Below are 128,327 nucleotides of genomic sequence, written 5' to 3' on the forward strand. Positions count from 1 at the left end.
GAAATCATTAAGTGCATCTGTGTAAACAAATACTATTCTCTATTAGAACAGTAGTTGCAATGTTACACAACAGACACCCACTTAACAAGTGGTCTGAAAACTGATCATCATATATATATACAATCAATGATTAGTTTCTATATGGACGTATTTATACAAAGTTGGGATACAGCAAACATGACATAACCATGAGCCATTCTTATTTGGTGAAATTTTTAGAAAACATGGCTTTATCCTTAGTTATATTTTAATATGATCGATATATGTGTTTGGAGGCTGGTGCCCAGAAACTAGAGTGATATGTGGCTGTTTTAGTTAATGGAGAGTCTCAATGTGGATCCATTAAGTACGGATCCACATTATGTGATACTAATGGATTTTTTGTAAAGAATGGTAAATGATATAAACTCTTAATGAGGAGAAAAATTTGCTCTGGTATATGTAAAAAAAAATCAAAAACTAACCAACATCCTTTATAAACACATTCTCTTGGACATAAAACATTAGAAACCTTATTGAAGTAATCACATGCAGTACTGAACAGAAACATTCACTGCTATATATATTTCAGGTGTATATTTCACTATCTAATTCCACAAAATTGTCCTTTTTTCTGCATGTTTGCCATCAGGAAAATAAGAACAACTGACCTCAACTTCTTCCTTACAGGCTGTTACATTATGAAGCATACATATCATATTATGAAGCATACATATCATAAGTCAATGACCAGATTTTTACAGAGACACATTCTGGCCCAGTTCTATTCAATGAGGTCATATTTGGTTTGCACTTCAGTTCTATTTATTCATATTTGATCCATATCCATTGATATCATTCATTAACCAAAATATTATCAATTTCAATCTTGAAAATTTACTGAGCATGATCTTTCAGGTTATGTCAGGCAAAGCGAGGATACCCTGCTGGTGTCCTCAACTATATTAAGCTTTTCACCAGATTATGAAGCCATTTAGCTTATTTCTATTTGTGACTTCTTGCTTTGCAAAAAATTGTCTGCTACCTTACCTTACATTTGTTACTATATTTCTGAAGTATTTTGTTAGCTGTGAAGAATGTCTTGAATGGAGCCATCCCAATGTAAGTACTTTTTCTTTGACTACTGGCATCCAACTGGTAGAGCAGCTTTGATATGTTACCCAAGCTTGTCTTCTAATGGAGGGAACGAGAAAGCAAACTCATCTCCAGACTCCAAGACCTGGGACTCAACACCTCCCTTTGCAACTGGATCATTGACTTCCTGACCAACAGACCGCAGTCGGTGAGGACAGGCAGCAACACCTCCGGCACGATTATCCTCAACAATGGTGCCCCACAAGGCTGCGTTCTTAGCCCCCTACTCTACTCCCTATGCACTCAAGACTGTGTGGCCAAGTTCTGCTCTAACTCCATCTACAAGTTTGCAGATGACACCACTATAATGGGCCAAATCTCAAATAATGATGAATTGGAGTACAGGAAGGAGACAGAGAGCCTAGTGACATGGCGTCATGGCAACAACCTTACCCTCAGTGTTAGCAAAACAAAAGAGCTGGTCATTGACTTCAGGAAGTGGGGCAGTGGACACATTCCTGTTTACATCAATGGTGCTGAAGTGGAGATAGTTGAGAGCTTCAAGTTCCTAGGTGTAAACATCATCAATAGCTTGTCCTGGTCCAACCATGTAGACGCCATGGCCAAGAAAGCTCACCAGCACCTCAGCTTCCTCAGGTGGTTAAGGACATTCAGTATGTCCCCATTGACTCTCACCAATTTTTATGTGCACATTAGAAAGCATTCTATCCAGATGCATCATGGCTTGGTATGGCAACTGCTCTGCCCAAGACCGCAAGAAACTGCATCACATTGTAGGCACAGCTCAGCACATCAGGGAAACCAGCCTCCCCTCCATGGACTCTGTCTACACTTCCCGCTGCCTTGGAAAAGCAGCAAACATAATCAAAGACCCCTCCTACCCCAGGCATTCTCTCTTCTGACCCTTCCCATCAGGCAGAAGATATAAAAGCCTGAAAGCACTTAACACCAAGCTCAAGGACAGCTTCTATCCCACTGTTATATTGAATGGACCTCTTATATGATAAGATGGACTCTTGACCTTACAATCTACCTCGTTATGGCCTTGCACTTTATTGTCTGCCTGCACTGCAATTTCTCTGTAACTGTAAGACTATATTCTGCATTCTGTTATTGCTTCTCCCTTGTACTGCCTTGATATACTGATGTAGTAAAAGGATCTGTATGGACGGCACGCAACCCAAAGTTTTTCTCTGTACCGCGGTACACGTGACAATAATAAACCAATTACCAATTACCAACATGAAAAGAAACCCTTGATTAATCTCTTTCAGGTAGGTTCAAGCATATGAGTTAGGAGCAGAAGCTAAGCCCATCAAGCACACACCACCATTCAATAAAATTGAGTTCAAGTTTATTGTCATGGGTATACATACCCAGAGTATAAAGGCCATAAAAGTCAGCTCCTTACAGCAACATCACATAAACTAATTTAACATAAATCATACATAAGTTACACAACAATATAAACATAATGACATTAAAACAGTAGTGCGTTGAGAGTAAAAAGAAATATAGTCCAAGGTAGGTTAGTGTCCGACGTAAATCAAGCCTAATTTGATTGTAACCTCATGAATATAACAGCAACTATTAAACCTCAGGAGTAGAAAATGGCTGTTATTTCACATAGCTTATTAGCAGAGATTTGGTAGTATGATTCAAGTTTGCTTTTTGACTTGGATAAAAAAAACTATTGCCTAGAAATTGAACTGCACTTTTTTTGGTTCTCTAAAACAATGTTGCATGAAGCCATCATATCTGATTTCCATCCCCATCCCCCTCAACCCCAGACCAAAATCAAGAAAGTAGTTAAAAGCAAGTAACTATTGTGCGTGTAGTGCAATCGCAACATGCTCATGTCATGGTAGGAGCAGTACAATTGTAAAGCAGCTCTTTGCTATGAAACGCTCAAAGATCATCAGCCCTTAAAGGCACAATCCTGATAGCAGCTGGATACGAGTGGCAAAGCAGCTGCCTTTGCTAAAAGAGTGACTGCAGACGAAGGGGTTTTCATAGTTAAGTATCTCTGTGCCTCCAGGGTCAGCTGTCCTCAAGGAGTCACCTGCCACACATTTGTGGTACCTACAGGATGATCATTGAGCCAAGCGTTGCAGTATTTTCTCATTAGTTGCATTCTCTAAAAAAAACTTACTGTTGGTTTAAGCACAGACATGGCTGATTGAAATGTATATGAACAGTCTTCAGGGAATTTCGGATCTACCTTGTGAACGTCTTGATGTCAGCAGAGTGACACTTTAAATGGTGCCTCAGTGAAGAATGCCACATGTTTGCTTCTTGATTTTTGTGGCTGTTCAATGACAGTTGTCTTCTGGAGCTAGGAGCTCGAACTTTTATCACAACAGGTTGAAACATGGGTTGACAATGGAAAAATGATGAATGTGATAACATGGACCATCTCAAAAGTGCCTTGTCCAATTCCACAACTAGTGTATCACCCAAAAATAATCACTAAGGTGATTAATAAGGTAAAATTAATTTTGGGTCGCTTATTTAGGATAAAATAGAACTGTATGATCCAATTTCCTGGCATTTTTTTGTGCTAATATCTATTTAAACTGCACAGAGCTAGTATCTATTTTATAAATAGAAGATTACCTGATATTTTGGCCTTTGTTGTCTCTTTGCTCTTTTGAACCCTGAATTTTTTTCACATGGTATTGAAATAATTGATTTTGCACTATCTGCTCTTTGTACAATTTTTAATTTGCTTTGCAACAGACAGACTTAGTCGCTCCTGGCACTTGTGCTTGTCCAATCTCTCTGCACCAATCTCTCTGAACCTCTCAGTCCCTGGGCTGTATCACAGATCAAAGTCAATCTTTTCTTTTAATTTTGCATCCTTTTACCAAAACATCATTGCCTGTTCGATTCTGAATCCATCTAATAATTGCGACATGCTACTGTTTCTACAAACGTGCTTCTAATGATTTCTGACATCACTGGCTGTTCTGATTTTCACATGTTTTTCTCATTTCAGTTTCTTTTCTGTTTGTATCTACTTCACAAACAGCCTTATTAAGCTTTTATCACATTCTTCCATTTGTTCAGTCTGTGCCTGCATGGGCTCAATGACTCAGCTTTGAAATACTGCCACTTTGCAGGCTCCAGGTTTAAGGTTATTCCAAAATATATAATTTAAGGGAATGTTAGGAAAAAAACTCATTATGTCAAATTACATAGATGGTGCAGGAAAAGTCCATTCAGCCCATCTGGTCAATGCTGCCATTCACATAAATCTTCACTCGTTCCATTATCTCATCTCAGTCTTTCAATCAAAGTTTCTATTCTCTTTTATCTCGTGCTCCTCTAGTTTTCTTTTGAAGCCATCAAAGCTGATAGACACAACCACATTACAATCACTCACTAGATACACCGATAGACACAACCACATTACAATCACTCACTAGATACACCGATAGACACAACCACATTACAATCACTCACTAGATACACCGATAGACACAACCACATTACAATCACTCACTAGATACACCGATAGACACAACCACATTACAATCACTCACTAGATACACCGATAGACACAACCACATTACAATCACTCACTAGATACACCGATAGACACAACCACATTACAATCACTCACTAGATACACCGATAGACACAACCACATTACAATCACTCACTAGATACACCGATAGACACAACCACATTACAATCACTCACTAGATACACCGATAGACACAACCACATTACAATCACTCACTAGATACACCGATAGACACAACCACATTACAATCACTCACTAGATACACCGATAGACACAACCACATTACAATCACTCACTAGATACACCGATAGACACAACCACATTACAATCACTCACTAGATACACCGATAGACACAACCACATTACAATCACTCACTAGATACACCGATAGACACAACCACATTACAATCACTCACTAGATACACCGATAGACACAACCACATTACAATCACTCACTAGATACACCGATAGACACAACCACATTACAATCACTCACTAGATACACCGATAGACACAACCACATTACAATCACTCACTAGATACACCGATAGACACAACCACATTACAATCACTCACTAGATACACCGATAGACACAACCACATTACAATCACTCACTAGATACACCGATAGACACAACCACATTACAATCACTCACTAGATACACCGATAGACACAACCACATTACAATCACTCACTAGATACACTTCTCATCTCGCTATTGTATTTTGCTTCTATTTTGTACCGATACAAAATGAATCTTGTATTTCTCATATTCAATTCTTCCAGAGGTGCAAATATTTTCTCTTCATTCACACTATTCAATCCATTCATAATTTTAAAACCTCCATCAGATCTCTGCTGTTTATTTTTATGAAGGAATAGGTCCTAATATATTCGCTCTTTCCTTGTAATTTTTGTTTTGCACTTAATCCAGTACTGTTTTATCTATTTTAAATTTGGTTTGTCCCCTTCAACACTCACCAACTTTTACCGATGCACCATAGAAAGCATCCTACCTGGATGCATCATGGCTTGGTACGGCAACTGCTCTGCCCGTGACCACAAGAAACTGCAGTGTTGTGGACACAGCCCAGCACATCACAGACACCAGCCTCCCCTCCTTGGACTCTTGTCTTTACCTCTCGATGTCTTGGTGAAGCAGCCAGCATAATCAAAGACCCCACCCACCTGGGACATCCTCTCTTCTCTCTTCTTCCATCGGGTAGAAGATACAGGAGCCTGAGGTCATGTACCACCAGACTTAAGGACAGCTTCTACCCCACTGTGATAAGACTGTTGAACGGTTCCCTTATACAGTGAGATGGACTATGACCTCACAATCTACCTTGTTGTGACCTTGCACCTTATTGCACTGCACTTTCTCTGTAGCTGTGACACTTTACTCTGTACTGTTATTGTTTTTACCTGTACTACATCAATGCACTCTGTACTAACTCAATGTAACTGCACTGTGTAATGAATTGACCTGTACGATCGGTATGCAAGACAAGTTTTTCACTGTACCTCGGTACAAGTGACAATAATAAACCAATACCAATAATGCAATACTTGAAGTTTGGCTTTAACAGGGATTTGATGTCTATACACTAGAAAATGTGATTAAAATGTGATTGTGAACAATTGTTGGAAAAACAATCTTTTTAGCAATTAATTAAATATTTGTTAGAATATAAGAGACTGTAACATGGGAGAAGGGCCTTTTTGTGTTCACCCATTTTAAGTCCTATATCTTTCCATTGTAATTTACCTTGTACTACCTCAATGCACTGTATAATTAGTTGATCTGTACAAACAGTATTCAAGGCAAGTTTTTCACTGTGCCTCAGTACAAGTGAAAATAATAAACCAATACCAATTCTAATTCCAATTCCAAAGGTACAGGCAGAGAGTTGTGGACACAGCCCAGTGCGTCATGGAAACCAGCCTCCTCTCCATGGACTCTGTCTATACCTCTCGCTGCCTTGGTGAAGCAGCCAGCATAATCAAAGACCCCAACCATCCGGGTCATTCTCTCTTCTCCCCTCTCCCATCAGGCAGAGATACAGGAGTCTTGAGGGCACATAACACCAGGCTCAAGGATAGCTTCTATCCCACTGTGATAAGACTATTGAACGGTTCCCTTATTCGATGAGATGGACTCTTGACCTCATAATCCACCTTGTTTGACCTTGCACCTTATTGCCTACCTACACTGCACTTCCCTGTAGCTGTGACACTTTACTCTGTATTCTGTTGTTGTTATTATCCTGTACTACCTCAATGCACTGTGTAATGAATTGATCTGTACAAACAGTATGAAAGACAAGTTTTTCACTCTACCTCGGTACAAGTGACAATAATAAACCATTTCCAATACCAAAAGCTCTCAAGTGATATCAGCAAGATACCACATTGTACATGGGTCATCCTCAAACAGTGGGTAGACCAAAACATGCTGCACCGTCTGCCTTTTTCCATAATTACAGGCCTTGGTTACTATTTGACCATGTTGGCTCTTGACTGAGTAAGTTGGACACATAGGTAGTTTAAGGTCTTCCGGGTAATCCATTTCTACTCTTCCCCACAGCAAGCTGGCCGGCCATCCTTAGACACATGCTGACCTTGCTGTTAAGGTCCGCAAAACGATGCTGCCACAGCCCTCCATAGGTAGTTGCTGCAGTCGTGTTAGGTTCCTGTGAAGAAGAAGCACCAGCATGCAATCAGACGTTTATTTGCAGTGGTGTGACCACGTAATGTGGATCTGACATTGTCTGTTTACCCTTTCTTCTTGGTTGGTCACTGCTCTCTGGACATCTGATGGTGCTTTTCCAGTAAAGCTTGGCAACCAGTTAATAATTGTAGACTTAGGACAGCCAGTGATGAGTCTGCAGCAGTCATTCAGCACTGGCTTATTTTATTTTACATGGCAGAGATTTCCCATACCATTGTCAGAGTGATGTGGGGCAAATGTCTGACACAAACCATACATACGTGTGACTCCAGCTTTGAATCTGCAAGCTCCTGGATAATCTTTGGTCATTGACTTTACTTCTCATGTTTAGTATGACAATGACCTACTTGAAAAAGAAGAATATGAAAAGGTGACGTATGTGATCGGAATAATAGGATTACTCTCATGGGGAAAAATTGACAAAATTCGTGGGGGAAAAATATTAGCCCAAAAGTTCTTGTGCTGGAACATACTGTCATAATACAGTTGTTCTTAATATGGGTAGTTTCTCCATCAGTAGCTAAATGTATATTAAAAGTTTTGCCTAGAAATTCAGTTCAGTTGATAGTGTTAAGCAGGCTACACTTTTGCATCAGGACGTTGTACTGAGCAGCTAATAGTCTTTGTATTCAAAAGGACATGAAATAGTGCATTTATTTGCATAATCAGCATATTTAATGGAAATTACAGTAGTGCACTGGACAACATCAGATGGCCCTTACTGTCACATTGTACAATACATTTCTGTATAACTTACACACACTTGCATGACTTACACCATATTGGATTTTGTTGTATCAGTTGCTTGGTCTAAATTTCAAATTGCAATCCAATCTTCTTGGGCAAATGTTCTTAAGTGATGAAATTGTGGGATATAGAATGCAGTACAGCCATGAGATCAAGTTTGGATCCAACAGCTAGTGAGGCCCAATAATGATAAATTTCAATCACCTGGATTAATATATAACCTATTTATTTCTGTTTATAATCTTGCCAATAGATATAAATTCACAAAGAACATGTTTGGTATTTAATAGCAACACATGAAGCATTAGAGGAACCCAGTAGGTCAGGCAGCATCTATGGAGGGAATTGGACAGTCGATGTTTTGGGTCGAGACTCTTCACCTGGACTGAAAGATAGCCGGTATAAAAAGTTGGAGGAAAGAGGTGGAGCAAGAGCTGGCGGGTGATGGGTGGATCCAGGTGAGGGGGAATGGGCCGATGAGGGAGAGGGGAGGGTGGGAATGACGTTAGAAGCTGGGAGGGGATAGGTGGAAGTAACAAAGACCTGAAGATGATGGAAACTGATAGGAGAGCAAGATGGCGCATGGAGTAAAAGGAAGGAGGTGGGGAGGGGAACCAGTGGGAGAAGTGTGTGGGTGATGGACAGATGGAGGGGGTAGGGGAGGGGAAAGAGAATGGGGCCAATGGGATAAGGGATAAAAGAGGGACAGAGGGGAGTGATTACCGGAAGTTACAGTGGGGAAAGTGATAGGGTGATGAGGGCCAGGTGGATCAGGACGAGAGAGAAAAGGGACAGACGGGGACCAGTTACCGGAAGTGTGAGAATTCAACAATCGTGCCACCAGGTTGGAGACTACCCAGGAGGAATATGAGGCGCTGTTTATCCAATTTGCATTTAGCTTCGACTTGTCAGTGGAGGAGGCTGAGGACAGAAGTGTCAGTGTGGGAATGGGAAGTAGAATTAAAATGGCTGGCCACCAGGAGGTCCAGGCCGGTAGGGTGCGTGGTGCTTGGTGAAGCAGTCACCCAAACTGCATCTGGTCTCACCGATGTAGAGGAGACTGCAGCAGGAGCACCAGGTTAGCGTAACGCTATTACAGCGCCAGCGACCCGAGTTCAATTCCGGCCGCTGTCTGTAAGGAGTTTGTACATTCTCCCTGCGTCTGCGTGGGTTTCCTCCGGGTGCTCCGGTTTCCTTCAACATTCCAAAGTCGTACAGGTTAGGAAATTGTGGGCGTGCTATGTTGGTGCCGGAAGCGTGGCGACGCTTGCGGGCTGCCCCCAAAACACTCTACGCAAAGATGCATTTCACTGTGTGTTTCAATTTACATGTGACTAATGAAGATATCTTGTCTTATAAAAATAACATCATGAGATTCCCACGTGAAATGGGATTCATACCTGGGATCCACACCTCACCTGGAAGGGCTGTTTAGGGCCCTGGATGGTGGTGAGGAAGGAGGTGTAGGGACAGGTGTTACACCTTTTGTGGTTACAGGGGAGACAGCCTGTGGAGGGGTCAGCAGATGAGGAAGTCATGGAGAGAGTGATCCCTGCAGAAAGCAGAGAGGGGAGGGGAGGCGAAGATATGGCTGGTGTTGGGATCCCATTGTAGTTGGCAGAATTTGCGAAGAATTATATGTTGGGTGCATAGGCTCATGGTGTGGTAAGTGAGGACCAGGGGAACTCTATCCCTGTTCTGCCTGAGGGGGGGTGGGGGGATGTGGGAGTCAGTGGGTTTGTAGTAGAAATTGATGGATAATCTGTCTCCCGAGATGGAGATAGAGAGCTCAATAGAGACATGTCGGAGATGGACCAAGTGAACTTGAGGGTGGGGTGGTTGGTAGCAAAGTTGATAAGATTGATGAGCTCTGCACGGGTGCAGGAAGCAGCACCAATGCAGTCGCCAATGTAGCGGAGAAAGGATCAGGAAGTGGTGCTGGGGTAGGTTTGGAAAATGGACCAAACGAAAAGTCAGGCATAACTGGGGACCATGCGAGTGTCCATAGCTACCCGTTGGGTTTGGAGAAAGTGGGAGGAGCCAAAAGAGAAGTTATTGAGGGTAAACACAGGTTCTGCCAAATGTAGGAGGGCATTGGTGGAAGGAAACTGGTTGGGTCTGTTTTCCAGAATGAAACGGAGAGCCCCAAGGCCTTCCTGATGGGGAATAGAAGTTTACGAGGACTGGACGTCCATGGTGGAAATGATATGGTCAGGCCCAGGGAACTAAAAGTTGTGGAAGTGGTGGAGAGCATGCGTGGTGTCATCGATATTGATGGGAAGGGACTGGACCGGGGGGACAAGATGGCGTCAAGATATGAGGAGATGAGTTTAGTAGGGCAGGAGCAGGCAGACACAATGGGCCTCCAGGGCAGTTTTGTTTGTGAACCTTGGGTAGGAGGTAGAAACAGACAGTGTGGGGTTGGGAAACAGTCAGGTTGGACATGCCGAGTTCCTCCAGCACTTTGTGTGTTTCTCCGGATTCCAGCATCTGCAGTCTCTTGTGTCTCCATTTTTGGTATTTAATACTCGACTTTCTCATTGATACTTACATTTTATCCCAATCAGTGATTGCAACTCATTTAACATAGCTATGAATAAGTATGGACCTTGCGGGAGAGTATTAAATTGGGGCAGGGCAAATTACGAGAGCATTAACAGCTGTTTTTGGGCAAGTCCACATCTGACGTGTGGAGGGTGTTTAAAGTCCAACTGCCCAGAGTACAGGATAGACATGTTGCAATAAGAAGGGAGGACATGGATGGCAAGGTAAGGAAATCTTGGATTACAAGAGAGGTGGTGAATTTAGTCAAGAAGAAAAAGGAAGTGTACGTAAGATTTAGGAAGCTAAAATCAAACAGGGCCCTTGAGGATTACAAACAAGTTAGAAAAGAACTCAGGAAGGGAATTCGGAGAGCCAGGAGGGGCTATGAAAAGCCTTTGGCAAGTAGGATTACCAAGGCACATACATCAAGAGCAAGAGGATAACTAGGGAGAGGGTAGGAACTCTCGAGGATAAAGAAGGGAACATGTGCTTGGAGGTGGAGGACATGGGCAAGGTCTTAAATGAGTACTTTGCATTGGTATTTAACAAGGAGAAGGATATGGAGGGTTTTGAGATCAGCATGGACCCTACCAATATACTAGAGCATTTTGAGATAATGAAAGAGGTAGTGTTGGGTCTCTTGAAGAACATTAATGTGGATAAGTCCACAGAGCCTGATGGGATATACCCCAGTTTGTTGAGATTTCTGGGGCCTTGACCAAGATCTTTGTGTCCTCTCTAGTCACAGGCAAGGCCCTGGAGGACTGGTGAGTAGCTAATGTTATTCCATTGTTCAAGAAGGGAAACAGGGATAATCCTGGTAACTATAGAGCAGTGAGTCTCACGTCAGTGGTAAGGAAGCTATTGGAGAGGATTCTCAGGGATAGGATTTATGAGCATTTGAAAAACCTTGGTCTAATTAGGGACAGTCATCATGCAGGGCAAGTCATATCTTACTAACTTGACTGAGATTTTCGAGGAGGTAACAAAGGTGATCGATGAAGGTAGAACTGTGGATGTTGCCTACATGGATTTTAGTAAGGTGTTTGACAAGGCCCCACATGGTAGGCATGAGGTACATGGGATGTACAGTGACCTTGCCATTTGGATTCAGAATTGGCTTGCCCATAGAAGACAGAGGGTAGTGGTCGATGGGACTTATTCTGGATGGAGGTCCGTGACTAGTGGTGTTCCGCAGAGATCTGTACTGGGACCTCTGCTGTTTATGATGTATATAAATGACCTGGATGAAAATGTGGATGGGTGAGTCGGTAAATTCACAGGCGCTATCAGGCTTTGTGGATAGTGTAGAAGATTGCCAAAGGATACAGTGGGATATAGATCATTTGCAGATATGGACAGAGAAGGGGTAGACGGAGTTTAATCTGGCCAAGTGTGAGGTGTTGCACTTTGGGAGGTCAAATGTAAAGGGACAGTATGCAGTTAATGGCAGAATCCTTAATAGCATTGATGTACAGAGGGAGATTGGGATCCAAGTCCATAGCTCTCTGAAATTGGCTGCACAAGTTGATAGGGTGGTAAAGTAGTCATATGGCATGTTTGCCTTTATTAGTCACAGCACTGAGTTCAAGAGTCAGGAATTATATGTTGCAGCTTTATAAAACTCTGGTTAGGCCGCATCTGGAGTATTGCATTCAATTCTGGTCGCCCCATTACAGGGAGGATGTGGAGGCTTTGGAGAGGGTGCAGAAGAGGTTCACGAGGACGCTGCCTGGATTAGAAGGCGTGTACTATAAGAAGAGGTTGGACAAACTTGCATTGTTTTCTCTGAGGTGGCGGAGTCTGAGGGGAGACCTGATAGAAGTTTATAAAATTATGAGAGGCATAGGTAAACCGCCGGTATCTTTTTCCCAGGGTTGAAATGTCTAATACTAGAGGGCAGGCATTTAAGGTGAGAAGGGAGATGTTCAAAGGAGATGAGTGGGGCAAGTGGTGGGTGCCTGGAATGCACTGCCAGGGATAGTGGTGGAGGCAGATACAATAGAGGAGTTTAAGAGGCTTTTACATAGGCACATGAATACACAGAGAATGGAGGGATATGAACCTCGTGTAGGCAGAAGGGATTAGTTTAGTAAGGCGTTTACTAGTTTAATTAGTTTGGCATAACATTGTGTGCCAAAGGGCCTGTTCCTGTGCTGTACTGTTCTATGTTCTACGTTCTAATCATGATTGGATGCTAAATGCAAAAACAGCTAGGTCAAAATAATGGAACTAACAGTATTCTGGGTATATGCACACATCAAGGACTGCAGCGGTTGAAGAAGGCTGAGCCAGCGTTGAATTGTCCATCCCTAATTTCCATTGGAAAGCTACCTATCCGATGGCAATTAGGGATGGACAATTCAACGCTGGCTCGGTCTACTAAACCCACATCCCTTGAATGATTAAACAAAACCGTCATCACATTTAAACAGCCCTAGTGCTGAAAGGTGAGATTAGATTAGGAAGTTCTTTCTCCATCAGCACAAACATGATGTCTTGAGTGACTTCTGCATGTGTTGGAATTTTCTATGATTATTTAAGGAGGCCAAGGCAGTTCTCTGGTTACTTGCTAACAGTTCATTTGGGTCTTTTATCTCGTTGCTGCTTTTCCAGAAATTGACTGATACTTCTCTCAACATTGCACTTCAACATGATGCTTAGTAGACTGAGAAGCAATTTTGGATTCCCAGAGTTTGTGGAAGGCTCCACATGAATGAAAGTTATTTTTCTCTATCATAAAAATTGCTTTATTCATAACAATGTTACATTCCCTTGGCATTCTTTTGCTCTTTACTAACGCTGAAAACATAGTGTCTGAGGAAATCATTGTTACCTTACTTTCATTTCCAATTTATTTCTCCATTCCACACATTTCATCAAAGTGTTTCTCCCTACTGAAGAATCAATTCCTTTCAAAAGCAGGACGATTCTTTTTCATTGGCTCACAGCTACACTGAATCACCTTCTACTCATTTTATATGTTGTGTCTACTTTATGTTACTGTGCTATTACTGCATCTACCGTGAGCATCTTTTTTTATACTGTGTGCTTGCTTTCCATTGCCTTGTGTCAACCTGCCTGCTTGTGAATTTGACACAAGTACAAGTCCATGGTCTATTCAACCATGAGGTTCCTTTTGTAAATAAATCAGGGGTCACATCCACCATGTAGTACAATCGCATTTGAAATTCAAATTCACAATTTTTCGAGGTAAGTATTCATACAAAATCTCATCATTCTTCAGGGCAGCACCCAAAACTCAACCATCTTCAACTGCTTTATCAATAACCGTTCTTCCATCATAAGGTGAGTTATGGGTATGTTTGCTAATGACGGCACAATGTTCAGTTCCATTCACAGCTCCTCAGAAATGAAACAATCCATCTTACACACAGTAAAGCCTAGACATCTTCAGGCATGAGCTGATAAGTGGCAAGTAACATTTGCACCACAGAAATGCCAGCCAAGGGCCACCTCCAATAAGGGAGAGTCTAACTACTAACCTCTGATACTCAATGGCACTACTGTTGTTGAATCCCCCTTATCAACATTCTGGGGAACACTAGAAACTAGAAACTTACCTGAACTAGCCACATAGATTCTCTGGCTACAAGAGCTATTTAGGGGCTGGTTATCCTCTGATGAGGAATCCACCTTTTGACACCCCAAAACACTTCTGAACTGTATGGACAAACTGTACAGAGAACGCTGCGAATACGCATGCACGCACCTGTGTGCATGCCAGTTCGTCGATCGTCCAGCGGATCAATGGCGCTCATGTGGCAGTATGCATAAGCGCCTATACGCGTGCGCACTGGCTGGCCAATCACTCAGAGCGACGACAGCCTCTGATGCGTGCAACTTCACTGTTGGTGCGGGACTTCGGGGACTCGAACGCTTTTAGGTCTCCACAGACCTTCTCGTGGATCTACAATTGTAACTTGCTCAGTTTCCGTATTTTAATTAATATGGATCAGTAAAGGCGTTTATCCTACTGCACCGTTGTTGTTCTTTCTCCGTACATATATAACAATTGGCGATGAGGATCTAAACAAGAATGGCCACACTGCTTCAAGCACCCAATCCATTATGAGCTGCAACTACGGCAAAACCAACACCAGAAACCTGGCTACAATGGAAGAAAATCTTCCAGGACTACATCCAACTTCTACCAGTTTTAACACCAACGGTGGAGCTGGAGGAAGCTGGCAAACTCGAGCTGCTTCGCATGCACTTGGAAGGACTCAGGCAGAAATACTTAGGCGCTCTGCTCTTACAGAATAAATCTGAATTGCCCAGCGCTTTTGAGGCTTTAGACAACGTTTGGGGGATGCAGGGCAACGTCTATAAGGCATGCTTCAGATTCTCGCAGCTGCAACCAACCCCCCCAATGAGAACGTAGATGATTTCATCACAAGATTAACTCTGGCTTTGCAGGAATGCAAATACAAAGACATCCAAGTGAACAAATTTGAAGAAACGATGCTTATCCAAACGTTGATTATCCGAGTCTATGATGAGAAGACACGTGAGAACCTACTGTCTGAAAAGCACGACTTGTCCTGGGACAAAGTGTGCTTCACAACTCGTCACAGGGAGGCAGTCGAGAGACCTTATCCGCTTACTCCTACACAATGTAGTATACCCCCGCAAACGCAAATGTCATTGCCGACACCTTAAGCAGATTACCAGTTGTTGAGGGCACAGCATCCTGCACCCCTTCATTTGAGGTTGTTCATCCGTTACAAAGCCAAGATGAAACACCAATCAAAAGTCACCTCATCAGGCAGTGGACAGCCTGTGATCCACTCCTATCACAGGTAAAAAGAGCACTATAGGTTGGGTGGCCAGCTAGCCCTTCACCCGAATTTCAGACACGAAGCGCAGACTCCGCGATCTGCATGACGGTCGCCCTGGGGTGGTCAGAATGAGGGCAGCTTGTGTGGTGGCCGAAAGTTCACACCGATATTGAGAATATAATGCACATCTGCCCTATTTGTCAGAAGACACAAAAAGCATCACTAAAGGCCCCCCTTAAACCATGGGCCTGGCCCAATTCTCCATGAAAGCCCACTCATATCGACACAGTAGTGTGGTGGGTGGCACGGTAGTGGTGACGGTTAGCGTGACGCTATTACAGCGCCAGCGACCCAGGTTCAATTCCGGCCACTGTCTGTAAGGAGTTTGTACGTTCTCCCCGTGTCTGCGTGGGTTTCCTCCGGGTGCTCCGGTTTCCTCCCACATTCCAAAGACGTAGGGGTTAGGAAGTTGTGGGCATGTTATGTTGGTGCCAGAAGTGTGGTGACACTTGCGGGCTGCCCCCAGAACACTCTACGCAAAAGATGCATTTCACTGTGTGTTTCAATGTACATGTGACTAATAAAGAAATCTTATATCTTATCTTATATTTTGGACCATTCTGGGGACACATGTTTCAGGTGATTGCGATGCCCATTCGAAGTGGGTAGAGGTGTTACCAACTTAAGCGTCGTGTTCCTCAACAACTACTGTAACTAAATTACGGTCAGTCTTTGCTACGTTTGGTATTCTGGAAATGATCGTATCCGACAACGGACTGGCTTTCACGAGTGCAGGATTTTTGTAGGGAAGAATGGTATTGGACACCTGATAACGGCTCCATATCACCCAGCTTCAGTTGGCCTGGATGGGCAAGCAGGGCAAACAGTGAAACAGGGCCTTTCTAAACAAACACAGGGTGACTTACATAGAAACATACAAAAACCTACAGCACAATTCAGGCCCTTCAGCCCACAAAGCTGTGCTGAACATGTCCCTACCCTAGAAATTACTAGGCTTACCCATAGCCCTCTACTTTTCTCATGATGACTTGATGACGAAATTAAGCTGTTTCGTTTTCTATTACCGAATCACCCCAAATGAACTAACGGGCGCCTCCCCCGCTGAGTTAACGTTCAAACGCACATTATGCATCAGGTTGGATCTCCTGTAGCAAACAAGGAGCCATGAAACAAAACTACGATAACCACACTGGGCCGTGAACATTTGGCGCCGATGACGAGGTCTACACTCGACTCACGTGCGAAGAAAACTGGCAACCTGCCATCGTCCGACACTGTAATAGTCAAGTTGCAGAACTTGAACTGCCAGACGGACGAATTGTCAAGCGACATTTGGATCACGTATGCCAGAGAACTGACGGAGGACCTTAGACACAATGTGTGCCACCTCCAAAACACAGTATTACTTGCCTAGGCTCCACTGACAACACTTCCCAAACCAGTGATCTCCACTGCCAAAAAAGACAAGGAACCCCCAACCTATGGGTTTCCTACCAAGGCATGGAACATCCTGACTTGGAGACATATTTCTGTTCCTTCTAACAGGATCTAAATTATATCTTTTATTTTAATTTTATTTTATTTACAGCGTGGTAACAGGCCCTTCCGGCCCAACAAGCCCGCACCGCCCATTTTAAACCCATACGTCTTTGCAACGTGGGAGCAAACCGGAGCACCCAGAGGAAACCCACACAGACACGGGAGAACGTACAAACTCCTTACAGTCAGCGACGGGAATCGAACCCCGATCGCTGGCACTGTAATAGTGTCGCGCTAACTGCTACGCTACCGTGCCGCTGCTGTACTGTGGGAGAACCTTCACCAATGTGACTGCATTGTCAAATAGGCATGGGTAATGATCACCGTTGTTGCCAGCTGCCCCAGATCCCAAAACAAGAATATCTAAAACAAAATTATCTGTCTTCTCCCTTGTTCCTATGCTGTATATCATTCATAATTGGAACATCTCCAGTACTCTGACAGGTTACCTTCTGGATATGGTGAAGTCATTCCTTACTCCTAACACCATGTAATATTCACAGGCAGTGATCAGATTCCATCTCCTTTCATCTTTAATCCAATTTCTTGACTTGCTTAAAGGACTTGTAAATTTATAATCACGCTTGAATTTAGTTAACAAATCATTCTATAATCTTGCACAGCAGCACAAGCATTGATAAGTGTACCATGCTGGACATGCTAGTGTTGTAGTTTTGATGGAACTAGAAATGTAATGGTCATGAGTACAAATTCCACCAAGCTAAATTGTTTAATTGAATTCAATGAATTTGCTAATTTGTGGGTTTGCAATAGTAAAAAGAGACATTTGCATTTCTATAGTGCCTTTCCTAGTCTCAGTTCATTCCAGTGCTTTTCAGCTAATTACTTACGTTGTGAAGTGTAGACACTGCTATAGTACAGGGCATGCAACAGCTGGTTTTTGTATAGCAAACTCCGACCAACAGTATTGTGATAAATAAGTCACCTTTTAATGTTACTGGTTGGGAGGCAAATATTAGAAAGGATACAAAACAAGGTATTTCCTGACAATACAAGAGGCACAGCTGCAAATTGTTAGGTGATAGTTGATTGGGAAATTGGCCAATTGGCAACAACCAATAAAAAGAAGGCAGGCTCAAACAGAGCAGCTGTCATTGGAGTGGATTGGTGTCAGAGTGGAGGAAGTTGAGGCTTTGGTGAGATGAGGCCAAGGTCAGTTTCTTTCTTTGACTGTTGGTGCCTAGCTGAAGTATTGACAATGGGTCCAGGGTCAATGGTGTGTTCTTCCTGCCAGATGTGAGAGATCTCAAGTCTCTCTGATAGCTGCATCTGTGGAAGGTGCATCCAGCTGTAGCTCCTTACAGACCCAGTTAAGAAACTGCAGCTGGATGACCTTGGGCTCGTGTGGGAGAATTAGGAGGTGCCAGATAAAAGCTACAGGGAGGTAGCCACACCTAAGCTGCAGGAGGCAGGTAGCTGAGTGACTCAGGAGGGGGAAGTGAATAGACAGGTAGTGCAAGTACCCCTGTGGCTGATCCCCTCAATAACAGGTATACCACTTTGGATACTGTTGTGGAGGATGACCTACCAGGGCAAGCCTCAGGTCAGGTTGCTGGCCCTGTGGCTCAGAAGAGAAGTGGGGAGAAGATGAGAGCAATAGTGATAGGGGACTCTAAGAAGAGCAGACAGGAGCTTCTTTGGTTGTGAAAGAGACCTCTAGGTGCCAGGGTCAGGGACATCTCAGGTTGGGCCCATAGCATTCTAAATGGGGTGAGCAACCAGAAGTCATGGTACACATTCCTACCAATGTTGTAGGTAGGAAAATGGATTAGGTCCTGAAAAGTGAATATGGGGAACTAGGTAGGAAGCTGAAAAGCAGGACCTCAAGGGTAGTAGTCCCTGGATTGCTGCCTGTGCCATGTGCCAGTGAGGGTAAAAATGGCTGAATTGGCAGGTAAATGTGTGGCTGAGAAATTGATGCAGGGGGTCAGGGTTTCAGATTTGTGGATCATTGGGATCTCTTCTGGGGAAGATGACCTGTACAAAAGGGATGGGTTACATTTGAACTGGAGGGGGACCAATATCCTTGTGGGCAGGTTTGCAAGAGCTGTTGCAGAGGGTTTAAACTAGTTTGGTGGGGGAATGGGAACCCAAGTGATGGGTCAGAGGATGGAGCAGTTGGTGTATAAATTGATGTAGCATGGAGAGAGACTGACGAAGGATAGGCAGATGATGAAGTAAAATGGCAGTCAGTTGAATGGGTTGAAGTGTCTATCTTAATACAAGAAGTATCAGGAACAAGGGTGATGAACTTTGAGCACTACAATGTTGTGGCCATTACAGAGGCTTGGCTGTCACAAGGGCAGGAATGGTTGCTGGATGTTCTAGGGTTTAGATGTTTCAAAAGGGACAGGGAGGGAGGTAAGAGGTGGGGGAGTGACATTGCTAATTGGGGATAATATCACAGCTGCAGAAAGGGAAGACTTCCTGGAGGGGTCATCTACTGAGTCAGGGTGAGTGGAGGTCAGAAACAGGAGGAGAGTAATCAGTCTATTGGGAGTATTCTATAGACCCCTCAATAGCAGCAGAGACAGTGAGGAACAGATCAGGAGGCAGACTTTGGAAAGGTGCAAAAATACAGGGATGTTGTCATGGGTGATTTCAACTTCCCTAATATTGATTGGCACCTCCTTAATGCAAAAAGTTTGGATGGGGTGGAATTTGTTAGGTGTCCACGAAGGATTCTTGACACAATACGTAGATAGGTCCATGAGAGGAGACGCCATTCTGGATCTGGTACAAGGTAATGAACCTGGTCAGGTGTCACGTCTTGGTGGGTGAGCATTTCGGAGAAAGTGGCCACAACTCCCTGACCCTTACCCTTGCCTTGAAGGATAGGAGCAGATGGTAGGGGAAAGTATTTAATTGGGGGAAGGGGAATTATGATGCTATGGGCAGGAACTTGGGAGTGAAAATTCTGAGCAGATTCCCTTGGAAGTGCACAATGGAAATGTGGAAGTTTAGAGATCATTTGCATGGGGTTCTGGATAGGTTTGAGGCAGGATGGTAGGGTGAAGGAACCATGGTTGACAAGATGTGGAATATCTTGTGAAGAGGAAGAAAGAAGCTTGTGTAAGGTTTAGGAAGCATGGATCAGCCAGAGCTCTAGAGTTGCAAGGTAGCTAGGAAGGAGCTTAAGAATAGACTTGGAAGAGCTAGAAGAGGGCATGAGAAGGCCTTGGCGAGTAGGATTAGGGAAAACCCCAAGGCATTCTATTTGTATGGGAGAATGACTAGAGTGAAGGTAGGACCAGTTTAGGAATAGAGGAAACGTGCCTGTGGTCAGAGGAGGTAGGGGCAGTCCTTAATATATAGGATGCAATGTTAGGCTGAAGTGACAGATGAAGTTCAACCTGGAAAAGTGAAGTAATTCATTTTGGAAGGTTGAATTTGAAGGCAGAGTACTGGGTTAATGACAGGATTCTTAGCAGTGTGGAGGAACAGAGCGATCTTGGGGTCCATAGATCCCTCAAAGTTGCTGCGCAAGTTGATAGGGTTGTTAAGATGTATGACTTGTGGCCTTCATTAGTCAGGGGACTGAATTCAAGAGCTGTGAGCTGATGTTGCAGCTCTATAGAACTCTGGTTAGACCACACTTGGAGTATTGTGTTCAGTTCTGGTCATCTCATTATAGGAAGGATGTAAAAGCTTTAGGGGGTGCAGAGGAGATTACAGGATGCTGCCTGGACTGGAGAGCATGTTTTAGGAGGATAGATTGAGTGAGCTAGGGCTTTCACTCTTTGGAGAAGAGAAGGATGAGGGGAGACTTGATAGAGGTGTACAAGATGATAAGAGGCATAGATTGAGTGGGCAGCCAGAGACTTTACCCAAGGTGGAAATGGCTAACGTGAGGAGGCATAATTTTAAGGTGATTGGAGCAAAGTACAGGGGGATTATCAGTGGTAAGTTTTCTTTACACTAGTGGGTGTGTGGAATGCACTGCTGGGGTGCTGGTAGAGGCAGATACTTTTGGGGCATTTAAGACTCTTGGATAGGCACGTGGATGATAGAAAAATGGAGGGGTATGTGGGAGGGAAGGGTTAGACAGATCTTAGAAGGTTAAAAGGTTGGCACAACATTGTGGGCCAAAGGGCCTGAGCTGTAATGTTCCACAACTCTTTTGCTCCTTGTTCTGGAACCTTAATCATTCAAAACTTAGAGTTCCAGCTTGCCCAACATAGATACAGTTTGACAGTGAACATCCCAGGCCCAAAGCCAGTGCCTTCAACTTAAATAAGGGTAATTAGAGGGTAATTTAAGGTGGAGTTCTTGAGTGATCAGGGAAAATAAGCTAAGAAGTCAATAGATGAGCAGTGGCAGATAGTTAAACAGCTAGCTCATAGTGTTAACAGAAATTTATCCCAACCAGAAGAAGGGATTCCAAGAGAGCAAGAGCAACTATCCAAAGGAGATAGAGGATAATGTTAAATCAAAAAGCATAGAAAGTAGCACAGGCTAATAGTAGACCAGAGGATTGGGAATATTTCAGGAACTAGAAACAAGTCTTAAAACATAAGGAGAAAATTAACTTTGAGGGAAAGTTTGCATGTAATATGAAAGTAAACCGTAAAATTTTATGGATGTGTAAAAAGGAAGTGTCTAAGTTGAGTCATAGAGCACTCAGCACAGAACAGGCCCTTTAGCCCAATCAATCTATGCTGGTCACATTGTCCACCCAGCTAGTCCCAATTTCTGACATTTGGCCCATATCCCTACAAGCCCCATCCCTCCATGTACCTATCCAAATCATTTAATGATACTATTGTACCTGCCTCAACCAATTTCTCTGGCAGGTCATTCAATATACTCACCACCCTCTGTGCGGGAAAAAGTTGCCCCTCAACTAAATCTATGCCCCCTAGTTTTGGACTCCCCTACCCTGGGGAAAAGACCTACCATCCACCTTTTCTATGTCTCTCAATTTTAAACACTTCTATAAGGTTGCCCCTCATTCTCCTACATTCCAAGGAATAAAGGCATAGCCTAGCCAACCTCTATAACTCAGGCCCTCTAGTCCTGGCAACATCCTCAAACCTTTTTTGCACTTGTTCCAGTTTAACCATGTTTCCTATAACACTGTACACAGTAATCCAAGTATGACCTCACCAATGACTCTACAACTGCAACATCATGTCCCAACTCCTATACTCAATGCCCAGACTGATGAAGGCCAGTGTTGCTAAATGCCTCTTTCACCACTGTCTACCTGTGATGCCACTTTCAATGAACTGTTGCATTACCCTCCCTAGGGCCCTACCATTCATAGTATAAGTCCTGCACGGTTTGATTTTCCAAAATGCATCACCTCACACTTATCTGCATTGAAATCCATTTGCCGTTCTTCGTCCCACTTCCCTAATGGATCAAGATTCTGCTTCCCCCCCCCCCCCCCCCCCCCTTAATCTATGATAACCTTCTTCAATATCAACAACATCTGCGAACTTACTAATTGAGCCTTGTGCATTTGCATCCAAATCATTTACTGGATATAAATAAGGGTCCCAACACTGACCCCTCCGGCACCAGCCTCCATTCTGAGAAACAACCTTCTAAGCCAATTTTGAATCCTCCTAACTAGCTCTCCCTGGATATCAGGGAGATCTAGTGTAGGACCTCCGGGAAATTATCAGGAAGCAAGGAAATGCCAGAACATTGAACACATTTTTGCACTGGTCTTCACTGTGGAGGACATAAAGTATCATAATGATAACAGATGGGCTAGTTTGAAGTAGCACGGAAGAACATAAAAGTTCCAATCATGAGAGACAAGGCATTAGAAAAATTCACAGAATTAGAGGTAGACAAGTCACCAGGACCTGATAGCCTGAGCCAAGGGCTTTAAAAGAATTCATCAGTGGATTCATTCAAAACACCCTATATTCTTGGAAGGTACCAGTGGATTGGAAAACAGCAGATGTGACTCCCTTGTTCAAAAAGGGAGGAAGACAAAATGTGTGAAATGATAAGCCAGTTGGTTTGACATTATTTTTGGCAAGGTGCTAGAGTCAATAATCACAGTAGCTAATAATTTAGGGAGGTTTAATCTAATCAAACCAAATGGTTTCATGAAAGACAAATCATGTTTGACAAATTTGAGTTTTTAAAAAGATGTAACAAGCAGAGTAGATAGAGGGAATCTGAAGATATTGCATATTTGGACTTCCAAAAGGTGTTTGACATAGTACTGCATAAAAGAATGATGCACATGTTAAGACTTAGAATTTAACCAGGAACAATGCAAAGTGATCATTTTGATAAACAAGGGCAGGATGTATAGTGAAAGACAGGGCCCTGGGGCGTTCTGTAGAACAGAGAACTAAGGGTACAATACATAGTTCCCTGAAAGTGACATTACTGGTAGCTAAGGTGGTGAAGGTGTATGGCACACTTGCCTTTATTGGATGGGAGATTGCGTACAAGAGTTGGGATGTCATGTTACAGCTGTAAAAGATGTTGGTGAAACTACACCTGGAATAATCATGTGCAGTTCTGGTTGTCATTACTCTAGGAAGGATCTCAGTAAGCTAGAGAGGATGCAGAAAAAATGAGAGAATATTGCAGGGCTTGAGAGACTATAGGCTGGGACTTTCTCACCTAGAGCAAAGGAGGCTGAGGCATGACCTTGTAGAGGTTTATGAAATAAGGGGCAGAGATAAAATGGATTGTCACAATCTTCCTCCCATATGAGGGAAATCTAAAACTGGAAGGCATAAGTTTAAGGTGAGAAGGGAAAGATTTAAACTGTACCTGAGAGGCAAGTTTTTTTTTTAGGAGGGTGATGGGTATATTGAATGAGCTGCCGGAGGAAATGAGAGGCAGATACAATTACAATGTTTAAAAGACATTTGGACAGGCACATGGGTAGGAAAGGTTCAGAAGGATGTGGCCCAAATGCAGGCAAATGGGACTAGGTTAGGAAGACACCTTGGTCAGCATGGAAGAGTTGGGCCAAAGGGCCTGTTTCTATAACTCTCTGAGTTGGAATAAATGGGTCTTTTTCAGGTTGGAAGGATGTAACAAGTGGAGTACCCTGGGGATTGATTCTTGACCCTCAGTTATTTATTTATATCAATGACCTGGAGGAAGGAGCAGAATATAAGGTATCCAAGTTTGATAATGACATGAAAATAGGTTGAAGGGCAAGTTGTGATGAGGCGATTGTTATTCTGAAATGGGATCTAAATAGATAGAGTGGGTGTGCAAAATCTTAGCAAATGAGTTTAATGTAGGAAAATGTGAAGTCCAACATTACACTGGTTAGAGGAATCAAAAGCAGATTATCTAAATGGCAAAGGACTGCAAATGAGTGAAGTATGGAGGGATCTTGTGTGAATCAGAACAAATTAACAGGCAGGTGAAGCAGGTAGTTAAGAGGGCAAATGGTATTTTAGCCTTTATTGCAAAATTTTGTTACAATTGTACAGGTATTGGTGAGGCCACACCTGGAGTAGAACATAGAACACTACAGTGCAGTACAGGCCCTTCAGCCCATAATGTTGTGCTGACATTTTATCCTGCTCTAAGATCTTTCTAACCCTTCCCTCCCACATAGCCCCCCATTTCTCTATCATGTGTCTATCTAAGAGTCTCTTAAATGTCCCCAATGTATCTGCCCCCACAACCTCTGCTGGCAGTGTTCCATGCACCCACCACCCTCTGTATATTTAAAAAAAATTTCCTCCAATCACCTTTCAAATTATGTCCCCTCATGTTAGCCATTGTCACCCTGGGAAGAAGTCTGACTGTCCACTTGATCTATGCCTCTTATCTTGTACGCCTCTTATCTTGTACACCTCTATCAAGGCACTGTACTGCACACAGTTTGGGTCCCCTTGCCTAACAAAGGATGTAGTAGCATTAGAGGTGGTCCAAAAGAGATTCACCAAGCTAATTCCTGCAATGGCAGGATTGCTCTATCAAGAGGCTTATCTGGTTGGGTCTGTATTCTTGCAAGTTCAGAAGAATAGCACAATCTTATTGAAATGTACAAAATCCTGAGGGAACATGACAGGGTAGATGTTGAAATGTTTTCACAAGTGGGAGACTCTCAAACAAGGGGAGATATTAAAATGAAAGTATGTGGAACTTTTGCGGATGTTGGCAAATCTCTTGGAATCTGCTTCCCTAGAGAGTTGTGATGGCTTGAAGTATCTCAAGTTGAAGTAGATAAATCTTTGAAAGATCGGGGATTTGATGGGGAACGAGCACAGAAGAGGAGTTGAGGCCAGCATGAATCAACCATGATAATATTGAATGGCAAGGCAGGTTTGAGGGGCTAGTGGCCTACTGCTCCTATTTTCTTGTTCTTATGAGCCATCTAAAATATTCAGGCAGATAGTCATACATTTAGTTGAACAGGTATATTTTTTAAAAGCTCATTAACGGAAGAAAGTGAAGTAGAGATGGAAAGGTTTAAGGAAGGATTTAAAAAGCTTAAGGCCTCAGATAGCTGAGAATGGTCACCAGTGATTTTACAATTACATTCAGGATTGAGAAAGTGACCAGAATTGGATGAGTACAATTATCTCAGGGTGGTACCACTGGGGGAGATTAGAGATGGGGTAGGATGAGACAAGAGAGGAATTTGTAAACAATCGTGAGAATTTTTGAAGTTAAGACATTGCTGACTTTGCATTGTTCCTTGATAAACAAGGGCAGGGTGATGGTTAATGACATTGAACACAAGAAAATGGGAGTCAGAGTAGGCCAGCTGGCCCTTCTAGCCTGCTCACATTCAATATGATCATTGCTGATCTACCCCAGGCCTCATCTTTCTCTGTGCCAGTTCCCCCCCAGAGCTGAGTCTGCCAATCTGTCAAAGATTTATCTACCCCCCCCCCCCCATTTTAAATACTTCTAATAAGCCCACACTGTTCAGGGCAGAGAATGCCAGAGATTCACCATTCTGTGAGATGAAATTTCTGCATAACTCAGTTTTCAGTGCAAGACCTCATTCTTTCCCACAATGAATTCCATTCGCCAAGTTTTTGGTGAATCATTTAACCTATTTATATCCCATTGCAGGATTACAATATCATCAAAACATGCCCTTGCACCTATTTTTTTTTTTGCCATTGGCAAGCTTGTATACCTTGCATTTTGCCCCCTCCTCCAGGTCATTAATATAAATAGAAAATAATTGAGAGCCAATAACTGATCTTGGGGTACTCCACTAGCAATATCTTCAGTCAAATTTAATGCTCCTGTAAAGCAGTATGAAGCATTGCAAAATTACAGGCCATGTAAATGTAAGCTGTTTAAAATAGTGCCATGAGATCTTTTATGTCATCTGGAAAGGTAGTTTTCAGCTTCAAGTTGAATGTCTCATCCAAAAGGTGACTGACAATGTACTGAATGTAAATGTCAGACTAGACTAGTGCTGAAATCTATGACGTGCGACTTTGAACAACTGCTTATAGCAATAAGAATCCAGTCAACTAAGCCGCAGTCATCAGAAAGATAACCAGCTCTTAAATTTTACAAAGTCCGCTACTTGTTCAAAAATGGTATTCGGGGAATAGAATAGTACTCCTATCAGGTCTGGTTAATCTCTTCATCCAGTCCCATGCAAAGTAGTTGATACTTGATGCCCTTTGAATTGCTCAAGAGGCCACTTAGTCTCCTTGTTAGGATCACTAACATTCTGCAAACACTTTATGGAAAAACTGCTCATGAGCCAGATTATCCATTTGAATAGGTAATGTGGTAAAATCAATTAGAACACCCAGTCTACCTCCCTGGATGTAAATCTGGTAATGTTAGATTGGCCATTCTTGAAAGGATTTGAGAATAAGGACAGTTATACTTAATTTGACACAATTTTGGATATCTTAAAGCTGTTAGAGAAGCCAGCGTGAGAAATGAAATATGCTGAGGCAGGAAGATCCAAGCTGAAAATACACTGATCATATAATTTGCAGATAACTCTGAACTAATTTAAACTGTGTAACTGCTGACTCATAGACAAGATGGATAGAAGGAAACTTTTCCCTGCAACAGATTTCAAAAGCTAGAGACCATGTGTTTAGAGTAAGAGAAAAGGTTTGGAAGGGATCGAAGGAACAATCTTTTTCACCCAGAGAGTAATTGGTATCTGGAATGCACTGCCTTAAGAGATGGAAGTGGGAACTCTCAAAATATTGAAGGAGTATCTAGATCTGCACATGAATTGTCAAGGCGTAGAAGGTTATGGACCAAGTACTGAAAAATGGAATTAGTGTAGACAGTTGGCATGGATTCTGTGCTATATGATTCTATGACGAAAGTAAATTGTTCCATTCTTTTGACAATAACATTAGGCAAGACTAAATTCACAAAAATAAGAGCATGTAATAAATAGGGGAAAGCATTTCTATTGAAGGAGTTTAAAACCATATAAACTTTGATAATGCAATTGATCTCCCATCCTAATAATTCCTTGCTATACAATGCAATGAAGTATGTATTTTCAGTGTTTAGGTAGCCCTAGATTTAACTTTGCCTTGCTATAGTGTATTTGTGTATAATATGTAAGTAAGGCATGTGACATGGAACATAACACAACCATGTATTATGACATGAGGAACATGTGATGAGATGCTTTTCTGCTAGACTAGAAAAGCTGGTTACAAACTTAAAAAGGAGCCATTTTTTCAAATTTGGTCAAAAATGCAAGAGCTTAAGAACTTCAATACATAACTTTTTAAATAACTGAATGGTGGAGCTGAAATGTAACATTTTCTAGACTTTTCTAGACCAATGATGCATATTTTTACAGGGAGGACAAGACTTGCAATCCAATCTGCTTCCATGAGCCAATTTTGGTCAATGTTTGCTGACAAAATGCCATAGTTTTTGCTGCTCTATTCACTTTTCCTCAGGTCATTTTCTACCTTGCCAATGATCTCAATCTTCTCTAGAACATAAAGTTAGAACAAAGCAGTATATAAACAGGCTTTTCAGCCCATGAAGTCTGTGTTGACCATGGTGCCAATTTAAACTGCACATCTGCCTGCACGTGGTCTATACCCTCAGTTCACATGCCTCTTAAACATTGCTATTGTATATGTTTCTACCACTTTCCCTGGCAGCACATTCCAGGTACCTCCTGCTCTGTAGAACAGCTTGCCATGTAAATCTCCTTTAAACTTTTCCCCCTCTCACTTTAAAGCTATGCTCTCTAGTATTTCCGTCCTGGGAAAAAGACTCTATCTACCCTGTCTATGCTTCTCATAACGTGATATAATTCTATCAGGTCACTCTCCAACACTCCAAAGAAGAAAATTCAAGCTTGTCCAACCTCTCCTTACAGCTAGTACTCTCTAATCCAGGCAGCATCCTGGTGAACCTCTTCTGCACCCTCTCCAAAGCCTCCACATCCTTCCTGTAAGTCAGTGACCAGAACTGCACAATACTCCAAATGTGTCCTCACCAAAATTCTATACAGCTGCAACATTACTTCTGACTGAAGGCAAGTATGCCATACACCTTCAAGATCCCCCTCAATGCTGCTAAGGGTCCTCCCACTTACTGTATACATAACTCTTAAATTTGACCTGAGTGCTAAACCTCATACTTGCCTGGAGTAAACCCCATCTGCCATGTCTATGACCATATTTCCAACTGATCTCTGTCCTGCTGAATCTTCTGACCACCTTTCTCAATCCACAACTTCACCAATTTTTGTGTTGTCTACAAACCTAATTCAGCCTACACACACATATTAATTTTAAAAGTCCCAGCACTGATCCTTGCAGAACACCACTGGTCACATTCCTCCAGTTAGAGAAGCACCCCTCCATCATTATCCTGTCTTCCTTGGCCAAGCCACTGGCTAATTTTGAATCTAATCTACCAAGTCTCCATTGATCCCATGAGCCCTAATTTTCCACATCAGTCTTCTATGAGGGGCCTTCTTGAAATCTTTACTCAAGTCCATGTATCCAACATCCACTGTCCTACCTTCATCAGACACCTTTACACCTCCCCCACAGATTAACTATCCTAATCAGTATGCTTTTCCTGATACAAGTAAATCCCATTCCTAAGAATCTTCTCCAATAACTTCTCTACCACTGATGTAAAACTCAGGAACAACATTGGCTATTCTCCAGTCTTCTGGGACCTCGCCTGTGGATAAAGAGAATACAAGGATCCCTGTCATGGTCCCAGCAATCTTCTCCCTTGTCTCTTAATAACCTGGGATAGATCCCATCAAGGGTCTTATCTGCCGTAATGTTCAAGAGACCCAACACCACCTCTTAATATCAGCATGCCTTGGAATATCAACATATCTCTCCCTGATCTTGCTGTCTGCCATGCCTTTCTCCTTGGTGAATACCCATGTGAGATATTCATTTAGTATCTTGCCAACTTCCTCTGGTTCCAGATATGAATTCCACCCCCCCCCCCCCCCCCCCCCCCCCCCCCCCCAGTCCTTGAGTGGTCCTACTCTCTCCCTAGTTACCCTTTTGTTTTAAATCTATGTATAAAATACATTGGGATTCTCTTTAATCCTACTCTCCAAGGATATTTCATGGCCCCCTTTAGCCCACCTGATTCCATTTTAAGTTCTCTCTTGCTTCCTTTATTCCTCAAAGTCCCTATCCAATTTCAGCTTCCTAAACCTTGCATGTGCTTCATTTTCCTTTTTGACTAAATTTGCAACATCTCTCATCATCCAGGGTTCATGAATCTTGCCATCCTTGTCCTCTCTCTCAGGAACCTACAGGTTTGGGAATACTAAGCAGGTTAGGAATTTCTGAACAGTAAAATCATAGTTAACTTGTCAAGTTGATGACTTGCATCAGAACAAAGTAATGCTGTCATTCTAAAACATTAACTCTTTCCCTCTTCAAAGATAGCATCTGCCCTATTGAATGTTTCCGGTAGTTTCTGTTATTCAGGTTCCCTGTAGTAGGCAAAAATAGAAAGGCAGAACGGAGACACAAGAGACTGCAGATGCTGCAATCTGGAGCAACAAACACAATGCTGGAGGAACTCAGTCAGTCAGCATCCGTGAAGGGAAATGAACAGTTGACATCTTGGGTTGAGATCTTCCTTCTGGAAATAGAGGGAAAAAGTCAGTATGTAGAAGGAAGGGATGTAACAAGAGCTGCCAGGCGAAAGATGGACCCAAGTGAGGGGTTATAGGTAGATGGAGGAGGGAAGAATGGAGATAGTGACAGGCCGGGAGGTGATAGGTGGAAACAACAGAGCTGCAGATGATGAAATCTGATAGGAAAGGAAGGTAGATTTTTAAGTGGTGAGATTGAAAGTTACTGGTGTTCAGATGGATCTGGCTGGCCATGTACACTAAGCACTGGAAGTTAACATACAAGTACATCAAGCAATTAGGCAGGCCAGTGGAAGAGGGACATGTATTACAAGAATGAGTACAAGAGCAGACGTGTTGTCCAGTTATGTAGGGACCTGGTGAGACTGCGTCTGGAATACTGTGTACAGTTTGCTCTAACTACCTGAAAAAGGCTACAGGTGTGGCAAAGGAGTGCAAGTGTTCACCAGATTGATTCCTGGGATGGCATGTTTTCAGTCTGAGAAAGATTAAGCAGGCAGGGCCCTTTTCTTCAGTTTAGGGGAACAGGATGTGGTTTTATTGGAAAAATAGAAATACTGAAGGGGGAAGCTGGTATGTCTGGTGGTGGAATCTTGTTGCAGCTGATAGAAGTTGCAAAAGATCATTTACTGGATGTGGAGGCTGGTGAGGTGGACTCTATTGTTGCTCTGCCCAGGAGAAGGGTTGAGACCAGAGATACAATATAGTTGAGATGCAGTTAAAGTAAAAACAGACATTTCAGAGGCACCTGTGGAATGTCTCATCGGGACAATTGCAGCAGAGATGAGGAACTGAGAGAATGGAACTAATGATCCTTTGTGATAAGTGGGCAGGCACAGTAGTGTAGTGGTTAGTGTAACACTATTACAATGCCAGTGACCCAGGTTCAATTCCAGCACTGTCTGTGAGGAGTTTATATGCTCTCCCCATGTCTGCATGGGTTTCCTCCCACATTGCAAAGATGCCAGAGTTAGGAGATGTGGGCATGCTATGTTGGTGCTGGAAGCATGGTGACACTTGCGGGCTGCCCCCAGAACACTCTACACAAGATGAATTTCACTGTTTTGATATACATGTGTCTAAAGATATTTTATCATCTTATCCCCTGTCTTTCCCTTTCATCACTTTCAAAGGCATCACTCTCTTCACAATTCCCTGGTCTGCTCTTCCATCCCTGCTTGTGGCAATTTCCGATGCACTTGCAGAAAGTTCAATACCTGTCCCTTCACCTCTTCCCTTCCCACTCTCCAGGTATCCAAATGGCCTTTCCCAGGTGAAGCAACAATTCACTTGGACTTCTTCCAATCTAGTGTTTAGTGTTCACAATGTGGCATCCTCTACAATGGAGAAGCAAACACTAGATTGGGGCAAACTATTTGCAGAGCACTTGCATTCAGTTCATAGCAGTGATCCAGGGCTTCTGGTTCCCTGTCATGTTAATTCACCATTCCCACTCTGACCTTTCTGTATGTGGCTTCCTGAATTGTGTATAAGATCTTTATTAGTCACATGTAACTATGACTCTATGGGGTGAACACCTGGTTTCCTGCCACCAGGACCTTTTGAGTCAGGTTACACAGTAGCTGTAGTGTTCTTCTGGTTTCTACATCAGTGACTCACGCCTCCTTGCTTGTCCCACTGGTAACACCCCAACTGGTGGCCAAAGCGACTCCATAGAAACTCAGCGAAGTGCTGTTGACCACACCCTTCTAGTCAAAATGGATAAAAATTAGCAAATTCCCAGATGGGCAGATAACATGGCAAAGAACTGCCCTGTTGGCATGTTTGCAATGACAGCCATCACAAAATGCAGTAGTTGCACTTGTTCCGGTGCCTGGCCCACACCGATGATGGTGTCCTCCACACAGACTGGCAAAGGACCAGAGACTAATTTTTACCATTGGTGTTCCAGGTTGGGGCAGTTATCTGTGGAGATGAGAACATGAGACAGATACTCTGAAAAGGAAGGTAAAGGACTTGGAAGATGGAAATAAGGATACTGCCATCAAGGTAAGAACAGCTACCTACTACAACTCAACGGTGATACTCTGTGGAAGGAGACTACAGAAGAAAATAAGAGAAAAGATCAACCCAGAAATAGTGCCGCCATAGTAAGCAACATCCGTATCCCCTTTAATACTGAGGTGCCCCGCTGAAGGTTGCAGGGAGATCTACAATACAATGGGGGTGCTTCAGAAACACTTGGGGAAAAAAAAACATATCTGATCTGTAATGGCAACCTGTAGATCACGCAGTAGGGTCGGGGGACTACACTCAATAGCCTGTCATGCCAGTAAATGTAAAGGTATACAGAACCAGAAGAGTGTAAAGCCCTTTGAGTGTACCATCTGTAATGAGGCTTTCCAGTCAGTAGTCTCAGATAGCATGAATGTCACTGCCACATGATGGTGACATTCATGCTGTGGTAAGGAATGCCAAGAGAACCAAGACACTCCTGGTAAGAAGAAACCTGGCAGGAAAGAACTGTGGACAGAGGAGGAGATTAAATTCCTCTTAGAGCTGGAGGAAAGGTTTAATGGGGCACTAGTCATTAAGTTGAAATCAAAAAGTATTAACAACCAAGACCAACAAACAGATATCGATAAGTGAAGAATATTACCAAGAGACCTAGCAAGTACCTGTGGGCTAAATAACGTCCATTGACAGCAGAGGCTGTTAATATGGATGCAGAGAAAGATCAAAGCAAAGACTCCCCAATTAGGACAAAACAGAAAATCAGTGCAAATAACATCAGGCAACTGTCCAAAAATATGGCAGACAACCTAGACCAGGCAGAACACCTATTTAGGAATAGGAAGAACAAAGCTAATTTTTCCTTGGGTCAGTATGGTTGAGGGCATCACGAGGGACCTAGTTGGACATTCACAGAAAAGAGCCAAAGGATACATCATGAGGCTGATTGTGAGGAAAAAGAATGAGGAATTAATAAACTCCAGAAATAAAAGAACAGCTTGGAGAAAAGCAGAATATAGAGCCCCTCAGACTCTCTGGAAAAGATCAGAAGCACCTCATTGCCAATTGTTGGGTGTACCAGCACAGAGCGAGTGCCCCTGGAAAATTGGAGGCCTACAAGCACTTTCAAGAGAAACTGAGTACAGCCAATAATAAAGTAGACCTTAGATTCAAAGATCATAATGCTGACTTTGAAGAAAAACTCAAGAAGATTGAGGGGACCAAGGTCAGTGAGGCACTGAACAGTACAAAGGAGGACAGTGCCGCAGGTCCATACAGAATTAAAAAGAAAGATCTTAAAGGACTGTTAGACAATGAAGATCTACTGCCAAGGCTGTTTACATTGTGGCTCAGGTCAGGTACCATACCCAAGTGCCTCAAAGCAGAACAGTATTAATCCCCAAAACCGATGATAAAGAACAGTTGAAGAACTTGGACAATTGGAGGCCCATTACCATTGGCCCAATGGTTCTCCGACTGTTTACAAAGATTTTGGTGAAATGACTGAGTCAGTTAAAATCGGCCATCGACAGAAGGGATTTCTGCTGAATACGCCAGGCTGTAATGAAAATATCACTATTCTCAAGAACATAAGGGGATCAAAATGTGGCAGTAAGGAACTCTGTTCTGTTTGTTGACCTTGCAAAGGCATTTGACTCGGTTGGACACAAACTGATAATGAAACCTCTACAGAGGGTGGGTGCACCTAAGGTCTTTATCAACCTTGTAATAGATCTATACAACAACACTTCTACTGTTGTAGAAGTTGGCATGAGAAGAACTAACAGAATTGAGATTAGGAGGGGGGGTGAAGCAGGGCAATCCCCTCACTGATTCTGTTCAATATCACCATGGACTCCCTCATTAGCAGAGACCATCACAGCCAAGGAGTTGAAATTATAACATCAAGTGGAAGATCACGATGCACAGCACTTGCTCTTGCAGATGATGTAGCAATTTTAAGTGACTCCTACAAGGGTATGGCCAGGAATATTGATATCTTGTGACTTTTGTAAAGGTACTGGCCTGGAAGTCAACATTAAAAAGACCAAAGGTTTTCACTGCATCAGTACAAGAAGACGTGCATGTAAAAACTCTAAAGAGCAGTGGCAGTTTGGATGTGAAACAATAACATACATACCACCAGGGGACATCAAAAAATATCTGAGCAAAGGTCGACCCTTGGTGTGGGATCTCAATGGAAGATCTAATATCTAAACTCGATGCATGGTTTGACAAGTTTAAAAAGAGCAAAACTCAAATCTATGCAGAAAGCTGTACTGCTCAACCTATATAATACCTAGGATTTACTTCCACCCAATTCTAACAGAAGCCTCTCAAAACTTGCTTAGAGAGCTCAATAGAACAATAAAGACTGTCAAGGAAATACTGCACCTCCCCCACAATACAACTGATGGAATTTTATATTCCAAAATGAGATGGGGGACTGTATGCCTAAGCTGGAGATTCAGGTACCGATTGTGATAATTAGAAAATGAGTCCCTAGAGACATCTGAAGATATTACCATCAAGCATCTGTTTGAAATGGCTGGTGAGGACAACAAGACCACAATCGAAAAAAATTTAAGCTGGCAGTGACATGGGACATCATTCTTGCTCAAGATATGTCTAGGCAAGCTAGAGCAACGGAGACCTTAGGACAGCTTCTACAAGCAATTGGAGGCTGATTTTTGGGCAGGAAACTGAACAGAGCCAGACTGCCAAAATTTAACATCAACTGGCGGTCAGTCAAGTTCGACAGATGGGTTGAACAGACCTACAAGGTGTAGGAGTAAAAGAGTTAAAGAATGATTTGACTTCTAATATATGGCTGAAGAAAAATCAGACCTGGAGGGGGTACCAGGTCGTTGATGCCATTTTATTAAGGTGTGGACAGTACCCCAAGAGATGTGCATGTAGTCAGGGCATCCCTGATGCTGTGAAAATCTATTGGAGGTGTGATTTTGCTAATGAAACCATTGCACGTCTCTGGGAAGTGTATGGTGGTCAAACAAATGCGAATAAAAAGACTCCAAAAAAAACTGAAGGCCAAGGCTAAACAATATCACTGGGATCCCTTAGAACCACACCAGAGGGACGATGGTGGCGCACTATGGAAGCCAGATGTGATTTTCGTGAAAGGAAATAAAGCAGCCATAGTCGACATCACCATTAGATTCGAAAATAACTCCATTCTGAATGCCTGGTCAGAAGTGCAATAAATATCAATACCTTATTGAACAAATTAAGGAATTAACCAAGGTACAGATCGTTGAGTTCTTTGGATTTGTTATTGGAGCTTGTGGTTTGTGGGCCAAAGAGAATGACACCCTTATGAAATCCTTGGGCATAAACAAATACAAGATATTTGACACATATCTGTAGTTTAACTATTTGATGATAGATCTACTCCAGATATTTATGGACAATTGACATTCAGTGTGGGAGTTTGTATTGTGTATATATGTATATTAAATAATAAAAGCAGGCAAACTATGCACCCCTGTGCCCCCAAGCCCAATAACAACTTGGTTAAGATCATTGCCATTCCAGCAGGCATTTCAGTTCCCTTATGAGGGTGGGACCCAGTCTCATTCCAGACTATAACCCAGTGGACGCAACACTGTAAACTGCGAAAAGGGCTCTAGATCATCCTTCTGGATGTCACAGATCCCTGAAAGTTGCCTCACAGGTGGATAGGGTGGTTAAGAAAGCTTATGGGATGTTGGCTTTCAAAAGTCATGGGATCAAGTTTAAGAGCTGTGAGGTAATGATGCAGCTCTATAAAACACTGGTTAGACCACACTTGGAGTACTGTGTCCAGTTCTGGTCACCTCATTATAGGAAGGATGTGGCAGTGTTGGAAAGGGTGCATAGGAGATTTACCAGGATGCTGCCTGGATTGGAGAGTATGGATTATGAAGAGAGACTAAGGGAGCTAGGGCTTCTCTCTTTGGAGAGGAGGATGAGAGGAGACTTGGTAGAGGTGTACAAGATAAGAGGAACAGCCAGCGCCTCTTTCCCAGGGCACCAATGCTCAATACAAGAGGGCATAGCTTTAAAGTAATGGGTGGGAAGTTCAGAGGAAGGTTGGTGCATGGAATGCGCTGCCTGGGGTAGTGGTGGAGGCAGACGTGTTGGTCAAGTTCAAGAGATTGTTAGATAAGCATATGGAGGAATTTAAAATAGGGGGATATGTGGGAGGAAGGGGTTAGACTTAAGTGTAGTTTAAAGGTTGGCACAACATGGTGGGCTGAAGGGCCTGTATTGTGCTGTATTTTTCTATGGTACAGTGAAATGCATCTTTTGTGTAGTGTTCTGGGGGTAGCCCACAAGTGCCACCATGCTTCCGGTGCCAACATAGCATGCCCACAACTTCTTAACCCATACATCTTTGGAATGTGGGAGGGAACTGGAGCACCCGGAGGAAACCCATGCAGACACAAGGAGAACATACAAACTCCTTACAGTGGCTGGAATTGAATCTGGGTTGCTGGTGCTGTAATAGTGTTACACTAACCATACACTACTGTGCCTGCTGTGTTGTAAACTGTTGTAATGATGCCCAATGCAAGCTCAAGGTACAATACCTCATCTTCTGCAGGCTGCAATGTTCCAACAGGATTTAATATTGAACTCTCCAACTTTAGATGACTATCTTTCTGTTCATATGAGAACTGGCCACTTTTTCATTGTTTTTGTCATGGTCTATTCTTCTGGGCATGTCTCAGTAGGCCAGACTATACAACATTTCACGCACTGTAGCACATTAGCAATGCATTACACAAAGAAACTTAATCTGGTCTCAGAAATTCCCTTTGTTCCATTTATCATCCTTCCCCGCTGTCTCTGCTACCTGGACTAACTGTTTTTTCCTTAACTTTGTTTTGGCAGAGTTTTCTGGACCTGAAACATTGTTTTGCTTTCTACACATGCTGCCTGAGTTGAAGCTTCCCAGTATTTTGTTTTTTCAATCTGTATTGACTGTGTATATGAAAAATGTTGTCAAGCTTCCTCTCAAAGAGGAAAAGCAGTGTTATATTTGTGTATATAAGTTATGATTTAGAATATAACATAATCACTACATGCTGGAGTGCCTTGCTATTAGATTTGAATAATGTACTTGACTTTGAATCTCTTGGATTTTATAGATATTGTAGTGGTTAGAGCCTACCACCACTTTAACAGAGTACAAGGTACACCCAGAATACATTACATTGCCTTTTAAGATAATAAGGTTAATTTGTGTAAATAGGAATATGCCAAGATTAATTTGAAACCAAAGCCGGTCATTGTGGAAAACTGAGTTGTAGATTGACGGCAGTTTGACAACATGCTTTATGGTTGATTTTTATCAAATCCTCAATCACTACTAGCTGTGTCAGAGAATTTGTCCAGGCTCAACTGGGGGGGGGGGGGCAGGAAATACACAAACACACAACACTGCCAAATATGCAGAGTGATGTAAAATTGTATGTTTTGACATGTGCAAAATTCTGAGTATGGGAACCTTGCAAAGTAGCCCTATACCAAAGGATTAAGGTTTATTATGATGTTAGTTAAAGGGGGTCCAAAGTTATCTGGATTGCCACTCAGATTCTGTGTTGCCCACTGTCTTCTAGACAAGGCCTTCCTTGCATGGCTTCCTTGAGTTCACATCACCATAAATCCCCTCATTCCTAGTGTCCTTGGCTGTGCAATAGCCAAAGCTAAAGGATATCACAAGGACATCTGATCAAAGCTCTGCAGTCCTGCCACACCTAGTCACATAGTGGTGGTCAGCCAAAAATGCAAAGTGAGATATTTGAGCACTAACCTGGTGATTTAATTCTAACCTGGTATGGCTCTCATACAGCACCTCTTTAACCAAGGTTTTCAGGTGTGGTTTAATTTCTAGCCACTATTTCTTTCGGGATTCATTGTAACCAGCAGGATCGGAACCAAGTGGGAAAACATAAAGGTGCTCATTGTCCATTTACATTCATTCTCTGCTTGGCCAAAATCTATTTTAGTAGTTTTTATTAAATGTAATTTGAGATGATCAGTTGCAAGGTAATGTAAACTGCTAGACACTGTCCATGGATTTGATATGCAGCTATAAAGTAACAGATCTAATAAGCCAGAGCCCTGGACCAACAATCCAGAGAGATGAGCTTAAATCGCACCTCAGCACCTACAGATGTCAAATTCAGTTAATAATTTGGAATAAAAAAAATCAATGATGACTGCAAAAACTGCTGGATTGTTGTAAAAACTCATTTCATTGATCACCCTCAATGGAAGAAATCTGCCATCCTTGCCTCAGCTGGGCTATATGTGACTTGGACCTGCAACAATGTAGTTGACTGTAAAATAGCCTAATAGCTATTACATTAAGGCAGAAAAAGATTGAAACTGGCCAGAATATGTGGCATTGAACTTGGCACGGAACTTGAACGTGAGAAGTTTGCTCCCAGCTCTCTTGCAAATTCCATCTCTCAGACATCTGGGAATTGGTGTCTAAATTCATTCAGCTGTCTTAGATAGCTTGATGTAGTCACACACACTGAATTGTACTATACTGACAATATGCAGGACTCTTTGATCCTAAATTATGGGTATGTTCTTATCCCATCAGAAGAGGTGACACACAAGTATCCTGGTGGAATACAGTAGCCCTGGGAGCCTATAAAGTCTAAAAACACCAGGTCAAATATAGATAAGGAAACCTCCTGATTATTATCTCGCTTGGCTAATAAGTCAGTGCTCCTCTGTGTTGATCAATCATTGGAAAAAGCACTAAAATGAACAAAAGCACAGAATGTACTTTGGGTGAGGGGAATTCAATATTGACCACCAGGAGCATCTTGAAAGCTCCACCAATGACTTAGTCCTGAAGGATATAGCTGCCAGATTTGTCCGCTTATGGATTGTGAGCATGAGAGGAGAACCTACCTGACCTCATCCTCACTAGTGTACCTGTGGCAGATACATCTGTTCCATATAGCAGTGATAGAAGCAACTACAACAGCATTCTATGAAGATAAATTCCCATTTTATCTTTAATTTAAGGACTCCTTCAATTGTTGTGTGATACACCAATCATGCTAAATGGGATAGAGGCAATTCTGGCAGCTCAAAACTGGGCCTCCATGGGGCACTGTGGACTATTGCCAGTAGTGGAAATGTATGCTACCACAATCTGTAACCTTGTGGCTTGCCCACCCCTTGCTCTACCATTACAATCTAGCAGATCAACCATCCTTGAATAAGGAATGCAGAAGTGCATACCAGGAGTAGCACCATGTGTACCTAAAAGTGATGTAACAATCTGCTGAAGATGCAACGTAATACAACGTGCATTGCTAAACTGAATGCAAGAGCCAATGCTAAAGGACACTACAAGGATATCTGATCAAAGCTCTGAAGCCCTGTCACCCCTAGCTCCAAAAGTTGGAGTGAATTAATGGCTTCAAAAACATCACCATCCTTAAAGATGGCAGATCCCAGTAGCTGGGTGCTAAAGAAAGAGCTGAAGCACTTACAGGCACCTTCAGCTAGAAGCGCAGAGCAAATGATTCGTGTTACTGTTCTCCTTGATTTCTACCATCACATGAGCTAGCTTTCAACCACACAATATCAAGAAATAGTTGAGCATACTGGTTATAGCAAAGGTCGTGGGTCCAAACAACAGCCTAGCTGTAGGATTGAAGAAATGCACAAAAAGTGCTGCAGGAACTCAGCAGGTCGGGCGGCATCCACGGAGGGACATAAACAGTCGATGTTTCGGGCCGAGACTCTTCATCAGGACTGGAAAGGAAGAGGGCAGAAGCCAGAATAAGAAGGTGGGAGGAGGACTGAAGACTTGTGCTCCTGAAATAACCACACCTTCTAGCCAAGCTGTTCCAATACAGCTACAACATTGGCATCTATCTGACAATGTCGGGAATTGTCCAAGTTTATCCATAGAACAATTACAGCACAGTTCAGGCCCTTCAGCCCACAAAGCTGTGCCGAACATGTCCCTACCCAGTTCACAAAAAAAAAGGACAAACTGAATCTGGCTAATTACTGCCCAATCATCAGCAAAGTTATGGAAGATACAAACAAGCTAGTCACCAATAACTGCTCACCAATCCCCATTTGATCAAATGTAGTATCAAGTAGCTCTGGTAAAATTAAAGTCAATGGGATTCAAAGCGAAAGCACTCCAATGATTGAATTTATTCCTTGCACAAAGGAAGATAGTTCTGATTGTTGTACAATAATCATTCTAGACCTAAGATGTGTTTTTAGTAGTTCCTTGGGACAGGGTCTTAAACCCAGTCATCTTCAGCTACTTCATCAGTGAATTTCCTTCCCACCATTAAATCGAAAGTAAGGATGCTCATCTACGATTGCTCAATCCTCAATTCCATTCACACCTCCTCAGCAAATTAAGCAGTCCATACTTTAATGTAGCAAGAACTAACCAACTTATTGTCAAAATAAGCTAACGAAGCATTTATTGTCCACCCATTGTCCAAGCAGTTAGACCTCTTGGAAAGTCATGGCAACCATCCTTCCTGGACTTCTGACATCCATACAGTGAAGTGCATTGCACCGTGCAATACAATTACAAGGTTTTGACTCCGTGACTTGAAGGAATTTTCAGGTGGTGATATTTATCATGTTTCTGCTGGGTGGTAAAGGTCATAAAGTTGAGAGGTGCCGTGAAAAAAGCCTTGGGGAAATTGCAAATGTAGATAGTGCGCACGGCAGTCATGCTATGTAGATGGTGAGGAATTGGAATTGAAGATGGTGGATGGAATCCACTGTCAGCCTGCGAGCTTCTCCTAAATGAGGTTAAATAGCTTTTCTTTGTTTAAACGACGTGACTAACCCAAAAGTCTGAAGAACGACAAACTTATCTCCTCGTACCTTGACCCTGTCCTGTCTCCCATTGTCCAGTCCCTTCCTACCTCCATCCTGGACTCCAGCATCCAGCACCTGCAATCTTTTGTGTCTCCACATTGAAGAGCAAAGCATTTAGTAACAGTTTGATAATTTCAGTTCCAATACTACTACTCTTATAATTTCTTTTGGTGTAGTTGCCTATTTAGTGCAACTTAATTAAATAGCATCTTGTGCTGAGGAGTAGCAATCACTGAAATCTGAAATGACACAAAGAGAATGTATTTCAAGTCAGTCCGGAGATGGGGGAAGAGGTCTATTTACAAGCAAATGATTATTGTCAGGATAGTATTTTAAATTGCAAGACATATAGAATTAAAAGTGAAAGATTTTCCTGGAGTTCAGCCAGGAACACAATGTAACATTGCAACAGTGATTGTGCAGATTTTCTGCTGACCCTATGGTCACCAGTCTTTAGACCAATGTGCTTTAGGCAGTAATTTAAACAAATAGTAAAATATTGTAAATGTATAAGCCTATTTTGAAGTGTTGTATTACTGCAATGGAACAGTGCTGTAAAGATTGTTAATGCAAAGAACAGCTATTAAAACAGTGAAAGGCTGAGAAACATGATACATGATGGTCAGTTAAGTCAAAAGTAATGCATCTGCTTGAAATTTGCTGAAATAGAATAATGTTTAAAATTTGTAATTTTAATTGTCAATTTTAAATTTGCAAATTTAATTATGTGAAATTTAAACTGGTTTTGTATCAAACATAGCCTGGGACTGAATGTACATTAATTCTACCAGGAACATTCTAGCAAGATATGGTGCTGGAAACAAGAAAAGTCAGAGCACAGACTTAGAGTTTGATCGAACGGACCATGTTACTGAAACAAGAGATACTTGCAATAAAATTCTGGACAATTTCTGCAAGGATACCATTCGGTCTGCAAGAAATAAGGAATAAGAATAAGGATTTGATAAGGAATGGCTCAATCTGTTGGGGGGGGGAGGGAGAGATGGGGCAAATGATTAAATGAAACAAAATTCCTTTGTAGAAAGGAAAGGGGTAAAATAGCTCAGGAATTGGTCATCAGCAGGTAAGAAAGGGAAAGACTATTTAATGCATAGGGCTAGAGAGCGGATGTGAGGGGAGGCAGGAAGAGCAAGCAGAACCAGGACAAAGATTCTGTAGTCAACAGAACACAGCAAGAGGGAAAGAGACCAGCGCTCAGTCATTCAGAAGGCAAGCCTTCAAGGAACAGACTGTGACTATTATCTTTAGTGTAGGTTTTTTTTGTACTGGATACAACTTATTTAATATATCTGTTGTGCTTATAATCAATGAACATGTACCCATAGTGGTTTGTTTAGTCACTATTCTCTTTTACGTTTCCATCAGCTACCCCCCCCCCTCCACCTCCCACCTTCTGCCGACTCTCCTGCCACCCACTCACACGAGGGGTAATTTACAATAACTAGTTGACCTACCAACCTTTTGAATGTGAGAGGAAAGCAGAGCACCCAGGGGCAACCCAAGCACCAATTGCTGTTTTTAAAAACTCAGCAAGTTGGGCAGCCTCTGAGCAAAAAGAGTTAACATTTCAGGTCAAAGACCCTTCCACTCAGCCCTCTTTTTTTCTGACGCTGCCTGACCTGCTGACCGTTTCCAGTATTTTCTGTTTGTTTCACAATTCCAGCATCTGCAGTATTTTTAATTTTCAGAAACCCACACAACCAGAGGAAAAATGTGCAACAATAGGGTCTTTCAAGAGACTTAGATCGGTACATGGAGCTGAGTAAAATAGAGGGCTATGGGTAAGCCTAGTAATTTCTAGGGTAGGGACATGTTCGGCACAGCTTTGTGGGCTGAAGGGCCTGAATTGTGCTGTAATTGTTCTATGTTCTACCTAAAAGCACCCAAGGTTAGGGTTGATCTTGGGTTGTAAGAGCTATGAAATAGTAGTACCACCCTTTGCACCATTGTGCTGCCTGGACTACACTGGCACAGCACAGATATCCCAGGACCAATGATTAAGTGGAACAGAAAGGTGCACTTCATCCTACAGTTGGGAATCCCAATTTACCACTGAATTAACTGTTTTAAAGCTGGCAAGATCAAGCAGGTTTTTCCATTAAGCTTATTGGTTAGAATTCATTACTTTTATTGTTTTGAGATGACAAGAAAGACAATTGATAGCTTCTGGGATAGTAGTATTGAAGTTCGGTGATGCAGGTTGGTGTTTCAACTTCATTTGAACATGCTTTCAAAACATCCAAAGATGGAGAAATTCTTTCTTTTACACAGCACCTTATATTGTCAGAATGTTTCAATATACTACACAGGACAAAATTGCTTATGCCATGATTCATAACAAAACTAGTTCAAAGATCTAGAAGCCAAAATGAAGCAAAATCTGCTTGGTATTATATTGGTATTGGTTTATTATTGTCACTTGTACTGAGTCACAGTGAAAAACTTATCTTGCATATCATTCGTACAGATCAATTCATTACGCAGTGCAGATACATTGAGTTAGTACAGAGTGCATTGAGTTAGTACAGGTAAAAAAAATGACAGTAAAGTGTCACAGCTACAGGGAAGTGCATTGCAGGTAGACAATAAGGTGCAAGGTCACAACAAGGAAGATTGTGAGGTCAAAAGTCCATCTCCACATAGTCAATACATAGTATTGATATTGTCAGTACATCTTCATAATATGCAAACAGGTAAGTAACTACAATTATTGGTATTGGTTTATTATTGTCGCTTATACCGAGGTACAGTGAAAAACTTGTCTTGCATACCAATCGTACAGGTCAATTTATTACACAGTGCAGTTATATTGGGTTAGTAGGGAGTGCATTGATGTAGTACAGGTAAAAACAATAACAGTACAGAGTACAGATAGGATGCTTTCTATGGTGCATCGATAAAAGTTGGTGAGTGCCAAAAGGGACAAACTTTTTTGTTTTACCATAAAATGATTACAATTTTTGTCAGAATCTATCTGGACTGTGTGAAAACCGTTAACTAAATTAAATGAAAACTTCTTCTGCCCTATGACTAATACTAATGAACCCGATCTGAAAAAAATTAAAGTTCAGATTACGATCAAATGGTCTAAAACAGCTGATCGAGCTGATTAAATGAAGTCAATGAAATCAGTTGATTGACTTCATTTACTTCTGGCAGAGAAAAATACCCAGAACACAATAGTAATTTCGTCATTCTGGATGAAGTATTTCCAATGTCTGATCAGTATGTTTGTTAAGGAGGTTTGCAGAGGGCCACGTTTTATTGATGATTCAGGTTTATGATGAAAACAATCATGTATTTGTCTCTAATCTGGATGTTGGCATTTAAAGATAAATTTTCACATTGGGGATTAGAATGAATTTTTAACACAGCAGGTATCTTCCCTATGAACAAATGCAAAATATTATTAAATATTTATAATTTTGTGTTCTTGAGACTGTTCCAGGTAATCTTCACTTCCCTTGCTTTTGTGACTACTGATTAGCACAAAATTAATAAATCATAATCAAGATTTGAAATACAAAGATTTTTCTTCGGAACAAGGTAAAAATCTAAAATAGATTCCAAAACGACCCTGCTTCTACATTTTAATTTTGTAGATAAAAAAAATATGAACAGGACTAAAGATTATTTGAATAGGGCAATGTGCCAGGAAAAATGTTGCTGGTCTATGGTTCTTGTAATGCCCAGGTGTCATTCTTTTAAGAGAGCTTTAAGCCAGGATTGAGTAGTGGAGTTTGGTTAGATTGCTTTCGCCATTCATAGTGGACAGATGTTACCTTTGGGAATATTGTACAGGTGAACCCCACTTTACCGAGGGGTTACATTCATAGAAAACCTTCCATATCGCAATCTTTTGTAACACAAATCCACATTGTCTGTGCATGCATCAACAAATGCGAATAGAGAAAAAATCAATTTTGTCTTTATTTGTTTTTTTCCATGCAAGTGAATTTTTATTTCCTATCTCAGATTTCTGGTAGTGCTTTGTGAATTCTGTAAGGGCGAATTTCCATTACCTGAACTGCTGGAACATGGGACTCACTGCGTAGTAAAGAATATTGAGGCTTTATAGATGGTGAATGATTACCATTCCTTCATTTCTTTCTAAGAATATACTTGCTGGTTTACACGAGTACAAAGCTATTTTAAGGTAATTTCCAAAGCAATAAAAAAAATAGATTTTCTCAAGGAATGGAAAGAGAGAGAAAGAAGGCATTTGGGGGAAAAAAAACAAGAGCTTAAAATTTAGTATAGAGGAGGGAAATGGTCTTGTATATTCTTATTTAAAGTATTTCATATAACTAAGATCTTTATTCCAAATATTATGGAATATTGCAGACACTGATTTAAATTCAGCAGAAAGCATCATTACATCAGGAATGACCATAAGTATAATTGGTATGTAATGGCAATCAGTCTGAATTGTTATGTTGGTTTTGTTCTTAACTAGAATTATTTTCTTCTGCAGACCCATTTAATTTAAAACCCAGCTCACCTCATCCTAATTTGACTACTAAATCTATCCATTTTCACCTCGGGGAGTGAGAAAGCTATTTTTCTGGGCCACTGACTCAGAACGTAATATCTACTGGTCCTCAGTTTAAGCTCAGATCCATTATGACAAATGTTGGATTCTTTCTGCTAGCTCTCAAAATCATGGACTTAAATATTTTGTTTAAAATTTGTCTTTTTCTATCCCTTCACCTTTCCTCTTTTTAATGTTCTCTTTGTCTCATTTTCAGCTTAGGACTCCAAGCTTTCCAATGACAGTTTAAGGGCTTTTTTGCTCTGGAGACTAGTTAAGTAGTTGTACATGTGATAGCTGGTTCTAGGTCTAATCTTTAATTATTCCCCACTTTCCTGTTCCCTGTTTCCCTATTTCTGTTCTATCATTGGAACTCTGGATCTGACTATTTGGATTCAGACACAAAATATGGAAAGGAATAATTTTTAAAAAAATCAGGGAGACTATAATGCTCTAACATCCCGGACTAACAATCTGGGGAATTAGAATTGCGAACAATCTGTAAGAGAGTTGGAATCCTGCAGAAAGTCAAATTGTGAAGTTCACTATTGGGCCCCTGAAGAATATTAAATACTACATACAGAATACCCATTAGTTTGGAAACAACACCAAAAGAGAAATTTCAACTTACCACCTTACTCCCCTGCCTCATTGATAGATTTCAAAATTTTTCTCAATACAAAACAAAGTGAGAGAGAACTTTGGAATTAGTTTTTGCACTACAAATTCATTCATTGAAACAGACAATCTGGAACAAATCCAATGTTTCTAGTCCTGTGCAGAGTCCCTGGCAGCCATGCACCCATATGTCTTCCACGACTTCTTTTTTTTTAACTACCCTGATTCTGCATATAGAAAGTCCTCTGCCATTCAACAGATTCAGTCTTTAGCTGAAGTGTTTATACCATTTAAAGCAACGGTTTTGCAGTACACAACCCTTTTGATCTCTCTGTTTTATGTCTTTTAATTGTGGAGCTACAGAATACTAAACTATCTAAGCCTCAAAATTCACCTTTTGTTGAATAACAAGCTTCTAATCCATTAGCCAATTGGTCCCTCTCTCTCGCAGAAGCCAAGTGTCAGCTCTCAACCACCTCCCCATACCTCCCAATGGAAGGTAACCCCATCACTGAACATTAGGTTATGTCTCTCAGACATCCTAATTAAATCTTCCCTCGACAGCCTCTAGTCTCGTAGTCTCCAATCCTGCACAGCCACTTTCACCTTCTCCCCAAGATCCACAACCAGGACTGTCCTGAGGGAAGCCTTGTTTCAGCATGATCTTTCCCCGCAGAACTAATTTCTTTCTAGCTTTATTTTTTTTCTCTCCATGTGAGAGAAGATTGTGATTCCTCTAATAGGCTTTGACACTTTGATAGCTTTCAATTTCTTGGCTCGAACTGGCTCATCCTCACCTTCCAATCCCTCTATACCTCCATCCTATGCCAGAATGATCTGAGGGCCCTTCACTTGTCCTTGAACAGAAGTCTAGAAGTCCCCTTCAACCGCCATTCTCGTTACTCTGGCTGAATTCATTCTTACATTGAACAATTTCTCCATCAACTCTTATCATTTCTTCAAAGTCAAAGGTGAAAGGAAAGGGTGTCACAGCTTGGTATGGCAACTGCTCTGCCCAAGACTGCAAGAAATTGCAGAGAGTTGTCAACGCAGCCCAATCCATCACACAAACCAACCTCCCTTCATTGACTCCGTTTACACTTCCCACTGCCTCGGGAAAGCAGCCAACATAATCAGGGACCCTTCCCACCCTGGTCATCTTCTCTTCTCCCTCCTTCCATTGAGCGAAAGCTTGAGAACACATAGGCTCAAAGAAAGCTTCCATCCCACAGTTATAAGACTCTTGGACTCTACTTCATCATAGCCCTTGCACTTTATTTGTCTACCTGCACTGCACTTTCTCTGTAACTGTAACTCAATACTATGCATTCCGTTTGCTTCTTCCTTTTGTGCTACCTCAATGTATTTATGTGTGGAATATCCTGTCTGGCTGGTATGCAAACAAAAGCTTTTCACCGTATCTCCGTACATGTGACAATAATAAACCAATTAACAATTAGCGAACTATGTCTGTCTCTTTAATGGGTGTATTGAAGATGCTTTGTTTCAGTCCTCTTCATGGTCCCTCCCTCAACCTTTGGCTGATTTGGTGCTGCTTCCTGCACTCATACTGAACTCAAGAATTTCATTACTTTCGCTGCCAATTTCTACCCTGCTATTTCTCGTGGTCCATATCTAATTCTTCCCTTCCCTTTCTTCACATCGCTATCACCATCTGAGGAGATGGGTTCATGGCCAATATCCATTATGAGCCCACAGACTCCCACAGCTATCACAACAACACCTCCTCTGATCCTGCTTCCCACAAGGACTCCAATTCACTCTCCCACTTTCTCCATCTCTGCTTTCATAGTTATACAGCACCGAAACAGGCCATTTGGCCTATCACATCCATGCCAACATTTTTGCTCACCTACATGTATCCCGTTGCCCATGCTACGTCCATATCCTTCTGTGCTTTGCCCATTCAATTGTCTATCTAAATGTCTCTTAAATGTAGTGATTATAGCTGAGGCAATGAGTTCTAGATATCAACCATATTCTGTGAGTGTAAAAAAAATTCCCCTCAACTCCCCTTTAAAATTCTTTCCTCTCACCTTAAACCCTCTTGTTTTTGATACTCATACAATGGGAAAAAATTCTGATCATCTACCCTATCTATGCCTCTTTTAATTTTATATATCTCTATCAGGTCACCTCTCAGCTTCCTTCACTCTGGGAAAAACAGGTGTAGCCTATCCAATCTCTCCTAATAATTGAAGTCCTCCACTCCAGGTAACATCATGGTGAATCTCTTCTGCACTCTCTCCAACACAACCACATCCTTCCTGTAATCATGGTGACCAGAACCACACACAATACTCCAAGTGCAGTCTAATCAGCATTTTGTAAAATTGCAAGATAACATCCCAGCTTTTATATCCTGTGAAGGCAATCATTGCCACCATATATCTTCACCATCCTACCTACCTGTGTTGCCACTTTCAGGGAACTATGGACTTGAATGCCAAGGTCCCCCTGTTCATCAACATTCCTTAGTGCCCTATCATTTTGTATGATCTGACGATGAGCCTTTCCACTCCAGTGCCTTTGAGGTGTCTTCCTTTATCCTTAACCATGGTTTTCCTCCACCATAGTTGATGGGCAATCAACTGTATTTCCCGCACCTCTTCTCCCAGCAAGAACAAGGATAGGGTTCTTCTTGTCCTTACCTTCCACTCCAACAGCATCCACATGAAGCAGATCATTCTCCATAATCTCCAGCACCTCCAATGGGATTCCATCACTTGGCACGTCTCCCCTTCTCAGCATTCTGAAAAGATCATTCCCTCTATGAATTCCTCGTCCGCTTTTCCATCTCCACCAACTACACCTCTTTTCATGGCACATCCCCATGCAACAATGATCCTTTTATTTCTTCCCTTCCCACCACAGAGGGACCCAAATGCTCCATCCAGGTGAAACTGCAATTCTTCCAATTTAATGTGCTTGCATTTGTTGTTCATGATGTGATCTCTACCTTTTTAAAAACAAATGTATTGGTATTGCTTTATTATTGTCACTTGTACCGAGGCACAGTGAAAAACTTGTCTTGCAAACCGATCGTACAGGTCAATTCATTACACGATGCAGTTACATTGGGTTAGTACAGGGTGCATTGAGGTAGTACAGGTAAGAACAATAACACTACAGAGTAAAGTGTCACAGCTACAGAGGAAGTGCAATGCAATAAGGTGCAAGGTCACAACAAGGTAGATCGTGAGGTCAGAGTCCACCTTATCGTATAAGGGAACCGTTCAATAGTCTTAGTGGGGTAGAAGCTGTCCTTGTCTGATGGTACGTGCCTTCAGGCTTCTGTATCTTCTACCCAGTGGAAGAGGAGAGAAGAGAGAATGACCCGGGTGGGTACGGTCTTTGATTATGCTGGCTGCTTCACCCAGACAGCAAGAGGTAAAGACAGAGTCCAAGGAGGGGAGGCTGGTGTCCGTGATGCGTTGGGCTGTGATCTCTGCCTTTTAAAAACCAAATGTAGATTGGGTGACTATTTTGCAGAACACCTCCATCCGGTCCGTAAGGGCAACCCTGAGCTACCAGTCACACATCCCTTTAATTCTCTGCCACATTCCCACCCTGAACTCTCTATTTTTAGCCTCCAACACGGTTCCATTGATGCCCCATGCAAGTTCAAGTAATAGCACCTTTTCTGTCTGGGTACGTTAGCCCCAGGACTTAATACTTAAGTTAACAAATTCAGATAACCACCCTGCTTTTTCCACTCTCTTGACAGGACTGTACTTTCTGTATCAATTTTTTGTTTCCTTTTTTAAGTCTCTAACTGCCTGTGATTTTTAAAATAGTTGTTGCCTTGTCAACCCTTTTTTGAACCCCCTCACAGACATTCCCCCTGTTCTCTCCACCTCTCCCACCATCTGCAACCTAACACGCTTGTTTTCTCACTTTTCCAGCTCTGATGAAGGGTCCTTGTCCTGAAGTGTTGTGATATTATCTCTCTCTCCACTGATCATGCTTGAATTGATGAGTACTTCCAGCATTTTGTTTTTGTTTCAGATTTCCAGCATCTGCAGTCTTTTTGTTTTAATTTCTAATCAATTCCCTTTGCTTTTGGTTCAGATTATGACAATTCTAAGAGTATCACGAAAACATTCTAAATATTATTTTTTTAAGAACGTCTAAAGAAGCTCTTTCTACACCTCTCGCCATCACAGTTTAATGACCTCTCAATTTCTCATCTTAACTTCCTATTTCACTATCTCATCAGTTGTTTCCCATTTTACTTCTGGCTGATTTATTTACTCTTTTTCTCCATTATGGATGCATAATTATTCATGGAATGGGAAGAAATGTGCACCCTGTGAATCATGGATCTTGTTCATGACATCTTTCCAAGACTAGAGTGTCATTTAAAGATTTCTTATTAATAGCTTAAAAGTGCAAAGCTCATGTTTATGCATTTTGGAAACAAACCAGTCAGGTTTCTCACCCATCATACCTTCATCCCACTGTTTCATGGCCTAATTTTGTTTTCCTACAATTCTTACAACTGGGTTTACATTAGGTATTGGTTTATTATTGTCACTTGTACCAAGGTACAGTGAAAAACTTGTCTTGCAAACCGATCGTACAGGTCAATTCATTACACAGTGCAGTTACATTGAGTTAGTACAGAGTGCGTTGATGTAGTACAGGTAAAAACAATAACAGTACAGAGTAAAGTGTCACAGCGACAGAGAAAGTGCAGTGCAATAAGATGCAAGGTCACAACAAGGTAAGTCGTGAGGTCAGAGTCCATCTCATCGTATGAGTCTTATCGCAGTGGGGTAGAAGCTGTCCTTAAGTCTGGTGGTACGTGCCCTCAGGCTCCTGTATCTTCTACCTGATGGAAGAGGAGAGAAGAGAGAATGACCCGGGTGGGTTGGGTATTCGATTATGCTGGCTGCTTCACCAAGATAACAAGAGGTAAAGACAGAGTCCAAGGAGGGGAGGCTGGTGTCCGTGATGCTCTGGGCTGTGTCCACAACTCTCTGCAGTTTCTTGTGGTCCTGGGCAGAGCAGTTACCGTACCAAGCTGTGATGCATCCAGATAGGATGCTTTCTATGGTGCATCAATAAAAGGTGAGAGTCAAAGGGGACAAACTGAATTTCTTTAGCCTCCTGAGGAAGTAGAGGTGCTGGTGAGCTTTTATTATTTTCTGAGTGATTACTAAATCATTTTATTTAAACAATTGTCACATGTATTGACTATACTGGCCAATTGCAAAGTACTGCCTATTTCAATGTAATATGATTGAAAATGTACTTAACACAGAGTGACATGTGAAATAGATGGTTTTGCATTGCTCTGAAAATTCAAGTGGACACTTCCTGCCTGGTATCAATTCTTGGAGAATTGCTAGGGAACCACTTTAAATAGGCAGTGACTAATTGCTCGGCACTCCCAGGACAATTAGGTCTTCATTTGCATGGCGCCAAATTTGTCCACCAGTAAAAGAAGATGTTTATCCTTTATACTTCACTCTCACCTCCTATGTACGGACATCACCCCTTCTAATCATTAACATCCTATGGCACCCACTTTAGTTAAGACCCTGACCTCCAAGACCTGGGGACTCCCAGCTGCACCACTCCAATCTTCACACCCACCAACCCAAATGTGATCCAAGTCCTAATGCCCTCAGCTAACTGATAAACCCCACAAACTCAAACCCTCCTACCAGGCCAGATTCCAATTCCTTGAAGATCTGGTCCAGAGTCCAGCCTCCCTCCACCCATTGATGTTACCCAGTCCTAACTCCCTAATTGGCCCAGAGACCATCGTATCTCCCCTGATGGAAGTCCCAATCTCTACACCACCTGCATTCCATTCTGACTACTTAACTATTTGCTGCCTCTTATTTCTGACCTGCTGTGTTCCTCCAGCATTTTGTATGTGTTGCTCCAGATTTCCGGCATCTGCAGTCTCTCTTGTGTAGCCTTTTACCTGATCGCTGTATCCACGTCATCTGCTCCTTCACCAGCTAGTCATTCACCGGATCACCAAGCCTTTGCTGGGTGACATACGCCAACTTGGAAGGCAGCCATTGGTTTTCCCTTGTTCTCTTCCTCTAGCCTTGGCCCACAGCAGTACACTTCCAACAAGAAAATTTGCAGGACCAAGGTCTGATCTCCACTGAATTCTGCAGCAGTGAGCCCATGGCCAGAGCAATCACGTGTCAAGGTGATCTTTTTGATTGTCTTAATATAGGACACTGAATTTTGAAAAACAGGAATGATATTCTCGCCAGACACCCAAACCATTCTCTCTGTATTGGCAGCAAGCAAAATAGTTGAAAAACACAGAATTGAAAGTTCAAGTTCAAGTTATTTATTGGCATTCATCCATATGCTATAAAAACACATGGAGGAACGAAATGTGGTTTCCCCCAGACTCTCACAACAGAGGACATACATAGAACAGAGGACATACAATAAACACAGACAAAAAAAATTGTGCAAGTACAAATAGTGCAAAAAACAGTATGTACAGAATACAAAATTAGTGCAGGGTTAGTGCAAAACCGAGTTGGACAAGGAAAATACAGAACTCAGTGTGTTGCACTAATTGTATAAACATGTTCAACAGCAGCCAAGGTTCTTGTACGCCATTGTGCAAACCAGGGCTTTTGACGCGGCATTTGTCTGAAACTGTCTCCAGGGTATTCAGGAACCTGACAGCCTGGGGGAAAAACTGTTGTACAGTCTAGTAGTTCTGGCCTGGATGCTCCAGTACCGCTTGCCAGACGGCAGTGGGACAGATAGGTCGTGGGAGGGATGAGAAGGGTCATCTATGATTCTGCAGACATCAGGATGTTAAAAAATGATGAAGAGGGCTAATTATTACAATGTAAATAATAAGCAAAATAAAATATGGCAATTCTTACAATTAAGCAACTATTCATCCTTAAAATAGTTTGCCTTCTCTTACGGTTCCACACACCTTCTCTTCACTGTGCTGCCTGCAGTACAAAGCTTTCTGTAGTTGTATTTTTCTTTTGAAGCAATCATTTGTAAGGTGCACTTGTCTTTCAATAGCTTGTCATAGAAGGCCGCACAGTCAAAGTCAAAATCTACCTGCACAAATAATTTGGCCTTCATTGTCGAGACACCGACATTTCAGATGCCCAGACTGTTCTCATTATTGAAAAAATTGTTCAATGGTGGCTGTGCTGCTAGGTAGACATAATGTGAACTCAGCTGCCTTTGCCGTATCTGAGTATTGTGTCTCACACACCACATGTCTGTCCATCTCCTGAAAAATATTTCACACTTCAGAAGCTGGTACTTCCTGTGCTTTCCAGTCAGACATCATTTGGGAGATTATGGATTTTGCATTTCCCCAAAAAGATGATTTTCATTCATTAAATTTAGGATGACAATTCTCATTTGGCAAGTGGCAAGGCGTTGCGTACCAGCAACAACAGAAACACACCGTTTCATGTATAAGTGTTAGAAACTATTTTATTAATAACTACTTGTGATAATAAGGAAAGTAAAAACATTAGATATCAAACATAATCCCCAAAACTAAACTCAAAGTGTGTGTGTGGCAAATTCCCAAACTCCAAGTCTGGGAATAGTTCTCAAAGTTCAGTTCATCAAGTCATAAGGTGAAACGTGAGCAAAGGCTTTTGCAAAACCACCGTTGACTGAAGAGAAAATGTAGAGAAAAATTACGAAATGCACATGTTCCAGGATGGAACCCATACGACACCTCAATCACTGATGATCTCCATTGCTTTGTTGCAAAGTATCTGCCACCCCGAAAGACATTCCATACGTGGCCACCCACACAAATACCTGTTTCCCTCTACAGGTTAACGACAAAGTGGACTCCACTTGTTTGCTCCAAAAATCTATACATGGATTGTAGTGACAGACACAGCTATTGTTCTTCATCCATTGATACGGAGACCAGCAATCAGTCTCCCTCTCCCCCCCCCCCCCACTCTCCTTGACACACACTCTCTCTCTCTTCTCAACCCACTGAGCAAAACCGTCAGCACATTGTTATAATCTTGCTGTCTTGATAACACCCCACACACACACACACACACACACACACACACACACACACACACACACACACACACACACACACACACACACACAACCGCTCTACTGTCCAGGTGCCTTAAAGGGACATTCACCATATAGCAACCTGACTCGTAACAAAGGCTCATCTGTATTTTCCTCCAGTATTCTGTTTTTGGTTGCTTTTTATGCTAGTTTGACCTGCAATTTTTGCCATATGTTGTTTTTTTGTTCCCACTGTTGAGATGATTTTTCCAAATCAATTGAAGAAAGAATTTACATTGCAAGTCAGATGTTTCACCTGGTAGATGTTATTTTTATCCCTATCACTGGAAGAAAATAGCACATCAGAAATGGGATTAATTTGTCATCTTTTTTGTTTGGTTTAGCCAAGCTAAGTGAGATAAATGAACAATCATGTAAATTGCCCAGTACAGGGACTTCCCAGCTTATGAATGACCTGACTAATGGAAATCCAACTTTATGCAAATTCTCCAATACATTTTTGAAGGATTTTTCAAACTAGTAATGATAAGAATAATCATGGTATTAATTAATGACTAGATCCAGTATATATTCCATCAGTTTAACTATGGGTAATGCTGGGGTGATTATACAATGAAATGAAAGACTTATAGCAAGTGTATGGAGAGTGATACAATATGGGTTACAATAGACAATGGACCTTTCTGATTTATGGAGAAATCGGCTTGCAGACAGTTCTCAGGAATGGAACCCTTATGTAATCCGGGGATTGTCTGCAGTTCTTTAGCTGACAATGGCCCCATACTTTGCAAATGATTGCCCTGGGTTTTGTACATGTGGATGAAAATTTAGGTCGTTACTGGTTTTTTAATCAACTGTGATGTATGATCACTAGTCCTTGGTGTAATCATCATAAGCAGTCTCTCATTTACATAAACATGAACAGCTTCTGTATTTTTTGTACAAAAAAAGTGAAATGCTTGGAGTTGCATACTTTGTTCAATATCCTTGAGATATTTTGATTCATCAGCCCTCCATGAGTACAGATCTAACAATTCTGAAGAAACACTACACCATCCAGGACACAGCATCCCACTTGATTGCTCATTAACCACCCTAAACATTCATTCTCTCCACCAGTGGCACAGAGTAGCTGCAGTGGTACTGTCAACAAAATACACTGCAGTTACTCACTCAGGCTATTCCGATAGCACATTCCAAACCCATGGCCTCTGCCACAAGGATAGAGGCGGCAGGTGATGGGAACTTCACTAACTTACAGGTTCCCCTCAAGTCTCTCAACATACTGATTTGTAAATATCTTGTTGGTCTTTCATCGTTGTTAGGTCTAAGTCCTGGAACTGCTTATCCACTGTGGGAGTAGCTTCACTAAAAAGACTTCAGCAGTTCAAAGAAGGCAGCTTACTACCAATTCTCAAGGGCATTTACAGTTGGGCAATAGATGCTGGCCTTGCCAACACTGCCTAGAGACCAATAATGAATAAATGTAATATCACCGCGGCCACCGTGAAAGATTGAAAAGTTTCCTCCACTTGTCTGACAAAATACATTGTTGCTGTCAGCAACTTGCCTTTCTTTCTTCAAAACCATAAATTGTTCTTGAAGGTCCACATTAAAGACCTTTTGTGATATATTTGCAGTGTTATCAGGTTTGCAACACTCGGTGCTTAGCACAGTACATGGAATAGAAGTCTGTGTGTGTGTGGACCTAATGCATTGTACACCATCTACAACACGGACTTGAGAAAGGGAGGCCTTGATCCTCTAGTAAGGGGGACGAAGGTGACAAGAGACCAGAATCTGCTGCATGGGTATCTCTGCTCACACTTTGCTGGGCATGTGCATGGGTGCAATTGGTGTATGCACACTCTCTCCTTTTATCTCACACACATGCATATTTGTGTGATCTCAAGTCACAATTGCTCATGTCCACTGCTCTCCTTCTCACTTGTTCAGTTACTCACCCTCATCTTGACTCCTCATACCCTCAGTTCTCCTTTGTACCCTGAACCCATTCATTTTAAGCAAGCAACCCAATCCTCTCTGCCCTTCTCTGCTCTCTGACCTTCCATGTACCTCCTACCTTTACCCTTTAGACTCACTCACTCTCAAGGCACACCTGCCCATGTTCCTAACCATCGATCCTAACCATCAAGAACCACAAAGAAGACCTGGCTCCTAGCTGCACACCTGACCCCATTTTTAGTGCTCCGATGCCTTGCTCCAAATCCTGGCCATATTCCTGGCTGTGGTCTGGTCATACATCTGGTCCCTTTTCTGCTGTATTCCATTTGAACACCTTAGCCCCACTCCTCAGCCCTCTACTCCCTATATACTCATGACTGCGTGGCCAGATTCTGCTCTAACTCCATCTACAAGTTTGCAGATGATATCACCGTAGTGGGCCATATATTAAATAGTGATGAGACGGGGTACAGGAAGGAGATAGAGAGCTTAGTGACATGGTGTCATGACAACAACCTTTCCCTCAATGTCAACAAAAGAGCTGGTCATTGACTTCAGGAAAGGGGGCGGTGTACATGCACCTGTCTAGATCAACGGTGCTAAGGTCGAGAGGGTTGAGAGCTTCAAGTTCCTGGGAGTGAACATCACCAACAGCCTGTCCTGGTCCAATCACATAGATGCCACGGCCAAGAAAGCTCACCAGCACCTCTACTTCCTCAGGAGGCTAAAGAAATTCGGTATGTCCACTTTGACACTTACCAACTTTTATCAATGCACCATAGAAAGCAACCTGTCTGGATTCATCACAGCTTGGTATGGCAACTGCTCTGCCCAGGACCTCAAGAAACTGCAGAGAGTTGTGGACACATCCCAGCCCTGGTGAAGCAGCCAGCATAATCAAAGTCACCACCCACCCAGATCATTCTCTCTTCTCTCCTCTCCCATCAGGCAGAAGATACAGAAGCCTGAGGGCACGTACCACCAGGCTCAAGGACAGCTTCTATCCCACTGTGATAAGACTATTGAACAGTTCCCTTATATGATGAGATGGACTCTTGACCTCACAATCTACTTTGTTGTGACCTTGCACCTTATTGTCTTCCCGCACTGCACTTTCTCTGTAGCTGTGACACTTTACTCTGTACTGTTATTGTTTTTACCTGTACTACCTCAATGCACTCTGTACTAACTCAATGTATCTGCACTGTGTAATGAATTGACCTGTACGATCGGTATGCAAGACAAGTTTTTCACTGTACCTCGGTACAAGTGACAATAAGAAACCAATACCAATATCTAAGTTCCTGGCCACAACCCCAACAGAAAACCTGGCCCTAATGCCAGCCACACACCTGCCATGTTCCCACTCTCAGAGGTGTAAGGGTGTTCCCTGCCAATTACTGAGGGCAGAGGCAAGGGAATATGGCTAGCTGGCGCCAGCCATTTTATTCTAAGTTTAATCGCAATATCTACATGGTTGCTTGTTGCCTGTCATAAAATTGACTGCCATCACAATGAGTCCAACCAGATTTTATTTTTCTGTGTGCAGAATTACAACTTGCCAAAGATTATCACAAGCTTTGTTTCAGTAATCTGGTGAAAAAAAAATCACTTTATTGTGAATTGCAACAGATGTTCGGACACTGAACATATAGGACAAGTTGCCACTTTTTAAGAAAAAGTTGAGACACTCATATTTTGCCTTAAATATAGGATTATACCTTTAGGAATCTCTAACATTTCTAGGGCACTATTGTCTCCAAAGTGTAGGGATACTTGACCATTCCCCCAGCCACATAATTTGGGAGAAGCACTGAAAAGGAAATCTCAATTTTTAATTTACTGTTTTGCCTCCCCTGCCTTAGTCCATGGCCTTTTTTTCCCATTCTAGAAAATCATTCAGAGCAGAACAATGATACTGTGGTATTTTTACTTGTGCTACTGGATTCTCTCCCTATTACTCCCACTACATCGCTGCCACTCACCTGATGGATCAACGGTTCATGTAGATAAGATGACCTTACATTATATCGCATAGCCGAAGTTATCACTCACCAAGGGCTTCAGCTCAGTTTATTAGTTCAATTCCACTCCTGAGACTCGAAGGCACAATCTAGGCAAAGATTTGTATTGATACTGAGGAAGGGCTATGTTATTGAAGATGAACTAAATTACTATTCAAGGGTTGGGGGATATTAGTTAATACCCAACTGATATTTATCTCAGGTCAAATTATATAGACATTTCACCTCACTTTGTGAAAAATGGCCACACATTGCAGTTCTTCATTATCTATAATGCTCCCAAGATCGTGACGGAGGTTTTCTTTCCTTAAATCTTTCCTGTCCTGCTTCCAACATAATAAAGGCCTCCAACATCAGGTTTTTCTTCAAAAATAATATTGTGCAGGCCTCTCATTGAATAAATCATGAAGCCCAGAGGGAGGCCATTCAAACCATTATATCTGCACAAGTTTTCTACCAAAGCGAATCTCTAATTCCACAACTCGGCCCTTTCTCTATTGTCTTGCAAATTTTTCTTTACCACATATCATTCCTTTTCGAAGACCATAGAACTTGCATCCATCACATCTGCAGCCAGTGCACTCCGGATTCCAACCACATGTTGCATAAAAATGTTTTTCCTCATGTTAGTTTTCTCCCTTTATTCTGTACTTATGGCCTCAACCTTTCCACCAAAGGGAATAGTCTCCCATTATCCACTCTGTCCACAGCGTCACCATTTTATGTACTTATAGCAAATTTCCCTCTAGCCTTCTCGAAAGAAAACCATCTTAGTCTCTCTAGTCTATCCCAGTAACTGTAACTCCTCATCTCAAAAAACATTCTAATAAATCTTTTCTGAACCATCTCTTATGCCTTCACATCCTTCCTACAACGAGTCAACCTGAAATGAGCACAATACACCAGATGAGGCCAGACCAGTGTTTCAAAAAGATTCAGCATGAATGACTTCACTGCTTTTATACTTTATACCTCTTGATAAAGCCCAAACTTGTAAATGCATTATATTTCAATGATTTCAACACATGTCCCAAGCTTCCTCTGCTCCTACACACCTTTAAAAACAGTCTTTTATTCTATATTGCCCTTCCTCATTCTTTCAAAATTCATTAGCTCACATATCTTCACACTTAACTTCATCTGCCCATTCCACTGACCTGTTTGTATCTTACTGCAATCTGTCGCTCTCCCTTTCACAATACCACCAAGTTTTGTGTCGGCTGCAAACTTAGAAATGGTGGTTTGTACATAAAGTTTAGTAGATAGAGGGGAACACTTCTATTTACCTTGCCCCCAGTCTGAAAGGCAGCCATTCACCATGACCTTCTGTTACCTGTTACTTGACCAACTCCATACCCGTTGTTATCAGTGTCCCTTTTATGTCACATGTTTCCGCTTCGATGACAAGCCTGTTATGTGGCACCTTATCGAAAGTTTTCTGGAAGTCCATGTGAATCACACCCACCACAGTACCATAATCAACTTCAACCAGTGCCTCATTGTAAAAATTTATCACATTGGTTACCCAATTTGCCCTTAACAAATCTGTGCTGGCTGGCTTTAATTAATTCATTTTCCTCCAGATCAATGTTTCCCTAAGCTTTCCCAACACTGATATTAAACTGACTAACCTGCAGTTTCAGGAATTACCCCTTCTCCCCTGTTTGAACAAGACAGTAACTTTTGCTACTCTCCAGTCTTTTGACTAATTCCGTATCCAAACATTGGATAACCATGGTCAATGCCCCGCAGTTTCCTCCCATGCTTCCTTCAAAGTACTAGCATGCAGCCTATGGTGACTTACCTAAATTCAGCCAACTTTCCACTACCTCCACACGATCAATTTTTAATGTATCTGGTATTTCAACTATCAGCTCCTTCATTATTACTTTGGCAGTACCTCTTCCCTGGTGAAGACAGGTGCAAAGTATTCATTTAGTGCCTTAACAGTGCCCTCAAAATCCATACACAAGTTCCTACTTCTCCATGTACTACCTTTTTTTATTTATATGCCTGTAGATAGCTTTTGGATTCACATTTGTGTTGGTATCTAATTTTTTCTCTTGCACTCTTTGCATCCCATTTATTTGCACTTGCCTTCTGATTACTTTGTAATCAGACTGGTTCTCCCTGGAATTCATAATCTGACAATTGTCAAAAGCAGGCATTTTTTTTTGCTTCATCTTTCTCTGAGTCTTTTTCATTATTTAGGGAGGTCTGGATTTGTTTGTTCTTCCTTTGCTCCTCATGGGAATGTGCCTCTACCATCTCTTCCTTCAAGGTAGCCCAATGTCCTTAGGTAGTTGTGCCTGCCGACCTTTGGTTCCAATTTACCTGGGCCAGATCCCAGTGAAACTGACTTTCCTCTGGTTAATTATATGTACTTTGACCTGCTCCTTCTCCTCTTCCATAACTAACCTAATCCTTATGATGCCTCAACATTGATTTCTCCAACTTCCGGTAACCCCCCCCCCCCCTTTGTCTTCTCTTATTCCTGTGCCTCCCTTCCCCCTGCCTTGATGACCTGCCCATCTCCTCTCCTCCCCTCCCCCATCCTTTATTCCATGGTCCTCTGCCCTCTCCTACCAGATTCCTTCTTCTTCAGCCCTTGGCCTCCTCTACCTCTCACCTTATTACATCTTCCCCTCCCCCACCCACCTACCTTCCCCCCTCACCTGGACTCAACTATCCCCTACCTGCGTGTGGTCCTCCCCCTCCCCCCACCTTCTTATTCCGGCTTCTGCCCTCTTCCTTTCCAGTCCTGATGAAGGGTCTCGGCCCGAAACAGCGACTGTTTATTTCCCTCCATGGATGCTGCCTGACCTGCTGAGTTCCTCCAACACTTCTTGTGTATTGTTCCAGATTCCAGCATCTGCAGAATTTCTTGTGCTCCTTATGATGCTATCATTGATCACTATCCCCCAAATATTCTCCAACAAAACTTTTGTATTCCTTAGAACCTTCCTTAGAATCTGCAATACCACCTTCCTCATTGGACAAGAAACAGAGTTTTAGAAAATTATCCTGAGCACATTTTAGGAATACTTCACCCTCTCTGCCTTTAAAAGTATTGCAATCCCAGTTTACATTGGGATAATTGAAGCCCCACCCCCACCCATCACCTTTCCTCCTTTCTGATTCTATCCTGAGGTTCCCAATCCCTTTGTAGAGCATAGAACACTACAGCACAGTACAGGCCCTTCGGCCCACAATGTTGTGCCGACATTTTATCCTGCTCTAAGATCTATCTAACCCTTCCCTCCCACACAGCTCCCCATTTCTCTATCACTGTAGATTAGAAGATTTTTATTTTCCATTTCTTTTTATCTCAGTACCTCCTATTTGATATTCAGAAGTTGTGGCAAATTAAATTCCTTGGCTCATTCAATATTTGGTTCTGTCTGATTCCAATGACCTTGAAGAGTGGACCATAGGAATTCAATGACTAATAATGGACAGAGGATTGGCAACTTGGAGAAACCTCTCCTTCTTCAGATATAAGATAAGAGATATTTATTTATTAGTCACATATACATTGAAGCACACAGTGAAATACATCTTTTTGCATTGCTAAGAATGTGCTGGGGGCAGCCCGCAAGTGTCGCCACGCTTCCAGCGCCAACATAGCATGCCCACAACTTCCTAACCCATCTTTGGAATGTGGGAGGAAACCAGAGCACTTAGAGGAAACCCATACAGACCCAGGGAGAACGCACAAATTCCTTATAGGCAGCAGTGGGAATTGAACCCAGGTCACTGGCGCTGTAATAGCATTACGCTAACTGCTATGCTTTGGCTTTGCATGTTTAAAATCATATTCCTCAGTTTTATTTTTGTATTTCATATCATCTCCATCTTGAATGATATTTATGCTTTTGAGCATTGTGAACTGGGTGCTATTTAAGTGTATTGGCACATTTTTTGGAACAGTGAACTTCTGCTGATCAAATAACCCATACTTCCTTTTTACACATTTCTCATTCAAATGGAAGTATACATTGGAAGACGTAAAAGCAAGATGCTTCTGTCTGCATTGACTAAAGTATTCTTGAACATCTTCAGTTTTCAACATCAAGTCTGGGTTTTTTCCATCAAGGAGCTGTTTTTTACATCCATAACGTTGCTTTGGCTTCTGTTTCACCTAGGAAAGGAAGACAACTTCAAATGTTTTTTCTGATTTTGCTGAAATATGAAAAAAGACATAATGTCAATAACATAGACATAGCAGATCAGTTCAGAGTTTAGTTAGAATGGATGATTCACTCCATTCAGTCCACATTGTTGCCTACTTCCTACAGGAGAAAATAATTTTAATCACATTTTTTCACCTTGTTCTCATTATCACTTGTATGCCATTTCCTTTATCCCCTTGTTCAAACTAATAATGAAAGATAGGCATGGTTTCTGCCTCAACTGGTAATACTGGAAGTAAATTTCACAACCTCACAGATCTGCAGGAAGTTTATCCGACTGTGTTCTAAACCTTTACATTTACACCTCTGTCACCTGTGTGAAAGGAACTTTTGAGCCCAGATTGATCTAATCAGCCATCTCCGTACACATTGCAACACCATAGACTAGATGTTATGGTCTTATTCGAAAACGAGTGACAAACAACATTTGACATTGTATCCCTCAACCATTATTTGCTTTTTTACTACTCTGACTAATTCTTATATAATTTGATAAATTAGTTCTAATATGTTGCAATGTAATTTGTGTTCTGTAAAAGGACCCAGCGTTGAAAGACCTTCATCATTTGCATTTGCTCATTGAAGGCAGTATTTTCAGTCTCTTCCTGCCCCGTTGTACGGACAGCTTTGTGATGTGTAGTAGTTTCAGTTGCACATTAATGAAGAGGCAGCCAAAGCCCATCTTATGTTGTTTAGATTTGCTCATGATTGCACTGTTACTCCAGCTACTCTTGTCAAGGTATAATTAGATCATGCATCAGCTTTCTCCCACAGTAGGCAATTAAACAGGCATGTTCCACATGCCTACGACATTGAGCATGAGTTAGCTTATTGTTTTGTGCTGTCGTGAGCATCAGGTGACCTGGAATTTTTGAACAAGTTCAGACATTTTAGGTCGAATGACTCATTAACGAAGTAGACCACTCTAATATACTTCTCCATATCATTTATACAATATAGGAGGAAATTATTGTTCCTTCAGCATTTCCATTGGTGTTGGGCCTATATCCATATAATGCCACTTTGCAGGATTGTACTTTGAGGGATGATGTATATGTACAATTCCATGGAGACCCAGACTTAAATATGTTTTATTTTACCGTCATCAATTAGAACTTAGGTTCTAATAACAACACACCCAAATATGTGAAATTTAGATTTAGCATCAAGCTACTGGTATGGATTTACAAATGAGGGTCTCTGTGTGAGGTGGGTATGGAGGATGGGTTTAATTTGAGACAAGTTGGGAACTGGAACAGTAGGTAGAGGTAGAGGTTAAGTCAAGTACTCTAATGGCAAAAACAGGCAGGGCAGGATAATGAACATGACAGGGATGATGGTCTGAAGTGTATTTATTTTAATGCAAGCAGAAAACGGGTAAGGCAGATGAGCTTAGAGCCTGGATTAGCACATGGAACTATGATATTGTACATCTTACAGAAATTTGGTTGAGAGAAGGACTGCTTAATGTTTCAGGGTATAGATGACAGAGAGGGGTGGGGGAGTTCCATTACTGGTTAAGGAGAATGTCACTGCTGCATTAGGAGAGGACACCTTGGAGGGCTCATCCAGCACGGCCATATGGGTAGAACTCAGGAATAAGAAAGGTACAATCACTATGATGTGGTTATGCTAGAGGACTCCCAATAGCTAATGTGAGCGAGAGGAACAGATATGCAGGCAGGTCATGGAAAGGTATAAAAACAACAAGGTTATTGGACTGGGTGAACTTAACTTCCTCAGAATTGACTGGAGCTACCTTAGGGCCAGGGGCTTAAATGGAGCAGAAGTTGTTTGGTGCATCCAGGAGAGTTTCTTGAAACAAAATGTAGATACTCCAGCTTGGGATGGGGCCGTACTGGACTTTATTTTGGGGAATGAGCCTAGACAGTTGCTCGATATTTTCGTGGAGGAGCGTTTTGGGAACAGTGATCATAATTTCATGTTTTAAGATAGTTACGGATAAGGATAAGACTGATTCTTGGGTGAAAGTGCTGTATTGGGGAAGGCTAATTACAACAGTATCAGGCAAGGGCTGGAGAAAGTAGTTTGGCGATGGCTATTTGAGGGTAAATCTGCATCTGACATATGTCTTTAAAAGGCCAGCTAGTTAGAGCTTAGGACTGGCATGTTCAACAAGGGATGGCAAGGTTCGGAAACATTAGATGACAAGGGATATTATAAGTTTAGGCAAAAAGAGAAAGGAAGCGTACGTAAGGTTTAGGAAGCTGAAATCTGACAAGGCCCTTGTGGAATATAAGGGAAGCAGGAAAGAATAAGAAATCAGCAGGGCTAAAAGGGGCCATGAAATGTTCTTGGGAAGTAGGATGTAAGGAGAATCAAGGCATTTTATGTGTACATTTGGGCAAGAGGGTAACTAGGGAAAGGGTAGTTCAACTCTAGGACAAAGGAGGGACTTCATGAGTGAAGCCAGAGGAAGAGGTCCTTTGCATTGATATTCACCAATGAGAAGGATATGAATGGTGGAGAGGATAGGGAGGAGATTGTTGATGTTCGAGGGCAAATTGATATTGAGGAGGAGGTGTTAGAGAGTCTTGAAAATCATTAGGATGGATGTTCCCAGGGCCTAATGGGATCTATCCAAGGATATTGAAGGGGGCAAGGAAGGAGACTTCTGGGGCCTTGACAGAGATCTTTGTATCCTCTTTAGCCATGGGCTTGGTGCCAGAAGACTGGAGAACATCCAATGTTGTCCCTGTGTTTAAGAAAGTCAACAGGGACAAACCAGGAAGTTATAAGTCTGTGACCCTTACATCAGTGGTAGGGAAAATGAAGAAGATTTTATTGGATAAAACTTATTCGCATTTGGAAAAGCATAGACTTGTGAGGGATAGTCAGCATGGATCTTTTGTAGTGTGGGTTCTGCCTCACAAACTTGACTGAGTTTTGTGAGGAAGTAATGAAGGTGATTCATGAGGCTCGGGCAGTGGATGTTGTCTACATTAGTAAAGCACTTGGCAAGGTCCCTCATGGCAGGCTGGTCCAGAGGATTAAGTCACATGGGATCCTTGGTGAGTTGGTAAATTGGATCCAAAATTGGCTTTTCCAACTGGAACTCTGTGGCCAGTGGTGATCCACAAGGATCAGCGCTGGGACCTCTGTTGTCTGTAATATATATGTTCATGATTTGGCAGAAAATGTAGGTGTCCGATTAGTAAATTAGCAGATAACATAAAAATTGGTGGAATTGTGAATCATGGGGAAAGCTGTGAAAGGATACAGCAAAAGATAGATCAGTTGAAACTTGGACAGAAAAATGGCAGATGGTGTCTAATCCCGACAAGTGTGAGGTGTTGCACTTTGGGAGGTCAAGTGTAAGAATAAAGTTTATAGTAAAGGGCAGGATCTTTAGAAGCACTGATGTGCAGAGGGATCATAGGGTGCACAGCTCCCTGAAAAATGGCAACACAAGTAGATAGGGTGGTAAAGAAGGCATAAGGTCTTGCCTTCATCGATCGGAGTGCTGAGTACATAAGGCAAGAAGTTATGTTGCAGCTGTATAAGACTTTGGTTAGGCCATATTAGAATATTGTGTGCAGTTCTGGTTGACGCACTATAGGATGTGAAGACTTTGGAGAGGATGTGGAAGAAGAGGACCAGGATGTTGTTTGGAATGGGGTGTATTAGTTATAAGGAGAGGTTGGACAAACTTGGACTGTTTTCTCTGGAGCATCGGCAACATGACGGAAGTATGTAAAATTATGAAAGACATAGACACGGTAGATGGAGTCTATTTCCCAAAAGCAGCAATGTCAAAATCAGAGGGCATAGCTTTAAGCTGAGAGGGGGAAAGTTTAAAGGAGATTTGCAGGGCAAGTTTTTACACAGAGAATGATAGGTTCCTGGAACATGCTCAAGCAACGTTTAGTGGGTATTTAGACAGACAGACGAACAGGCAGGGAATAGAGGGACACAGACCAGGTGCAGGCAGATGGGATTAGTTTAATTTGACATCATATTTGGTACAGACATGGTAGGTCAAAGGGCCTGTTCTTGTGTTATTATGTTCCAATGCTGAGAGCAGTTACTGGTCTGTCATACCCCCATCTCAAAGAATCAATCATCAAGTTTTCAGTACCATTTAAATTAATGTCATAAAAAAAAATTCTGCATCTGATCTGATTATTCATTCCATGCTACTTGTGGGAAGTCACTGTGTACGGACACTCTGCTCTATTTTACTGCACGATAACGGTTATACTTTAAGACGTTAAGTTTCTGTCCCCACTTCTGCTGAACCCCTGCCCAGTGGCATCATTAGGCTCCTAAACTATTTCAACAGATAGCCATTCTTGTAAAGGTGTAATGAGGTCTTGAATCAGCTATCTTCTCTAGGAATCTGTTAACGTGTCTGCTATCTTGAGCAGGAGCTAGCTCTGGTCTTTAAGATTAATGACAGAAGCATTTTCACTCGCAGAGGAGCTAGAGATCACCTACTTGCACTTGTAGTTTCCTGGACCGGCTGATTGGGTTTTGCTTCTTGTTTCTTTTCAGGGCACTTCTTGGTCACTGACATCTCTACAATAAAGCAAAATATTCTCTAAACTTATTTGCAGTAAATGATAGAAACAAAACAGATCTGAGCATTTTCAATGCTACAATGAGTCATTCATTCTCCTTGCTTCTTAACTCCAGTAAACCAACCTGAACCACATTCTACCTTCTCAGACTAATTGTATTGAAATCCAGACTCACTGTGGTCAAGGTTAACCCTATACCCCAATGGCAGGTGGGAGAGGTAGAGGACAGAGAAGCTCTTTACTACAGCAGGCTTCAAGCTGTGTGAGTGACCTATCTATGAGTGGTGGGACACTTTATTGTAACCTTTACATCAGACTCCCATTCAGCCATACATTGAGGAAATCTAGCAGTGAAATGGGAACTGTCTGCTGATACCAATGTAATTTCACTTTATAGTCATGGAGGCACAATGCAGAATCCAAAGCCCATCAATAGGATCAGCTACAATCATGTGATTGGTGCAAAATGTTGTTACAGATATAGTGGAAGTTATCCACCAAATGCATGTCAATTTAAAATGGTAAAATAGTTTATCAGAATGAAAGGACACATATCTCAGCAAGTCTAAAGCTAGTTGATTAAAGCAACTCTGGTAATCTGAATTCTTTGCAGCAAGAAGCCACAGAGAGAAAATCTACACAGTGTTAAATACAATGTGAACAATGGGAAATTGGGCTTACAAAGCACTTTTGCCACCAACGCCAACAATACAAAGCAAAATGACTTCAAAACAGAAGTATGGATAAACAGTTAGTGCAACAATATGGCACCAGAAAGCTCAAGTGTGGAAAAGATTACCTATTTCAATAAGCAACAGTACTAATGGGGTTTGACAAAGTAGATGCAGAGAAGATGTTTCCTTTGGCTGGGCGATCAACAAGCTGAGTTGCTGAGGACGTTACAGAAGGAGATCATTAGATTTTTCCCATATCACAGGAATCATGGAATATGAGGTTATTGCAGAAAAGTGACATGGGCCAAATCATCTGGCATGATTTCACTGAATGATGTAGCAGGGAGTCGGCTGACAGGCCTAGCCCCACTTCGATTTCTTATGGTTTTACTGTCCCTATGTCAATTATTGAAGGAAGATGAGAAATGGAGCAAAGACCAACAAAAGGCCAACAACTTAGGTAAAGGGCATCCGGGAAGAGGGATTTTATTAGTTCACTACGATACCATATATAGATAGAACAGTACAGCACAAGAACAGGCCCTTCAGCCCATGATATCAGCGCCGAACATGATGCCAAATTAAACTGGGCCCATCTATCTGCACGTGATCCATAAACCTGCATTCCCTGCGTGTTCATGTGCCTGTCTAAATGCCTCTTCAATGTCGCTTTCATGTCCACTTCCACTACCACCTGTGGCAGTGTGTTCCGGACATCCACCATTCCGTGTGAAACAAGACTTGCCCCACACATCTCCTTTAAACTCCGCCCCCCCACCACCTTAAAGTTACGCCCTCTAGTATTTGACATTTCTACCCTTTCATAGTTTTATAAACTTCTATCAGGTCTCCCCTCAAGCCTCCAACACTCCAGAGAAAACAATGCAAGTTTGTCCAACCCCTCCTTATAGCTAATACTCTCTAATCCAGGCAGCATCGTGGAGGACCTATCATGGGCCCAACTCACAGGTGAAATCATGAAGAAGGCACGCCAGTGTTTCTACTTTCTTAGAAATAAATGGAGATTCGGCATGTCATCGAAAACTCTGACAAACGTCTACAGATGTACAGTGGAAAGTATTCTGACTGGCTGCTTTATGGCCTGGTATGAAAACGCCAATGCACAGGAATGCACGAGACAACAGAGAGCGGTAAAATCAGCCAGGTCCAGCACTGGTACTGCTCTCCCACCATCGAGGACATCTACAAGAGGTGATATCTCAGGAACGCGATATCTGTCATTAAGGACCCCCGCTATCTGGGCCATGCCACCCTCTCCTTGCTCCCAGCAGGCAGGACATTCAGGAGTGTAAAGACCCACACCTCAAGGTTCAACAACAGTTTCTTCCCCACTGCCATCAGGTTCTTGAACCTATCTGAAAAACCCTGATATTATCTCAGACTATACTTCCCTCAATTTGCACCAATGACATTGTGTTTATTTTTGTCATGTAAATTATGTTTAATTTATGTTAGTTCATGCATATGTTAATTTATGTTAGTTCATGCTTGTAACGTACTGAGCTGCTGTTGCAAAAATCTAATTTTTGTGGCATTTATACCCTGGGTATGTATGTCCATGACAATAAACTTGAACTTGAATGAGCTTCTTCTGCATGCTCTCCAAATCCTCCATATCCTATTGCTAATGGGGTGACCAGAACTGAACACAATACTCCAAATGCGGCCTAACCAAAGTTTTATACAACTGCAATAGCCTTCCCTCTATTTAGCATTTTCCCTCCGAGGTCCAAACTTACCTTTATTCAAAAATACCTTAAAAGGTAAGGAGTTGTGATCACTGTTCCCAAAATGCTCTCCCGCTGAAATCCAAATGACCTGGCCAGGCTCATTTCCCAATAGTATAGCCCCTCCTCTAATCATAGAGTCATACTGCATGGAAACAGGCCCTTCAGCCTAACTGGTCCATGCTGACCAAGATGTCCAAACCTGTCCAACTGTCTCTAGTATGTCTATCTACGTTGAAGAAACACTCCTCAATTCACCGAACAAATTCTGCTCTATTTAAGCCTCTTGTGCTAAGTAAGTTAATATTGGATAATTTAAAGTCACCCACTATGATAATCCTGTTACTTTTATATCTTTCCATTATCCATCTACATATCAATTCCTCTATCTTGATCATGTTGATCATTGGGATCTCTTCTGGGGAAGGTATGACCTGTACAAAAGGGACGGGTTACACCTGAACTGGAGGGGGACCAATATTCTTCCGGGCAGGTTTGCTAGAGCTATTGGGGAGGGTTTAAACTAGTTCGGCAGGGGGATTGGGAACCCGAGTGATAGGTTAGAGGTTGGTGCATTTGGTGTACAAGTAGATGCAGTGTGTAGAAAGACTGAGGAAGGATAGTCGTTGAAAGGGCAAAATTGCAGTCTGTTGGATGGATTGAAGTGTGTCTATTTTAAAGCAAGAATTGTCAGGAACAAGGGTGATGGACTTAGAGCATGGGTAAATACATGGAACTACGATGTTGTGGCCATTACAGAGACTTGTGACAAAGGGCAGAAATGGCTGCTGGATATTCCGGGGTTTAGATGTTTCAAAAGGGACAGGGAAGGAGGTAAAAGACGTGGGGCAGTGGCTTTGTTGATCAGGGACCTTATCACAGTTGTAGAAAGGGAGGACATCCTGGAGGGATCGTCTACTGAGTCAGTGTGGGTGAAGTCAGAAACAGGAAGGGAGTGATCACTCTATTGGGAGTATTCTACAGACCCCCCAGTAGCAGCAGAGACATTCCTGGATTCCTTACACAGTATGTGGACAGGCCGACTAGAGGAGAGGCTGTACTTGACCTGGTACCAGGCAATGAGCCTGATCAGATTTCAGATCTCTCGGTGGGAGAGCATTTTGGAGACACTGACTATAACTCCTTGACCTTTACCATATCCTTGGAGAGGGACAGGAGCAGACAATATGGGAAAGTATTTAACTGGGGGAGGGGGAATTATGATGCTAATAGGCAGGAAGTTGGAGTGTAAATTGGGAACAGATGTTCTTTGGGAAGTTCACAATGGAAATGTGGAGGTTGTTTAGGGAGTACTTGCATGGGGTTCTGGATAGGTTTGTCCTATTGAGGCAGGGTAAGGATGGTAGGATGAAGGAACCATGGTTGACAAGAGACGCAGAATATTTTGTCAAGAGGAAGAAAGAAGCTTGCCTTAGGTTTAGAAAGCAAGGATCTAACAGGGCTCTGGAGAGTTACTAGGTCACCAGGAGGGACCTTAAGAATGGACTTAGGAGAGCTGGACGGGGGATTGAGAAGGCCTTGGCGAGTAGGATTAAGGAAAACCCAAGGCACTCTACACATATGTGAAGAATAGGAGGATGAATAGAGTGAGGGTCGGACCGATCAGGGATAAAAGAGGAAATGTGTGCCTGGAGTCACAAGAGGTAGGGGAGGTCCTTAATGGATACTGAAGTAAAATATTCATTCAGTGAGAGAGGCCTTAACGTTTGTGAGGATGGCGTACAACAGGCTGATACGCTAGGGCATGTCGACGTTGCAGGTTGATAGGGTTGTCAAGAAGGCATCTGGTGCGTTGGCTTTCATTGGTTGGGGTACTGAGTTCCGAGGTAATGTTGCAGCTCTATAAAGCTCTGGTTAGGCCACACTTGTGTTCAGTTCTGGTCGCCTCATTATAGGAAGGATGTGGAAGCTTTAGAGAGGGTGCAGAGGAGATTTACCAGGATGCTGCATGGATTGGAGAGCATATCTTATGATGATAGGTTGAGTGAGCTAGGGCTTTTCTATTTGGAGTGGAAGAAGATGAGAGGTGACTTGATAGAGATGTATAAGATAAGAGGCATAGATCGAGTGGACAGTCAGACACTTTCACCTGGGGCGAAAATGGCTAACACGAGGGGCCATAATTTTAAGGTGATTGGAGGAAGGTATAAGGGGGATGGATGTCAGAGGTAAGTTTTTTTTACATAGAGAGTGGTGGGTGTGTGGAACGCACTACTGGCAGAGGTTGTGGAGGCAGATACATTAGGGACATTTAAGGGACTCTTAGATGGACACATGAATGATAGAGAAATGGAGGGCTATGTGGGAGGGAAGGGTTAGATAGATCTTAGAGCAGGATAAAATGTCGGCACAACATCATGGGCCGAAGGGCCTGTACTGTGCTGTAATGTTCTATGCTCTAAATCATTTAATTCCTGAAAGAGAATATCGAAGAATTAAATAATTATGAGTGCATTCCAGAGGTTGATACTTTGGAGTGTGGAAGAAACAACACAAAATTCTACTGAAGTGAGTCAAGGAGTGACACTTTCCTTAAGCCAAGAAATAGAAACAATGCCAGTAGTACAAGTCCCTTTGAGAAGATCAAAGCAACAAAGCAGATGCAGTTCAACCCAGATATGGCAGATGCATTTCAACCCAGATAAGTGTTAAGTGGTTCATTTTGGTAGGTCAAATATGTCGGTGGAATATAGTATTAACTGTAGGACTCTTGGCAGTGTGGAGGATCAGAGGAATCTTGGGGTCCAAGTCCATAGGACGCTCAAAGCAGCTGCGCAGGTTGACTCTGTGGTTAAGAAGGCATATGGTGTATTGTCCTTCATCAATCGGGGAATTGAATTTAGGAGCCGTGAGGTATTGTTGCAGCTATATAGGTCCCTGGTCAGACCACACAGAGTATTGTGCTCAGTTCTGGTCGCCTCACTAAAGGAAAGATGTGGAAGCCATAGAGAGGGTGCAGAGGAAATTTACAAGGATGCTGCCTGGAATGCGGAGCATGCCTTATGAAAGCAGGTTGAGGGAACTCGGCCTTTTCTCCTTGGAGAGACGGAGGATGAGGGGGGTCCTGATTGAAGTGTATAAGGTGACGAGAGGTATTGATAGGGTAGATAGTCAGAGGCTTTTCCCCAGGGCTGAATTGGTGGCCACAAGAGGACAGAAGCTTAAGGTGCTGGGGAGTAGGTATAGAGGAGATGTCAGGGGTAAGTTTTTTACTCAGAGAGTGGTGAGTGCGTGGAACGGGCTGCCGGAAACGGTGGTGGAGGCTGATATGATAGGGTCTTTCAAGAGACTGTTAGATAGGTACATGGAGCTGAGTAAAATAGAGGGCTATGGGTAAGCCTAGTAATTTGTAGGGTAGGGACATGTTCGGCACAGCTTTGTGGGCCGAAGGGCCTGAATTGTGCTGTAATTGTTCTATGTTCTAAGAAATAATTTAGTAGGTTAAATCCCTTATTATTCAAGTCATTCATGTGAAAAGGGGAAACCAGTGTAGTATCTGTAAATGAGCGCAAAGATTTATATGTACATATGTGCAGAAATAGTTGGAGAGTTGAAAAAGTGAGTTGATATATTTTGGCAGTTTCCCAATGCACCTTTACATTTAATACTCCCTTCACTACCTACACTTAGTGTGCTATGATGCAAGTATATTACCATGAGAAGTAGCAGAAGCGACTGATAGTTGAATCACAAAGCATTGACTTCATGGTATTGATATTGATGCTATTGCTGTTGTAGATGCAGGCAGGTTCATAGACTCCAGATTAAAATCAATACGGTATTATACTACATATGCTGGTGTAGTGAAGTTACTTAATTTCCAGATTCATGTCCAATTCTGCCTTATTATTTGCTTGCTTCTGTTCTGAAATGGTTGGGGGAAGGGGGTGGAGTTGTCCTTAAAATCTGCCGTACCTAGACTCAGCACAAGGGGTTAGCCAACCAGGACCGAGTTGAGGAGAAATTTATTTATACAAAGGACTAAATTTTTGGAATTCTCTCCACTAGACTGTGGACTGTACATGCTCAATCACTGAATCTCAATACTGAGATTAAACCCAAGGAAATCAAGGGATATGGAAATTGGATGGGAAAGTACAGGATCAGTAATGATCTTAATGCATAGAGCAGGCTTAAGGCCCAGTATGGTCTAACCCTGCTTCTCTCTCTTACGATAAGTTCCAGGTGGGAGAATACCCTGGTAACAATATTTTATAGTCTCTACTTTTATAATTTTGGAACAAACTACCTGCTTCCTCAGCGTCAATGGGGAATAGGCAATCAACTCTAGTCTTGTCGTTGATTTTCACATCGTGTGATCAAATAAGAAACGTTGAAAGTTTCCAACTGAAAAGTGTCTGTATGTGGATGCAAATCTGTCTTGGGACCAGATAGCAATGTTGTTCATTTTCATTACTGATTCATGTATAGATATTGTGGACAGGAATACAAATCAGGACTATGCTGGCCTAGCGCCATCTTGTAAACTTCGATCAGATAAGTCCCCGGGGCCTGACGGAATATTCCCCAGGCTACTTCGCGAGGCGAGGGAGGAGATTGCTGAACCGTTGGCTAGGATCTTTGAGTCCTCGTTGTCCACGGGGATGGTACCGGAGGATTGGAGGGTGGCAAATGTTGTCCCCTTATTCAAAAAAGGTAGTAGGGATAGACCAGGGAATTACAGACCAGTGAGCCTTACATCTGTGGTGGGCAAGCTGTCAGAAAGGATTCTAAGAGATAGGATCTATGAGCATTTAGAGAATCATGGACTAATTAGGGACAGCCAGCATGGTTTTGTGAAGGGAAGATCTTGCCTCACAAGCCTGATATGGTTCTTTGAGGAGGTGACCAGGAAGATTGATGAGGGTGGTGCAGTGGATGTGGTCTACATGGATTTTAGTAAGGCGTTTGATAAGGTTCCACATGGTAGGATTCTTCAGAAGGTCAGAGGCCAAGGGATCCAGGGAGGCTTGGCTGTGTGGATTCGGAATTGGCTTGCCTGTAGAAAGCAGAGGGTTGTGGTGGAGGGAGTGCATTCAGACTGGAGGGCTGTGACCAGTGGTGTCCTGCAGGGATCAGTTCTGGGACCTCTACTTTTCGTGATATTTATTAATGACTTAGATGAGGGTATGGAACGGTGGGTTAGCAAGTTTGCAGATGACACAAAGATCGGTGGCATCGTGGATAGTGCGGAGGGCTGTCAAAGCTTGCAGAGGGATATTGATAGGACGCAGAGCTGGGCTGAGAAGTGGCAGATAGAGTTCAATCTGGAGACGTGTGAGGTGGTACACTTTGGAAGGGCAAACTCCAAGGTGGAGTACAAGGTTAATGGCAGGATTCTTGGTAATGTGGAGGAGCAGAGGGATCTGGGGGCTTCATATTCACAGTTCACTGAAAGTTGCCTCACAGGTGGATAGGGTAGTTAAGAAAGCTTATGGGATGTTAGCTTTCATAACACGTGGGATCGAGTTTAAGAGCTGCAAAGTAATGATGCAGCTTTACAAAACTCTGGTTAGACCACACTTAGCGTACTGTGTCCAGTTCTGGTCGCCACATTATAGGAAGGATGTGGAGGCATTGGAAAGGGTGCAGAGGAGATTTACCAGGATGCTGCCTGGATTAGAGAGTATGGATTATAGGGAGAGACTAAAGGAGCTAGGGCTTTACTCATTGGAGAGAAGGAGGATGAGGGGAGACATGATAGAGGTATACAAAATATTAAGAGGAATAGATAGAGTAGACAGCCAGCGCCTCTTTCCCAGGGCACCAATGCTCAATACGAGAGGGCATGGCTTTAAGTTAATGGGTGGGAAGGTCAAGGGAGATGTCAGAGGGAGGTTTTTCACCCAGAGAGTGGTTGGTGCATGGAATGCGCTGCCTGGGGTGGTGGTGGAGGCAGATATGTTGGTCAAGTTCAAGAGATTGTTGAATAAGCATATGGAGGAATTTTAAATAGAGGGATATGTGGGAGGAAGGGGTTAGATAGACAGGCGTGGTTTGAAGGTCGGCACAACACGGTGGGCCGAAGGGCCTGTATTGTGCTCTATGGTTCTAAGTTCTGATCCAACTTCTCTTTGTTCATCTGTTTTCCAGCTCAACTATTCTACATGGCATCAGTTTTCACATATTTTTATGTTTTCGATTTATTTTCTCAACTGCCAACTGAAAATCTCAGAAGAATATCTTTAAAGAATAAGACTTACTTTTTTGAATTTTTGTTTGCACACTCTCCTCCTTGGATTTTAGGGATAAATTCTTCTGCTTGAACAGATCTTTCATCTGCAAACTGTCCGAGATCTGAGTGCTAATTAGCTTCTTCTTTGGGGGCTTTGCTTTTGCAGTTATTTTCTTGACTTTCTTTACTAGATTTTTTAAAATCAAAGAGAAACTAGTTAATTGACCTGAAACTAACATGAACTTCAGTAATATACACAAAGTCAAATATTAGGTCCTGAAAGCTCATTCATATAGTCTTGCTTTTTGAGCCCTACGTGAAGAACATGCATCATTTTAGTACAAGCATTGTGCAGATCCAGCAAAATATATTGCCTCTCATGCTTTTTACCTGCATTTCAGTGCACGGAGTCTTTCAGCACATGCAGTGTCTACAACATGCATGGATAACAGAAGCCTCCATGTAATAATCATTTTAATAAAATTGTAGCACTGATTTCTGATTAGGAAATTGTAAGGACGAGTCAAAGGAAACGAGATTTTAAAAGCAGCCCCATGCATAAAACCTGCGCTTTTGAAAGCAACGATTAACTATTTTGTTGCTTTGTTTGAGGGTCAGGTTCAGATACCATAAATTGTTTCATGACCAACCACACAAATTGTTTTCAGAATTATTGCCAAGCAATGGGCAATATTGTGTTTGATCGGACTTGCTGCTTGTACATGCTCCTCATATACGGTGTGTTTACTTCTTCTCTGATATATGATTTGGGAAAATATTTCTAGTATGTTGCACTATAATCTGTTCTGACAGAAAAGACCCAGCCTTTCAAGGCTTCCATCATTTGTACTTGCTAATAGAACATACTTAACATGTTATTAAATACATTTTAATGAGGTATAATACATATGTATTGAAGAAACGGGCAGAGAAAGATTTGGAAAATTTAGCATGAACCATCCCATTCCTTGGTATCAATAGCATATTTGGAAATAGTGATGGAATTTCAACCTTTCTTGATATGACTTTTAAATGCAATTAAAATATGTTCCATATGCTGAGTATGCCCCCTCTCACCTACCTCTCTTTAAAACTCAGCTCTCAGATCAGGCTTTCAATTACCCATCTTTATATCTCTTAGCCTTGATGGTCATTTTTGGGTAGACATGATTCTGAGAAATACCTCATGGAACTTTTCCATATTTAAGCCACTGCATTACTGCATTGTTGCTGTTTCTGCTGCAGTGGAAAAATTTGGTTATTTGACCTTATAATATGTAAATTAAATGCTCTCTGGTTCTAGCTGTTGCCTTTCTTATGACTGTGGTCAATGTTCTGTCATATCCCCACTTCAAATAAATAGTCGTTAAATATTCGACAATACTAAATAAACACCGTAAGAAACTAATTCTGTTTCTTAATTGGCAATTCATTCAATTCCAACCTCTGGGAACGTGCCGTGTTCAAATTGTCTGCCTCCTTGCCACATAACATTTCATGAAGTGCAGATATTAAGTTTCTTCACCTGCCTCTGCTGAAAATATGCCCAAGGAATGTGAACCTCCCAAACTGCTCCAACAGATAGCAAATTACATAAAGGTGTGATTATGTCTTGAATCAGAAATCCTCTCTAGGGATCTCCCTGCATGTCTGCCATCTTGAACAAGAAGTAGCTCCAATTTCTAAGATGAATAACAGTAACATTTTCATTCCCAGAGAAGCTAAAGAAAATGCTTATTTGCCCTTTTACTTTTGGTACTATCTGTTTATGGTTTTATTCGTCATTTGTTTTTAAAGTGCTTTTTGTCCACGATAGAGCAATATATTCTCTAAATTTATTTGAAGTTGATGTTCAACCCTTTGGGACCGATCACTTTCATTCCTACAGTAACTGTTATTTTTCATGAATTCTTCTTTCTTTTTAATTGCAATGCACTCACTCAAGTTTATTGCATTGAAATTCAGGTTTACTGAGGTCAATATAAACCCCACTTCCCAAAGGCAGGTGGAAGAGGTAGGGGATGGAGTAGACCTTGCTACTTTTATGATGGCAGAGTCTGAGATGTGCAAGTGACAAATCTGTGACAAGTGGGACACTTTCTTGTGACCTCTAGATCAGGCTCCCATATGTTCAGGAAACCCAAAGGGAGTATAAGAGCATAGCCAATATTTCTACACTTATAACTGTGCGTGAATATAATATATGTAAATGAATGACACAGTACGTCCAGAAGTAGTTGAAGGTTGAATAAATAACTTGCCCAGGTTTAGATCAAGTGAGACTGACAACAATCAGATGATTATATTGAAGGATCTATCTCAACACTACAGCTTCAATGTTTTTTTGAGGTCATGTACTGTGGTTTGTGGTTTAATCAATGAGCAAATTCAATCAAAGTTATTAAATACACAGAATCTCACATGCAACTAAAACTGCAACATCTCTGAAGATGGCATTGGTAATTGATTTATTATCGTCACATGTACTGAAACGCAGTGAGAAGCTTTTGCTTGCTTGCCATCCAGACTGATCCTTCCATACATTGAGGCAGTACAAAAGAACAGAATGCAGAATATGGTGTTATAGTTACAAAGAAAGTGCAGTGCAGGTAGACAAATAAAGTGCAAGGGTCATGACAAAGTAGATTAAGATATCAAGAGTTTGTCTTTATTGTACAAGAGTTCTGTTCAAGAGTCTTATACAGCAGGATAGAAAGTGTCCTTGAGCCCGGTGATACGTGTTCTCAAGCTTTCGTACCTTCCACTTGATGGGAGGAAGGAGAGAGAGAATGACCAGGGTGCGACAGGTCCTGATTATGTTGGGCGCTTTCCCGAGGCAGCAGGAGGTGTAGAATCAATGGAGGGGAGGCTGGTTTTCATGATGTACAAGGCTGCAGTCTTGACTCTTGACCTCACAATCTACCTCATCATGACCTTGCACCTTATTGTCCACCTGCACTGCACTTTCTCTATAGCTGTTACACTTTATTCTGCATTCTGTTATTGTTTTACCTTTTAATACTTCAATGCATTGATCTGTATGAATTGTATACAAGGCAAGTTATTCACTGTACCCTGGTACATGTGACAATAATAAACCAATTCCAATTCATAACTCTCGGCAATTTCTTGCAGTCAAAGATTTTCATCCAGTGCGAAGTACAATTTAACTCTAGGCTTTGCTACCATTTGAATAACTCCAATGAAAATCCAAATCCCATCAATTTGTCTGATTAGTATAGTCAGCCATAACCAGAGTAATAGGTACAAATTATCATTGCAGATATAATCCACTGCATGTATGTCAATTTAAAATTATAAAACATTTTAATTGACAGAAGGACACATATCATCAGCATTCAAATCTAAAGCCAAGGTGATTAATTAAAGTATCTTCAGTAATATGATTTCTTCACAGAAGGAAAGTTCTCATAGCAAAAAGCTGCAGAGAGAAAGTCTACACAGTGGTAAAGCCAATGAGAACAATGAGGAATTGAGCTTACAAAATATTTATGCCTTCAGTGCCAATGGTGGAAAGCAGATTGTTCAACTATGGGAAACATTACCTAATTAAATAAGTTTGGCCAAGAACCACTGATGAAGGATATAGCATTCAGGCAAAATATTGAAGATTGTAGGCTGAATGAAATATTCAATACATTACAAAGACAGTAGATAGAATTACTAAAGATTGTAACTGGCATTCTAATCAAACGGCATCGGGCAAGGATTGGCTCCAAAAATCGAAGCTTCACTGCAGAGAACTATACAGCATGGATCTACAAAACCACTCTTGGGCATATTATTGGGAAAATGTACAGTAAAGTTCAAGGTGATAATGATTCTTACAGATTATAAGGTAAGGATAGGAAGTATGTGGAGGTTTTGGAGAGAGTGCAGAAGAGGTTCACCAAGATGTTGCCTGGATTGGAATGTATTAGCTGTAAGGAGAGGTTGGGCAAATCTTGGATTGTTTTCAAAGGAGGCTTAGGGGCAACCTGATAGAAATGAGAGGCATAGATAGGGCAAATAGTCCAAGTGTTTTTCCCAGAGTGAAAACATCAGATACTAGAGGGCATAGGTTTTAAAGTGAGGGAGGAAAAGTTTAAAGGAGATGTGTGAGGCAAGTTTTTTGCATAAAGAATGGTAGAAGCCTGGAACATGTTGTCTGGGGAGATGATAGAAGATACGACAGCAGCGTTTTAAGAGGGATTTAGAAAGACACATGAACAAGCAGGGAATAGCCAGATACAGACCATGTGCAGGCAGATGGGATTAGTTAGATTGGCATCATGGTTGGCGCAGAGACGATAGGCCAAAGAACCTGTTCCTGTGCTGTTCTATGTTCTATATTGTAAGGCCTATGTTTATACAAGGGCAGATGTGAAGCCCTTCTTCTGTAAGTCCGAATGAGCTCCGTTCATGTTAAAGCAGCAAGTAGAGAAGAAGTTGGAAAAATTAGAACAGAATGGAATTCTAGTAAAGATAAATTCAGAATGATTGGGCAACATTGATAGTACCAAAGCAGATGCTGCTGTTCAACTACATGGCGATTACAAGATGACGCTGAACAAAGCAGTTGACAATGAGTAGTATCCTTTGCGTATTTCCCAGGATTTATATGTGGAGCTGACACAGTCCAATGTTTTCACCAAAACACATCTAGCATGTGCATCTGCTCACCTGAACTGGAGTCAGAAATACTTAAGAAATGAGAAAAGTATCTTTGCTCTGATGTAAAATTATCTTATGGTATGAAATAGTTACTGAGAATTTTTCAAGTTATCTTGTGGAAAAAATACTAGAATGTGTAGATCAATATCTACAGTCATGATGATGTACTAATATCTGCAGGTACCATAGAAGAAAACATTCAAATAGTAAAAAAGTGCTCCGATGACAGCATGAACACAATGTAAAGTTCAAAAGAGGTTTATATAGAAAGTAGTTTATGTTGCACTGAATGTGGATGCCAGTGGATTCAAACCAGTCAAGTAAAAAGTGGCAGCGGTTATGAAGGTGAGGAAACCCAAAAGCACTGCTGAAGTCAGGTCATACACCATGCTGACCTCTTGCCTTTTGGCAGATCTTGCAACAGCACTAATGCAATTTCATCAATTAATGAAAGAAGGTGAGAAATGGAATTGAAGGGAAGAACAGAAACAGGCAAATGACTTATCTAAAAGAAGAGTATAGGAAAAGTGTCTTTACTAGTTCACTATAGTATAATGTACATTGAAAAGTGTGTGAAGCTTCCAATTATGGAGCAGGAGCTGACAAGTGGCAGATGGAGTTCAATCCGGAGAAGTGTGAGGTGGTACACTTTGGAAGGACAAACTCCAGGGCAGAGTACAAGGTAAATGGCAAGGTACTTGGCAGTGTAGAGGAGCAGAGGGATCTGGGGGTTCACATTCACAGTTCACTGAAAGTTGCCTCACAGGTGGATAGAGCAGTTAAGAAGGCCTATGGGATGTTGGCTTTCATAAATCGTGGGATTGAGTTTAAGAGCCGCGAAGTGATGATGCAGCTTTACAAAACTCTAGTTAGACCACACTTAGAGTACTGTGTTCAGTTCTGGTCGCCGCATTGTAGGAAGGATGTGGAGGCGTTGGAGAGGGTGCAGAGCAGATTTACCAGGATGCTGCCTGGATTAGAGCGTATGGAATATGAGGAGAGGCTTAAGGTGCTAGGGCTTTATTCACTGGAAAGGAGGATGATGAGAGGAGACATGATAGAGGTATATAAAATATTGAGAGGAATAGATAGAGTAGACAGTCAGCACCTCCTTCCCAGGGCACCAATGCTCAAGACGAGAGGGCATGGCTTTAAGGTTATGGGTGGGAGGTGATGTCAGGGGGAGGTTTTTCACCCAGAGAGTGGTTGGTGCATGGAATGCACTGCCTGGGATGGTGGTGGAGGTAGATACATTGGACAGGCTCAAAAGTTTGTTGGATAGGCATATGGAGGAATGTGAGATAGAGGGATATGCGGGAGGAAAGGGTTAGATAGTGTGAGGGTGGTTTGATGGACGGCACAACATGGTGGGCCGAAGGGCCTGTTTTGTGCTGTATGGTTCTATGGTTCTATGGAGCTCAAATTAGTCACACAACTGACGATGCTCAAGAGAAAGCAATTAGATTTGTATCATTTACATTGAGAAAGAGTGAGAGAAACTTTGCTTCAATTGATAAAGAGCAATGATATTGTATATATTACAGAAACTTAGTTGAGAGAAGGACTGCTTAATGTTTCAGGGGGTAGGTGTTTTTGACATGACAGAGAGGGAAGTGAGAGAGGTGAGGGAGTTCCATTACTGTTTAAGGAGAATGTCACTGCTGCATTAGGAGAGGACATCTTGGAGGGTTCGTCCAGCATGGCCATATGGGTAGAACTCAGGAATAAGAAAGGTATAGAGGAAAATATAGAGGCCATCCAATAGCTAATGTGAGCTAGAGGAACAGATATGCAGGCAGATCATGGAAAGATATAAAAACAACAAAGTTATTGTACTGGGTGAATTTAACTTCCCCAAAATTGACTGGAGCTACCTTAGGGCCAGGGGCTTAAATGGAGCAGAATTTGTTTGGTGCATCCAGGAGGGTTTCTTGAAACAAAATGTAGATACTCCAGCTCGGGATGGAGCCGTACTAGACTTTACACTGGGGAATGAGCCTAGCCTGGTGAGGTGAAGGGGGTGAGGTCCTTAATGAGTGCTTTGCATTGGTATTCACCAAGAAGGATATGGATGGTGGAGAGGATAGGTTGTTGATATTCGAGGGCAAATTGATATTGAGGAGGTGTTGAGTGTCTTAAAAATCATTAGGAGGGATGTTCCCAGGGCCTAATGGGATCTATCCAAGGATATTGAGAGGGGCAAGGAAGGGGACGGCTGGGCCTTGACAGAGATCTTTGTATCGTCTTTAGCCACGGGCTTGGTGCCAGAAGACTGGAGAACATCCAATGTTGTCCCTGTGTTTAAGAAGGTTAACAAGGACAAACTAGGACTTTATAGGTCTGTAACCCTTACATCAGAACATAGAACATAGAAAACCTACAGCACAATTCAGGACCTTCAGCCCACAAAGCTGTGACAAGCATGTCCCTACCTCAGAAATTACTAGGCTTACCCATAGCCCTCTATTTTTCTCAGTTCCATGTACCTATCCAAAAGTTTCTTAAAAGACCCTATCGTATCCGCCTCCACCACCGTTGCCGGCAGCCCATTCCATGCACTCACCACTCTCTGAGTAAAAAAACTTACCCCTGACATTTCCTCTATACCTACTCCCCAGCACCTTAAACCTATGTCCTCTTGTGGCAACCATTTCAGCCTTGGGGAAAAGCCTCTGACTATCTACCCGATCAATGCCCCTCGTCATCTTATAAACCTCTATCAGGTCCCCCGTCATCCTCCGTCGCTCCAAGGAGAAAAGGCCAAGTTCCCTCAACCTGCTTTCATAACGCATGCTCTGCATTCCAGGCAGCATCCTTGGAAATCTCCTCTGCACCCTCTCTATGGTAGGGAAAATGAAGAAGATTTTATGGGATAAGACTTACTAACTTGGAACTCTGTGGCCAGTGGTGATCCACAAGGATCAGCGCTGGGACCTCTGTTGTCTGTAATATATATGGTCATGATTTGGCAGAAAATGTAGGTGTCCGAACAGTAAATTAGCGGATAACACAAAAATTGGTGGAATTGTGAATCATTGGGAAGGCTGTGAAAGGATAGAGCAAGAGATATATCAGTTGAAACTTGCACAGAAAAATGGCAGATGGTGTCTAATCCCGACAAGTGTGAGGTGTTGCACTTTGGGAGGTCAAGTGTAAGAATAAAGTTTATAGTAAAGGGCAGGATCTTTAGAAGCACTGATGTGCAGAGGGATCATAGGGTGCACAGCTCCCTGAAAAATGGCAACACAAGTAGATAGGGTGGTAAAGAAGGCATAAGGCCTTGCCTTCATCGATCGGAGTGCTGAGTACATAAGGCAAGAAGTCATGTTGCAGCTGCATAAAACTATGGTTAGGCCATATTAGAATACTGTGTGCAGTTCTGGTTGACGCACTATAGGATGTGAAGACTTTGGAGAGGATGTGGAAGAGCAGGACCAGGATGTTGTTTGGAATGGGGTGTATTAGTTATAAGGAGAGGTTGGACAAACTTGGACTGTTTTCTCTGGAGCATCGGCAACATGACGGAAGTATGTAAAATTATGAAAGACATAGACACGGTAGATGGAGTCTATTTCCCAAAAGCAGCAATGTCAAAATCAGAGGGCATAGCTTTAAGCTGAGAGCGGGAAAGTTTAAAGGAGATTTGCAGGGCAAGTTTTTACACAGAGAATGATAGGTTCCTGGAACATGCTACCAAAGGATGTGGTAGAAGCAGATACTCAAGCAACATTTAATGGGTATTTAGACAGACAGATGAACAAGCAGGGAATAGACGGATACAGACCATGTGCAGGCAGATGGGATTAGTTTAATTTGACATCATGTTTGGAACATGGTAGGCCAAAGGGCCTGTTCTTGTGTTATTATGTTCCTATGCTGAGAGCAGTTACTGGTCTGTCATACCCCCATCTCAAAGAAACAATCATCAAATTTTCAGTACCATTTAAATTAATGTCATAAGAAACTAATTCTTCATCTGATCCGATTATTCTCTCCATGCTACTTGTGAGGACTCACTGTGTACAGACACTCTGCTCTATTTTACTGCATAATAACGGTTATACTTTAAGACATGTTAAGTTTCATTGGTCAAATTCAAGACATTACTAGATAAGCATATGGAGGAATTTAAAATAGAGGGATATGTGGGAGGAAGGGGTTAGATAGTCTTAGGCGAGGATTAAAGGTCACCACAACATTGTGGGCCGAAGGGCCTCTATTGTGCTGTACTGTTCCATGATTCTGTGATTACGTTTCTGTCCCCACTTCTGCTGAACCCCTGCCCAGTAGCATCATTAGGCTCCTAAACTATTTCAACAGATAGCCATTCTTGTAAAAGTGTAATGAGGTTTTGAATCAGCTATCTTCTCTCGAAATCTGTTAACGTGTCTGCTATCTTGAGCAGGAGCTAGCTCTGGTCTTTAAGATTAATGACAGAAGCGCTTTCACTTGCAGAGGAGCTACAAATCACTTACTTGCACTTGTAGTTTCCTGGACCGGCTGGTTGGGTTTTGCTTCTTGTTTCTTTTTGGGGCGCTTCTTGGTCACTGGCATCTCTACAATAAAGCAAAATATTCTCTAAACTTATTTGCAGTAAGTGATAGAAACAAAACAGATCAGAGCATTTTCAATGCTACAATGAGTTATTCATTCTCCTTGCTTTTGAACTGCAGTAAACCAACCTGAACCACATTCTACCCTCTCAGACTAATTGCATTGAAATCCAGATTCACTGTGGTCAAGGTTAACCCTATATCCCAATGGCAGGTGGGAGAGGTAGAGGACAGAGAAGCTCTTTACTACAGCAGGCTTCAAGCTGTGTGAGTGACCTATCTAGGAGTGGTGGGACACTTTATTGTAACCTTTACATCAGACTCCAATTCAACCATACATTGAGGAAATCTAGCAGTGAAATGGGAACTGTCTGCAGATACCAATGTAATTTCACTTTATAGTCATGGAGGCACAATGCAGAATCCAAAGCCCATCAATAGGATCAGCTACAATCATGTGACTGGTGCAAAATGTTGTTACAGATATAGTGGAAGTTATCCACCAAATGTATGTCAATTTAAAATGGTAAAATAGTTTGTCAGAATGAAAGGACGCATATCTCAGCAAGTCTAAAGCTAGTTAATTAAAGCAAATCTAGTAATCTGAATTCTTTGCAGCAAGAAGCCACAGAGAGAAAATCTACACAGTTTTAAACACAAGTCGACATTTCGGGTCGAGATCCTTCATCATCGAATTAATCCATTTTTCTTCTGATTGCAGCAGGTTCTTCCTTGGACCCTGATGAAGGATCTTGACCCGAAACATCGACCGTTTATTTCTCTCCATAGTTGCTGCCTGACCTGCTGAGTTCCTCCAGCATTTTGTGTGTGTTGCCAATGGGTTCCTCCAGCAGACTGTTGCTCCAGATTCTAGCAGTCTCTTACGTCTGTGAAACAGAATTACTTCTACATATCTAGCTTTAGCATTAGTGACCAAAGAAAATATTTATCCACTTTGTGTTGTAGATTTGCCTCCTACAAATAATATAAAACTTTTTCAACTTGCCTTTAAAGACCTTTCATTCTATCACTCATTTTTCACGAATTCTTTTCTTTTACTTGCAGTGCAGTCACTCAAGTTTATTGCATTGAAATCTAGGTTTACTGAGGTCAGTATTAACTCCACTTCACAAAGGCAGGTGGAAGAGGGTAGGGAATGGAGTAGACCTTCCCACTTTAACGATGGCAGAGTTTGAGATGTGCAAGTGACAGATCTGTGACAAGTGGGACACTTTCTTGTGACCTGTAGATCAGGCCCACATATGTTCAGGAAACCCAAAGGGAGTATAATAGCACAGCCAATATTTCTATGATTCACATATTCATGTGAATATCATGCATGTAAATGAATGATGCAGTGATGATGTATATGCATATGTGTCCAGAAGTAGTTGGAGGTTGAATAAATAATTTGCCCAGGTTTAGGTCAAGTGAGACTGACAACAATCAGATGATTATATTGAAGGATCTATCTCAACACTAGAGCTTCAATGTTTTTTTGAGGTCATGCACTGTGGTTTGTGGTTTAATCAATGAGCAAATTCAATCAAAGTTATTAAATACACAGAATCTCACATGCAACTAAAACTGCAACATCTCTGAAGATGGCATTGGTAATTGATTTATTATTGTCACATGTACTGAAATGCAGTGAGAAGTTTTTGCTTGCATGCCATCCAGACTGATCCTTCCATACATTGAGGCAGTACAAAAGAACAGAATGCAGAATATGGTGTTACAGTTACAAAGAAAGTGCAGTGCAGGTAGACAAATAAAGTGCAAGGGTCATGACAAGGTAGATTAAGAGATCAAGAGTTTGTCTTTATTGTACAAGAGTTCCATTCAAGAGTCTTATACAGCAGGATAGAAAGTGTCCTTGAGCCCGGTGATACGTGTTCTCAAGCTTTCGTACCTTACGCTTGATGGGAGGAAGGAGAGACAGAATGACCAGGGTGCGACAAGTCCTGATTATGTTGGGCGCTTTCCCGAGGCAGCAGGAGGTGTAGAATCAATGGAGGGGAGGCTGGTTTTCATGATGTACAAGGCTGCAGTCTTGACTCTTGACCTCACAATCTACCTCATCATGACCTTGCACCTTATTATCCACCTGCACTGCACTTTCTCTATAGCTGTTACACTTTATTCTGCATTCTATTATTGTTTTACCTTTTACCACTTCAATGCATTGATCTGTATGAATTGTATACAAGGCAAGTTATTCACTGTACCCTGGTACATGTGACAATAATAAACCAATTCCAATTCATAACTCTCGGCAATTTCTTGCAGTCAAAGATTTTCATCCAGTGCGAAGTACAACTTAACTCTAGGCTTTGCTACCATTTTAATAGCTCCAATGAAAATCCAAATCCCATCAATTTGTCTGATTAGTATAGTCAGCCATAACCAGAGTAATTGGTACAAATTATCATTGCAGATGTAATCCACTGCATGTATGTCAATTTAAAATTATAAAACATTTTAATTGACAGAAGGACACATATCATCAGCATTCAAATCTAAAGCCAAGGTGATTAATTAAAGTATCTTCAGTAATATGATTTCTTCACAGAAGGAAAGTTCTCATAGCAAAAAGCTGCAGAGAGAAAGTCTACACAGTGGTAAAGCCAATGAGAACAATGAGGAATTGAGCTTACAAAATATTTATGCCTTCAGTGTCAATGGTGGAAAGCAGATTGTTCAACTATGGGAAACATTACCTATTTAAATAAGTTCGGCCAAGAACCACTGATGAAGGATATAGCATTCAGGCAAATATTGAAGGCTATAGGCTGAATGAAATATTCAATACATCACAAAGACAGTAGATAGAATTACTAAAGATTGTAACTGGCATTCTAATCAAATGGCATCGGGCAAGGATTGGCTCCAAAAATCAAACAATGTACATTGAAAAGAGTGTGAAGCTTCCAATTATCGAGTAGGAGCTCAAATTAGTCACGCAGCTGACGATGCTCAAGAGAAAGCAATTAGATTTGTATCATTTACATTGAGAAAGAGTGAGTGACACTTTGCTCAAATTGATAAAGAACAATGACATTGTATATATTACAGAAACTTAGTTGAGAGAAGGACTGCTTAATGTATCAGGGGGTAGGTGTTTTTGACGTGACAGAGAGGGAAGTGAGAGAGGTGAGGGAGTTCCATTACTGTTTAAGGAGAATGTCACTGCTGCATTAGGAGAGGACATCTTGGAGGGTTCGTCCAGCACAGCCATATGGGTAGAACTCAGGAATAAGAAAGGTACAATCACTATAATGTGGTTATTATAGAGGCCATCTAATAGCTAATGTGAGCTAGAGGAACAGATATGCAGGCAGATCATGGAAAGATATAAAAACAACAAAGTTATTGTACTGGGTGAATTTAACTTCCCCAAAATTGACTGGAGCTACCTTACGGCTAGGGGCTTAAATGGAGCAGAATTTGTTTGGTGCATCCGGGAAGGTTTCTTGAAACAAAATGTAGATACTCCAGCTCGGGATGGAGCCGTACTAGACTTTACATTGGGGAATGAGCCTAGCCTGGTGAGGTGAAGGGGGTGAGGTCCTTAATGAGTGCTTTGCATTGGTATTCACCAAGAAGGATATGGATGGTGGAGAGGATAGGTTGTTGATATTCGAGGGCAAATTGATATTGAGGAGGTGTAGAGTGTCTTAAAAATCATTAGGAGGGATGTTCCCAGGGTCTAATGGGATCTACCCAAGGATATTGAGGGGGGAAAGGAAGGGGACGGCTGGGGCCCTGACAGAGATCTTTGTATCCTCTTTAGCCACGGGCTTGGTGCCAGAAGACTGGAGAACATCCAATGTTATCCCTGTGTTTAAGAAGGTTAACAAGGACAAACTAGGACTTTATAGGTCTGTGACCCTTACATCAGAACATAGAACATAGAAAACCTACAGCACAATTCAGGCCCTTCGGCCCACAAAGCTGTACCAAACATGTCCCTACCTCAGAAATTACTAGGCTTACCTACAGCCCTCTATTTTTCTCAGCTCCATGTACCTATCCAAAAGTTTCTTAAAAGACCCTATCGTTTCCACCTCCACCACCGTTACCGGCAGCCCATTCCACGCACTCACCACTCTCTGAGTAAAAAACTTACCCCTGACATCTCTTCTATACCTACTCCCCAGCACCTTAAACCTATGTCCTCTTCTGGCAACCATTTCAGCCTTGGGGAAAAGCCTCTGACTATCTACCCAATCAATGCCTCTCGTCATCTTATAAACCTCTATCAGGTCCCCCCTCATCCTCTGTCGCTCCAAGGAGAAAAGGCCAAGTTCCCTCAACCTGCTTTCATAAGGCATGCTCCGCATTCCAGGCAGCATCCTTGGAAATCTCCTCTACACCCTCTCTATGGTAGGGAAAATGAAGAAGATTTTATTGGATAAGACTTACTAACTTGGAACACTGTGGCCAGTGGTGATCCACAAGGATAAGCGCTGGGACCTTTGTTGTTTGTAATATATATTCATGATTTGGCAGAAAATGTAGGTGTCCAATTAGTAAATTAGCAGATAACACAAAAATTGGTGGAATTGTGGATCATTGGGAAGGCTGTGAAACGATAGAGCAAGAGATATATCAGTTGAAACTTGGACAGAAAAATGGCAGATGGTGTCTAATCCCGACAAGTGTGAGGTGTTGCACTTTGGGAGGTCAAGTGTAAGAATAAAGTTTATAGTAAAGGGCAGGATCTTCAGAAGCACTGATGTGCAGAGGAATCATAGGGTGCACAGCTCCCTGAAAAATGGCAACACAAGTAGATAGGGTGGTAAAGAAGGCATAAGGCCTTGCCTTCATCAAGCAGAGTGTTGAGTACAAAAGTCAGGAAATCATGTTGCAGCTGTATAAAACTATGGTTAGTCCACATTGGAATATTGTGCACAGTTCTGGTTGACGCTCTATAGGAAGGATGTGAAGGCTTTGGAAAGGGTGTGGAAGAGGAGCACAGGGATGTGGTTTGGAATGGGGTGTATTAGTTATAAGGAGAGGTTGGACAAACTTGGACTGTTTTCTCTGGAGCATCGGCAACATGACGGAAGTATGTAAAATTATGAAAGACATAGACACGGTAGATGGAGTCTATTTCCCAAAAGCAGCAATGTCAAAATCAGAGGGCATAGCTTTAAGCTGAGAGGGGGAAAGTTTAAAGGAGATTTGCAGGGCAAGTTTTTACACAGAGAATGATAGGTTCCTGGAACATGCTACCAAAGGATGTGGTAGAAGCAGATACTCAAGCAACATTTAATGGGTATTTAGACAGACAGATGAACAGGCAAGGAATAGAGGGATACAGACCATGTGCAGGCAGATGGGATTAGTTTAATTTGACATCATGTTTGGAACATGGTAGGCCAAAGGGCCTGTTCTTGTGTTATTATGTTCCTATACTGAGAGCAGTTACTGGTCTGTCATACCCCCATCTCAAAGAAACAATCATCAAATTTTCAGTACCATTTAAATTAATGTCATAAGAAACTAATTCTTCATCTGATCTGATTATTCTCTCCATGCTACTTGTGGGAACTCACTGTGTACGGACACTCTGCTCTATTTTACTGCACGATAACGGTTATACTTTAAGACATGTTGTTTCATTGGTCAAATTCAAGAGATTGCAAGATAAGCATATGGAGGAATTTAAAATGGAGGGATATCTGGGAGGAAGAGGTTAGATCGTCTTAGGCGAGGTTTAAAGGTCGGCACAACATTGTGGGCCGAAGGGCCTCTATTGTACTGTACTGTTCCATGATTCTGTGATTACGTTTCTGTCCCCACTTCTGCTGAACCCCTGCCCAGTGGCATCATTAGGCGCCTAAACTATTTCAACAGATAGCCATTCTTGTAAAAGTGTAATGAGGTTTTGAATCAGCTATCTTCTCTCGAAATCTGTTAACGTGTCTGCTATCTTGAGCAGGAGCTAGCTCTGGTCTTTAAGATTAATGACAGAAGTGTTTTCACTTGCAGAGGAGCTACAAATCACTTACTTGCACTTGTAGTTTCCTGGACCGGCTGGTTGGGTTTTGCTTCTTGTTTCTTTTCAGGGCGCTTCTTGGTCACTGGCATCTCTACAATAAAGCAAAATATTCTCTAAACTTATTTGCAGTAAATGATAGAAACAAAACAGATCTGAGCATTTTCAATGCTACAATGAGTCATTCATTCTCCTTGCTTCTTAACTCCAGTAAACCAACCTGAACCACATTCTACCCTCTCAGACTAATTGCATTGAAATCCAGATTCACTGTGGTCAAGGTTAACCCTATATCCCAATGGCAGGTGGGAGAGGTAGAGGACAGAGAAGCTCTTTACTACAGCAGGCTTCAAGCTGTGTGAGTGACCTATCTAGGAGTGGTGGGACACTTTATTGTAACCTTTACATCAGACTCCAATTCAACCATACATTGAGGAAATCTAGCAGTGAAATGGGAACTGTCTGCAGATACCAATGTAATTTCACTTTATAGTCATGGAGGCACAATGCAGAATCCAAAGCCCATCAATAGGATCAGCTACAATCATGTGACTGGTGCAAAATGTTGTTACAGATATAGTGGAAGTTATCCACCAAATGTATGTCAATTTAAAATGGTAAAATAGTTTGTCAGAATGAAAGGACGCATATCTCAGCAAGTCTAAAGCTAGTTAATTAAAGCAAATCTAGTAATCTGAATTCTTTGCAGCAAGAAGCCACAGAGAGAAAATCTACACAGTTTTAAACACAAGTCGACATTTCGGGTCGAGATCCTTCATCATCGAATTAATCCATTTTTCTTCTGATTGCAGCAGGTTCTTCCTTGGACCCTGATGAAGGATCTTGACCCGAAACATCGACCGTTTATTTCTCTCCATAGTTGCTGCCTGACCTGCTGAGTTCCTCCAGCATTTTGTGTGTGTTGCCAATGGGTTCCTCCAGCAGACTGTTGCTCCAGATTCGAGCAGTCTCTTACGTCTGTGAAACAGAATTACTTCTACATATCTGGCTTTAGCATTAGTGACCAAAGAAAATATTTATCCACTTTGTGTTGTAGATTTGCCTCCTACAAATAATATAAAACTTTTTCAACTTGCCTTTAAAGACCTTTCATTCTATCACTCATTTTTCACGAATTCTTTTCTTTTCCTTGCAGTTCAGTCACTCAAGTTTATTGCATTGAAATCTAGGTTTACTGAAGTCAGTATTAACCCCACTTCCCAAAGGCAGGTGGAAGAGGTAGGGGATGGAGTAGACCTTCCCACTTTAACGATGGCAGAGTTTGAGATGTGCAAGTGACAGATCTGTGACAAGTGGGACACTTTCTTGTGACCTGTAGATCAGGCCCACATATGTTCAGGAAACCCAAAGGGAGTATAATAGCACAGCCAATATTTCTATGATTCACATATTCATGTGAATATCATGCATGTAAATGAATGATGCAGTGATGATGTATATGCATATGTGTCCAGAAGTAGTTGGAGGTTGAATAAATAATTTGCCCAGGTTTAGGTCAAGTGAGACTGACAACAATCAGATGATTATATTGTAGGATCTATCTCAACACTACAGCTTCAATTTTTTTTAAGATCATGCACTGTGGTTTGTGGTTTAATCAATGAGCAAATTCAATCAAAGTTATTAAATACACAGAATCTCACATGCAACTAAAACTGCAACATCTCTGAAGATGGCATTGGTAATTGATTTATTATTGTCACATGTACTGAAATGCAGTGAGAAGCTTTTGCTTGCATGCCATCCAGACTGATCCTTCCATACATTGAGGCAGTACAAAAGAACAGAATGCAGAATATGGTGTTACAGTTACAAAGAAAGTGCAGTGCAGGTAGACAAATAAAGTGCAAGGGTCATGACAAGGTAGATTAAGAGATCAAGTGTTTGTCTTTATTGTACAAGAGTTCCGTTCAAGAGTCTTATACAGCAGGATAGAAAGTGTCCTTGAGCCCGGTGATACATGTTCTCAAGCTTTCGTACCTTCCACTTGATGGGAGGAAGGAGAGAAAGAATGACCAGGGTGCGACAGGTCCTGATTATGTTGGGCGCTTTCCCGAGGCAGCAGGAGGTGTAGAATCAATGGAGGGGAGGCTGGTTTTCATGATGTACAAGGCTGCAGTCTTGACTCTTGACCTCACAATCTACCTCATCATGACCTTGCACCTTATTGTCCACCTGCACTGCACTTTCTCTATAGCTATTACACTTTATTCTGCATTCTGTTATTGTTTTACCTTTTACCACTTCAATGCATTGATCTGTATGAATTGTATACAAGGCAAGTTATTCACTGTACCCTGGTACATGTGACAATAATAAACCAATTCCAATTCATAACTCTCGGCAATTTCTTGCAGTCAAAGATTTTCATCCAGTGCGAAGTACAACTTAACTCTAGGCTTTGCTACCATTTTAATGACTCCAATGAAAATCCAAATCCCATCAATTTGTCTGATTAGTATAGTCAGCCATAACCAGAGGAATTGGTACAAATTATCATTGCAGATGTAATCCACTGCATGTATGTCAATTTAAAATTATAAAACATTTTAATTGACAGAAGGACACATATCATCAGCATTCAAATCTAAAGCCAAGGTGATTAATTAAAGTATCTTCAGTAATATGATTTCTTCACAGAAGGAAAGTTCTCATAGCAAAAAGCTGCAGAGAGAAAGTCTACACAGTGGTAAAGCCAATGAGAACAATGAGGAATTGAGCTTACAAAATATTTATGCCTTCAGTGCCAATGGTGGAAAGCAGATTGTTCAACTATGGGAAACATTACCTAATTAAATAAGTTCGGCCAAGAACCACTGATGATATAGCATTCAGGCAAAATATTGAAGGTTGTCGGCTGAATGAAATACTCAATACATTACAAAGACATTAGATAGAATTACTAAAGATTGTAACTGGCATTCTAATCAAACGGAATCGGGCAAGGATTGGCTCCAAAAATCGAAGCTTCACTGCAGAGAACTATAGCATGGATCCACAAAACCATTCTTGGGCATATTATTGGTAAAATGTACAGTAAAGTTCAAGGTGATAATGATTCTTACAGATTACAAGGTAAGGATAGGAAGTATGTGGAGGTTTTGGAGAGAGTGCAGAAGAGGTTCACCAAGATGTTGCCTGGATTGGAATGTATTAGCTGTAAGGAGAGGTTGAGCAAATCTTGGATTGTTGTCAAAGGAGGCTTAGGGGTAACCTGATAGAAATGAGAGGCGTAGATAGGGCAAATAGTCAGAGTGTTTTTCCCAGAGTGAAAACATCAGATACTAGAGGGCATAGATTTTAAAGTGAGGGAGGAAAAGTTTAAAGGAGATGTGTGAGGCAAGTTTTTTTTGCATAAAGAATGGTAGAAGCCTGGAACATGTTGGGAAGGCAGTGAAAGGATACAGCAAGAGATAGATCAGTTGAAACTTGGACAGAAAAATGGCAGATGGTGTCTAATCCCGACAAGTGTGAGGTGTTGCACTTTGGGAGGTCAAGTGTAAGAATAAAGTTTATAGTAAAGGGCAGGATCTTCAGAAGCACTGATGTGCAGAGGAATCATAGGGTGCACAGCTCCCTGAAAAATGGCAACACAAGTAGATAGGGTGGTAAAGAAGGCATAAGGCCTTGCCTTCATCAAGCAGAGTGTTGAGTACAAAAGTCATGTTGCAGCTGTATAAAACTTTGGTTAGGCCACATTGGAATATTGTGCACAGTTCTGATTGACGCTCTATAGGAAGGATGTGAAGGCTTTGGAAAGGGTGTGGAAGAGGAGCACAGGGATGTGGTTTGGAATGGGGTGTATTAGTTATAAGGAGAGGTTGGACAAACTTGGACTGTTTTCTCTGGAGCATCGGCAACATGACGGAAGTATGTAAAATTATGAAAGACATAGACACGGTAGATGGAGTCTATTTCCCAAAAGCAGCAATGTCAAAATCAGAGGGCATAGCTTTAAGCTGAGAGCGGGAAAGTTTAAAGGAGATTTGCAGGGCAAGTTTTTACACAGAGAATGATAGGTTCCTGGAACATGCTACCAAAGGATGTGGTAGAAGCAGATACTCAAGCAACATTTAATGGGTATTTAGACAGACAGATGAACAGGCAGGGAATAGACGGATACAGACCATGTGCAGGCAGATGGGATTAGTTTAATTTGACATCATGTTTGGAACATGGTAGGCCAAAGGGCCTGTTCTTGTGTTATTATGTTCCTATGCTGAGAGCAGTTACTGGTCTGTCATACCCCCATCTCAAAGAAACAATCATCAAATTTTCAGTACCATTTAAATTAATGTCATAAGAAACTAATTCTTCATCTGATCTGATTATTCTCTCCATGCTACTTGTGGGAACTCACTGTGTACAGACACTCTGCTCTATTTTACTGCATAATAACGGTTATACTTTAAGACATGTTAAGTTTCATTGGTCAAATTCAAGACATTACTAGATAAGCATATGGAGGAATTTAAAATAGAGGGATATGTGGGAGGAAGGGGTTAGATAGTCTTAGGTGAGGTTTAAAGGTCGGCACAACATTGTGGGCCGAAGGGCCTGTATTGTGCTGTACTGTTCCATGATTCTGTGATTACGTTTCTGTCCCCACTTCTGCTGAACCCCTGGCCAGTGGCATCATTAGGCTCCTAAACTATTTCAACAGATAGCCATTCTTGTAAAAGTGTAATGAGGTTTTGAATCAGCTATCTTCTCTCGAAATCTGTTAACGTGTCTGCTATCTTGAGCAGGAGCTAGCTCTGGTCTTTAAGATTAATGACAGAAGCGTTTTCACTTGCAGAGGAGCTACAAATCACTTACTTGCACTTGTAGTTTCCTGGACCGGCTGGTTGGGTTTTGCTTCTTGTTTCTTTTCAGGGCGCTTCTTGGTCACTGGCATCTCTACAATAAAGCAAAATATTCTCTAAACTTATTTGCAGTAAGTGATAGAAACAAAACAAATCTGAGCATTTTCAATGCTACAATGAGTCATTCATTCTCCTTGCTTCTTAACTCCAGTAAACCAACCTGAACCACATTCTACCCTCTCAGACTAATTGCATTGAAATCCAGACTCACTGTGGTCAAGGTTAACCCTATATCCCAATGGCAGGTGGGAGAGGTAGAGGACAGAGAAGCTCTTTACTACAGCAGGCTTCAAGCTGTGTGAGTGACCTATCTAGGAGTGGTGGGACACTTTATTGTAACCTTTACATCAGACTCCCATTCAACCATACATTGAGGAAATCTAGCAGTGAAATGGGAACTGTCTGCAGATACCAATGTAATTTCACTTTATAGTCATGGAGGCACAATGCAGAATCCAAAGCCCATCAATAGGATCAGCTACAATCATGTGACTGGTGCAAAATGTTGTTACAGATATAGTGGAAGTTATCCACCAAATGTATGTCAATTTAAAATGGTACAATAGTTTATCAAAATAAAAGGACACATATGTCAGCAAGTCTAAAGCTAGTTAATTAAAGCAAATCTAGTAATCTGAATTCTTTGCAGCAAGAAGCCACAGAGAGAAAATCTACACAGTTTTAAACACAAGTCGACATTTCGGGTCGAGATCCTTCATCATCGAATTAATCCATTTTTCTTCTGATTACAGCAGGTTCTTCTTCCTTGGACCCTGATGAAGGATCTCGACCCAAAATATCGACCGTTTATTTCTCTCCATAGTTGCTGCCTGACCTGCTGAATTCCTCCAGCATTTTGTGTGTGTTGCCAATGGGTTCCTCCAGCAGACTGCTGCTCCAGATTCTAGCAGTCTCTTACGTCTGTGGAACAGAATTACTTGTACATATCTAGCTTCAGCATTAGTGACCAAAGAAAATATTTATCCACTTTGTGTTATAGATTTGCCTCCTACAAATAATATAAAACCTTTACAACTTGCCTTTAAAGACCTTTCATTCTATCAATTATTTTTCACGAATTCTTTTCTTTTACTTGCAGTTCAGTCACTCAAGTTTATTGCATTGAAATCTAGGTTTACTGAGGTCAGTATTAACCCCACTTCCCAAAGGCAGGTGGAAGAGGTAGGGGATGGAGTAGACCTTCCCACTTTAACGATGGCAGAGTTTGAGATGTGCAAGTGACAGATCTGTGACAAGTGGGACACTTTCTTGTGACCTGTAGATGAGGCCCACATATGTTCAGGAAACCCAAAGGGAGTATAATAGCACAGCCAATATGTCTACACTTATAACTGTGTGTGAATATCATGTATGTAAATGAATGATGCAGTGTGTCCAGAAGTAGTTGGAGGTTGAATAAATAATTTGCCCAGGTTTAGGTCAAGTGAGACTGACAACAATCAGATGATTATATTGAAGGATCTATCTCAACACTACAGCTTCAATGTTTTTTAAGATCTTGCACTGTGTGATTGTTTGTGGTGTGATCAATGAGCAAATTCATTCAAAGTTATTAAATACACAGAATCTCACATGCAAGTAAATCTGCAACATCTCTGAAAATGGCATTGGTAATTGGTAACTGATAATTGATTTATTATTGTCACATGTATGGAGATGCAGTGAAAAACTAGTTTGCATGCCATCCAGTCAGATCATTTCGTACATTGAGTGGTATAAAGGGACAAAAAAAACAATGCATAATATGGTGTTACAGTTACAACGAAAGTGCAGTGCAGGTAGACAAATAAAGTGCAAGGGCCATGACAAGGTAGATTGAGAGATCCAGAGTTCATCTTTATCATCTAAGAGGTCCGTTCAAGAGTCTTATAACAGTGGGATAGAAGCTGTCCTTGAGCCTGGGTGTATGTGTCCTCAAGCTTTTGTATCTTCTGCTCGATGGGAGGGAGGAGAGAGAGAATGACCAGGGTGGAAGGGGTCCTAATCATGTCAGCTGCTTTCCTGAGACAGCGGGAGGTATAGACAGAATCAATGAGGGGGTGCTGGTTTTCATGATGTACAAGGCTGCAGTCTTGACTCTTGACCTCACAATCTACCTCATTATGACCTTGCACCGCACTTTCTCTGTAGCTGATACACTTTATTCTGCATTCTGTTACTGTTTTATGTTGTACTACCTTGATGCAATATGTAATGAATTGATCTGTATGAAGACAAGTTATTCACTGCACCTTGGTACATGTGACAATAATAAACCAATTCCAATTCACAACTCCCTGCAATTTCTTGCAGTCAAAGATTTTGATCCAGTGCAAAGTATAACTTTACTATCAAAATGGTAGCAAAGCCTAGAGTTCCAATGAAAATCCAAATCCCGTCAATTTGTCTGATTAGTATAGTCAGCCATAACCAGAGTAATAGGTACAAATTATTGTTGCAGATGTAATCCACTGCACGCATGTCAATTTAAAATTATAAAACATTTTAATTGTCAGAAAAAAGGACACATATCCTCAGCATTCAAATCTAAAGCCAAGGTGATTAATTAAAGCATCTCCAGTAATATGATTTCTTCACAGAAGGAAAGTTTTCACAGCAAAAAGCTGCAGGGAGAAAGTCTACACAGTGGTAAAGCCAATGAGAACAATGGGGAATCAAGCTTACAAAACATTTATGTCTTTAATACCAATGGTGGAAAGCAGATTGTTCAATTATGGGAAACATTACACAGAACATTACAGCACAGTACAGGCCCTTCAGCTCACAATGTTGTGCCGACATTTTATCCTGCTCTAATATCTGTCTAACTCTTCCCTCCCACATAGCCCTCCACTTCTCTATCATTCATGTGTCTATCTAAGAGTCTCTTGAATATCCCGAATGCATCTGCCCCCACAACCTCTGCCAGCAGTGTGTTCCACGCATCCACCATTCTCTATGTAAAAAAAGAATTACCCCTGACATCCCCCTTATATCTTCCTCTAATCACCTTAAAATTATGCCCCCTCATGTTAGCCATTTTTGCCCAGGGACAAAATCTCTGACTGTCCACTTGATCTATGCCTCTTATCATCTTGTACACCTCTATCAAGTCATCTCTCATCCTCCTTCTCTCCAAAGAGAAAAGCCCGAGCTCACTCAACCTATCCTCATAAGACATGCTCTCCAATCCAGGTAGCATCCTGGTAAATCTGCTCTGCACCCTCTCTAAAGCTTCCCCATCCTTCCTATAATGAGGCAACCAGAACTGAACACAATACTCCAAGTGTGTTCTAACCAGAGTTCTATAGAGCTGCAACATCACCTCGCGGCTCTTGAACTCAATATCCGACTAATGAAGACCAACACACCATATGCCTTCTTATTCCAGGAATGAAAGGGAATGATTCCAGGAATGAAAGGGCTTAAGTATGATGAGCGTTTGTCGGCTCTTGGACTGTACTCGCTGGAGTACAGAAGGATGAGAGGGGACCTCGTAGCGACATTTAAAATGTTGACAGGTAAGGATAGAGTAGATGTGGCTAGGCTGTTTCCCTTGGTGGGCGTGTCCAGGACCAGAGGGCACAATCTTAGAATTAGAGGGTACAGTTTCAAGACAGAGATGAGGAGAAGTTTCTTTACCCAGAGGGTGGTGAAATTGTGGAACTCCTTGCCACGCACAGCAGTGGAGGCCAGATCAGTGGGGGTGTTCAAGGAGGAGATAGACAGATATCTAAATAGTCAGGGTATCAAGGGATATGGGGATAAGGCTGGCAAATGGGATTAGAATAGTTTTTTTTTCTCTCTCTCTTTTTTTCCCACCCCATTTCTTTTTCCCTTTTCCTTGGAGCAGACTCGATGGGCCGAATGGCCTGCTTCTGCTCCCTTGTCTTGTGATCTTGTGATCTTGTGAACAACCCTCTCAACCTGCGCAGCAACCTTGAGGAATCTATGGACGTGGACCCCGAGATCCCTCTGTTCCTTCACACTGCTAAGAGTCCTGCCATTATCCTTGTATTCTTCCTTCAAATTTGATCTCCAGAAGAGCATCACTTCACACTTCTCAGCGCAGGTCTGCATTCTATCAATATCCTGTTGTAATCTAAAGCAACCTTCTACACTATCCACAACACCACCAAACTTTATATCATCAGCAAACTTACTAACCCACCGTTCAATACCCTCATCCAAGTCATTTACAAAAATCACAAAGAGCAGGGGTCCCAGAACAGATCCCTGTGGAACACCACTGGTCACCGACATCCAAGCAGAATATGCTCCATCTACCACCACCCTCTGTCTTCTGTGACCGAGCCAATTCTGAATCCACACAGCCAAGTTTCCCTAGATCCCATGCTTCCTGACTTTCTGAATGAGACTTCCATGAGGAACCTTATCAAACGCCTTACTAAAATCCATGTACACCACATCCACTGCTCTACCTTCATCAATGTGCTTTGTCACATCCTCAAAGAATTCAATCAGGCTCCTGAGGCACGACGTGTCCCTCACAAAGCCTTGCTGACTGTCCCTAATCAGCCTATGCTTCTCTAAATGCCCATAAATCCTGTATCTGAGAATCTTCTCCAGTAATTTGTCCACCACTGAAGTAAGACTCACTGGTCTGTAATTCCCAGGGTTATCCGTACTCCCTTTCTTAAACAAAGGAACAAAATTTGCCACCCTCCAATCATCTGGCACTACTCCTGTGGCCAGTGAGGATGCAAAGATCATCGCCAAAAGTGCAGCAATCTCTCCCCTCGCTTCCCATAATAACCTTGGATATATCCCGTCCGGCCCCGGTGACTTATCTATCCTAATGTTTTTCAAAAGTTCCAGCACATCCTCTTTCTTCATGTCAACATGCCCCAGCATATCAGCCTGTCGTACACCATCCTCAAAATCGTCAAGGTCTCTCTCACTGATGAATACTGAAGCAAAGTATTCATTAAGGACCTCCCCCACCTCTTCCGACTCCAGGCACATGTTTCCGCTTTTATCCCTGATCGGTCCTACCCTCACTCTAGTCATCCTCCTATTCTTCACATACGTGTAGAACGCCTTGGGGTTTTCCTTGATCCTACTCGCCAAGGACTTCTCATGCTCCCTTCTAGCTCTCCCAAGTCCATTCTTAAGCTCCCTCCTGGTTACCTTGTAACTCTCCAGAGTCCTGTCTGATCCATGCTTTCTAAACCTCAGGTAAGCTTCTTTCTTCCTCTTGACAAGATGTTCTGCGTCTCTTGTCAACCACAGTTTCTTCACTCTACCGTCCTTACCCTGCCTCAAAGGGACAAACCTATCCAGAACCCCATTCAAGTACTCCCTAAACAACCCCCACATTTCCACTGTGCACTTCCCCAAGAACATCGGTTCCCAATTTACACTCCCAAGTTCCTGCCGAATAGCATCATAATTCCCCCTCCCCCAGTTAAATACTTTCCCATATTATCTGCTCCTATCCCTCTCCAAGGCTATGGTAAAGGTCAAGGAGTTATGGTCACTATCTCCAAAATGCTCTCCCACCGAGAGATCTGAAACCTGTTCAGGCTCATTGCTATTATCAGGTCCAGAATGGCCTCTCCTCTAGTTGGCCTTTTCACATACTGTGTCAGGAATCCTTCCTGGACACACCTAACAAACTCTGCCCGATCTATCCCCTTTCCACTAAGGAGGTGCCAATCAATGTTAGGGAAGTTGAAATCACCCATGACAACAACCCTGTTATTCTTACACCTTTCCAAAATCTGCTCTCCAATCTGCTCTTCGGTGTCTCGCTGCTATTGGGGGTTCTGTGGAATACTCCCAATAGAGTGATCGCTCCCTTCCTGTTTCTGACTTCCACCCACACTGACTCAGTAGATGATCCCTCCAGGACATCCTCTCTTTCTACCTATTTAAATAAGTTCTGCCAAGACCCACTGATGAAGAATACAGCATTCAGGCAAAATATTGAAGGTTGTAGGCTGAATGAAATATTCAGTATATCATAAAGACATCAAATAGAATTACTAAAAATTGTAACTGGCGTTCTAATCAAATGGCATTGGGCAAGGATTGGCTCCAAAAATCGAAGTTTAACTGCAGAGAACTATACAGCATGGATCTACAAAACTACTCTTGGGCGTATTATTGGGAAAATGTACAGTAAAGTTCAGGAATGATTCTTGCAGATTACAAGGTAAGGATAGGAAGTATGTGGATGCTTTAGAGAGAGTGCAGAAGAGGTTCTCGGGATGTTGCTTGGATTGGAATGTATTCGCTGTAGAGGTTGAGCAAATCTTGGATTATTTTCAGTGGAGATTTAGGGGCAACCTGATAGAAGTATATCAAATTATGAGAGGCATAGATAGGTCTTTTTCCCAGGGTGAAAATGTTGAATACTAGGGGGCATAGATTGAAGTTAGGACAGTTCTGTATGTGCAGTACTATGGTAGCCTATTGGCAGATCTTGCAACAGTACTAATGCCATTTCATCAATAAATGAAAGAAGGTGAGAAATGGAATTGAAGGAAAGAACAGCAAGAGACAAATGACATATCTAAAAAAGAGTATGGGAAATGTGTCTTTACTAGTTCACTATAATATACATTGAAAAGTGTGTGAAGCTTTCAATTATGGAGCAGGAGCTGAAATTAGTCATGCAACAGATGATGCTCAAGAGAAAGCAATTAGATTTGCATCATTTACATTGACAAAGAGTGAGAGGAACTTTGCTCAAATTGATAAAGAGCCATTAGGAATTATCATTGCAGTATGAAAGGTTTCATCAATTCCTATTGGGCAGACCTTTTACCTTAACTACAGATCATAAACCTTCATTAGCAACTTTTGGTCTTAAATTAGTAATACTGACAATGATTGTGTAGAGTTTGTAAAGATGGGCTATCCTCTAGTCTCAATATAAACACAGAAGCTCCAAACAAAATGGAATTGCAGATGTATTGTCATATGAGGAATCAGACACAGGATCTAAAAGCATGAGTTTTACATTGAAAGTAGCACAAGTTACTTCCCAGTTACAGCATGAAGAATCAGCAAGAAGGCACAGAGGAATGCAATTCTAAAACAGGTCAGTGAAAAATCATTAAAAGGATAGACTGAATCAGTCAAATGTCCAGATGAAGACGCCAACAATATGACTTGTTGACAAGGCTGTGTTAATGGGGACAGAAGAATTGCCACATCAAGTGTACTGAGAAGATAAATTTTCAAATAACTTCATATTGAACATTTTTGAATTAAGAGCATGAAGACAATAGTCAGGGTTTTATATCTTGACCTGGAATTGACAGAGACCTTGAAGAATTAGTAGAGAAATGTACTTTCTTTTAGAATTGCATATCTAACCAGCAGAGTTGGAAATAGACAATGTGACCTTTACAGAAAGTACACATTGATTATTTTGAGAAGGGGATTGATGCTTCTTAGTACTGAAACATACGGACTCAAATGGATTGAGGTGAAACGTGACAGATCCTATAATACAAAGGAGTGTACTTATGAAAAACTGAGGTCCATTTTCTTGTATCATGGTTCACCAGAAGAGTTAGTCTTAGACAAGAAGCCTCAGTTTGATTATTTATATATATATTTGGAAGTTATATGAAACAAAATGGTATTAAGCACAAATTTATTGCACCATATCATCCAGCATAAGTAGTGTGACTTTATGACAATTATAAAAAAAGGGCTGAAGAAGTTTTAACAGTGTTATAATGCTAAAAATTGATAACGAGACATCAATTGGTAGACTTCTAACTTAATCACAGAACAGCAAATTCTACAACAGTTAGACACTACATGATTAACTAATGCTGAAAGAATCAGAACGCCATTGAGCAAATCTTGACTGAATGTAAGGAAAAGAAGCAGGACTTGGCCATTTGGCCTCTCGTGCCTGCGCCACCATTCAATCAGGTCATGCCCAATCTACTAACCTCAGTGTCACTTCCCTGCACTAACCCCACATCCCTTGACTGCCTCAATATCCAAAAATCTACCGGTTCATTATGCAAGAGTGGAAGAGACACAATTGAAGCAGAAATGAAATTAGTGCTCGTAAAAAGAGATAGTTTACCAATTTGATAGAGTTTACATTTTAATACAACCAAGCAAATCTGACAATCATAAATGATACGTTGGAGCGACAATTGAAGTGTGTGATATAAAGAGATGCCTAGCCAAAATGGAAGGTGTAATCAGACGTACACATGTAAATCTCGTGATTGCTGCAAAAGAATATCAGAAGTTTGTGGTTCCTAAAGTTGCTCTGGTGAAGATTATGGAAGAAACAACACAAAACTGGTGTCAAGAAGTGACATCTTCAACTCAAGAAATCAATAGCACAACAGGACTGAAACGTTTTGAATAAATTAAATCTTTAAATATTGTAATTATGTGAATCACCCTTTGATAAAGAGGAAACCACTGTAATGTATATAAATGAGTATGATGAGGTGTATGCACACATGCAAAAAAGTATTCAACAGTTGTAAAAACAAGTTCTAGCAGTTCCCTGTGTTCCCCAACATTCCCGACACTACCTACACTTAGTGTAGCATGATGCATGTACATCGCAAAGAGGAGTGACAGAAGCAACTGATGAGTGAATCACAAAACATTGACTTCTTGGTACTGATATTGATGTTATCACTGCAGTAGATACAAGCAGGTTCATAGACTCCAGATTAAAATCAATACAGTATTATACTACATATGCTGGTGCAGTGAAGCTAATTAATTTCCAGATTCATGTAGCACACTATCTTTTATTATTTGCATGCCTTTCTTCCGAAATGTTTGGGGGCCATTTGTCTTTCATAAACTGCTGTAACCTAGGCTCAGCACAAGAGGTCAACTATTTAGGACTGAGATGATGAGAAATTTCTTTATCCAAAGGCCTCTGGATCTTTGGAATTCTGTCCCCTCAGGGACGGTACATGCTAAATCATTGAATACACTCTGTACTGAGACTGAACACAAGCGGAGAGAAATAAAGGACTGCAGATGCTGGAATCTGGATGAAAAACACTATGATGTTGGAGGAACTCAGCAGCCAGGCAGCATCGGTCAGGACCCTACTTCAAGACCTGTCCTGGAGAAGGGTCCTGACACAAAATGTTGACCGCCTGCTTTTCTCCACAGATGCTGCCTGGCCTGCTGAGTTCCTCCAGCATCTTCCTGTTTTTCATCTTGAATACAAGGGAATCAAGGGATATGGGGATTGGACAGGAAAATACAGGATCAGTAATGATCTTATTGAATGTCAGAGCAGACTCAAGGGCCAGTATAGCCTAACCTTGCTTTTCTTTCTAACCTTATGTTCATATCAGAGTGGTACCTTGGTAACAATTACCACATTTTATAGTTTCTACTGGCTGATGGAATGAAAGGTACGGAATGTCTAAACAGGAGACCAAGTCTTGCAAAAGTAGGGAAGGTCAATGGAAAAAAAGTTAGGAACAAATTAAAAGCAACCACATAATCAAAATAAAAAGCAGCAGAAGAAGGAAAGATATTTGATTGTTCACGTAAAAAGGTAAATAAGACGCAAGCAATTTTTAACGAATTAAAAATGCTTAATACTGCAGTGGATTGAGATGGGGAATGGTGGTGTGATGGTTGTTACTGAATTAGCAGTTAGAATTCTAGACCGTTGATTCCACTGTGTGGTTGAATCCCAGCAAGACATTTAGAGTAATTAAATCAATCTAGAATTTTTCAAAACAGCTAGTCTCAGTAACAATGACCATGAAAACCTCTGAACTGGCATGAAAACTAGTCTGTTCATTAATCTCCTGCAAGGAGAGACGTCTGGCATTCCTACTCAGTCTGACCAATAAGTGACTCCAGACCAACCAGTGAGGGTGACTCTTAACTGCCTCCTCAGTTCAAGGGCAATCAGGGATGGACAATAAATTCTTGCATTGCCAGCCACATCCATTACCTACGGTTGAATAAATTGAAAGAAAATCCAGCAGTCTCTAGTGTAAATTATATGGATGTGGATCTGATTAAAGACTGGAGAGCACTGTAGTTCTGCAAGAATCAGTGTTCAAAAAGTATTTTCTATTTCCAATATAGGTACATTTATGGGTGCTGGAGAGGAAGGATCTGCAGTTAAGCAGATACCAAGATAGGTGTGAGAATCAGGACTGTTATGGTCGAGCGCCATCTTGTAAATCTTGATCTGAATGTGCAGGGAAATTGAGACCATAACAGACAAATGGCATTAATAAGAAGATATTTATTTATTAGTCACATGTACATTGAAACACACAGTGAAATGCATCTTTTTGCGTTAGTGAGAGTGTGCTGGGGGCAGTCCACAAATGTCGCCACTCTTCCGGCACCAACATAGCATGCCCACAACTCCTAACCCGTACGTCTTTGGAATGTGGGAGGAAACCGGAGCATCCGGAGGAAACCCACGCAGACACACGGGGAGAACGTACAAACTCCTTACAAACAGCGGCGAGAATTGAACCTGGGTCGCTGGTGCTATAATAGTGTTACACTAACCGCTACACTACGTGATGGCTATGTGGGTAGCAGGAATCTTGAATATGGACCACTGCATTGAACAACCAAGTAACAGTCCTGAATAATGTAAACACCTACCCTTCAGGGAAAGAACCAAAGCTTGGAGAAGTAATGGACCTTTGGAGATCTGAATTCTAGTGCACAAGTCACCAAAATTATTTTTGAATGTACAGTGTACCAACAGTTAGAGTAGGCAGGGAGCTGGGATATATACAGACACTACTTGATAAAACAAAACATTTAATTCTGGGTTAGGTCTCAGTTAGAATATTCTGCCAATCTTGGTCTCATCATATGGGAAGTAATATTGTAACGTTGGAAAATATGCAGAAGAAGGCCTTAAAATGAATTCCAACTCCAAAAGATGATTGTTACCGAGATGGATTCAAACTGCAGAGTCTCTACACTTCAATAAAGTGTAGAGTTAGAGACGGCTTGATTGAAGATAACATCAGATAGCAAATAAATTAGATTTCATTTGCTTTATCATTTAAGGAAGACCAGGGAGTCAAGATCTAATGTTATGTAAAGACGAAATAGATTAGCTATTAGGAGGTAATTCTTTTCATTAGGGATACTCAGTATGGCTTTCCGTGGAGCAGTTCACTTCTTACAAAACTAACTGAGTTTTAATAATTAATGTGAGTAGGGCAGAGGATGTTCTCTACAAGGAATTCATGGAGGCATTGACGAGGTCTATCATAGTAGGCTGATCCAGAAGATTAAGACACAAGGGATCCACTGTGACTTGGTAGATTGGATTCAATTTTGGCTTGGCCACAGAAGACTAAAGGTGTAGGGGTGTTTCTCTGACTGAAGGTCTATGACCAGTGGTGTTCGACAAAGATCAGTGCTGGGACCTTTGTTGTTTGCGAGAGAGAGAGAGAGATATAAATGATTTGGATGAAAATGTAGCTGGGCTGATTAGTAAGCTTGCAGATGACACAACAATTGGTGGAGGTGTGGATGGTGAAGAAGTTTGTCAAAGGATATACCAGGATATAGATCAGTTGGAGATATGGGCAAAGAAATGGCAGATGGTGTTTAATCCGGACAATTGCGAGGTGTTGCACTTTGAGAACTCAAATGTAAAGGGAAAGTATACAGTAAATGGCAGGACCCTTAGGAGCTTTGATGTACAGAGGGATCTTGGGATGCAGGTCCATAGCTCCCTGAAAATGGCAACAGTACGGCATGCTTGCCTGCATTGGTTGGGGCATTGAGTATAGAAGTTGGGAAGTCATGTTACAGCTGTATAAAACTTTGGTCAGGCCACATTTGGAGTACTGTGTGCAGTTCTGGTCGCCCCATTACAGGAAGGATGTGGAGGCTTTGGAGAGGGTGCAGAATAGGTTCACCGGGATGTTGTCTGGATTAGAGGATATTAGTTATAAGAAGAGGTTGGGTAAAATTTGATTATTTTTTTCTGGTGTGTCAGAGACTGAGGATAAACCTGATAGAAGTTTATAAAATTATGAGAGGTATTGATAGGGTAGATAGAGTCTTTTTCCCAGGGTGGAAATGTCAAATACCAGAGGGCATAGGTTTTAAGGTGAAATGGGGAAAGTCTAAAGGAGATATACGAGGCAAGTTGTTTTTATTAAAACGTTGCGGTTAGCGTAACGCTTTACAGCACCAGTGACCTGGGTTCAATTCCCACTGCTGTCTGTAAGGAGTTTGTACGTTCTCCCCGTGTCTGCGTGGGTTTCCTCCGGGTGCTCCGGTTTCCTCCCACATTCCAAAGACGTACGGGTTAGGAAGTTGTGGGCATGCTATGTTGGCGCCGGAAGCGTGGCGACGCTTGCGGGCTGTCCCCACAACATGCTACGCGAAAGATGCATTTCACTGTGTGTTTCGATGTACATGTGACTAATAAAGAAATCTTATCTTGTCTTATTTTTACACAGAGAGTGATAGGTGCCTGGAATGTGTTGCCAGTGGGGTAGTGACATTTAAGAGGCAAACAGGCACATGAACCTGCCAGGAATGGAGGGATATGGATTATGTGTAGGCAGATGGGATTAGTTTAATTTGGCATCATGGGCTGAAGGGCCTGTTCCTGTGTAGAGGGCAGGCACGGTAGTGTAGTGGTTAGTGTAACGCTATTACAGCGCCAGCGACCCGGGTTCAATTCCTGCCGCTGTCTGTAAGGAGTTTGTACATTCTCTCCGTGTCTGCGTGGGTTTCCTCTGGGTGCTCCGGTTTCCTCCCACATTCCAAAGACGTACGGGTTAGGAAGTTGTGGGCATGCTATGTTGGCGCCAGAAGCGTGGCGACACTTGCGGGCTGCCCCCAGAACACTCTACGCAAAAGATGCATTTCACTGTGTGTTTCGATGTACATGTGACTAATAAAGAAATCTTACCTTATCTTAAGTAAATACATTTAAAATACTTTTACCAAAACAGTTCAGTGATATAAATTAAAATCAAGTATATTAAGTAATGTAAGGAGAAAAAAACATCTGCATTTGCCTTTTCATTTGGTGACCTAATTAACATTAGAACATAAAAAATAGGAGCAGGGATTGGCCATGTGGTCCTTCATGCCTGATCCATCATTCATCAAGATCACGGCTGGCATTCTACCTCAATGCCATTTTTCAGCACTGACTCCATATCCCTAGATTTCCTTAATATTCAGAAGTTATTTATCTCTGGTTTGAATAAATTCATTAATTGAGCATCCCCAGCCGTCTGAGCAGATAATTTCAAAGATTCTCTACTCTCTGCGTGAAGAAGTTTCTCCTCATCTCAGTCTTAAAGGGCCTAGTCCTTTCGAGACTGTGAAGCCTAACTTTAGATTCCTCAACCAGGGCAAACATCCTCCATGTATCTATCCTGTTGAGTCATCCGAAGATGTTGGTTGGCTTCTCAATAGGTTGGAAAATATTGCATTGAACAAGTAGGATTTACCAGCAGTTCATTTCCTCTCTGTGTTTTTGTGTATTGAGGCTCCATTTTGGGGTTCAAGCTGTTGTTTCCTGACTCAAATCTATTTTTTTTTTCTGTAAAGTAAAAAATATTTCTATGATGGACTGCCTCTTGCAAGATTCATAATGGAGATTGTCTTGTGCCATGTATTCTGTATAACATTCATTTTTGGGATTGCTATATAATATTGAATTTACTGGATATTGGATGGAAAATTATGGAAGTCGTGGGTTCCAGTCCCAGATGTTTATTTCCATTATAAGGAACTGGTCCCAGGATTGCTAAGTTGTTAAAGCCATTCTTACATAAAAACCTTGGGCTTTCACTGTACAAAGTATGATTGCCTGTACTCAATTTGATCCAATGCCAACACTCTTGCCTTGTTGTAAATTCAAGTCATTTCTCAGGACTTGACTGCATAATGTGGTCTGAAACTAAACTGCAGGACTGATTGGATGCTGCACTGGCAGAGGTACCACCAATCAGATGAAATGTTAAGTGCTTGCAAATTGTGCAGAAATTCTTTTCGATTTTTATCTGCCTTACAATTGCACATCAACCATAAAGTTAGCTGGGAGATTCTGACAAGATGTGAAAAAATGCAGTCTTTCCTTACTTCCTGTGCCCAAATATATACTTTAAAGTAAAACTGCAAAAGAGACGATTTCTGTTGGCACCATCTGAAAGTTTCCATTAACCATATCAGACCATAAAATCATCACGGAATGGTACCAGCACCAAAGTCAGTCACTTGGACCATTGGGCTTGTGCTGGACCTCTGCAAGAGCTGTGTGGCTAGATCTTTGCCTTTTTCCCACAGTTCTTTCTTTCAATTACTGATTAAATTCCCGTTAGCGAACCACAACTGAATCTTCTTGCACCGTCCTCTCAGGCAATGCTATCCAGATGCTGATCACTCACTGCATTGGGAACTTTTCTTCAGATTGCCATTGATCCTTTGGCTGTCATCTTAACTATGTTGTCTTGGGTTCGTGACCTTACCAGTCGTGGGAACAGTTTCCCTTCATCTGTTCTGTGTAGTTCTTTATTTTGAATATTTTTATCACATTTCCTTCAATCTACTGCACTCCAATGGGAACGAACCTAGCTTCTTCGGCCTTTCCTTTTAACCTTAGTTCCTTATTCATGAAACCAGTCTAATAAATCTACCTTACACCCTGCATTTGGATGTTGTACTCCAGTTAGAGCTAACTAGTGTTTTATAAAACTTTATTATAGCTTCCTCATTTTTGTGTTCTTTGCCTCTATTTATGAAGCTCAGAATCCTGTATGTTTTATTAATTGATTTTTCAACCCGCCTTGTTATCTTCAAGCATCCTTATGCACATACATACCCAGGTCTTTCTGTCCTGCACTATGCTTAGAATTGTACCCTTTATATTATATTGCAGATCCTTGTCCTTCTTGTCAAAATGTATCATTTCACACTTGGTTAAATTTCGATTTCCATTTGCTCACCCATCACATCAGTCTGTCTATGCTTTTTTGAAGTCCATCATGAACATCTCCATTGTTCACTACGGTCCTGAATCTTGAGTTGACTGCACATTTTGAAGTTGTTCCCTGCACACCCAAATCCAAGTGATTATAATACACTAGGTAAAACGACGGTCCCAGAATCAACCCAAAGTCACGCCATGATCTACCCTCTTCCAGGCCAATAAACAAATGTTCACCATGACTTTCAGTTTTCTGTTCCTAAACCATATTCTTTTCTATGAAGCCCCTTTTATTCCATGACCTTCAATCTTGCTGGAATGTCTATCATATGGTGCTTAATCTGAAGCCTTTTGCAAATCCAGTCTTTTATCTCTTTAGTTATTTGATCTTTACAAATCTGTGTTAGTGCCCATTAATTAATTTCTACTTATCCAAGTGACTGTTAATTCTGTCCCCATATATCATTTTCTAAAAATTTTCCGAGTTGGCCTGCAGTTCTGCAGTTGCTGAGTTTTTCTTGAATCAGAAAACAGATGTAATATTTGGAAGTCTCCAATCCTCTGGCACCATCTTAGGATGCCTGGAAGATTATGATTAGATATCCACAATTTCACGCTTCCTTTCCTCAGCAACCTAGAACATGTCCCATCTGTCTGGTGATATGTACTTTAAGTAAACCAGTCTTTCTAGCACCTCCTCATCATTTTACTCTTTTACTGTGACCACGGCAGCAACTTTGTCATTAATACTTCAATCGTGGCCTCTGCTTCACAAATAGGTCCCTAATCAGTTCCACTGACTCCTACCACTTTGCTCCAAATTCCAGTATCTGCAGAATCTCTTGTGTCTCTTACCACCTGTTTATGTTTTATACACCTACAGAAGATTTTTGGGCTCCCTTTTATGATGGTTATCAATCTATTCTCATATTCTCTCTTTGCTCTTATTTCCTTTTCCAGTTCCCTTCTGAACTTTTAATTGATAGACTGGGTTCCATTTGTACTATCAACTCGATATCTGTCTTTCATCCTCTTTATGCGCTCTTATCTCATTCAAAATCCAGAGCACTCTGTTTTGGTTTCCTTGCCTTTCCCCGGTAGGAATCTTCTCCTTCTGCATGTGTCACAACTTGGTACAGACTCGCATCCTGAGTTATACATCCTAAATGTGCATCTATAATACAACTAAATGTTCTGAAACTTTCTGAATTTTCTGAAATGTAGCTCTATTGGTTTCAAAGGAACCAAATTTCAAAAGCATTGTACAAGACAGATTAACCACTATATATCACAGTCCAGCATCAGTGAACAAAGGAAGTATTTTACCAATTTGTGTTGAATTTTATGTAGTTTTGTGTTGTAGATCCGCCTCCTAATCAACTATTTCCTTGTCTTTAAAACATTTTCATACTATCATCTGGATTGTATTCATACAGTTGCCACATAGGGCAGTGAATTCAGTAAATCTATAGCCTCAAGTCTATAACACTATTACCAATTACATGGTCCATACCTGAGCATTATTCCACATAAAGTCTGAGGTTGGTGAACTTATGCTAGAGCTTTAAGCCACTATATTATCCTGTTCTCTACGAGCTCATCCAATTAAAGCTAAATCTGTGTAGTCTTATTTTCCTCACCTTTAGAATGAATAAGATATTTAAGTATCTGCAAAATTCTTCAGAATTTTAATGGAGCACTGCATTACTGAGTTACGTAACAAGGTTCATGTAATAGCAGTTTACAGCAAAGAGGGAAGGGCCATTCAGCCCATCATGTTAGAATCACCTCTTGGCCAACAGAAAGCAAAGTGAATCCCATTGACCTGCTTGTTTTCCTTTAATTTTAATGTTGCTTCAAATAATTATCCAATTTTCCCTTGATCTCCATTTCAGGAATTCCATACTCCAGCAAATCCCAAAGTAAGTATATTTCATCAAACCTCACTGAATTAGTGATAATTTTAAATTGATGGCTGTTTGCCACTGAGATCCTAATCTGGAATAAATGGTAACAGAGGTTATGCTTCATCCTGTGTTAAAGGCATTGAAATGAAATTGTTTACACCTGATGCCCTCCTTTTCCTCTCTGTGGAACCAGCATCTTTGGTGTCAAATCTATCGCCTGGCAACCAAGATTTCAGTAACATATTACAGTGATTATATTATTGGACGAGTAACATAGCCTGAGTGAATAATCCACAAATCACAAAAAAATACTGCAGAAAAATAATATGGTTAGGAATAGTTAATGCCCCCTTTCAGTCTCTTCCTTTTATATCATTTATCTTTACATTATATTCTTCTATTCATCCACCCTCATATAGTCATTTAGCTTCTCGAATGTACCTGTGCTTTTCATCCTAACTATTCCACATAGTAGCAGATTCCATAGTCCAACTACTATCTTGATAAAAGAGTTTCTCCTGAACTCTTTATTTGATTTATTAGTAACTATGTTCAGAGTCCCACATGTGGGAAATCGTCACCATTTTGACCTTAACCGATTGCTTATGCTCACTGCCCATGTTATTCCCATAATTTACTCATTAACAAACTCCAGATCACACTCCTGTTGTTCCCGTCCTGGCAAGTGGAGTGGTCCCTATCAACGACTAGGCTTCAGGCCCCAATTAACCACCACCACCCACCCGCGTGACCCCCCCCCCCCGCCCCGCCCACTCTCTGGCCTTTTCAACTTCCTTTAAAAGCTTGGATTGACCTGACCGAGAACATATTTGTTTTAAAGACTTCTCCCTATAAGGTCACCTCTAACGATGATATCTTCACTTTGATGCAGAAGGCATCTATTTGCATTAATCCAGTTCAAAATGATCTTCTAGTTAAGGGAATTGAAGAGGAATTATCCAAGGATTACATCTTTTTTCACGTTCTACATTTATTTCTCACCTGCCAACTCAAAATTCCATGAACATAAAAATAAAACCAAGAAGTCAAGAAATAAAACCAAAACTTACTTCCTTGTTTCCCTTTTCCTCCCGCACTCTTCTCCTTGGATTTTAGCTGGACTGCATCTTCCTTCTTCGCTAACGTGGATACTATTGCCTCGGACACCCCCTCCTGTTTGCTATAGCTTTGGATTTTCATTTGTTTCAAAGGATGCTCATAACTTGAACTTGTCCCCAACTCCTTTGCATGAGAATCCGATAGGTTTTTGACCACCGCAGAAGATTCTGGCTTGTTAATTTTCCTCTTGGGAATCTCCAACTCACAAGGCTCCTTTCTTTTTCTTGCATTAACAGACTGGATTTTCTTTATCTTCTTCCCTGCAGTTTTAGCACAAGCACTGTAAAAACCCAGCAAAGCAGTTTGCTTCTCATGCTAAATTCATTATTGGCATTCCAGTGCTTAGGATGCCTCTGCACATGCAACAAACAGAGCATACATTAATGCCAATCCTCTTCTACTCAAATTCCAGTGCATATTTCTGACTAGGAAACAGCAGGGGTCATAGACAGGAAAAGAGATTTCGAAAGTAGCTCCACACCAAGAACCTGAATTACTTACAGCATCAGTCAACCACTTTTAGCTTTGTTGGAAGGTTAGGTGCAGATAACCTGAAATGTTTCTAGACTGCAGTTACATGAACTGTTTTCAGAATTGTTGATGGGCTTAGAACAATGCGATGGATCATGTTTGATTGAACCGATTGCTTATGCTCACTGCCCATGTTATTCCCATAATTTACTCATTAACAAACTCCAGATCACACTGCTGTTGTACCCATCCTGGCAAATGGAGTGGTCCTGATCAACAACTAGGCTTCAGGCCCCAATTAACCGCACCCCCCCAGGCCACTCTCTGGCCTTTTGACAGTTCGCTGCTGACAAGGGTCTTTGAGCTGCTTTAAAAGTGTCCTACAGAGACCCATCGCAATTTGCCTATCGCCACAACAGGTCCACAGTGGACACAATCTCACTGGCTCTCGACTCTGCTTTGTAGCACCCAGACAACAGCAGAACATACACCAGGCTGCTGTTTATCGACTACAGGTCAGCATTCAACACCATCGTCCCCTCGGTATTAATCAACATGCTTCAAAACCTGGGTCTCTGTACCTCCCTCTGCAATTGGATCCTCGACTTCTTTATCTGGAGACCACAGTCTGTATGGATCAGTAATGGATGGATGGGTCTGTATGGATCTGTATGGATCACTGACAACCAACGGAGGTGCACCTCAAGGATACGTGTTTAGCCCACTGCTCTACTCCCTCTACACTTACGACTGTGAGCTAAGCACAGCTCAAACGCTATCTATAAATTCACAGATGACACGACTGTTGTTGGTAAAATCTCAGATGGCAATGAGGAGGTGTACAGGAGTGAGATAGATCGGCTGGTTGAGTGGTGTCGCAATGACAACCTCGCACTCAGCATCAGCAAGACCAAAGAACTGATTGTGGACTTCAGGAAGGGGAAGGCAGGAGAACACACACCAGTCCTCACTGAAGGGTCAGCAGTGGAAAGGGTGAGCAGCTTCAAGTTCCTGGATGTCAAAATCTCAGAGGATCTATCCTGGGCCCAACACATTGATGCAATCACAGCGAAGGCACGCCAGCAGCTCTACTTTGTTAGGAGTTTGAGGAGATTTAGTATGTCACCAAAGACACTTGCACATTTCTATAGATGTACGGCGGGAGCATTCTGACTGGTTGCATCATAGCCTGGTATGGAGGCTCCAATGCACAGGATCGCAAGAGGCTGTAGAGGGTTGTAGACTCAGCCAGCTCCATCACGGGCACAACCCTCCCCACCATTGAGGACATCTTCAAGAGGCGATGCCTCAAAAAGATGGCATCCATCACTAAGGACCCTCACCATCTGGGACATGCCGTCTTCTCGTTACTACCATCAGGGAGGAGGTACAGGAACCTGAAGACCCTCACTCAACAACTTAGGAACAGCTTCTTCCCCTCTGCCATCAGATTTTTTAACGATCCATGAACGCTACCTCGTTATTCCTCTTTATGCACTATTTTGTTATTTAGGGTCATTTTTATGTCTTTGCACTGTACTGCAGCCGCAAAACAACAAATTTCACGGCATAAGTCAGTGATAATAAACCTGATTCTGATGAGAAGGTAATATGTTCCAAAACTTGGTGCCTCAACAGCCATCAATGATAGAACCAAGGTGATGCAGATGAGACCAGAGTTGGTGAAACCTAAAGGGTTGTCAGGTTGCAGGTCACATTGGTAGAGTTGAAAGCATGGAATGAATTAATCAGGAGACAACGTAGTTAACTTACTCCAGGGATACGCCAAGAGGCATAGATCGAGTGGACAGTCAGAGACTTTTTCCCAGTGCTACAATGGCTAACACGAGGAGACATAATTTTAAGGTGATTGGAGGAAGGTTATAAGGAGCATGTCAGGGGTAAGTTTTTTTACACAGAGAGTGGTGGGTGCGTGGAACGCACTGCCAGCGGAGGTTGTGGGGGCAGATACATTAAGGACATTTAAGGGAATCTTAGATAGTCACATGAATGATAGAAAAATAGGGGGCTATGTGGGAGGGAAGGGTTAGATAGATCTTAGAGCGGGATAAAATGTGGGCACAACATTGTGGGCCGAAGGGCCTTTACTGTGCTGTAGTGTTCTATGTTCTATAATATAGAAATGGGAAAGTCATAATTAGGAAAAGGGTTGGGGAGGCTATGGATAAATCACAGCCAGCTGTAAGTGTGTGTCCTCCCATGAATTCCACATACATGCACATTTCAGAGATCAGTATGCAGCAACTGAGAGTAATATTTTTTAACTTCCCTTGCTCTGAATTCTGAGGTCCAACATAGACCCACCTCATGACACCCCACCTGAGATGACCCAATTTGGCAAAGACCAAAGGTTGGACTCAGGGCCTTGGTTTGCATGCCCTAATAAAATGTTAGTATCAATGTTTCTAGTATGAATTCCAGTGGAAATGTACAAGAAAACCATGGGTATACTCACTACAACTTCTTAAATACACTAGGAGAAACTAACAAGATATTGTTAAATATTTTTTTGTCTTGAAACATTTTTCCTGTAACGTACATATCATTTTAGACATGTCCCACCATCCTGTGGACCCTGCCTGAAAGCATTACCATTATTGTATTCACTCTTCAGATATTCCAATGCATCAGGATGTACTTTAGCTTTCTCCAGAATCCGTATAAGACTTGTGATTGTTGGGCGTTTTTGCCGACATTTCCACTTATACAGCATCCGAAATACTTTATCCTGCTGAGTAGCTGCCTCAGACATAAATTGATCAAATTCAGGTGTGGTAAAGCCTAGATGTCCTATTGCTAAGTACTGGAAATTGTTTCCGATTTTACCAGCTAGGATCATCAGCTGTTTATCTGTTACAAGATCTGAAATAGAAAGAAGGAAAACATTCTTAAAACAGTAATGCAAATATAACTTATTGATTGTAACCAAATGAGAGAACCTCCAGAGGAAATTCCCGACATGTTTTATGTTGAACTCTTGCTTATATTAATTCTATGTTTCAAAGAAAGCATTTGGGCTTATTCATTTTAGATAGTTTTTGTATTTATTTTATTATTCAACTGGTTATAACTTTTTATGTCAATTCAAATCCAAAATTGTAAGGCATACCATTATACATTTTTTGGTCATTCTACTATACCTTTACTTTTTTGATTGTTAGTGTCTTGCAACTTACTTGTCGACATATTTCTCTTTTATGCCTTGATCCTAGAGGAAAAAAAAGGGAAAAGGTAGATAAATCACATTGGAACCATTTGGGAACTTTTACAGGCATTTTTTTTATTGCTTTCTGTATGCAATGATGTTTCCTGCATGAGACTTCTAAAAGAGTGTTGAATTATTAAAGTCACCAAGAAAGTATAAATGACACACTTCTCTCTGATATTTTAATGGAATCTAATTTATTAGTTTTAATTGGCCAGAGAAAATCAAAGTGGAATAAAAATAGCAAAGGAATATATTTTTAAAATTAGAGCTGGGCCATTCAGGAGCTAACTCAAGAGGTACTGTCACACACAATGTGTTGTAGAAATCTGGAACTGTCTCCTCTAAAAGGCTTTCAGGACTGAGATTGGTACATATTTGTAAGGTAAAAGATAAAAAGAAATGTAAAATTATCCTGACGTGTAGACCAGTCATAATCCCATTAAATGGTGCTAAATGGCATTCTCACTTTGCAATACATGAATGCTGCAAACTGCCTGGTGAACTCCCCATAACTGCATTATATTTTGGGGGGACTCAGGTTCAGTCTCCTAAATCAAAGTGTCTTTAGTTCTGTCACTGAATTGGTTTATGATTGTCACACGTATGGAGACACAGTGAAAAACTTTGTTTTGCATGCCATCCATACAGATCATTTCATCACATCAGTACATCGAGGTAGTACAAGGGAAAACAATAACAGAATGCAGAATAAAGTGTTACAGTTACAGAGAAAGTGCAGTGCAGGCAGACAATAAGGTGCAAGGTCATAACAAGGTAGATTTTGAGGTCAAGAATCCATCTTATCGTACTAGGGGACCGCTCAATAGTCTTTGAAGCTGTCCTTGAGCCTGGTGGTACATGCTTTCAGGCTTTTGTACCTTCTGCCTGATGGGACGGGAGAGAAGAGAGAATGTCTGGGGTGGGTGGGGTCTTTGATTATGTTGGCTGCTTTACTGAGACAGCGAGAAGTATAGACAGTGTCCATGGAGGGGAGGCTGGTTTCTGTGATGTGCTGAGCTGTGTCCACAACTCTCTGCAGTTTCTTGCAGTCCTTGAAGAGCAGCTGCCATACCAACCCGTGATGCATCGGTCTCCAGAATTTCAGCAGGTGTTCTTTGTCAGATTTACTGAATACCTTGCAAAGCTGAAAAAGCTTTGTATAATAATTTGCTAAAAATTAACATTTATACAATATCTTTAGAATTCTGCAGATTCTCTGCCAGAGAGATGGCAGACAACCGAAAGACCATTGTGCAGATTTAAGGCATTCAAGTATAAGTCAGCGAGAACACTGAAACTTTCCTTTATCTGCACAAAATCTTAATAATATAACCAAGAAAGTTTGGATGGCATTCCTCTCCCTCAGATGTTAATAACAATTCATTTCATTAGTTTTAAATGGCCAGGGGAAATCAAAGAGGAATCAACAAACAAAGGAACATAATTTTAAAATTAGACCTGGTTCATTCAGAAATACGTGCCATTGCCACCTCTTTCCAAGAGCTGCTCAATTCGGTCTCCCACCCTCGTTTCCCCTTAAATCTTCAAATTTTTCCTCTTCAAGTTCCTACCTACTTATCTTCTTGATGCTGATATGGTGTCTGCCTCCACTACGCTTATGTGTGGCATTCTAGACATACGTGTAATTTATTTGAAAAAATGTAAAATTTAGTTCCAAACTAAGTTTTTCCCCGTAAGGCTACAAATGAAAACAACTCCTCTTCATCTCCCTTCTACAATTACTGCCCTTCACCCATCTGAGAAGTGTGCACCACAGATACTTCCTGTCAGTACTGTGTTTCAGCAGAGGGGTGCCTTTAAGACCTTCAGCTCTGATACCAATCTGAAGATGCACAACATTGCAGTACTATTACTGAAAAAGGAACCAAAGTGCGTGCTCAAAATGTGTGTAGACATCTTCATAAGAATGAATGGAGGATCTAGGGAAGTTATCTTCTTTACAACGTGTAAGGTTAAAAGAGAAACTTTGTAGCAGGGTTTGATAATGCAAAGAGGGAGAAGTTGACTCAGAATTTTCCCATTGCACCACACTTGTGTGGTTTGGGTACAGAAGGCTGAACTTAATGGCCAAAAACATCCTGGATTTGATTGTACATCCTCTCTGCCACAGATGAGCAGCTTGAGCTATGATGAAGAGGAAAAGACAGGAGGTGGCAATTGAAATCAAAGAGTGAATATCCCCACAGCCTTGAATTGCTCTGACACTAACTTACCTTTAGCGAGGACTTCTTGAAAGCACAGGGAGGCCCAAGAGTTCTATTCACAGACAGAAAAGTACTTAAAAAAACATACTAACCTGGTTCAGGCTAAAAGAGAAACACTGCTCACATTCTCTTCCTGATTGTAGGTGCATGTGTGAGGTCACAGGATAGCAAGTAGGTGATTGGTGGATATTTTTCTTGTCTTTCTGTTTGTTCTGATTGCTTAACTTTTTCAGCGCACATCGGTGTGAACAGGTTTGCACATTTGAAGTAATGAAATTTAATGTGGACATAAATACAACTAATGAATTAGAACAGTTGGCTTGGGCATACAATGCGTTGTCATTGCAACCTGTGGGAACTGGTGGACGGTGTAAACAGTGGTTATATCTGCAGTGTGTTGGCTGTTCAAAGAACTTTGGCTGAGGGTTGATGAGCTGGAATCTGAGTTCCCAATACATCTGGAATGGGAGAATTACCAGGATACAATATTTCAGGAGACAGTCACACCCCTCAGATTAACTATCAATAAATTGGTGAGTGGTCAGGGACAGTATGGTATGGCTGCAGGAGAGGCAGGCAGAGAGATCCAGGAGGTAGTTCCAGAGGAAGACTCAGCCCTTACCCTTGTCCTAAAGGTATGAGGTTCTTGCTCCCTGTGTGGATGAGGGTGGGAACTGCAGGGAGGAGTCCGTAGCGCCATGGCACAGGGAGCCAGTCAAGTGGGGGGAGCAGGAGAGACATCGTACTTAGGGAACTGACACTGTTCTCTGCTGCAAAGACAGAGCCCTAAGAGCTGCGTTATCTGCCTTGTGCTAGGGTTAAGGACTTCTCTTCTGGGCTGGAGAGGAACATGAAGTGGTAAGGAAAGGATTCCAGTTTGTTGTGGTCCACGTAGGAACCAACGACATAGGTAGAACTAGGAAGGAGGTTCTGCTGAGGGATTATGACAAGCTTGGGGCAAAATTGAAGAGCAGAACCACATGGATGATAATCTCTGGATTTTTACCCAAGCCATGTGCAAATTAGCAAGGGGTAAATAAGATCAAAGAGGTAAATGCTTGGCTCAAAGTGTGGTGTGGTAGAAATGGGTTATGATTCATGGGACACTGGCATCAGCACTGTGGAAGGAGAGAGTCGTTCGGTTAGGATGGGCTTCGCCTGAATCGTGCTGGGACTACTGTCCCGGTGAATTCCGCAAATAGGGTTGTAGATCGGGTTTTAAATTAACAGTGGGAGTGCTCCAAGAGTGGGATGTTTAATAAATCAAGTGAAAATGAGAGATTGGGGATACAGGATAGTGGGAGTGGGATGTAGAATTGGAGTGGGATGTAGAATTGGAGTGGGATGTAGAATTGAAGTGGGTGGCCACCGGGAGATCCTTGCTTTTGCGGCGGACGGAGTGAAGGTGTTTGACGAAGCGGTCATCCAATCTGCGTCGGGTCTCACCCGCGTAGAGGAGGCCGCAGTGGGAGCACCAGATGCAATAAATCACACCCTGGGATTCACCGGTGAAGGCTGCCTCACCTGGAAGGACTGTCTGGGGCCCTGAATGGTGGTGGGGGAGGAGGTGTACGGTTGCAGGGATAAGTGCCTGGAGGGTCATCAGTGGAGAAGGGAGTTGCAGGGAGAGCAACCCCGTTGGAGAAAATTTCCTGCAATCTATAATGAACGCATTAACAAATTACCTAGAAAAAAAACGATAGCATTGAACAGAGTAACTCACCGAGCTCCCTCTTCTACTTTCCTTTTATGATTCAACAGAGTCCCGTTTCCCGCGCTTCTTTGAAACTTACCGGAGTCCCGTTTCCCGCGCTTCTTTGAAACTTACCGGAGTCCTGTTTTCCTCGTTTCCTTGAAGTTCCCCAGGGCTCAGAGTGGGAGAACAGTGCGAATGTCAGCGGCAGGGGCAAAATAATGTATTAGATGTGTTGCTGATGAGTGGTCAACCGGAGCAATTGGGTGCGTTGCTGATAGACAATATTTTATACATATATCTCTCCGCGTAAAAGTGAAACAAAGGCAAGTTTCCGCCAGCCGGAAATATGATTTACATGACTCCGCAGTATATACTGTAAACAAATCTTTAACGAGGTGGTTAAGTCATAAACTAAACATCACTAATACAACCATTATTAGTCTTGGTAGAGACCATGTCGGCATACACTAAATAGTACTCCAAGGAGAGATTCTCCAGATATCATAAATTCTATACATTAAAAGCAGCAGAAAACAAACTGCTCGAGGAACTCCATGGGTCAGGCAACATCGTCTGGAGGGATGATAGGGTCTAGATGAAGAGTTTCGACCCGAAGTCTCGACTATACATTCTCTCCACAGATGCTGCCTGACCTGCTGAGTTCCTCCAGCATTTTGCTGTTTTTTGCTCCAGACTCCAGCATCTGCAATCTCTTGTGTTAGCATATATTAAAACCCTTATTTGAAAATATATACATAAATCAAATCATTGGTTTTCTAATCAAAATCCTGGATTCCAAATGAGCTAAATTAGCTACACCTGAAAGCAGGTGCATGGGTATGAAGGTGTGGAGATCCAGGCAGTGAGTGTGGCTGGACCCTCAGGAAGACAAGGCAGGGAACAAAATGGATCTGAGCTGGTCTCTGCAGTACTGTGGGGACCCAGGTGTGATGCAGGCACTGGAGTAGTTTCAGCACACAACTAGTTTGCACTATCACATTTTGTGCTGCCACATTTATTGGATTCAAGTTGTCAAGGCAGGCACGGTAGTGTAGCGGTTAGCATAATGCTATTACAGTGCCAGTGACCCGGGTTCAATTCCCGCTGTTGTCTGTAAGGAGTTTGTACGTTTCTCCCCATGTGTCTGTGTGGGTTTCCTCCGGGTGCTCCAGTTTTCCTCCACATTCCAAAGACATATTGGTTATGAAGTTGTGGGCGGCTATGTTGGCACCGGAAGCGTGGCGACACTTGCGGGCTGCCCCCCCGCGAACACTCTACGCAAAAGGATGCAATTTCGCTGTGTGTTTCTATGTACATTGTGACTAATAAAGAAATCTTATCTGCTTGAACCACTTTGTGGTATCAGTAGGTGAGTAGCTTACTGCAGGAGTGTGGTGAAATAATAGGAGACTCCTTCAGAAAGCCAGATTTAGGGAAGAACGGTGAAAAGCGTCAGGTATTCTCTGTATTTCCACTTGGAACTTTTACTCCAAAAACATCAATTTTCACACTGTCTATGGTACAAAGAAACTGCTTTGATATCACATCTGCCTCCATCAGGACATCACTGAACCATCTCAGATACCTCCAGATTTCATTTCACTTCCAGCACACAAATATAAACAATAGACATTGTCTGTTTGGACTGTAATTACATGTTCGAATTCTGTTGTTAGGGAGTTATCAATTCATCCCTTCCAGCCAAATACAGAGGGAATCAACCAGTTTCATATTACCTGAGACTACCCTATTGTAGTGAATGATCCTTATTAATCCCCCATTCAGCCAGAGGCTAGAAATGATGCTTCTATATTGTAACTTGTGAAAGGTTGCAGGAGGTTAGAGCTTCTATTTCCATTGAATTAAAACCCATATAAGACACATGAATATATGAGTTTTGGACATTTTACTGAAGGTGCCTATTCTCACTTCTCATTTACAGCTTGTGGTATCTATACAGAGCAGACCACTGCACATTCTGATATATTTCTACATGCTACCTGGCCCTGCAATCTCCACCCACTCTACACGGTCACCAAATTGGTGAGCAGACTTGCTTAGGCACACAACCCAGGGCCACATGTCACAACTAAGAGGTTTCACAAAGAAAACTGTGATAATCAAGAGACTACATAGAAAACAGCAAACAGCACTTTTGTACATTTGAGGGAAACAAGGTGAGAAAAAGAAAATTGACTACATCAAATCTGGAAAAATCACTAGAGAACAGCTTGGAAACGTATAAAGGCACAACATTAATTATTGGAGAGAAAATAGTTGTTTAGATTAGAGAATCTCTTTCTGCACAGACCACATCAAGGAAGAAATGGAAATTCTGTTCAATTTCACCACTCTCCAGACTGAAACAAACACATGCTGTGATCCCTCCATCTGCTTGTTGATCCTTGTTCAATTCCTCCTCTTCAACTAATCTTCCAGCATCACTTTACCCTTGCGAGCAAATTGTTGGTTGTTTAATAATATTTTGTTACTTTTGTTAAATGTGAAATTGGTAGAACTTTAATCATTGCACATGTGGGGTTAAGGAGAACGGTACATGGATAATCCCGACATCTGAAGCAGATCTTGCATCTTTACGGAACTCCTCATTGGATGAGAACACTCACCTTTACTAGAGACAATTCTGTTGTTGAATGCAGCAAGTACCTTGAAATAAAGTACTGCAAAAGTCAGTGAATAGACGAACATGCCCCCGATTGATCAGCACAACTGTAAAATTGATGTCTCCTGATCCAAACAGAGTGTATCCCAGGTAGCTGAAAGAAGCAAAGGTAGAAGTTGGGAGTGGAAGATGACTGTGCATGAAGTCTTTTAACGTGGGGTGGCCGATGCAGTCCAAGTGTCCTAAGTTGCCACATGGTCTTGGTCCAATGGCAAGGAGGCCCCAGACAACTAGATACTAGGCTGTTCTGCATGGGACCTAGCGTGCGTGCACACCACACACACACACACACACACACAACACACACACACACACACACACACTCTCTCTCCTCTCTCTCTCTCCTCTCTATCTGGCACAAATTACAAGGCATGGTTACAACGCCAGTGACCCGGGGTTCAAACTGGCGGCCACTGTCTGTAAGGAGTTTGTATGGTCTCCCATGTCTGCGTGGGTTTCCTCCCACTATTCAAAGATGTACGGGTTAGGAAGTTGTGGGCAAGCTATGTTGGCACTGGAAGTGTGGCGACACTTGCGGGCTTCTCCCAGAACACTCTACGCAAAAGGTGCATTTCACTGTGCATTTCGATGTACATGTGACTAATAAAAACATCTTATCTTATCCTATCTTAAAAGATATTTGAATAGGTGCATGGATAGGAAGAGTTCAGCGGGGTATAAGCCAAATGTGAGGAAATGGATCTAGTTTAAGTAGAAAACTTGGTCAGCATGGATGGATTGGGCCAAAAAGGCCTCTCTCCATGCTGTATAACTCTATGACTCTATACACATCACTCACACACACACACACACACACACACACACACACACACACACACACATATATATACATAATGCCACACCCTTTTCCTTAGCCATCCCCCCTCCCTCACGATCCTCAACCCCCTCTCTTGGTCTCCCTACCTCCCTCAGCTCCCCTCTCTCTCAGCACCTCCTTCTTTTCCCTCTTTATTCCTCTGCTCTCCTCCTCAACCACTCACCCTGGCCTCCGCACCACTCTCTAATTGTGAGACTGACCACTGCCACTTGCCATTTCGGAGCCCCTACCCAATTCTGATCACCTTTTCCATCCCAAAAATGTAAAATCCCCCAAAAATGTGACCTAGCCCAGAACTCCCTGAAGACCTTGGGAGAATCTTCAGCCGTTAACCCTGTTCTGCCTCATGATGGCAGACTGGTGATCTGTGGGCAGTTTGGTGGTCCTGGGACATGATTTCCCAGTCAGTGGAGGTGGATTCATCCTCTGACATGTGAAGTGCCTCATTTGGCTGCCACCAGATCTAACTCTGACTTATTAAATAACAGACTCAATGGTGACAGCTTTTCAAACCTCATTGGATAGGGGTTGTACTTGTAGGCTTAAAAAGTTGTTGGTGTTCTAAAGTCAAAGTCGAGTTTATTGTCATATGCACAAGTACATGTATGCACAGTTGCAATGAAAATCTTACTTGCAGCAGCATCACAGGCACATTGCATCAGATAAGCAGCATTCACAAGAAAAACATAAATTAAACAAATTATACACAACTCTTACAAGAAAGAACACAATTAGAACAAAAAAAACAAAGTCCATTTTAGTGCAAAGTGATCAAAGTGGTCATAATGTTGCTACAATGTAGTGATTAGAGTTTTGCCGGTTGGTTCAAGAACCGAATGGTTGAAGGGAAGTAGCTGTTCCTGAACCTGGTGGTGTGGGACTTCAGGCTTCTGTACCTCCTGCCTGATGGTAGCTGTGAAAAGATGACATGGCCCGGATGGTGGGGAATCTAGTATTGTGTAAAGGGGAGCAGTAGGAACCAGTTCACATCAGATCTGTCAGCATAAGTTTGTGATGGGAAGTTGTTGGACACCATTGTCAAGAACAAAATAAACCTTCATTTGGAAGTAATGCTTTATTCAAGGAAAGCCAGCATAGAGTAAAAATATTTGATGTCTAACAATTTAAGATGCATGGGATCCACAGTGACTTGGTTGTTTGGATTCAGACTTGGCTTGCCCATGAACGACACAGGGTAGTGATCAATGGGACCTTTTCTGGTTGGAGGTTCGTGACTAGTGGTGTTCCACAGGGATCATACTGGGACCTCTGCTATTTGTGATATATATAAAAGACTTGGATGAAAACATAGGTGGGTGGGTTAGTAAGTTCGCAGATGATACAAAGATTGGTGGCATTGTGGATAGTGTAGACAATTGCTAAAGGACACAGCGAGATATAGATCAGTTGCAGATATGGGCAGAACAATGGCAGATGGGGTTTAATCTAGGCAAGTGTGAGATGTTGCACTTGGGAGGGAAAGTACAGAAATGGCAGGACCCTTAACCGTATTGATGTACAGAGGGATCTAGTCCATAGTTCCCTGAAAGTGGCTGCACAGGTTGATAGGGTATATGGCATGCTTGCCTTTATAAGTCAAGGCACTGAGTTCAAGAGTCAGGAATTATGTTGTAGCTTTATAAAACTCTGGTTAGGCCTGTAACTGGAGCTTTTGGAGCTTGTGCATTCATTTCTGATAACCCCATTATAGGAAGGTGGTGGCAGACTTTGGAGACGGTGCAGAAGAAGTTTACCAGGATGCTGCTTGGATTAGAGGGCATGTGGACAAAGTTGGGTTGTTTTCTCTGGAGCGGCGGAGGCTGAAGGGAGCCTGGATATGGTTTATAAAATTACGAGAGGCGTAGATAGAGTAGACAGCTGGTATCTTTTTCCTAGGGTCGAAATGTCTAATACTAGAGGCATGTATTTAATGATGAGAGGGGGAAAGTTCAAAGGAGATATGGGGGAGAAGATTTTTAGACAGAGAATGATGGGTGTCTGGAATTGTGCTGCCAGGGTGGTAGTGGAGGGATGGTTAAGAGGTTCTTAGATAAGCACATCAATATTGCAGGAAATGAGGGATATGGATCTTGTGTAAGCAGAAATTATTTTAGTTAGACGTTTAATTACTAGTTTAATTAGTTCAACAGAACGTCGTGGGCTGAAGGGCCTGTTCCTGTGCTGTACTGTTCGATGTTTTATGTTTTGATTTAATATTTGTGATCACAGAATTAATGGGCTTTCAGAAGACATTTGACTTAGTCAACATCTTATTAAGATGAGACCCCTTGATGTTAAGGGGAAAATAGGAGAGACAAATGACCTAGGGACATGAAGCAAAGGATCATAGATTTGGCTGATAATTTTGTGGAGGTAGTTTGCAGTGGTGCTCTCCTTGGGTTAATTTTGCAATGCAATTTTTATAAACTAGCTGATAAAAAAAGTAGCATTTGAAAGTTTGTAGATAATTTGAAATCTGGCAATGGAGTAGACAGTGATTAGGATTATTACAGAATTTTATTTTTGGATTAATTTTCCAAAGAACAAAAACTATTGGTGATAGGTTCGGTATGATATGGGGCAGCACGGTAGCATAGTGGTTAATGTAACACTATTACAATGCCAGTGACCTGGGTTCAATTCCCGCTGCTGCCCGTAAGGAGTTTGTACGTTCTCCCCGTGTCTACATGAGTTTTCCTCCGGGTGCTCGGTTTCCTCCCATATTCCAAAGATGTACGGGTTAGGAAGTTGTGGGCATGCTATGTTGGCGCCGGAAGTGTGGCGACACTTGCGGGCTGCCCCCGGCACATTTTTAGCAACGCAAAAAGACGCATTTCACTCTGTTTCAATGTACATGTGACTAATAAATGTTCTTTTCTTTCTTTTTTCAATCTTTTTATTAGTTTTCAAATTAATACAGATTAATATATCAATGTTTATACATGTAATACAAAGAGATCAAGAGAACAATCATGACATGGATAATCATAAAGAACAATAGAGTATTAAAAAAATCTGTAGATCCAATGATCTGTCAATGAATATAATATAAAAGAAAAAGATTTATTATAAAATATTAAAAAAAGAATTAAAAACCCCAAAACAATAGGAAAAATTATAAACAATGTAGTGTAGCGGTTAGTGTAACGCTATTACAGCGCCAGCGATCGGGGTTCGATTCCCGTCGCTGTCTGTAAGGAGTTTGTACGTTCTCCCCCTGTGTCTGCGTGGGTTTCCTCCGGGTGCTCCGGTTTCCTCCCACATTCTAAAGACGTACGGATAGGTTAACTTGGGGTGTAAAATGGGTGGCACGGACCCATTGGGCCGGAAGAGCCTGTTACCACGCTGTAAATAAAATTTTAATTTTAAATTTTAAAAAAATTTCTAAAAAATGAACTAAAATTTCTCAATAGAAACAGAGCAATATTATGTCATCAACTCCGTTCCTCTAAATAAATGTTCTGTTGAACTAATAAAACTAGTAATTAAATGCCTAACTAAAATAACCTCTTCTGCCTTCACAAGAATCATATCCCTCCATTTCCTGCATATTCATGTGCCTATCTAAGAGCCTCTTAACCACCTCTATCT

The 128,327-nt window shown here is 41.7% G+C and overlaps 1 protein-coding gene across 13 annotated transcripts; it reads right to left on the reverse strand.

Moving 5' to 3' along the window:
* Positions 1–61,635: 61,635 nt before the first annotated feature.
* Positions 61,636–121,491, reverse strand: LOC127571716 (histone H1, gonadal-like). Of its 13 annotated transcripts, none has more exons than XM_052018352.1 (10): positions 121,348–121,491; positions 117,263–117,294; positions 116,913–116,948; positions 113,546–113,854; positions 95,587–95,667; positions 90,761–90,841; positions 84,666–84,746; positions 75,545–75,703; positions 66,816–66,896; positions 61,636–62,346 (listed from the first exon to the last, which is right to left on the reverse strand). In XM_052018352.1, the coding sequence occupies exons 2-10, from the start codon at positions 117,270–117,272 to the stop codon at positions 62,306–62,308; spliced, it is 879 nt and encodes a 292-aa protein (XP_051874312.1). In that variant the 5' UTR covers positions 117,273–117,294; positions 121,348–121,491; the 3' UTR covers positions 61,636–62,305. The 13 variants fall into 13 exon arrangements, with proteins under 13 accessions (XP_051874312.1, XP_051874301.1, XP_051874302.1 ...); XM_052018341.1 differs by having other exon boundaries at positions 116,679–116,948; XM_052018342.1 differs by lacking the exon at positions 121,348–121,491 and adding an exon at positions 119,612–119,637 and having other exon boundaries at positions 116,679–116,948.
* Between the last annotated feature and the right edge of the window lie 6,836 nt (positions 121,492–128,327).

The sequence above is a fragment of the Pristis pectinata genome, chromosome 6, assembly GCF_009764475.1.
Source record: "Pristis pectinata isolate sPriPec2 chromosome 6, sPriPec2.1.pri, whole genome shotgun sequence".
NCBI lineage: Eukaryota > Metazoa > Chordata > Chondrichthyes > Rhinopristiformes > Pristidae > Pristis > Pristis pectinata.

Excerpts from the sequence above, each read along its gene's own strand:
- LOC127571716 (XM_052018339.1), bottom strand. The coding sequence starts at position 117,272 with ATGTCGACAAGTAAGTTGCAAGACACTAACAATCAAAAAAGTAAAG. Across the intron at positions 95,668-113,545 it reads AGGAAAAGGGAAACAAGGAA|AGATGCCAGTGACCAAGAAG; the intron begins GTAAGTTTTGGT and ends GCTTTATTGTAG. Across the intron at positions 62,347-66,815 it reads CCAGGAAACTACAAGTGCAA|CAAAATCAGAAAAAACATTT; the intron begins GTAGGTGATCTC and ends TTCATATTTCAG.